Source organism: Pelobates fuscus, chromosome 8 (genome assembly GCF_036172605.1).
Source record: "Pelobates fuscus isolate aPelFus1 chromosome 8, aPelFus1.pri, whole genome shotgun sequence".
NCBI classification, from domain to species: domain Eukaryota; kingdom Metazoa; phylum Chordata; class Amphibia; order Anura; family Pelobatidae; genus Pelobates; species Pelobates fuscus.
Genome location: NC_086324.1, coordinates 88,840,865 through 88,962,760, shown reverse-complemented (window position 1 = coordinate 88,962,760; position 121,896 = coordinate 88,840,865). Strand labels below are relative to the sequence as shown.

Sequence of the window (121,896 nt, the reverse complement as noted above, 5' to 3'; positions counted from 1 at the left end):
TTTTCTAAGGAGATCTTAAAAAGTAAGGAAATGTATTGCAATAGGTAATTATACAATTCAGACTTCCTACAGTGGATTTAATTATGAGTGTAAAAGAAATATGAATACTGTAACGGATCACCTGGCACCCCAACTGGGCACCTCCGCCAACAGATGCTTCCTAGCTGATGCTGAGGACCGTAAGCACCACACCGGACACCACAAGCACCGCAGACTCCACAACCGCCGTAGCTTAGCTGGGATCTCGCCGTCTTCCTCCCACCTTGGACCAATCTCTGATATCCAGGACCGTGTGGGAAAAACCTCTCCTCCAGGAGAGTATAGCTATAAGCTCTTATAAGAGCTAGTGATATAGCAGTATAGCAGTTCCCCTCCAATCACGAGACCAAGCTACGTGTTGAGGGTTAAGCAGGACTCAATTTTAATGGTGCCACAGCTGGCCTTATATTCAAGTCCCAATGCAAGGGAACACCCAACTGGACCTGATGGGGCACAGAGTTACAAAGTTGACAAACCAATAAAAACAGTGTTACAATGCCTGACACTCCCACACACAGCACACACTCCCTCCCCTCTGCATGGGAGATAATTGAGTCAAGTCCTGTATGTAACTCAATTATCTCCAGGCAGAAAACCACATATTTTTTATAAAGTATGAAAAGTACCCTTAAAACACAACATATCCCCATAACTGCCATGGATAGCCCTGATCTGGGTGAACAACATATCCAAAAATCACCCAGATCAGAGCAGGGGTTCAGGAGATTCCTGGAAGTCTCTTTTTGACCGACCGCACACATGGTTTCATGCCCAAAACAGTTCCAGAGAATTAGGCTGTGCGGCGGTCTCTTTCAAATAGTCAAAATACCGTTCGAATTACCAAACGTAGCCGTTCATAAATGTAGTCAGTATATGTCCCTGGTTAATGGGTTTCTGCCCACCGAGCGCCGTTCGACTCCCGTTCGAATAGCCTAAGTTCCATGGAAGGTAACTGTTCAGTGGTATTCGTGCCATCACGCGTGTCCGATTTGGGTTCCATTAACTCGACGACAAAACACTGCTGAACACAAGATGGTCACCGATGGCCTGTGAAAAATCCTTTGGGATTGCTGTTCTCACCCATCCTAGGGTGAATTCAAATGTATCCCTTAATAATACCACTGCAATGATTACATGATAAACAGGGATATGTTTCCATGTACTGGTTTTCGATAAAATCCTTTTTGTTTGGGAGTATGGTTCAGATAAATCAGCTCTTACAACCATGCCTCTTATGGTGGGGCCTCTCTTTAGGGCAAACAAAGGGGGATCTCTAAAGAGGTGTCCTTTTTGTTTCTCAAATTGTAACAAATGCTAATAGTTCCTACTTACAAATGGTAACCTGTTGGTTTTGGTCTTAGGTTTGTAGGTAAGCAGATTGTCCAATGGCAGAGACCTCACTCGTTGTCGTGCACTTTGTAGTGTGCATTTATCGTAGCCTTTTTGTTTAAATATGTGGGTCATTTCTGTCAGGTGGGTGTCAATGACTGCTTCATCGTAGACAATCCTTCTGACTTTTACCATTTGACTGTAGGGGACAGACTGAATTTGTTTCAAAGGATGAAAGCTCCTGGAGTCAAATAGACTATTAGAGTCTGTCGGTTTAGTCAAAAGATCAGTCGTAAGATGATTATCAGCCTTTCCAACTGTTATATCAAGGAAGTCCAGACCAACAGCACTGATGTTGGACAAATATTTGATATCCAATTCCAAATGGGTGACCCTCCAGATCATAAACCACTCATCTATAAACCTGTAAAAGGGGGGCCGAATTAAACAAATGTAGAGTTACTATTTAAAATCCTGTTTTCAAACTCGATCATAAAGATATTGGCATACCATGGTGCCATATTTGCCCCCATCGCATTTCCTTTGATCTAATCATAAAAAAATTGGGAGATACCTAAAGTAATTCTTCTTGAGAATGATCTTAAGCAGAGTTGTCACAAATGAGCGAAGCCTTGTATCCAGGATCCTATTAGACAATCTTTTTTTGATTACAGATATACCTTCCCTATGGGATTGTCTAGGGTGACTAGAAAATCAGATTGGGTAATAGACAGATCTTTAATTTAAATTAGAAAATCCTTAGTATCCTGGATGTAGGCTTTGCTAGTGGTCACCAGAGGATGAAGAACTTGATCTACAAAGATTGCTAGAGGTTGGAAAATGGAGTTAGTACCTGCGACAATGGGATGTCAAGGGGGTAGGGTTCTTATGTATCTTTGGCAATGTGTAAAATACTGGTATAACTGTAATGTATTATTCAAGAAAGAATACTGGGACTTTGTAATAATCAAGTCGCTTTTTGCTTGGTTCAAGACAGTGCTTATAATTTTTTTTGGCAATGTGTAGTGTGGGGTCGTTCTTCAAAATCCTATACTTGTTTCTATCCACGAGTTGTCTCATGACTTCCTCATGGTAGTCACTCCTGTTTTGAATCACTATCAAGCCATCTTTGTCAGCTGGCATGATAATGACTTCAGTGTTGTTTGACAACTCTCTAAGAGCCCATTTCTCTTTGACAGAGATGTTATGTTTGATGGGTTGCAGATTCTAGGGGAGTCTCTCTACTTGTGTGCTCTCTGTGTTCATAAATGTCTGTTCAGAGTTATTATGTACAATATGGATAAATGTACTCCTATGTTTGCAGACATCAACTTTTACCTGGTATCCTGTGGCAAGCTGTGTACCCACTAATTTGGGACACTCCTGGTTTACTGGTGCCAGGGGTGATTGCCCTGTAAAAAAACAAAACACATAAATTAATTAAACAAAATATTTTTTCCAAGTCAACCTGTCAATAAAAAAAGTTCAGTTCTGTGTGCAGGTACAAAGTTTAGTCCTTTACTTAAGGCAGATAATTGTGCATTAGTCAAAGGTATATTGGATAAGTACAATACCCCTTGTCCCTTGGATGTTATTTGGCAGTCTCGTTGAGGGTCTGTAGTTAGTGTCTGGGTATAGGCATGACCCCTGTAGCCCCTTCAGTAGTGGTAGCATTGTCTAAAAAAGGACATGGTAATCTGTCTTGCATAGAGCCATCTTAACCTGAGGTAGCGGAAAGAGTCTCCCTTGAGTTGGATATTTCTCTTTTGGACGTGAATGTTTTTTTCATGAATAGACTCTGTTGTACTGGTACTCTAGGGTATCTCTCTGAAACTTCTGTAGCTTAATTGTTTCCAATTCTTTGCTGAGTATGGCCACTCCACTAGAAATCTCCTGTGTCAATTTCTGTACATTTTCTGATTCCATCAGGGCTGTGAAATTATTAACTATTAAGATCGAGTCTTTCAGTACAAGACTGTCATACGCAATACAAAATCTGACACCCCAGTCACACGGCACTTTAGAGATAAAAGGCATATTGCCTTACAACGTACCAGGTACTTAAACAGGTCCCTCCACTTACACGTGCGGGCAATAGGGAGAAGGTTTTACTTAAAAAAATGTCTTGTTGGATGTACTGTTTAGATACAGTGTCACCTCATATTCTCAATGAGTAGCTTGAGTGGCACTGGTTTCTGTAGGTACTCTAACTTGTACCCCCTGGATGGAAAGTCTGTATAGGTTGTGCATTTTTATGAGGTATTCATATTTCCTTTATACTCATTATTGAATTCACTGTATGTAATCTGAATTGTCATAAATGTCCTTACTTTTCAAGGACTCCTTAGAAAATTGTCTTGAGGCTAGGGACTTAGCCTGGATTAAGTTGCTGGAGTTTCTATATATATATATATAAATACCAGTATACATACACAATGTATACACACTAAATATAGAGGGCTATATCCATTGGTTTCACTGGTCCCTTTTCCTGACATCTTAGGTGCTCTGTTTGGCACTGAATTTACATCTATATTTCAGTTTATTTTATTTTAATTTTAAACTGACAGCTTTTTTGTCAATTTCATTTTTTTCTATCATTTTTCCCATCACACTTAGAGGGGGACCTCCACTCTCATCCTCTAAGCCTGTCCCTGTCATCTCTTCTGAGTATATGTATTATTATTCATTATGTTTTATATAGCTTATATGCAGCTTAGATTGCCTATTATAATCCTCCATTGTATTCAGACTCTATTGCTCGAATTCTTTAGTGCCTTATACATATTTGTACATTTTAGATAAATGCATTTACTATGTTTTGGCTATTTGGGGCCACTATAGTTCTCCTCTGATGTCTCAGCATAACAATGAACTGATGTACCTTTCTATCTTAGTAACAGGGGCAGCCACACCGTTGGCTTCCACAGTAGTTAGGCTCCTTAAAAGACGTTAAACTGGACATTTTGGATATAGTAAATATATAAATCGTTGTGATCTGAATTTTGCTATGTTAGTTTTTCTTTATAGTGCATATCTGTCCTTTAAATGGTTTAAGTTATTAACAAGGATTTCTTAGTATGTTTGGTGCCTTTAGTGAGATATAAATCAAAGAGAACTGAAGAGTCCTTGATTTATAGTTTCTAAATGGTGAATATGTATTTATTTGTTCTGAAAATATTCTTATAAGTGTCAACTCTTCTCTAGCTAATTTCTGTAATTTTGCTCAGAAATATCCATTTCAGAAAAGACTACCAAATTTAGATTGGCAGAAAAAACTAAAGTGAAGCGGAACACTATTCTGGTGGAAAAAGAGGTGGCAAAAATTGCATAATGGCCTTTTTTGTGTATGAAACTCATGGGAAAAAGAAAGTACACCCTCTAAATTATATGGTTTTACATATCAGGACCTAATAGCAATCATCTGTTCCTTAGAAGATCTTAAAAGTAGGCAAATAGGAACAACAATACATGACTTATTACACAGTGTCATGATTAATTGAACAAAAATAAAGCCAAAATTGAGAAGCCATATGTGAAAAACTAAATACACATGATTGTTAGCTTGTAGAACCACCTTTAACAGCAATAACTTAAAGTAATCGTTTTCAGTATTGTTATCAGTCTCTCACATCGTTGTGGAGGAATTTTGGCACACTCTTCTTTACAATGTAGGCTGGTGATATAGCTCAGTGGGCTAATACATCAGCAGAATCTGTTCTAACCCTTGGGTTGCAGGTTCAAAGTTTGTGATCACTTTGAATGTCTCCCAGAAGGCTGACTTGCAAAGTGCAAATTTGTGGCAAGGAAGTGAATAGGGAATAAGTGAAGGGTCATCTCACTAGTGCCAGTATGAAGCAACATCTGCAAAGACACCACAAGTCTGTATTGCTAAGTAAAGAAGCAGAACAAGAATGTACTAGAGTCGGGAGCAGGTCCACTAGAGCCAGGAGCAGGTGTTGTTTCTGATTCTGCACAGTTGCCACAACCTACCACCTGTGGTACCTCTTCCTACTGCTACCTTTAGGCAGAGCAAGGGGATGGTGAGAAGGATACCAGCAGTCTACAGAGATAGGATGGACAGGAACAGTTGCACCCATCATCATCCGTTGTATTAAAAATGAAATACAGAAAATAAATAGGATACAAAGTTAATCTTGCCTAGCTTCTACTGCCAGTGCCACTTACACATATTTTCACAAGTGAATCCTGACAAAACGGAGTGTGGCAGGTCTTTTTCTTAAAGCTTTGTACAATAAAAGGGAATTAAAAAATGTGGTGGTTAAGGTGTTGATGGTTATCCCCTTGTAGGATGTCCAAAAAAAGATGTCATTCATTCTGCTGCTTCCATTTTTTTCCAAATGCCTTTTGTTGTGTATGTGTGGGAAAGCTTTGTTCTTCTCAGGTTGGAAGGGGTGAGTGGTAGTAAATAGCCCATTGACTCTTGCCCTTTCATTTCTGGGTAAATCCTATAATTTGAATTTAAAATGATCCCTGCTCCTCATTTTTCATTGACATCAACTAGCAAATGCAGAATATTACAAGCATTCTAAACATCTCACTTCCATTTTTTTGTAAACCCAGATATATAAAAATAATCACTTTTGTCAACTCAAAATTGACCTAAAATGGCTGATATTGTTTAGTTATCATGCCAGGAAATATTGTAGCTGTGTTAACATGTCAGAACAGTAACAGCCCCCTTTGTTACTGCTTTTCTGGCCTTTCTGATTTTTTTTGGAAACTAATAGCTGGCTAAACAAAATTCTGTCGACCCAAGATTTAAATATTTTTTTCCAAAAGTGCTTATAAAGAACCAAAGGTTTCACTTGTTGTAGTAGGCATGTATTTTCATTAAATCCATATTAGTGGAATTATTCAGCTTAACATTGTGGCCCCCCATTTCATATGATGTTTTATTAGCTTTTCAAATTATTAAATATTTTTTGATAAACTTTTCAAATATGTGTTATTCAAAATAATTAAATATCAGAAAATATATTACATATAAAAATGTTAAAATATCTTATCCAAAAATATTAAATTGGGCCCAAGTTTCATAAACACCAGCTTATGGATTTCCAATCTTTGATTACAACATTGTATCTACAGAGTTAAAAAAAAGTAAACAGACAAAATCTCCTAATCTTTATGATATTCTCCCACACGCATTCCATACATACCATTTCCTCCCTTGCCTACATCTTCAGATTTAGCTACCATAAAATGTTGCTGATAACCTCTTTACTAATCTCATTAATCCCATAACCAACTTCATTCATTGGGTCATAGGGATTCAGCTATGTTTTAAATGTAACCACTTCAAAATAAATGTATACCATTATTTTTGGATGTGTTCTCACACATTTATTCTATATGGCTAGAAATAACTTCATCTGGAAGGAGTAGTTGGATGATCCCTGAAAAAGGTTGTTGTTTGCCACCTTAATGGCACTAAAGCAGTAAAGTTTAGAGCTCAAACTCAAGTTAATTTATTTCCACTCACGCCACTAGTGTGCTTTTTATTATTTGAAAACAATATTGTACTATATTTGTACTTTCTTTCTCATTTATCTTGCATATACCTACGCCAAATTAGTTTGAGGGGTGCTTTGCTTTGTATTGAGCACTGCATTTACACTTTATGGTTTAGGTTGGGACATAAACATAGAGTTAAACTATATATATATATATATATACTATATATATACTTGATATAAGCCATATTTATTTTGTAGTCTAATTTAAAACAATTACTATATTATCTCATATTGAGAAATATTGAAATGAAATATTGAATTTTGATATTTTTTTTGTCAAACCGCTCTGTTCTTGAAAAAAAATTATATTTTGTAGTGAATTAAAAACAAAATTTTACATTTTCACCTAACGATTGCAGTTTGGTTTCCATTCATTATTTGTAAATTAAACCCTAGTTTTGAAGAAAAAGAAAACATATATGCTCAAATCTGTATTCCTAGCACTATACTTCCCTATGAGCCCCCATTTCCCTCACTCTCTCCCTCTTTATCGTGCCTCCCCACCCAGCAGTGTAAGGGTTGCTGCACCATTCTCCTTCGGTGCTGGGTCCATACTCCACCCCCTCTGACGTCAAGTGCATAAGCCCCCCTTAAGATGCAATGTTTTCCTGTGCAGGTTTAACTGACTCTGGATGTGCACATGCAGAGTGTGAGGATGTCCAGTGTCAGGTGACCAAAAGTCGCCTTACAAGCAGGAAGTGCCTCTAGTGGCTGTCTGACTGACAGCCACTAGAGGCAATCTTATTCCTGCAATGTAATTATTGCAGTTTCTCAGAAACTGCAATAACTAACATTGTAGAGTTAAGGGGACATGGTCATTGCACCCAGAACACTTCATTGAGCTGTAGTGATCTGGGTGCCTATAGTGTCCCTTGAAGAAAGGGGATTAGACTTTCTAGCTAAAATGGAAACAGTTTAAATGATCATTTCATGTTCTGCTTCAACGTGAACCTCTATTTGATTTTATTAGATTTGATAAACTTATCTTTTTTTTTATTGTTTACCATATGTACCTCTTTTAACTATTGCTATGTTTTCTAGACTATAAATCTGTTGTAGAATAAATATCTCAATATATTTCAAGCAAGACCAAAAAGCTTGTGAACAATGACTTTCTAAAAATAGTGTCAAGGAGAGAAAACAGATAATGACTCACATTTCTAATTTTCAGAATTTGGTACATCTTGTAATGGGGTGTGTTGGACATTTCTAGGACTATTTGAGTATGTAAAAGGTTTTCCTACTTATGTATCTTTGATCTGTAATGTGAGATATATAATAAAATTTGGTATAGACATGCATGTTTCTATAATAATGTTAAATTTTATAACCCAACTTGATCCTGATTTAATTGACCTCAGAAAGATAACATATTTAGAACTGCTGAGACGTAAACCAAGTCAGGACCCTTAGATTTGACTATCAATAGAAAGCTAGAAGAATTTACCTGCATTTATTGTTATGTTTTTTGTGATTCAAAAAAATAAAATGAATTACAGAGACGTATACTGTCTCAAATGGTACCTTTATTATTGTGCCAAGCAGTCTTATGGTTTACAGTGATATTCAGAAGAGAAACCCTTCCTCCCCAAGAACACAATAGTCAATAATATTGGACAGAAGACAAACCAAGTTTTGTGAAAGTTTTTATTTTGTTTTGTTTGTACAATCAATACCTCTTTGGTTTGTAGTTTTACAACGGAAACATGTTAGCGTTTAGCACCATGATGTTTTTTTCTCTACCCTTCCCTAATTTTAGTGGTCTTGGCCAGCAATGACAGGAAAGTACAGAAGCACCAAGCAAGATTTGATTTACGTTTGGACCAACTCTTAAGTTTACATCATAAAAATATAGCATTTGTGTCTCAAACATTTACACAGAAACCTGACAGTATTACTGTGTTGATTCACTGCAATGCCTAGCATGCAGCCAGTTTTCTGACCTATCAAACTCTCCCCCATTTCTTTCCACGATGAGGTAGCTGAAACAGGGAAGTTCTCTCGACTTAATGTGAACTTCATCTTGGTTAGAAAGGCGTTCGAGTTTGATATGTGGAATGATCAGTGCTTTGTGAATTGGCAAAACATCACACAGTGTTGTTATTAACAAATTGTATAGCACCATTTAGATGTCTTCAAAATATGAATTTTGTAAAAAAAATATAGCAAAAGCATTTAGTTTGTGTTATTACAAATCTTGCAGCCCTTTCCACCTTGTTTTCCCTTTGTTTCATCATTGGATGGAAATAAATAACTGGAGTACAGTTTATACCTCTAGTAGGTGACAAGATTAAAACAATAGGGGCACAGATGAAGTGCAGATCATTTGCTGGGATTTTAGAAAGTGTGTTTCTCTTTATTTACAAGAAGCATACAGGGCCAACGTCAACTCCAAATTCTTGATCTGGTCCACCAATATCCAGTGGTGCAATATCTAAAATTGGCAACCTCATTGTCTTCTTTGTTCTGTATTCAAACACTGTTTTGCTCCATTCGCCTGTGTGTTTCTGTAAAGGAAAAAGAAAAACAAACAGAAACATAATAAATTATGATTTCAAATGCAAGGAGAGACCTTACAAGCATCTCGATGGCAATCTGTTCCCTAACAGGACAGTACAAGTGACAATATATAATATCTATTAAGACAACAGATTTTACTTATAGCATTGAAATGAGTCACTACTACCTCATAACACATTCTACTGTTAGTATCCTTATTAAACCATATGCCCCTGTAACCATGAGGCTTCTATGAGTGGATGTCATTACATAATGCCACTAAAATGGGATTGTTTCACAGTGCAACATGGTGTATATAAATTGCATGTAAGTAAATTGTAACTGAGGATATATACTTACAGTGCAGCCATCCTCTATAACAGTGTATGTGAATTTGCTATTTCCTTCCGCCTTCAGCTCACTCTCAGTCGAGCTCATGAATTTCAAAGCCTTCTTTACATTTCCATTATGGCTGTCCATGTAGGCAATGCTGTTCTTGCAGTGGTATGTGATGTTTTGAGATGCTCTACTAGATAGGATTCGTAGAAATGCCATCTGAACTTCTGTGACATCTTCTGGAAGATCTGGATCTCCGTAGCCAAACTAAAAGACATATTAAACAATTGGATGATAGTATCTAATAATGGTATACGTGTAGGGATTAGAAATCTTGATAAATTCAGAGACCAATTTCCGTTTACATACTGCCATTGCATACTTTCCTTAATGTTAAGGGTGTTCTGGCACAACATCCCACAGTTTTGTAATGTTGGGAATGCATCTGATTTACCTTAATATTTGACTAGATAAATAATAAGGATGTATACAAAGCTATGTTGTATAAAATATATTCACATCGCATTTTCTGACATCTATTAGGAATAATTCAAATATATTGCACGGGTGAAGAGCTACCATTCTTATTATTGTTATAATTTTAAATAACTTACCTGGAAGCCACCATTCATAGACTCTCCAAACCAGACATGTTTCTTATCACTTTTAGAGTTTGTGAACCAGTTCTTGCGTGGGACATTGCTTGGGTTTGCATTTACACAGGTCTCACCAGTTTCCATGTTGCAGAAAACCTTAATTGCATCGATTTTGCATCCTTGGTTGGGGTCAATCCAATACTCTCCTAACAAACAAGCATATACAATAGTAAAGATTATCATATAGTAATACTACAGCAATATTTCACTGTGCTTTGTTTGTGAAGTCTAATGTTATTTTTTGCTGCGTTGGAATTTCAATGAAATTCAGTCAATTTGAGTACTATATAAAGTTTTTATATTAATGCCATATTCACAAGTGACAGAACTGCTTTAACAACATTCACATTGTTCATTTACTTACCACTCTTAAACTCTGGGTGACATAATTTGAGATCACGGCAGTTACGAGCTGGATTCTTCTTTGAACCATCGGGACTAATAATGTTTTCTATTTGGCCATTGATTGATTTTAACGAAGACATTATTTCAGAAGTCATTGCAGCGCCATCAAATGGTTGGTCACCATAATAAGGAGAGGGCCCCTTCTCGAATCCGATCCCTTGTTGAGCAGCACTCTCACATCCGCAAGAGCCAGGTGGACCAGGAGAGCCGGGTTGTCCCGGGGGACCAGGCTGACCAGATGATCCCTAGAAACACAAGCAATAACAGATTAGTTACCTCTTTGTGTGGCATTTGTAAAAGCAAAAATAGACAAAAATAATGAAAATGCAGAACAACATTAAAAAAACAGCAAAACAGATATTTACCTCTGGACCAACTTCTCCTCTGCTACCACGGGCACCTGGTGGGCCAATAGGTCCTGGATAGCCGCTAGTACCATCTTTGCCTGGAGAACCGGGAGATCCGGGGGGACCCTAAAATATTTGTATAAAATTAATAGAACTTTTTCATGTGGTCAGAAGTTATTGCGACATGCATTCTTATTTATGCATATTTCAGTTTTGGATCTTATCATCTTATACATCTAAAAATTAGCGTATAGTGTAATTGAAATTATAAGCTAGCATATCCAAGTTTTTCCTAAATCTTCTTTAAGTTTTAGAAATTGTGGAGAACAACCCAGATGGAGCTGCATGTAAAACATAAAGTATTTCTAAACTTTAAAATTCTGTCATTGGTGTTCTAAAATTCACTGTGAATAACCTGATAAGCATCAGATTCAATACATATTAATCTCATTGAATAAGTGTATGGTTCAGGCACTACCCTCACCAGTGATTTTACTCATATTTGCTCATATTACACATATTTTCTTTGTAATATGTTTTGTGGCTCTGTACATGTTCTGTTGTTAACATAATTGCATTTATATAGTGAAAAGCAAGATACATTAAAATAAATACTGCACTTACCCTGGGACCCAATGGACCTTGACCTCCAGGAGTACCTTGTTCTCCAGATGATCCCTAGTATGAAAGATGGAATACAATATCAAGTTATAAATGTTCTTTCAATTTTAAACCATCAAGGCAAATATGGTGGTGCATATGCACTGTGATGTCTGGGCATATGCAGCCAGGGAAGATGCCTATACCATCCAGCTAGCATAATATATTGCCTTAGAAACATTTATTTGATGACATAAAATATAAATAGGAAATAGAGAAATATTTTGTTGATTAAGGTTTACTCATAAAGAACTTAGGCAAGATATAGCTATCACAAGATGAACCATATACATATTATATAAAATGAAACATGTGAAAACAATGGTATCTAATATTCTACATTAAACAAGACAAGTGGAAAAGCGTGAATTATATTGTTGTCATTATCCCCATATGTTACATTGTCCTGGCAAAATTAGCATTTTAAAGTATTGGGAAATGGAGAAGAAGAAACTGGTAAATTGGCTATTAGGCTTAACTGTGCACACTAATTAATATCTTATTTCTTATTTAAACTATAGAATAAAATGAAGCAAAACTGAATATTACGTCATAGTGATCCTAAGAAACTATTCAAATGATTTTGACAATTTTGGCATACTTTACATTTACCGTGCCAATGGGGATTTTTTGAAAAAAATCTTTTTGGAGTGTGCAGTATTATAATTGTGTTTTGTATTTTAACAATTGCCCTCAAGATATATCAAAATTATGTATTCAGCTACATTAATTAACAACACATGAGTTAAAAAGAAACACTCCAAGCACCATATACACTACAGTCCTCTGTAAATAGACAAGGGGTGGGGATGTAGGGGGCAATAAAGTCTGTAGGAAGACTTGCCTTTTATGATATGTCCTATAAGCTATGCATTGTGAAAAGCCACATGAACATTAACAATGGCTCAGTTAAATATAAGGATTCTTGACAAATGGTTGTTAAATCTGTTGCACAATTAGCCAATATAGACTAAACTGTGTGGTAATAAATTTTTACAGAACTCATCTATAACTTTTTATATTGAGAATTAGTATTTCTTCAGATTTCCATGCAAATTGTCCTTCAACATCTAAGTAATATGCAAACAGCTGTAAATACTTACAGGAGGACCTGGAAGACCAGGATTGCCAGGCATACCACGATGACCTTTAATTCCATTGGTACCACGTTCGCCAGCTTCACCCTTGTCACCACGGGCCCCTTGTGGCCCCTATTATTATCAACAAATTATGTTAATATTTGCAAAGAAAGCCACATACTACAATGTATTATATTGTTATCAGACAAGTGTATATTTTATTCACAAATAATCAATAACTACTTACACTAGGGCCACGAACACCAGCAGGACCGGCAGGACCAGCAGGACCAGAAGGCCCCTACACAAAAGATAAGAATATGTCTATGTAGAATATATATAAACTATAAGACTATAGATTTAATGTCAAAATCAATAGTCTGAACAAAACTGCTAGCAACAAGGTTTTCTTTGATGATAAGGTACATCTGAACAATTGTTATTTATACTGTTTGCCAGTGGCTAATACTTACAGTTTCTCCTCTATCGCCTGATTTGCCAGCAGCACCAGCAGGACCTGGAGCACCAGGGTGCCCTGGAGCACCAGGAGCACCAGGGGAACCATTTTCCCCACGATCACCCTATTAAAAGAATATGATTATTTATATATGAAATTGTTGAGTAGACAAATAAAATGTAACACGATAGACTCAAATACTCACTTTAGTACCAGGAGACCCATCACGTCCAGGAGTACCATCAGCACCAGGATTGCCCTAAAAATGTAAAAGAATAAATCATAAAACCCACATATAAATATTCTGCACATGTAATACTGCATAAGCACCTGCCGACAACAAAGTAATAACCAACACAAAATATGTTTTCATGATGCTTTGACATTTTGGGTATCAGCAATGATACCAGCAAGAGTTGAGAACAAGGCTCAGTACCTTGCCAGTAGTAAACATCCCTGACTCCAGCTGTAGAACTGAGTTAATGGGGTCCTCTTCAACCTATCGTTCCTGTAAGTTTTCTGGTAATTGTCCTATTTATAGCTAAATCCCCCCTCTTATAATATTGTACTGTTGGCACTATATAAAAGGCAATAATAATAATAATAATAATAATAATAATAATAATAATAATAATAGGGACTTGATGTAAGAATTGCAAATTGAGTTGTTGACCGCTTCTCAATGCAACTCAAGCTCAAACACCCAATGCCTAAAATCAGGACACTAAACCATTGCACATCTAATTTTTGTCACATTAACTATATATGACAAAAATTATATCTGTGCTTCTGCATTAAAGGGACACTATAGTCACCTGAACAACTTTAGCTTAATGAAGCAGTTTTGGTGTATAGAACATGCCCCTGCAGCCTCACTGCTCAATCATCTGCCATTTAGGAGTTAAATCCCTTTGTTTATGAACCCTAGTCACACCTCCCTGCATGTGACTTGCACTGCCTTCCATAAACACTTCCTGTAAAGAGAGCCCTATTTAGGCTTTCTTTATTGCAAGTTCTGTTTAATTAAGATTTTCTTATCCCCTGCTATGTTAATAGCTTGCCAGACCCTGCAATAGCCTCCTGTATGTGATCAAAGTTCAATTTAGAGATTGAGATACAATTATTTAAGGTAAATTACATCTGTTTGAAAGTGAAACCAGGGTTTTTTTTCATGCAGGCTCAGTCAATCATAGCCAGGGGAGGTGTGGCTAGGGCTGCATAAACAGAAACAAAGTGATTTAACTCCTAAATGACAGTGAACTGAGCAGTGAAATTGCAGGGGAATGATCTATACACTAAAACTGCTTTATTTAGCTAAAGTAATTTAGGTGACTATAGTGTTCCTTTAATATATTTTCACTATTAAAATAAAAAGGGATACCATATATGTTTTAACACCTTTTATCACATCAACATTTAAAGTGTTTTGAATAAATTTTATGCTTATACATTTTAACAAGAAGCACTCAGTCTCAATAATTACCTACTAATCTCACAAAAACCTGCAGAACATCTGACTATCAGGTTTTTCTATGCTACAAAAACAATGGTTTCTGTGAAAACCAAATTAAAGTTCAAGGAACATTCAAGATTCTGTAGAGTAAACAGAAATAATTTACTTACATCTCTTCCAGCTTCTCCTGGTGAACCATTAAGGCCAGCAGGACCAGGCGAACCAGCAGAGCCACGTTCACCAGGAGATCCATTAGAACCTGGTCTTCCATCATCACCCTGTTTGAGACACAAGATAAATTAATTCAAGGTGACTTAATGACCAATACACATCAAGTATATTGCACCACAACAGACATTGTCATAGATCACTGGTTTTAAGGTACTCAGTAGTGCAAGGGTGTTTCGGGATTTCCCTCCTGTGTTCATTATTTCTAGATTGCAAGCTCGTGTGAGCAGGGTCCTCATCAACCAATTGTTCCAGTAACGTTTTGTAATTGTTTCATTTATTGTTAAATTTCCCCCTTTATAATATTGTACAGCTCTGCGGAATAAACAGGGGCTATATAAATGCTAATAATAATAATAATTAAATATACTGAAAATTCCTAGACTATTAGTTTGTGTACCACATGTAAAGATTATCTTGGAATCTTACTAAATAATCTTCACAAAGAAACTATGAGGAAACTAGTAATGTGATTTGTTAACAATCAAATTCTAATATTTTTAAAAATTCAAATACCAGATTCAGGGTTTACTTCACACACCCAGATTCAAGCAATACTGAATCTCTTCATTTCTCATCTCCCTGCAACTTTCAGGTACTGGTTGAAGTTTGGAAGCTACTACACATCATTGATTTTACCTTTGCCACCATATTATTATTTGTTACTATAACCATGCTACCATTTATACATGTGTTTTGCCAATAATTTTCTGTGCATGCAGTTTTTCGTTGATATTCCACCAATATTCCTTGTACACAGTTATAAATATTTGGAGTGATAGCATTTGGCTGGTAAACATTTTAATTGTATACATCAAGTGTTTGCTCTGCTGACCCCCTCTATCCATCCTTTGCCCCTCCTAGCTGTAAATACCTTCATATAACTCTCTTATCTCCATCTCTGTTCCTCAGGCCTCACTTTATACACCCAGATCTAAGGAATACTGCATCTTCTCATTTTCTCTAAACACTTCCCACATGACCCTGATCCTGCCCACCCAGGTTTCTACTACATTTATAGTATGCTCCTACAGCTGTTTGAGATCATACTCAATTTCCTCCTCGTTCCCTATACATTTTACCAGTAGCTGCAACTCTCCTTAAGTCATCACTTCCAAATTTCCCCTGCTACCTCTTGTCTCTAATCCCCATTATATCCTTTAAGTTCACGAGCTATCTAACTAAGCACTTTGTATAAAAGAGCTTCAATTGCTAGATCTCAGCTCACAGACAGGGCCCTTTTTGACTTTTATATTGGTCCAGAGCTAATCCTGGTGCAGACCACCCAGGTGGTAAATAGGCAGAGCATAGGTTCTGCCACTTGTTAGGACCACCCCCACCAATCATGAGGGTGTGTGGCCTAATGAGATGGGTGGGACCTACCAAAGTGGGCAGAGCCTAGTGCTGCACACCCCGCCTATCTACAGATCACCTGGACGGTCTGCACCCAAACAGGATCGGCTTTGCATTGGTCAGGGTAAATTGTATGTTCTTCCCTAATCGTACAGCGCTGCTGAATATGTAGGTACTTTATAAATGACAGTGATAAATAAATAAAATGTCAGGTCTAACAATACTACACAGGACCTAAAAGTTACTTGCCACTGCAAAACTGGAAATTTGCCCATGGCAAATTAACATGGGGAGAATTTCTATTGACCAGGGCTAAATCTTCTCCTTCCAATTGCTTTTATCAAAACATATTTAAAAAGATATTGTGGATCCCAAATAGTTCATAAGGTATTTAAAAGGAAACCTATCTGTAATCAATGGGTATAATGTAATTATGTGACATTCATTTCTGGTTTTGTTTAAGCAGTTTCTTGAAAAATCAAAACAGGCACTCAATATATAAAGATAAATTCAAATGAGAGAGTCAGAATGCCATACCTTAGGACCAGGAAGGCCAGGAGCACCGGATCTTCCTTGTAAGCCAGGCAATCCTAATATACCACGTGTTCCAGATGGACCAGGGATACCTGAAGGACCTTGTGAACCCTAATTAAGAGTAATGAAAATAAGTTATAGGTTGTACTATAATAAAAACGGGCAAAATAAGGCAATCATAAGTACCGTAATTCAAATTGATTTAAAGAGTCACTAACCGGTTCTCCACGGGTACCAGGGGCTCCTCTTTCTCCAGGTGGACCTGCATCACCTTTTGGACCTGATGAACCTGCGCTGCCTGGAGCACCAGCATTGCCAGCTGGGCCTGGGGGACCATCTTTCCCTGGTCCACCAGGAGGACCTGGGGGACCTGAATTGCCCTATTAATAGAATAATTTAGAAAATGTAGAAGCTATGATTATAACCAACATACTCAAATGATTGATGACCTAATATAAAGAATGTATGTTTGATAGTGTTAAAACAATGTCAAGAAATACAAAATTATTATTTAGACTACCTGTGCAGAAATAGTAAAGAATAGGTTATTATTAAAATTATGATTTCACTACATAAAGGTCATTACATATAATCTCTGAATAATGAACTGTGTAAATAGTATTATAAAATATGTTGAAAAATGTGTCTGATAATTAAATGATAATGTATATTAATGTTACAGAGTGTATAATAATATGTTGTCATTTTGTCAACTGATTTATACTTACGTTAGTTCCAGCAGGGCCAGGAAGACCACGTGCACCAGGGAATCCTGCAGCACCCTATGAAAACAATATTGCGTTTAATGGAATACAATTTGCCAATAAATATATGTAATGAATCAACAAAGGCCCTTCTTAAAGAATAGTAATAATGGATTTGGATTACATAAATTGTTTTCCTCAACCTTTTTGAATAAAAATTAAATGGAAGTGTGTTGTAGAATCAGACCCTTTAACAGTGAAGTTATGGAAGGTTCCATTTAGAGAAGTCGTGGCTGAAGATATTTTGAAGTTGGATATAATTATGACATGCAGGCTTATGAAAATAATAATTTAAACAAAGACATAACTTCATGGATTAATCCATCTGCCTTTTGAAATCATAAAATGTTCATTACCCCTTCATCCCACACTGAAGGAAATGGACAATATTGTTACATGCGAAGGAGTTCTAACTTCTCAAGGACTGCATGACAGTCTATGCCATCAAGCAGTGCAGGGCTTTAATGATCATTGAAGACATAGACCATTGTACATTAACAGTACCAGAAGGGTTAAATACTTGCTCATAACAAATAGACTTGGGTGCTATTGGATACCAGAAGGTCCCCTCTGTCAGCTGGAGCCATAGTTAGTGGCCCCATACTGACAGATGGGAGCTGCACATGGCCCTTTAACCTTTAAATAAAAATTCCTTCAAATACTGTGGCTGAGTGTGCCACAAGCCAACGGTAAAAAAACAGGTTCTCCAGGTATTTTTTGATACCCGAGTTATCCGAGTGTCCGCAGTTAGTACAATTAGGGGCCCCAGACTGACAGATGAGTTATGTGCAATGCTCTAAGTGAGAGCTGCACATGGCCATTTTAATTCTATTTGATTTTGAGTGTGCACACCATATCATGGAGATCTGAAAATACCATGGTGAGCTCTCCCTACATGCCCCTCTCCTCAGTGATCAGTGCTGGTCTTTGTCAGCTGCCCATCACGGGTCAAACTTATTGGAGCTGCAGTACTGTGTGAGCTGGGAAATCCCTCTGAGGTTGGATCAGTGGATGGAGTTAGGGGGTGTGAGTAGGACATGAAATAGGGGCAGGATTAGGGGTAGGATTAGGAGTAAATTATGGGTAGAATTATTGCTAGTATTACGCTAGGATTATGGGTAGGATTATCTGATTGATTGTGGGTAGGATTAAAAGATGGATTATAGGTAAGACTATGGGGAGGATGCGTAGTTGGTTTAAGGGTTAGGTAAGGGGTTGGATTGAAGACAAGATTAGGGGAAAAAGTATTCATGTATAGAATCATTGTAATTGAGAACAGTAGCAGAATACTAATATAGGGTGTTTTCAGCAGTGGTCGCATCTCAAAATAACTTTGTCCTTAAAAGGTGGTTAACCCATGTATGCTCTCGAAAACATCTGCAATGATCTGATTATGTCTTTTTAACCATATATTGTTTTCTTGTGTAATATGATGTTTAGAATACAGATTTTCAACATTTTATAACAAAGAGTTTGTATACAAGTTATTTTCAATAAGAGTTGGTTGTGTGGGGTATTGGTGTTTGTTGTACACAAATAGATGTGGTAGTGAAAAGAGGGAGAAAGGTTGTTAAAAACAAAAACTCACAGGTGAGCCTGGTGAGCCACGATCTCCTTTGCCACCTTGAGGACCAGGGTTACCCTAAAAAACATATAAATCATTATTCATATTACCATTGGACATATGCCTATATTTCTGTCAGTTACAGCAAATATAATCTTTAAGTATTTTTTAAAAAGGGAAAATTAGATACTTACAGCAGGACCAGGACCACCTGGAGAACCACCAAGACCTTGAGGACCAGGCTCTCCCCTTTCACCTGGACCACCTTTTTCTCCTTTGACTCCAGGTTCACCATTTTGACCCTGCATAGACCATACACATTTAGTACATAGTCTTGAGTACATGTAACACAATTACATGTAGAAAAATATAATACATACACTAGTAAAATGACAAACTATGAACAGATAAAAGACACAGTGTTATCACTATCAGATTAGGCAGCAGCATTATTTACAGTTTTCTTATGTATAAAACTGCTGCTAAATACAGAATTAAATATACTAGAAACTCCTGGCAGATATTATGAGATATGCCCAAACATTCTTTTCAAATCAGTAGAAATGGTAGGATTATCAGACACACATCAGCTATATCATAGTCTGCACAGAGGTCACTGCAGGAAGTTGCAAGCCATGGGGATTTACACTAATTATAGTAACTTTAAGTGTGAGTATTTTTCTTTTACTTACTTGCACATTTATGATACATTATCTATAAAATGCATTTAAAATGGGGAACACATTCAGTCTGGACTGTCAATTTAATAACACATATAAGAGAAGAATGATGGTATGAAGCATATCATAACATAGTGATAGAAAAGTCATTTCTACAAATGATTAATTAAGATATTCTAATATTTACACACCCTTATTCAGTTTATAAAGAGTTAATAAATCTATATGAACTAAGCGATGTTTAATCTACTTACAGGTGCCCCAGGGAAGCCAGCAGGACCAGGAGGACCACCTTCTCCACGTTCACCCTATAATAAATCATTGTTGCAATCAAAACAAATTATGTATATCTATTTTATTATTTCTTCATGAATGATTTTTGAATGTGCATTAAATGGTTTATGGCAATGTATCTTATTGCTTTAGAATATATAAATATAAATGTAGTGGTAAATATTGTGGTGTAAATTTATATTTATAAGTAATATTTAGATGCTGCCATAACATAAAGAAGTTAAAGAGTTACTCCACCCACCATGACCATTGCAGGGACTTGAAGAGGCAGGGACGCCATCAGGGGGTGACAACCGTGATGGTTGTCATGGGCCCGGCGGTCCTGGGGGGGGCCCCACAATTACTCTCTGCACCTATATATAGCGATGATCGCTATATTTAGGTGCAGCCACGGGCCCCCACGGCTCCCTATACTTGCAGAGGGGGCCCAGTGGACTGTAGCTGTACTTTACAGCATTTCCTGCTCTCTAACTCCCGCGAGATGTGCGGCGCGCACACCACATCTCGCGGGAGTTAGAGAGCAGGAAATGCTGTAAAGTACAGCTACAGTCTGCTGGGCCCCCTCTGCAAGTATAGGGAGCCAGGGGGGGGGGGGGGGAGGTGGACCCACAATGGCACCTGACCGGACCACCAGGGATCAAATAATCTTCCCCCCTCCCTGAACCAAGTAAGAAACAGGGAGGGGGGAATAACTTTACATTTACATGCATACACTACTAAACACACACACACACACACTGCATCCACTGCACTAACACACACTGCATCCACTACACTGACACACACACTGCATACACTACACTGACACACACTGCATCCACTGCACTAACACACACTGCATCCACTACACTGACACACACACTGCATCCATTACACTGAAACACACTGCATCCACTACACTAACACACACACTGCATCAACTACACTGACACACACTGCATCCACTGCACTAACACACACTGCATCCACTACACTGACACACTCACTGCATCCACTAAACTGACACATACACTGCATCCACTACACTGACACACACTGCATTCATTACACTAACACACACTGCATTTATAGCGGGGGGGGGGGGGTGCCCAGACCTTGTGCTTTGTCAGGGGTCCCAAAATTTCTGGTAGCGGCCCTGTGAAGAGGTAATGGTGGTAGAAATCTGTATGCACAGCGCTTCTCCTTGAAATATTGGCAACTGATGTATTAAGCTGTCCCCTCGTTCCCTCCTTCACCAAGTTGAGCCCTCTCCACTGCACTATCACTTAATAACACTTGTTTTTTTATGTCTATTTCCCTACCTCCCTCCCAATCTTCCTCTGCACTCTCTCCCCCTCACAGGTTCATATTGTTCACATTGTGCCAGTGAAGTTATAGGCAATCCAAAAGGAGTGGAGTAATACTTTAACATTGAGGTTGTTTGATGAATATACATTTTAATCCATGACCATGCATTAAACAAATATTCACCGAACATTAGTGAAAATATAAACCACATTCTTTCTGGGATGAAAAACCGTGAATAAAAGGGAAATGAAAAATTAAATTAAAAACTCCCCACTCATAAAAACAAGCTGATGATGAAACTATATTTTTATAACAGTCAGTGCATAGATTAGACTTATGAAAAAAAGAATGCCCTGCTATACTAAACTCAAAAACAATCACTGAATCATAAAATAATTAGTCAGGTGAATTATGATTTCTAAATGAAACGTATTTTAATGTAATTTAATGTAATTTATGTAATTTTCCAGATAAGGTAACACATTTAAGAAGACTATGTAAAGCAGAGATTTGTAGGATGAACAGCAATATCCTAATTTATTTGGACAGTTGTGCATTAGAAAATGCTTTTAATATTAGTTTAATATGATGAGTAGTAAGAACATAAAAAAAGAAAGAACGCCACATCAAGTGCTCACTCAAATCAAACTGACATTTATTAGGCACCAAATCAAACAGGGAAAAAAAAGGTCAAGCAGAACCTCCTTACGTGTTTCGGACCTCTGGGTTTTTAAACATAGGAATGAGTATGATGAGTATATGATAAAGCTACTTACGGGACCACCACGTGTACCAGTGGGACCTGGAGGTCCAGCGGGACCACTTTCACCCTGTAAAATACAGTACAATAAGTACAAACAAAAACACTAAACCCTAAATGGTACAGGTATACCAACAAGCTAACATATCTACTGTTTGAGTCATATGGTTGAGAATCAGAATGTGAAAAGGCAGCGTTTTACAGTGCTCAACCTGATGGGACTGACTATCACTACTGCATTAAGATGTAGTTCTGGTGACTATAGCGTCCCTTTAACAGATATATAAATACCACATATTTACTGGTCATGTTTCCAATTTAACATTTAATAATCTGCACATTAGCACATTAGACCCTGTTTAAAATAACGATTCAGATTGATCCATATGTGTGGGAAGAACATTAACATTATCATCATTTTATTGATAATGAGTGTTCTTAAAATAAAATCTTACAAATAACGAAACCCACATACCTTATCACCAGATGGACCAGCTGGACCAGGTGGACCTATGGGACCTGCAGAACCCTGAAATAAAAAGTTGTTTCAGATATATTTATAATTTCAAACAAAAACAATCAAATATATAATTGCCACTAAAAACAACAATTGGGAGAGCAAAGTTCAGTCTATAAAACAAACAATATATGTTGGACTTTTCTTCCCCTGTTTTCATGTTTCCCATTTTATTGAATATTTTCAAGTTATATACATAAACAATCAACAAAATGCATTACTTGCAGTAGTATGACATGTGCAGTGTTAATCCATACAATACAATGTGTGAGCTTATAAAACAAGTGCGTATAAGTACTTTTAAACCCCCACGTTCTAAATAATACATTTTTAAATAATCCTTGGTATTTGTTTTGCTTTCTTGCAGTATTGAAATAGCCATAGCTTCATACAAAAACCCAGTCTATGTCATGCTTATCTAGCACATGTTGGTTTATGAATACATACTCTGCTGCCATCTTTACCAGGAGATCCATCACCCCCTTTGCCACCAGGTTCTCCCTGAATGAAAGAGACAGAAAACAAAACAATCAATGTTTAATGATTCTGCTATTAATATTCATAGCAAGTATTAAAGAACGTCAATAAATGCATACCCTTTCACCCTTGGGACCGGGACTTCCAAATGCTCCTCTTTCTCCAGGCATTCCTTGAAGACCAGATGGACCCATTCCACCAGGGGGGCCAGGAGGTCCAGCAGGGCCCTAAATGGATTTGCAATAATAATTGCAGACATGAACAGGCTCCTTAAACATATTGTAAACAGCTATAATATGGTTCAATCCAGATTATCAAGTTATTTAAATAAGCTAATGATACCAGTCAAATATATTTACCTTTTCCTAAGTTTATCATTCATTTTAATTAGATTGAAAAACATTAAACATTTTAATAAACAGCATATGGGAAGGGTTGTTTACCTTGCCACCATCTGGACCTGGGGGACCAGAAGAACCTCTAGCACCTGGAGTTCCTGGTGGACCTTGTCCTCCTCTCTCACCAGGGGCACCATTCTCACCCTACAAAAGAAAATAAACAAAAACACAAAACAAATAAATATATTTTAATAGACTGCACCTGTATAGACTGCACCTGTATTCAAATGTCTCTGAATACAGGATTGCCTTTCAGTAGCTGTACTTAATATAGTAAATGTCTCAAAAATCAAATATCCTGGATATACCAGTGTAGTCATTAGATTTACAGGATCATAGTTGAAGTGTAACAGAAGTTACAAACAGTGACCAAAATTAAATCACCTTCATATTGTGTTGACCTGATTGATGATGTATATGTGCATTTGCGTCTGTTTTTTTTTCAGGTTTTTAAGCATTTTATATAATATTTATTTTAGTTGATATTTATAGATTTAACTTTGTGTTCAATATGTTAAGCTATATTTACAGAAAGGCAGGAGCCTGGAGTTGTTGAAGGGCTTAGTTTCTGCTATTTAAAGTTCTTACCTCCTCTAGCCAGTAACCGTATTGTGATCGGCACAGTAGGTCTCCTACCGACCAATCCCAATTTTCAGAACACTTTTCTGTACTAATTCCTTAGGAATTTGTTTTACATGCCTACAGGTAAGTCAGTTTCGGCACACCTCAACTGACTAACGTACAGGGTGCAGCAGAACCGATTAAGCAGTTTTGAGGGGTTATAAAAATTAACTGAGGTATATAGGGAAAAACTGGTTTTATTTTCGAATTCAAAAGTAAATACCATTTTCTTTTCATTAAGTTTTGAAAATAAGGTCCTCAAGAAGGCGACCATTAGCAGCAATACACTGAGACAATATCTGAAGTTTTGTACAGCTCTCTCATATCGCAGGGTATGGCGTTAACTTCTTCAATAATCTGCTACCTTAGCTCTTGTAGGGTGTGAGGACGACGTTTTAACACTTTTTCCTTAAGATATCCCCAAAGAAAAAAAATCGCAAATGCTCAAATCTGGTGACTGCGCCGGCCACCCCACATCACCGCCCAGAGAGACCAGACGTCCAGGAAACATTTCTTTCAAAAGATTGAGTGAATTTCAGGCTGTGTGGGCTGTAGCCCCATCCTGTTGGAACCAGAACTCCGCCAATTCCTCTTCTTCAACAATCTCATCTATTCTGGGCTGCGGTAAATTTTCCAACATGGTTATGGTCACGCCTTCTGCCTCAAAAAATTACGGGCCTATCACTACGAATTGTGATACAGCACACCACAGCATTAGTTTAGGGGAATGTAGCGGTCTTTCATGAATCGTTCAGGGTTTTTTTTAGCACAGTTGCGGAAATTTTGCTTATTCTCAGCTCAACTTAGATGGAAATGTGCCTTGTCGCTACTGAAGAAAGCTGCTGTGGGAGGGATCTGTGCAAGCATTTGCTCACACAGATTTCTGCGGTTGGCGTAATCTGCTACACTAAATTCCTGAGCCAACATCATCTTGTAGGGATGAAACTGCAAATCTAAATGAAGAATCCTTCTCAGACTGCTGTCTGACATTCCCAAAGCAACAGCATGCTTTCGAGCAGAAAGTCCTGGCGACTGCTCAATTGCTGCTCTCACCAGCTGCACATTTTCCGGTGTTCTTATGGACCTGCGTCGGCCATGTGTACCTCTTCTAAGCATGGTACCAGTTTCCTCCAACCGCCTAACCCATGAACGAATTGTGTTCACATTAGGAACAGCGCTGTTGCACGGAATGTTGAACCGTTGCCGAAAAGCATCGTGATCGCAGACTGGTTGTTTTCTAAATACACCCACACGGCAAAGCCTCGATGTACTCCAGTCCAAACCATATTGGCTACTGAAATGGGGTGACCGATGGAACACAATGAGACCAGGTTCACCTGCCTCCCCCCACCACATCCCGAGCCTCAAAACTGCTTAATCGGTTCTGCTGCAACCTATATTATGCTATGCTAATTACTTCTTGTGTCCCGACTGAAAAAAAAAAAAAAAAAAATATATATATATATATATATATATAAATTCCTGTGTTTAAAGTTTGGAATTTACCAATAAAAATGTATTCATTTACATTTATTATTATTTTTTTATTTAATACTCACTTTGCCACCTGGGTTTCCAGGAGTGCCATTTTCTCCTCTAGGTCCCTTTAAAAAAATTAGAAACATAATTATAATATGATATTTTAAATAAACATATATGCATGCAATAATTAAATACACGACAAACATTAAGCAACACAGTGCACATAAAAATCGATTTTATTTTATAATTTTACCCATAAATCAGATCATGGTTTTTCAAACAGCAGCTTAAAATCAAATCAAAGGTAGACAATGTACTTTTATTGCATATTTCTATATATCGGACTACATTTTAAGGACACTGTTTACATGTCCATGGGTTATATATTCATATGGGTTTGTATGATAAGTGGTGCTTTACCACCTGTTGAACAATAATATTTTTTAAAAAACAGTAGTACCTTAGGTATCATCACTGAAAAATAGCTTGATAGACCTACGAAGCTTTCAACATGATTTAAAAACTTCAGATATTATTTCTATTTATGGTCAAAATTACAATGAAATCATCACCCTATTAGTATTTTTTATTTTTTTTTGCCATTCTGCTGTATTGCATGTACATATACATGGGACGAGAAGGTTGATACATGTAATTTAAACTAAATTATTTAACCCAGTGATTGTTAAGCTATTATCCATAATCCCTAAGCTTCTTCATTGCGACCTAAATGGTTGAACAGACACATAATGTTCTTTAGACCCCAGGCCTCTACCTTTACTAACTGTTTCACCAGCCTTGCCTTCTCCTAGACCAGGGGTAGGCAACATTTGTCACACCAGATGCTGTGGATTACATCTCCCATGATGCTCTTCTAGCCATAATGCTGACAAGGCATCAGGGGAGATGTAGTCCAAACTATCTGGGGTGCCGAGAGTTGCCTACCCATGTCCTAGACCTATACATTTGAGATAACCTTGATACTGGGAAGAGTTTAACAAAGGTATTTTGCAGAGTTTATAGGTCATTGAGCTAGTTTTAAATTTAAGTCAGCTAAATTTAAGCCAGCTAACGTAATTTATATAACCTTGGTTCTTTTCAAAAAAGTTTACAACCACTGATTTCATCTGTTTGTGATCAATATAGCATTTTAAAAGAAATGCTCTAAGCTTTAGATGCTCAGTTGATGAGATAACACAGGTGTAATTTTGTTCATCGACTTACAGCTTCACCGGGTTTTCCGTTTTCACCAGGAGGTCCACCTGGTCCAGGCATGCCCTATACAGAGAAAATAGAATATTTACTTCACATGTTAAACAAAGTAATTAAGACATATATTTTTTTAGCTCATACATTTGTATTACTCTATCTAGACTTTGGTCTACATCTTACTTACGGTCAATGTCTGTTCTTAGTAATTAAGACATATATTTTTTTAGCTCATACATTTGTATTACTCTATCTAGACTTTGGTCTACATCTTACTTACGGTCAATGTCTGTTCTTAAGTGCATATGGTCAAATGTTAAATAATATGGGCAATCTCACACTTGGCATATGCCAATTAATGAATTAGTATAGGATTTAGCTTCTCTGATCAAGGGGTTCTGTGTTCTTAAGACAGCTGTCTGACTAAATGGTTGAATAATATATCCTGGAATATCTTTCATGAAAGCAACATTGACTTACCCCCTGTAGATTTAAATTAAATTTGAAGTAATTAAACCTAACCTGTCTGTTGTATATATACACCTTATATTCACTTTCTGATTTTAGTAAATAAATGTTGGTAAAATTACAAATGTTTCCTGCAATTATACTGGGTTCACTCTAACCACTAATGTTGTAATGTAATGCCCAAACAACATATGTTTATCCATGCTAGTTGCCTTTTAAGTATGAAAGGATCATACCAATCATTCGGAATATTACCTGGAACCCTGCAGGTCCGGTGGCTCCTGGTTCTCCTCTTTCTCCTGGGGGACCCTAAGAAAATTAATATTAAAAAAATGTTTAAGATACATTAGTCAATGTCACACATTTTTTAAAATTACACTAATCAAAATTAGGAGAACATTAATGTATTAATGTTAAAATCATCAAAACTAGTCAAAACTTAAAATGTATAAAAATTTAAAGAAGACATTGTCAATTAAAGATCATAGTCTAAAGGGGGGGGAGGTAGTAATGCTATTCAAAAGGTACACATAATAGAAAGTAGACTGTCTGTTATACAACATCTGTATAGTAACAGTGGTAGGACATGTTGTGTAGACAGAAAGGCACAATTACTTGCTTAGTTAGTAAATATGGCATATATATGATTAAAAGATGTATTCTGTAATATGAACTTACTGCTGTTCCTGGCGGTCCTTGTGCTCCTGATTCTCCACTCTTTCCAGGAGGCCCCTAGAAAATACATACATGTATATTAATTGCATGACTCCATGATGGAATTCATGGGAACTTTTAAAAGGACAAATCATACCTGTGAACCAGGTGATCCTGGACCGCCCTTTTCTCCATTTTTCCCTGGTTGACCCTAAGAGACAAGAAGGAAACTTAGTCCTGAAAAAGTATAGTACAATGTGATAATACTTTTTAATTCTCAGATTATTTTCAGTTGATTAATATATATATTAACAAAAATTATAAATACAAGTAATAACTTACCTCATTACCCTTAGGACCAGGGAATCCCATTACACCAGGTTGTCCTCTGGGACCTTGTTGACCAGGAGGACCAGAACGTCCAGATTCTCCAGAAGGACCCTTACAAAATAATAATAATAATAATTTAAAAATAAATTAAAATTAAAAAAAGTATGTATATATATATATATATATATATATGCTAATGTATTTAATAACAACTATATATATATATATATATATATATATATATATATATATATTTATATGACAAAATAGTTGTTATTAAATACATTAGCATAATAATATGAACATCCAACATCCCATGCAAAATGATTACAAATACATAGAACACGAGTTAACACATTTAGATTGGTAGAAAGGAGATTTAGTCTAACGCACAAGCAAGGGTTTATACACTAAGAACAATAAGGATGTAGAATTCTCTGCCTAAAAAGGTGGATTTACCAGAGTCTGTACAGATGTTTAAACAGCAACTGGATGAATACGTGCAAAAACATAATATTCAAGGATAAAATGTTAAATGTGTGGAATTATAGCTTCTTGATCAAGAGAGCTGACTGCCATACTGGGGTCAAGAAGCATTGTTTTCTCTAGTTTGTTGCAAGATTGGAAAGTGCTTCACATAATGTTTTGCTTTCTTTTGGATCAACAGCAAAACCAAAATGTGAGAAAGGCTGAGCTTAATGGACGCATGTCTCTTTTCAGTCTATGTAATCATGTAACCAAGTAAAGTCATAAAGCAAAATATAAAATAATAAATAGACACAGAGGATGAACCCCTGGTAGATTTGATCTAACAGGATTAGTTGAACCTCATTGCTGGTATTCAATCTAAATGTTTTGGTTTATTTTGCCTAGAATTTTGGATTTAAACTTTTGTATTTTGAGATAATCCGACTGATATGCTTACAGATATGTAATTTGTGGAATAAATTTTTATTTGTGAAATAAATAAGATTATCACAATATGACTCTGTTAAAGAATCATGTTTTGGCTAATCTCAATCTTATTTAGGCATGACTTGACTGTTAGAAAAGTATTACAAATATCGTCAACACTTTTTAGAATAAATAGCAATTTATGTTATAGAAAGCATATTAAATATTATTGGTTATAATTTTACCATCTTTTATCATGAATTGGTAATAGAAAAATACATCCTAAAAAAGTATTTAAAAAAATGTCCCATTATATACTAATGCCTCTGCCTCTGGTAGTCAGAATAGAGAACAGGAGAAATGAAATAATTAACATTATTTATCATCATTTGCAAGGCGTGTTACCACTGAACTGGATTGTGGTGTAATTTGCTAAATATGTCTAATAAATGTAAAAGAAAAGGAGCATCACAGGAAAAAAAAAAAAAAGGTTAACACAAATTATGGTTGATTTTTAAGTTTTCTTCAACTGAGTAATCTGACCATAAGTAACTGTTCTGGTATATAGCCTGCATTTACAGAACTATGTATCTCCTTTTTTTATTTAGTTAAATCTGTTTTTATTCCAGTTGTTATAGAAAAGCAAATTACCATCTGTGGTTTCTATTTCAAGTTTATTTAATATATAGATGACAACTCTTGGTACTACACAGCAACCAACTGTAGAAGAAAAGGAGGACTGAGAAAAAAAAAAACTTAATTTATGATTAATTTGAAAGGTTAGGAACGTACCTGAGGGCCTGGTTTGCCATCAGCTCCTGGGCTACCAGGACTTCCTGTAGAACCCTATAATGAAAAAAAATAATTAAAAAAAAGGCAACAAAAAAACATTTGTAGACATTGCCATTCCAATATGTCCTGCATACATGATGAACATTTAATTATTACCACCACTACATTGTCATTAGTTTATAAAATGTGCATAAGTTCTAGAAGAGAAATAAGCCTGAAGTAAAAAAAAGTATTATATTAATATATTTAATAATTTTATTTTACAGGTGTGGGAATGAATAAACTCTTATGCTTAGGTGAAAACCATATTTATAAAACTACATTCTTGCTATATCAATACAGCACTGTTAGACAGACATATTATTATTATTTTTTTTAAAATGATGTATACTATCAATAAGATGCAGTACTCTCAAGTCTTACTCTCATGCCAGGTAAGCCAGGACCACCATCCCTTCCAGGGTCACCAGAATTTCCTTTTTCACCAGCTGGACCAGGTGATCCACGTTCTCCTGGAGGTCCCTATACCACATTTCAAAATGCACATGTCACAAAATGTCACAACAAATTCTTAAATTAAAAAAATATATCAGTACTGAATTGATTAGAATCAAATACAAAACAGATAAATAAAAACTGCATACCTTTTCACCTGGGACTCCATTGCTACCTGGGGGTCCACGATAACCTGGGGTACCCTGAAAAATAAGAAATTGGTTATTTCACTTAGCTTAGGTTAATTATATTGTAAGATTAAAATTAAATTCCACATAACATTTTCTATATTTAGCATTATTTCTATAAAAGAATGATTGATCATGAGTGTTAATGGTTAAATAAATATATGTAACTGTGCATCATTTTTTTTTTATTTTCCATGGCCGAATAAAACATTTTACTATCTGATTCATATTTTACTTTTATTAAATCTATTTACAGTTTCAATGTACAGGTTTCAACTTACTCTTTCTCCTGGTGTTCCTGGTAAACCATTTGTGCCTGGCTCGCCATTAGTTCCCTTTTTGCCTTCTTCACCAGCAGGTCCAGCGGTACCTGGGGGTCCAGCTTCTCCCTATTAATCACAATTTATTTTATCAGATTTCACAACCATCTGAGAATATTAATTTCTGGCAAAACTTTAGTGATGCAAGATGTTAATTATTGACTTACACGTTCTCCTCGTTGACCAGGTTCTCCCTTTGTGCCATCTTTGCCATTTTCACCCTAAAATTTGTAAGATACATATTAATATATTATGTTAATATTAGATATGTCAAGTATTAAGCAGTCTGCTGTCATGAAACATAATATGGATATTTCAAAATGGACAGAGTAGGAAGAACAGTTGTCATCATATCTGACATTAAGGCATCTATTATTTAATATTTTTGGACACAGTTTTAAAATGATTTCAGATTTAGAAATGCCTTTTTTATATTTTTGATATATTGATATTTTAATATAAAATAACTTTTTTGATGTTCTAATATTTAAAAAAATATACATTTTAAAAGAGTACCCAAAAATATTAAATAATTTGAAAAGCTTATTTACAAATATTAAAATGAGGCCTTAATTTGGAGACAGAGGTGAACTGTATGAAGGATTTCGGTAGAACAATTGAGAATTGCTCATCTTTCAAAACAAACATTCAGAAAAATAATATATATCAATATTTTATTCATAATTATTCCTTTTTCTAATTTAATTTATAATGTGAATTTGTAGAGTGACGTTATTTGTTTAAATCAATACAAGGTATATGGCTCTTTAAGACTGTGTTGTCGAAATATGGAAAATTTAATGAGCAGCTACATTTCTTTCCTATTTTGTCTAGTATGTCTACATTGATATCATCAATAGTTTAGATGTTGTGTCTACATTTTGTATACTATCAGATAATATAGAATTGGTAAAAAAGAATGGACTAAAATAATGATAACCACAAGCAGCATTTTTGCAGTGCATTTCTTTTACTTCCGTATGATAGGTCACATATATATTTTATATACATTTGTATGTATTTTAATACTTCGACTACACTGTTACAATTTCCCTTCATGATTTCTGTTTATATCATGTAAAATACTAACTAATTTATTCAATGTAAAGAGTCATGAAATAATATTTTAATTCGTTTAATTATCTTGTAATCTAGATACCAGCTAAGCATCTGGTATTTGGTTTGGTTTAAGTGCAACATTGGCGTGGCAAAGTCACAAATTTCAAAGCAGCTCACGACACTCCTGAGTTGTACTGAGTTGAATTGAGTTCAGTTGACTACTCGGACAGTGATTTTCACCAGTTTACTACTTGAGACAGAACATTTTACATTTGGAACTGATACAATCACAGAGGATGGGGAACACAGATTAGTCATTTGTTCGGTACAACTTCCCAGTCAATGAATACATTAACATCATAGCATAAAATAGAATGATATCGATATCTTATATGATAAGTGGTGTAACGTGTTAATGTTGTTGGAATGTAAACAGTCTATTCTACCAGTGTTAATTTTGGCGGAAAATTTCAATTTAGTTTTAGTCATAGTCTTTTTACTAAAATTCTTTTTTTGATTTAGTCATATTTTAGTCATCTGAATTGCTTTCATTTTAGTCTAGTTTTAGTCGACTAAATCTCAAAGATTTTAGTTGACTTAAATTTGACTATAATTGTTAGTTGACAAAATTAACACTGCTATTCTACTGGAAGAATCCACTTAACATTGTATATCCACTTAACATTGTATCTCTTCGAACATTGTATATCTTCAAAGCAATGTTTTGTTTCTATACAACACATGCGCACTCCAATTTTGACTTGGATTAGAAGTTGAAATACTTAATCAAAAATTGTTTATAATTCTCAGAAACATTTTTAATCATGATATGTGTGTTCATCATAGTATTGCATTCAGTGTAAGGGCTGCTGCAGAATATTTTAAGCTTTAAGATTCTTTTAACTTAGGCTACGACACTCACCGGTCCACCTCTTAAACCAGGAGCTCCATTAATTCCGGGTGGGCCAGGAGAACCTCGAGCACCACCAAGACCAGGAGCACCTGGAATACCAGCAGGACCCTGTTAAAAAAACAAAAACAATATTTATAAATAATACATTTATTTTTATAACTTTTATGTACATTTTCATGTTTAAAGCTAAATCAATATTGGCTCTTTATAAATGCATGTATTGAAAAATGTGCTCTGGTTACATATGATCACTGTTTAATACTTCATAATTAGTTATTGGTTTGTTTTCAGGAGATCTTATTGTCATCACAAAAACAAATGAAGATCTTAATTCAAGGATTATTTGTTTGCCTTAAGGAACACACCAAGCTTCATAGCCACTACAGTGCATTGTAGGGGTTAAGGTGACAGGTCTGCCCTGGCACCCCACAGTGTAAGTAGTCACACCAATTTAAAATTGAGTTCTTATATGGAATCTGCTGGACACTGTTTCTTTGCTCCACTAGAATTCAGTGAGAGCTGAAAGCTCTATTCATTGAGTTGAACTTAGCAATGCAGGTCTTAGATCATTGGCTATAAGTGGTCAACTTATTATTATTCTTTATAAAGCACCCACAAATCCCACAGCACTGTACAATAAGAGGACTAACAGACTTATGTAACCAGACGAGTTGGACACACAAGCATACTTGCTAGAGGAGTGGGGTATAGTATTGACACAGAAGATTAGGATAGGGTAGAAAACTAGGTTGCTAGAAAAGTACCAACTAAGGGCTTAGTGGGTGTATTTTTTTAAATAATAGTTGCAGGAGAGGAATTAGGGTGCTGTTAATGATTTTTTGATGGAATGGAAACCGGATAAAAGTCTAAAGGTGCAGGGGAGGGAGTTCCACAGGAACGGTGCAGCCCTAGAGAAGTCTTGAAGGTGAGCTTTACAGGTGGGATTACAGGCATAGGATAGGCATAGGTCTTTGGCAGAGTGTAGGGGCCTAGATGGGACGTATTTGTGTATTAGGGAGGAGAGTTGGAGCAGAATTTTTTAGACGTTTATAAGCAAGTATCAGCATTTAAAATTGAGCACTGTATCTTAAGGAAAGCCAATGTAAGGACTGACAGAGGGGGAGGTGTGGGGGGTGTGGCGGTTGGACAGGAAGTTTGTGATAGAATTCATCTTGATTCCAAGGCTCGAGCTTATAGGTGTCATATAATGATATCCTATATTAAAATTGGCTAACTTGGGCTCAGGAAATGCTTGATGCTTAAAACGACACTTAAGACCATATATGTCTAGTTCCAGGAGAACTAGACATATATGGTCGCTTCTCAAATCATTCTGTTCTTTCTCTTTCTCTGAACCTATTTGTTATATGTACATGACGTTCATCCCTATGTCTTATCTGTACTCCTTTTACCCTTTCACTCCCTTCCTACTACTGTCCTATGAGTATTTGCATGTCAGCACTTACTTTTTAATGTATAAAAACCCAGCTGACGAATAAAACGACAGAGGCTTATTTTGAATACCAACAGGTGTCTGGTGTCTAATTCGCGCTCCTACAAGTGAAGTTGTAATAATAATTTGGGCTTCCTCTGAATATAGCAAAGATCTATATCAAGTTGAGCCTCGACACCGCATTCATTATAGACTGTAACTAGGTAAGTTGGGAAGATGTAAGACCACTGAGAAGCAGATTGCAGTAGTTAAGGCAAGAAAGGACAATGGCATGGACACGCATCTTAGTCACATCTGCAGTTAAATGGGGCAAATACACGCTATGTTTTTGAGATTGAAGTGGCAGAATTTGGCAATTGACTAAACACGAGGTGTGAAGGAGAGGTCGGAGTCAAAGAAAACACCTAGACACCGAGCCTGTAAGGTAGAGGTGATGGTAGCACCGTTGATTTGGAGGGAGGCCGACATGGGAGTAGCAACACTTGATAGAAAAAAAGACCAGAGGTTCTGTTTTGGACAGGTTGAGCTTAAGGAAATGAGCAGTCATCCAGTTTTAAATAGCAGAGGCAGTCAGAGACATGAGTCAAGAGGTGCAGAGAGAGATCTGGAGAGGACATATAGATTTGCGTTTCGTTCACTTAGAAATGATATTGGAAGCCAGTGAGGTTGATGACTTTACCAAGGGAGGCAGAATAGATTGAGTAGGGAACAAGGACAGAACCTTGGGGAACACCAAAAGAGAGGGGTTTTGGAGAAGATGCAGAGCCAGAGAATGAAACACTAAAAGAGTGATGGGAGAGGTAGGAGTAGCACCAGGAGAGCAGTATCACATAGACTGAGATTACTGAGGATGAGAAGAAGCTCTTGATGATCAACAGTGTCAAAAGCAGCAGAAAGGTCAAGGAGAATAAGATAGAATTGTGACTCCAAGATTTTGCAGCGATTAGCTTTGGTCACAGCTGTTTTGACAGAGTGACAAGTCCAGAATCCAGAATGAAGCGGGCCAAGCAGAGACTTGGACTCGAGGAAGTCTGTCAGTCTCACATACACAACTCTCTCAAGGATCTTGGAGGCAGTAGCGAGATAGGGTGGTGGTTGGATGGGTTAGGGTCAAGTTTGGGTTTTTTTTAGAATCAGGGTTATGTTTGCATGATTGAAGGGTAAAGGGAAAAATGCCAGAGGAGAGGGCGAGTTTGAAAATGTTAGTGAGATGCAGAGCAAGAGAAGGAGAAAGAGTGCAGATGAGATACAAGGGAATAAAACTGAGAGAAGAGGTGGTGGGGCGGGAGGACTGGAGCAGTGCAGAAACCTCTTCTGCAATAGTGGGTGCAAATGAGCATAGAACAGGTTGGAGGGGAAGAAGAAAGATGAGAGATCTCTTACCTGATTGTAGAAATCATATCAGTGAAGCTGGTTGCAAAGTTTGTGGCAGTCAAGGTGGTAGAAGCAGGGAGAGCAACAGGGTGAAGACGAGAGCTAAAAGCATGAAATGAGCATTTGGATTTGCAAGAGAGCGTGGTTATAAGGGTATTAAAGAAGTTTACTTTTGCAGAGGAAAGAGCCAAACTGTAGGTGCGCAGCATAAAGGGATGCCGATTGTCTCAACCAATGAACTAGCCTCGCACTGAAGGACTTAGCTATGGAGAGCTAACCGAAGTTCCTGAAAAAGAGCTTCCACCTCTTACTGAGCTGTAATGGAGACAGGGCAGTGCCAAGCAGACCCCAAATAAAAAGTAAAATTATTTTAAATGGGTTTTATGACTTACAATGGGGAAGGGCTTCCATGGCAATAAGTGTGCTGTAGTGGTTATGGTGCTTGAAGTGTTCCTTTAGTTACTCAAATTCTAAAAAGTTGCTAGAATAGGACACACAAAACTGACAATCACTAAAGGATATGAACATGAAACTGAAATAGTTTGATATGTCTTGTCACATGAATCACAATAGGATACATACCACTTCTCCCTTGCCACCTGGATTTCCATCTCTACCAGGAGGACCCTAGGAAGAAATGTAAATTGTGAGTACATTTTTTTTTGTTTGTTTTTGTTTTGGAAAATACATAATACATATTTGAATGCAAATTTTAATTCAAACTTACAGCAGGGCCAGTTAAACCAGATGGACCTTGGGCTCCGGGTTCACCTCTAGGACCAGTAGCACCATCTGAGCCTCGAGAACCAGGAGCTCCATTTTCACCCTAAGAAGACAAAAATATTTTCAGTATTAATGATGCTCCTGCAATCATATCAAACATTTCACCCAGAGGTGATGAGTGTGATACACCATGGGTGGATGGCAAATGCAGATTGAATACAGAAATGTATTGTGTATATATTTTATAAATGCAGATGATCACATGCAACATCGCTTTGTCATGTAGTAAATACCTTGAGACCTGGACCACCAGGGAATCCTGCAGTTCCAGGAGGACCTGGAGGACCCTAGAGAAAGATTTGAGATGTATAATTTAGAATGGCTGCAGTATTTGCACAAAAATATAATATAGACATATACATCCGATCTACCATCTAGGAAATTACAGATATTACAATGTTCCCTATGTTCTTAAATATAAAGCTTAGAATTATTATATAAGTGATAAAGACATTATGTAATATCAGTGCCACTAACATCGATGCAAAAAGTCATAGGTCATATCAATAAGGATATGCTAAACATGATTTACTTCACATTTAAATTGCAAAACTGCTAAAACCCATTCTAGGTACATTGAAGAGGATAAGTATGTTTTACACTTTCCTCATTATGTTGAATATTCACCTGCTACATCGACTTGACTAGCATATCTATTTATCACTATAATTTAATACATTTCTGACATCAGAAAAAAAACACAGAATTAACCCATAATTAAATAAAGAAGTAAAAATAACACAGTACTAAAAAAAAATAATCTTACAGGTTGTCCAGAAGCTCCAGATGCTCCATCATTACCACGAGCTCCCTAAAATTAATACAAAACCAATATTATACACACATTTATAATAACACTTTTCTAGAAACTCTAACACAGATATAGATAATAAGATTACCTTACCATAGTGTTGAATATACCAGGTTATCTTGTAGAAAAGCATCACTATTATTTGCCAATAAAGTCATATTTAATTTATATTCTGTTAGCTAGGTTGGTAATTGATTTACCTATTTTAGCCATAATATTAACTCTACATCATTCTCTTTGTGGAAATTTTACTCATACTAAGTTTCATGCTAACACATATCACCTGTTGGAGTGGCTTAATTACTGAAGAGATTGCAATGTAAAAATAAAATAAAGACATAAAGATTATTGAAAAATTGCATATCTATGATTTTAGACTTTGTTTTCTTTTTTAAACTGTTTTCTGTTTAAACATCTATAAAGATTTCTTTTCTAAGAAAAACTTTTTTTGGTAGAGTAATAGGAAGTTGGGTGTGATGCCAAATAAAATGTAAGTGGAATTAAATAAAAATTTTGAGAACAGTTTAAAAAAATTGAATTGCATAAATTATTATGTATTTCACAGCAATTATCACTCATTAGAGTCATTTTTAGAGACATTTTTTAAATACAAAGTGTTAATCTGACCAAATACAAGGACAGGCTTAGTTAAATCAATTACGTAAATCACACTTACATGGTCTGAACACAACCATGACAAGATAATGTAAGTATGTAGGTATATTGGTGAATGATGCTTAGCATTCAGCATTTTAGATCTCATATTGCAGATTGATGATATATTGGCACAACGTTTGCCCATAAAATTATATTTTTTTTTAAAGAATGAAGTGATAACCAATTTTGCTGATATTTTATTAAGATATATTAATCCATTAGGATCATATTATTTTACGACTACACCGTAATAAAAAAGGAAAAAAGTAATCAGAAGCCACTAAATGTTATGTGTCTCAAATATTTGATGCATACTTTGTTCTCACGTTGCTATCTTTACTAAAATAACAATTACTTTTTAATATTAACAATTATAAAGGGAACTTACAGCAGGACCAGGTCCTCCAGGGCGGCCTCTCTCACCAGGTTGTCCTCTTGGTCCCTAAAAAAAAAACAAAAAACTTCTTAGTTACTTCTAATTAATCTTTTCAACATTTCCAAACTGGTTCTAAAGGTTTAAGTCATTCATTATATATATTTCTAATTTTACTGTGTAATATTTTGCCACAATCATAATAACTAGATATGTTGCATATAACTAACAAGACTCTGCATTTCACATTTCTCATACTGCATTATACTATTCTTTGAAGATTCAGTTGTTAGATTGGTGAAGTAATTAGACAGCTTACGTCTAAAGTGGGGAAGAACAAGTGAGTATATTACTCTGAAACTAAAGGAAAAGTTACTTAAAAAAATTGTCACAAGACTAATTGTTTGTGGTTTTATTGTGATTTTTTATTTTATTGTGGCTTTGTATCTATTTTCATAATAAGATCAATAATAGGAGTTTAATAATGTAATTTTCTTTAATATTGGAAACAAGGAGAAATCTTTATATCTATACTGTATATTTTATCATAATGAATTTCCCAAATGATGCACAACTTGAGTTTATTAAAACGTTGAATTTTAATGAATTCATTTTATATATATATATATATAAAATTATTTGTTATATTATTATTGCCATTTATATAGCGCCAACAGATTCCGTAGTGCTTTACAATATTATTAGAGGGGGGATTTAACTGTAAATAGGACAATTACAAGAAAACTTACAGGAACGATAGGTTGAAGAGGGCCCTGCTAAAACGAGCTTACAGTCTATATAATAAGATCAGTGTCTACTTTATTACTTTATATTTAACATAGTTGGGAGGTATGGCTTACAATTACATGAACTACCAGGTCAGTAGACACCTAGCAAACATATACATATATATATATATATATATATATATATATATATACACACACACACCAAGTACACCTGTATCCTTGAGTGGGGATCATACCACGTCAAGCGCTATCAGAGGAGCCAGGTTTTACAGCTCCATTACACGTGAGTGCACATTTTATAGTTTTTACCTACCCTTGCTTCATAGCTCTACATACTTCACCATATACAATTTTTATTTGTTTGTTTTTTATGAGGATACCCCCTACCACATCTATAACTTGAAGAATTGCCTCTGCACTTGATCCATAGGCAGGGATTATTCCGCCCAGGCGCATACACTGGAGCTCCAGGAAAGTGTGAGTGCACATCTTTTATTTTATTTATCACCACTACAGTTTTAAATACTAAACTATTATTTCTTCTCTGGTTCTCTTCACATATACGTTGTCAAGGATTACTCAAGCGCTGCACCTACCCCCCCCCCCCCCATTTTTATCCAATATTCTGATCGGAAAAGAGAGACTCCGTATTGGTGTTCCAGCTGCTTTTGGACTATTATCACTTTGCTTCCGCGCTGAATTTATTTTTGTGTGATTGTATATATATATATATATATATATATATATATATATGTGTGTATAAATATATCCATATATATGCAAAATGAAATACACACACACACACACACCAAGAACTAGGTTTGCTAGGTGGACACCTAGTTCTTGGTGTGTATATATACACACAACGGTGCCCTTATTATTGTTCTCATCGGGGACCTGGGGTTATATACGTGTCTTTCATTTTTGCAGGTGGTGAAACTACTTACTAACAAGTCTCATTCAGTATCTGGTAAGATTACAATATTAATTTATTTTCAATCTATGGACCTTTGACTTCAGAACTTTGTGTATAGACCTCATCTTCCCCCTTTTGCCTTACCCCTCAGTAACAAAATCAATGCCTCCTATGTTAGAAGGTATGTTATGTATGACAGATCATTGGTTAGATTTAATAAAGCTGTTATGTACAAGTGAATAATATGTAGTTAAACATTATTTTTTATTAACATAATGATACATATGTGTTATAGCCTACCGAATTGAAAAATATAAAAAGAAGTATGTATACAAAAGGTCTACAGTACGGCTTCAAAGCTTGCTTCCCTTATGGATTTTTTTATTGCAATTATAACATAACCTACAGTAAAGAAAGTTCAATCAAAGTACTAAAATTAATTAATTACCACTGAGCCAGGCAATCCATTGTCACCAGGGCTACCAGCCTCTCCCTAAAAATAAAAAGAACGGGATAAAAAATTAATAATAACACATAGCAATGTTCAATTACATTCTGTGGCTTTACAAGTACACCACAGCATTTAGAATGGCAAAACACTATCTGCTCATAGTGTATTTAAGTGGGCCATTGTGTTTTTATGTATTGGCATACAAATCTGCATTTAAAGCAGAAATTCATTACACATTCAATGAGGGTTATGGAACAATTATAACTGCTGTGTGTAACACAATTTAAATTTTTTACAATTTACTTTCTCTTATGTTGATGTTGTACAGCAATATATTTGAGCTTTAATCAACAGTTAGTATTGGTCACTCACTTTATCTGTAGTTAAGAACAAGTTAAGAATAACCAATTAGAAGTGATGTCTAAACATAACAGTGCAAATCATCCAATAATTACCCGCTGGCCAGGAGCACCACTATCACCCTTTGCACCATCTCTTCCATCATGTCCCTGAGGATAGATAAAGGATCGTTATGATCAAAATAGATGTGGCCAAGTCATATACACATGTAACTTGCTAACAATTGTATATATTTACATTTTAACATATATATCATACGGTTGATTCATTTTCATGTTCAATATGTTCTCTAAGCTTCTATAGTATTACTTTACTGATAGGGTAGTGGGTGCATGGAATAGCCTTCCAGCTGAAGTGGCAGCGGTTTACACAGTGATGGAGTTTAAGCACGTGTGGAGTAGAAAGTAGGAAGGCATGGGAAGGCACAGTTAATGTAGGTAGAGGATATGGGAAACCACAGAGGGTGTAGGTGGGTGTGAAATATACCACAATGGAGGTAGGTGTAAATATTGCATGTCACAGAGAGTGCAGGGAAGTTAATAATTTACTAGAGACATACAAAGGTGTGAGGAGGGTTAGAACAATTGGTACGTAGGGCAGAGTTAGGAAAACACAATAGATAGCTAGATAGATAGCTATATAAACAGATAGAGTGACACTCTAGATTGTATATGCCTATATGTTGCTTTAGTTTAATTAATTATTTTTGGAATAAATACTTAGCAAGTAGAGTTTAAGAAAAAAAACAAAACATATTTGTAGTTTGAAAATGTATGTGTGATACTTACTCTATGTCCTTTCATACCAGGGAAACCAGCAGCACCTGGGGGTCCTCTGTTTCCCTAAAATATGTCAAATACATACAGTTCACAATGTTAATGTTTGCAAGCCATAACACAAATATATCAAATCACTTTTTTTTTTTAAAGTCACATCCTCCTAGGATGTAAATTATAGATATATTGTAAACATTTAGGGTACCAATTTTAAACTACAGGCACATACATCCATTTCTTGCATCTTGTTTTACAGTGCAGGCTACACAATTTGCTCACAGTTTTTAACAATGAAAAAATATTAATTTCATATTTTATGGATCTATGAGTAAGCACAGAATCTCCTTGTTGCTATTTTATGACTTCTGGGTGTAAAGTAAGATACTCTCGTGCTTCTTCTGGCTTCACAAAAATTAAGTATTGCAATCTATTGTGTTTTATTCTATTCTATTTTTGTATTATTTCTATCACTCTTTAGATACTTTTGTTTAGAAAAATTGATAGATTATCATTGTTTAATAATTGTTTAATTATTTGGGCGATCATAAGATCTACAAAGTATATTGTGAGTCCTCTAATAATAATAATTTTCATGTATGTGGTTAACTTACAGGGGCACCAGCTATTCCACGTTCTCCGGGTCTACCAGGTCGTCCAGGCTCTCCCTGTTGTGAAACAAAACAATTTAGCGCTCACCAATACATGAGAAAGACTAAAGATGACGCAAAAATAATCTCTGAGTTTTTAAAACTCAATATATAAGCAATGCTCCTATTCCATGGGAAACTGGGTTAAAGTGAAGAAAAAAAAATCTAGTTTACTAATAAATATTTACCAATAAATATGTCTCACCACAAGCGATTTATATTAATTATTGATATTAAAAAAAATGAATAAAATAGTTCAATTTTAACCTTGCTATTCAATAGCAATCAATTGTTTCATCAATGTATAACAACTAGAAGAATTGTATTTCAAAGCATCACTGCCACCTATTGAGTGTATTTAAGAAAGCAATCTCACATCAACAGTATATTTTTAGGGAATGATTGGAGAGATGTGAATGAATTAACCATAGTCATGTATTTATGAATATTTGTGTCTACTTTAACAAATAAAATAATTTAATTGATAAATGCATTGCCTTACATAGCAGGATCTGTGCTCGTGTACTGAAATAATCCTTAATATTTAAGAAAGTCATCTAACCTTTAGTCTTAATATGCATCACACTTTTTTGTATTTTGTGTTTATCCTAAAGTTGTTTAACTGCTTTCCATAAGCGAGTTTAACTCTACTCTGCATACACTTGCTTTGGTTATTCCAATTGTGCCATGTGCATGACCTCATGAGCATTGGATGCACACCTAAGTGTATACTAAGTGTATATGTTTGTAGGCAAGAGCTCTAATTGGCTGATGATTGTTCAGCCACAGTTTTGCTAACAAGTGAGCAAGAAGAACATGGGGTTTAAAATCAGTAATAATGTGAAATATACATACGTCTTTTCCTGCTGGGCCGAGAGGTCCTATCTGTCCAGGTGATCCTGGAGGGCCCTTAAAAATAATAATTATAATAATAATTAAGTCAGAGAAGAGATTATTTAAATACATGCATGCTTATGTCTGTGAAAGGCCAATGACAATAACAACCTTTTAGATACCTTAACAGGAGTAACAACAATCACAAATACTCTTTACACAGGTGCGCTAATAATGATAGAAGACTGTGGTTTCAGGAAAAATAAAAAATTATTGCAGGATGGCAATGGCTGTTTAGACTGCTGGGATTAGAACAAAATCATTGTTCAAAATATGTGTTTGTGAGGCTACTTTAATGGGCAATATTGCTGGACTTGTCAAATTACAACCTGTTGCCGACCTCACAGCTTGACCCTACATTATATATGCTAAGTGTGTGTTTGTTAGGACACAATAGGATTGCCTACTAAGAAAGAATTGGTGCAAATATATATGTAGTTTTACTTATGCAGCATTTTTTTTTGCTATGTAGATAAAAAAATACATACCTTAAATTGATAGTTAAATTATATAAAACTATCTGACATCTCTCAAATAGTATACATATCATACTTACTTATGATAAGTATACATCCATACAAAATGCCATTTCAAGTAAATTGGCCAAAAATGCATAACTTTTATAATATATTTTTTTAAAGGGACATTATAGTCACCAGAACAATTACAGCTTAATGTAGTGGTTCTGGTGTCTATATAATATCCATGCAGGTTATTTAATGTAAACACAGCCTTTTCAGAGAGAGACAGTGTTTATATTACTTATTGATTGATAATCTCAGCCAAGGAGGCAGAGTGAGCAGTGCGGGTGATGGAAAAAGGTAAGTGCCTTTTTAGCTGGGGTCAAGGGGGGCTGGTCACCTAAATGGTTGTTACCTAAGCACGATGTCAGGAATACACATTTAAATTGCTGGAAAAAATAATGAACCCTACAACTCTTTAAAGGTACAAACAAAGCAATTCAACTTTGCATAACTTTTTAATATCAAGATATTCAGTTGACCATCCTTTTTCAATATTACACTTTGAAAATATATAGATGACATCTAGAGGTGAATACTAAAATTGCACTTTTGCATGTTAGTGAGCAATTTACACTAAATAAGTTAAGAATAACTGATGTAAATATAAGTTGAGAGTTATAATTTTTTCTACTATTAAGAATGGTAATTGTCATTAATAACTATAAGGTCATGCTGCTACAAGGATCTGTGTAATGAGATAATATCTGCCAATATTTTGTGCTGCTTTATTTGAAGACAGTGTTAAACACATACTGCATATAATGCAATGTAAAATAAATATATGTGATTTGTAACTCTGTTTAGTGCGTAGCTGATCTGATGTGTTACGAGTTTATCTGAGCCCAACAGTTCCATTAATAATTTTTCAAATGTGTGCAATTTTGTTACGCTATGTATATGTATCCAAGTTTTACTTTTAAAAATTACTTACAGGAGAGCCTGGCTGTCCAGCTTCACCGGGGGGTCCTTGGTAGCCAGGAGATCCCTGTTTGCAGAAAAAAAAATGTATTACTTATTTACAAAACATTATCACAACATTATCCACATTATACTACAAACGCAGCTACCTCATTGGCTATTGTTAGGTAATTCAATCAGTAAAAATAAATTGTTGCTTAAACATTTGTGAAGCACCTTATAATGGCAACAATGTCACTGAGTGAAAGAGATAGAGATAGAGAGAGAGAGAGAGAGAGAGAGGGAGAGAGGAAGATGAAGATGTAACTATTTCAATATATGTCAGTGTTATTCCCTAAATAGAAAATGACCAGTGAATTTAAAATTTTAGCTTACAAATAGATAAGATGGAAACATAGCTTTTTTTTTGTGGATTTTCCAGTTTGGATAGTTTGTCCAAAATGTGATATTCACTGGTTATTACCTAATAATTTCTAGTTTGCTGAATAACACTGATACGTAACTAGATATACATGGTCTCCATAGTATTAGTGCTTAGAGGAAGATGCATATGTTCTGAGTCTACCTTCACTGTACTTCAATTGTATGTCCAGGACTAGATCTATGCATGATATATTCACCCCACCCAACCTACCAAATATGTGATGTTAAATACACCAATCAGCTTATCGACACCAATAGAACATTGTCGGCACAGCAAATTAGAGTTCACTTATTTATTGAGGGTTAATTCACATGATGCAAGGTGCAATACCAACTGTTGTTGTTACTCATGTACCTGTATCTATAATGTGTATATTGTGGATCACCACAGGCCCACCAAAGTGTGTGCAAATAGAACTTTGACACATGTCAAATGATGCTAGGCTTAGACGTATGTTTAGCTGCAATATTGCTGTAGATGCTGTATTTCTTGTCAAGACCTGTGCTTATGTTTCTAGTGATATAGTGGGCTATTGTAACAAATCATAATACAAAAACACCAACTTGAATGATATATTGTTGTATTGAATTTAAAATGTATTGAAATAACATAATTTATAATACTTACTTGTTTCTCGCTTTTACATTTTTTTTTGTATGTTGAGCCAGAATTTAAAAATAAAGCATAAAACACAAGAAAATATATGTACAATGTGCATATGTATGTGTGTGCATGTTTAATAACGTTAACTTACAGGTTGACCAGCATGTCCAGGTGGTCCTGATGGGCCAGGAGGTCCAGGTAATCCCTAGAAATTAAAACAGAGCAGAAAGCGTTAAAAAACATTTTAGAACAAAATAGCTGAATTAGAAAATGTCTCCAGTTTTTAGGTTTTTCGAACTTGGCTATTTTGACTTGTAATTTGCAATTCTGTTTGCGATTTCTGATTCACTAAATAGTTCCATAATATTTAATTGCCGTATATCATGACATTTATTTTCAATGCATATGTTACATTTATCAAATGGTCATTTTTATTAGTTGCAACTTAGATTAAATCTGCCCACATAAAGATGTGTGGATTGCTTGTTTGCATCGGGGTGTGTTAGTGTGTATGCACGTTGTAACAAAGGAATAATTTTGAATGTATAGTCAGTACATGAAACAAAAAATAGAAAACAGCAGCATATACTAAACACATTATATGCCAATGTTTTATTTTCCAGTTCAGAAAATAAAAAGTATCAATGAGTGGCAATATGACTATGTGAACATTATTTCTGCTACTGTTAAGAATGCACCATAAGATGCCACATTTATCCAACATGATCACTTTTTAATATAGTTTTGTCTTGTTTTGTTGCTTATTATTTGGATTTTATTTTTGTGATTGATCTTTGCTGGCATTACAATAAATGTTGTTAAATAAAACTAACTAGAGTCTAGTTTAATATATTGGACTACACATTAGGAGGCATAAGAGGCCACAAAGGGCCCGGTCTCAGACAAGAACCACGTAGAACACTAAGCCACCACACTTTTTAATACACATTACTCAGCCACCACCCACAAAAATATAACACCCAGACACTGCTAGATACACACACACTTAGCCTCCACTACTCACATCGGGAGTTGCCCCAATTCACAGAACAGAGCCCAGGGCTCTAGGAGAAGGCCCTAGTCTGGCATCCTACATAGGGTCCTGGCAAATCTTAATCTAGCTCTGTCTGGTGTATCTGCTTTTTAAGAAGGCCTCCATTTCTGCAGTATCATATGGTGTGTTAACATTAATCTTGTGATAAACCTATCCCTGCCAACACATTTAAATGATAAACCTCTTTAGACTTCTAATATATTATATGCTGTAAAGGAAAATATATTTATGAGTAAAAGCTGAAGGCCTTACAACAGATTGCCCCATATATCCTTGGCCTCCAGATTTGCCATCATATGCTTTGGTGTCATATTGAGGAGAGTAACCCTGTAACAAAGACAGACACAGATATTGAAATACATAAGACTGATATTATATCCTCGACAACTCCATGATGTATGGTACATTTTAATTAGAAAATCTCTGTGATTCAGCAAATAAAAATAAAAGTGATATGTGAGTATTATTATTTTTATTGTTATATTATATTATTCATATGTTGTATTAAATAAGATATCCTCTATTAGTACTAATTTGTAAGTTTACATGTTTTATTCAATAAACAGTGACTTGGGAAATCAAATTAATTTGTTAAACTAAGGTATCCAAGTAGACAAATCATTGTTTAGCAAATAAACTTCACAATGTAACAAGAAATTACATTTAAAATACCTCTTGCCATTTACCTAGTGAAATGTGCTAAAATCATGAATAGTGCTTGTACATCCTAATACTACAAAACTAAAAAAACAAATTCACCTACCCCACCATTCATTGTTGGACAGTTCTCACAAATGCCAGGTGGTCCAGGTTGGCCAGGAGAACCAGGAGATCCTGGGCTTCCAGGGTTGCCATTTCTTCCAGGAGTTCCAGGAGGACCCTAAAACAAAAGTACGACATATCCAATGTTTATATATTTTCATGTTTGAAGGTATACAATATAAAAACTAAACGTGAAAAGGATACCACAGCACAAAATAACATTAGTAATTTATTTACAAAGTACCACCCTAGTCCTCTGCCTTATACAATTAGAAATTAATCCCTTATCCAGTGACATCAGCTTGCATTACTGTCACCCTAGGTTCTTTGACATAAGTGCAAACAACATTTCTTTTTTACAGTTTTGTCTCTAAATATGTGTCCAATTAAAAGCTATCAAATATGAAGCAGCATCCTGGATATTTCGCTTTCAGCTTGTAGCACTGATCTGAGTTTTTGTGAAACAACGTTAAACTTTTTTTATTGTCCGTTGTCTCATTTATTAAAAGTATATAAAGTAATTTGTACTGCTCTAATGTACAATGTTGGAATTCACTTATCAAGTGTCTCTGTCCTTCTATATATATGAAAAAAAAACATTAATTTAGATGGTGGATGTTGAGTCTCATCACATTTATAGATTAGAACTGGGTTGCTCAAAAAGGTATGTGCCTAGATGTTGTAGAACTACAACTCCCATGATGCCTTGTCATTTTGTTATGGCTGGAAAGTATGATTGATGTTGTACTTCTACAACACCTTGGGATCTACCTTTTTGATCTGTGGACCAAATAACTAATGATTACAGGTGTCTTATTACAAGTGTCAGTTGATTATTTTTAATAGTATTTCCATGAATAATTATGTATATGAATTTTAATGTCGCAAACGGACTTGTTGAAAAATAATTTTGAAATGTGTATAGCTTTGATAAATCATTTGAACCATTGATGCAGTCCATTTATGCAATGTATAGAGCAAGCAGGCCTTGTTTGTTGAACTGCTGCTCCCTCTAGTGGCAAATAAAAATGAAATAATAGTACAAAAATATGTGTTCACGTAACAAAGTTTGCAATTGAGTTTACCTTTCACACAATATTTTTAATGTAAATTTTTAATGTACAAATATATATATGTATTTTGTTTTAACAATATTTCATCCATAGCCTGTGTAATAGAGTTTATCAACTTTGCTACTATCATCTGTAATTCTGTAAGGTCAAATATGTCCGACATAATTATATGCATACTCTGAGATATAAAAGTAAAAATAAAGTGCATTAGAGGTTATGCGACCACAATTCTAATGAACAATATTATTTTTATTATTATTTATAGAGCGCCAACAAATTCTGTAATATGTTCAACTTACAGGGTCACCTTTTTGTCCCGTAGTTCCACCGTTAACTGGGCGTGTGGTAGGCTGAAAAATAAGAATACAAATTTAGAATTAGGCTATAGTAAATACGAGTGAACACAATCATTTTAAATATCTCATTGTTGATTGTTTCAGTATGATATGGTAAGAACTTTGTTTCAAAAAGAAAATTGTTGCTACAGGATTATGATTCCATGAAGACATTACATGTCAATAATATGTCAATAAAATGAATTAGGTCCAGGCACTCAGGATTGCTGCAGGAAGGCAGGTTTATTGAAACAAAAACTGCAAAGTTTCAGCCTACACAGAATCCTTTATCTGTGTAGGCCGAAATGTTACAGTTTCGGCCTAGTTGCAGTTTTTCTTTCAATAATCCTGCCTTTTTGCAGCAATCCTGAGTTCCTGTACCCAATCTATTTTATCTACAAAACTGGTTTTGCCAATCCTAGCCATGATAAGCACTGGAATTCTAAGTGTGAGTGCGGTATCCTCCGTTTGTGAATTACTACAATAATATGTCAATAAGCATTACCATAGGATCAGAGAGTAATATACACAAAGTTGGGTGCTAACCCAATAATTGTCCAACATACATATGCACCAAAGGGAGAACTGAAAGTGAATTCAAAGTGTCAAATTAAAGCCCAAATATCCAAACTGGGAACAGGCTCTAATTCAGCTACACTTTCACTTACCTTGTCCTTAAATGTGAAATTCAGTTCAAATTCACTTTCAATTCACACTAGTAAATGGCTCTGTCAATGTCGCTTTCAGGATTATGGACTAAAGTGTGAGTCACGAAGAATAGAATGTAAATTTAAAATGATAAGACACAATAAACCCACTGAAAAAAGGCTTTGTCAGCTATGTTTTTAATTTGACTATTTAAGTCCTAAAATGTTAAATTCACTTTGAGTTATGAAAAAAAACAGAAAATAAGAAAAATGCATCGCTACCTTTAGTATATAGTAAGATCCTTCAGACATATACATGTACCTTGAGTCATACAGTATCGGTCTGATGGTGTCACTGCATTGTGCAGTGAAGCAGGGAAGACCACAGAGACTATATTGAGGTTTTCAAACACTATCTGACACAAGGTGTATATATATATGGTTGAAGGATACTGTCAGATATTAAAGGTAGGGATGAGTTTTTTTCAATTTTTTTTCCCATATAATTATTTTAACACAGAATCTATTTTGAGCAAAAAACAAGGCGCAAGACTGTACTGAAAACGGGCAGCAGCTGAAATAGCCTGTTCATCGGTGGGTCCCTGCTCAGATTTCAAACTGGTTTTAGCTCATCTTATGCCATTACAGAGAGAACATATGTGAAGCATATCAGACTGGTCCAGACCATACAGGCAGTCCAGATCCGAAATGCCAGCAAGTTCCGTCTGCACGAGAGACATAGCAACCCCAGACGATCGTTTCAACCTTGTTAGGCATCATCAGTGAGGCTTAGCTGATATCTCTCTAGGCACTGTGAGCAAGGAGTCCACGTCTGGATTACCCTTTAAACTTATGGTGAGCAAAAAACAAGGTGCATAGTTTTCTATTAAATAATATAAACATTGTACGGCAGAAATAAAAATTGTTGCAAAACTATTTGACTGCCATTGGTAATCTTTGACACATTAAGATATATATGATAGGGAATGAAAGTGGGCATCATCAAAGTCTGATGTTCAGAAGATAACTGAGCTTATACTGCAGTGATCCAAAAATGAGAAAGACTTCCTAGATAAGGGATTTATGTAGCTATGTCTTCTTTGCATCTCACAACAAATGATTCTCCAGCTATTTAGACAAGCAAACACCATATCTCTTATTCCTTTTTACCACCCTGAGCATAGACGAATCGGAGAAGTAAAGGAATACACACTTGTGTTCCTAATGCTATAGTGTTCATGTCCTTATCTAGAGTAGTCCCCACCCACTCTCATGTGACATAAAATTACAGTGATAGACAAAATAGGAGAGCGCAGATCTTAAAAGTGAATAAAACTAAATATAAAAAAGAACGTGAGTAAATTCAGCAGCTATACACATATAATGATCCTTAAAAACTTTACACATAATATATCAACAAAATAAAGTGTCAGCGCTATACTTGAAAACCTAATTTAGGTGATCACTCTCAATCTGAAGTAAAACACTTATAAATGCGGATTCATGGAAATACTTCCAAGTGCAATAAAATAAAATACAATAAAACAGACCAGCATAAGTGTAGTACTCAAATAATCATAAAAGGTCTTGCTATAGGGTCCAATAAATCTTGGGTGATGATCTTTTTCAGTGTTATTGTACCCTATAGCAAGACTTTTTATGATTATTTGAGTACTACACTTATGCTGGTCTGTTTTATTGTATTTTATTTTATTGCACTTGGAAGTATTTCCATGAATCCGCATTTATAAGTGTTTTACTTCAGATTGAGAGTGATCACCTAAATTAGGTTAAGTATAGCGCTGACACTTTATTTTGTTGATATAAAATTACAGTGCAGAGGCTCCCTTGGCACTGCTCGCCTCTCATACACCAAAAATGTCATGAAAGTGGCATGGTTTACTCTGGCAATGGACCAATCTAATTCTCTTCATAGATGGGCATTGAGGACCTGATGCACATCCAATATTTTCTTATTAAAATGAACATCATCTTTTACTCAGTTAGTGCAGTGAAAGCACCTCTAGTGGTAGACAGTGTAACAGCCACTAGAGGAGTGTTTAACCCTTCATGGTAAATATTTTCATATCACCCATCTTCAGTATACATATCTAAAATTATTTATTTGAATTAAAGCTTAAACGTACAGTTGGTGCCTGTGGGCATATCGGACAACATTCTCCAAATGGAATTTCAGGGTTTGGACAATTTAATTCAGCTTCATCACACATGATTTCATCGCAAAGGACCGATCCAGTGTCACACACACAGATTTGACATGGTTCTGGTTTCCAGACATCTCTGTCAGCATATGTTTGTCCTTGATGCATACATGAATCTGGTCCTGTAACAAAATAAATAATATACAGTAATTACACATAAATCATCCAACTTAATAAACATTCCTTAATAAACAAATAATTGTAAAACAACAGTATTTTGACACAAGTATATTCTGTATTCAATTTAGAATTTTATGGAGAACTAAACTATTGGATTTTAGAGAAGCAGTTCAGCATTTTGGGATCCATTCAATGCGCCGTTGTTCTGTTTTATTTACCTGAAAAATGAAGGACCTACACTGCCGTCTTTGCTATTTTTGCAATTTGCATTTTTTTTAAACGCTTCACAGGTTATTCAATAACTACTGAAGATGTGGTCTGTGAACTATCTTTGTACTATGTGCTTATCCTTAGCTATGCACATTTTTTCATTAATTTCCTTTTGAATTCTGCTGCACATGCATTGTTGGAATAAGGAATTTAATTCATCTCACACTCCCAACTAAAAGAGGATTTGGGATGGATTTACACTGAATTTAGAAAAATGATGATCACTGTAGCAATTCTATAACAAAGTTTTGCTTGGAAAAACACATTATAAATTCACCATCTTAACCTGCTCTTTTCATATGTAAAAAATGTATAAGGTTCAGAGGTGTACCCTTTAACAATCATGGATATCAAAGAGCTATCTATATGCTTTTTATGAATGCAAATATAATTGTTAAGATATCTTGGTCATTAACAAGGATTTTGAAAACTTTAACTTGAACAAAAAACTGTAAACGTACGTACCCTTAAAGAGACACATTGACCAAATCCCCGCTCTCAAAAAATAAAATCACTGTTTGGTAGTTATACTGCCAGTGAAAACATTTATGCATTTAAACATGCATTTTTTCATTGGGTGAATCTCTAAAAAATAGCTTGCAAAAGCCATAGATCTCTTGTCTGAGGCCTTTATAAGCCCTCCCCTTGTAACTAAGCACAGTTTGTGCGGCTGTCCAATCACAGACTTTTCAATGCAGCTCAATTTAAAGTTTGGTGCTCTGAGCAATCGCCTGCTGCTTGAGTTTAGTTCCACTGAGCTAAACAACCAAAAAGTAAGAGGGTGGGCTGTCTGATTGACAGCCGGGGGTGTAACAAGGTTAAATTAGCTGTGATTGTTGAGGACCTACAGCAAGTATCTTTTTTATTCCTTTTACTTAATTGTTTTAAAATCTATTTCTAGTGTATTATCAATAAAATATGTTAAAAGGGAAAGTAACAGCTCCAGGTAGAAGTGTTGCTTTAAAATGTATTTCCTAACTCCAAACACACATATTAGTTAAAAGATCTCTGTAAGTATAAAACGAAAAATGCACAACCCCTCCCCCCATGCCTCTTTGTTTCATAGAGAGATAAATAGATTCAAACTGTAACAAAGTCTAAAAACAAAAAGGGTCTCAATGAGTTAAGTTAATTCTTAGATATACATTTTACTACATTTATATAACAATAAGGTTAAAAAAATACTGTAGACACTGCAGGTATGGGTTTACACAATTCATCTGTAGTCAACTCTACTTGACTATTTCACCCTACATTTTTAAATTAGTTTTTTTCAGTGTGCATGGCATTTTTTTTTTTTTTACTAAACTGTGATTTTTATCTATTTTCTTTCAGAAATCAAAGTGAATTTCAAAAATAGCTGACTTGAATGATTTTTCCAATTTTGCTATTTGGCCTCACTTAATCAATTGCGTTTCAATACACTTTAAACTAACTTCTATTTTGATTATCTAATTATAGTGACAATAAAATAAAATGTGTTGAAAAAAGAATAGGCCAGTTTATGTGCATGCCTCTGAAGTTTTTTTTAAAATCTGGTCTGTAATGTCAAATGTCAAATGACTACAAAATAATAAAAAAGTAAAAATATAGCCGTGATAGTGTAAAGGTCAGTATAAATGTAAAAGGTTAGAGGTGCACAATTTATCACAAAAATCAATACGTTGTATCTCTGATGTACGGTAAAAATATATATTCTTATATCAGTTAGTCCTGTGGGTGGCAGTGTTTGACAGCAGTTTGAGCTTTCATCTTGCACATCTAGATACAATGCATTATGTACCTGACTTTAACTTGAGTGAGACATGATATTACAGAAGAAAAACAGCATTGCAGATTTTTAGTTCTGCTGGCAATCTGCATAGATTGCAATAATTTCACTTGGGATTTTCACATCTGTACCAATTAAGTTTATTCAGTCTATTCCCATTAAGCATATATGGGGATTGATCGTCAGTATGTAATGATTTAATGCAATGATCATTACACCGGCACACTGAAATTAAAGACCTTAACAATTTTAAAATAAGTTATATATATATATATATATATTTGGAATTAGTTGTTTTAAATTTGCAACATCCAGTTCCAAAGATAAAAGCTAAACAACTTGTCACATGTTTTCTATATGCCTGCTGAATAATTTGTATGATATTTAGCAGGTTTATGGGTTTAGTTGCGTATGTTAGTCCAGTAAACCTGGAAACCTAAATGGGAGTCACTGTAAAGATTATGAGCAGCTGTAAATCTACTTTGTAAATTTACTTTGAACATTGAGAGAGCTCCGGTACATAAAGGATCCATGAAGATTCTGCACAACTGTCTTCTAAATGAAATTCTCTTGGGTCACAAGCGAGGGAAAAGGTGATATCCATTTCAAAGGATGTACCCACGGGTTCTAGACATTTTTAATGCTAACCCTTGAGGGCTTATTTATTTAATAAATATGTTATAGTATTTGTTTTGTATATAACTAAATGCACAAGGTAATTTACTAAACTGGAAGGTGTTGACAGTTGCCAAATGAATTGGACATTTTTGACAAGAATAGTCATACTGGAAGAATAGCAATGACAATTTTTTTTTTCTAATTTGTCTGTTTTGCCATAAAATGTATAATTCCTATGTCCATTCTTCACAACTATAATATTTTTGAAATTGGAGATTCCTGGGGCTAATAGATTTTTCCAAATGCCAGACAGACCAACTATTGTTTGATATGAAATTGTTGAGTTACAACTAATGCGAGTTAACTGCAATAAACACATCTGCAAAGTGTTTGGATTCCATAAGTTGAATGAACACCTGTTTTAGGTACAGATTGAAGATCTCATTTTTTCCAAGGATTAAAGAAGTGTATTATATCATCCATGTATAAGTATCAGTTTATTTTTGCAACACTCAAGTTAGTAAGCATTGACTTTATTCAAGTCTTGGCTTGTTACATGCTGTATATTTAACATTGCTTTTCAAGTCTATGTAGACTTGGAGATTCATTCATTAAGAACTGCAAATCACACAAATTTAGGCTGGCAATCAGGTGATCATTTGAATTATTGGACTCAAAGCTTAAATGTAGATGAATCGGGTAATAAATGAAATGCCCTACACTTATTATGTTATAGAAAAGTTAAATGTAGATGAATCGGGTAATAAATGAAATGCCCTACGCTTAATATGTTACAGAAAAGTTAAATATATTTAAAATAAGCAATGTTTTGATTCAAAGCGCACTGATTTAGCAATGTATTTTGCTATGTGGTATCTGTTTTTTTTTATCAGAGACATAATTTTAGCAATAGTTGTTGTGGCTTATATACATCTTTTAAATCCATAAAATTATTGCAGACATCTGAGCGTTAAAATTTTTTATGATCCATTATCTACTACAGATTAAATTAAAACATGAATGACTTTATTGTCTCTCTTAATCAAGATAAAACAAATTGCATCCTGTCTTTCTTTTTGTTCGACAGTTTACCTTTTCTACAATAATGTTGTCCATTTGTTAGGCAACTTTGATATGCTAATTTAAATACAGGCTGGTCAGTCAGATCTTTTAAAGTCACTGATATGTGGATTTAAGTGATGTTCAAAGAATATTTTAAGTGAATGATATCACTTCCTTCTTGCCATTAACATAACAGGAAATCAGACAACCAGCTATGCTAAAATATATTTATAAACAACCATGAATGACCATCTTTGGCAAGTGAGTATTGATGTTCGATTATTTTTACTGGTACCCAACACGTTTCACCCTGTTAGATGTTTGTGAGTGCATATGGCTCATAATTTTTGCAAAACAGTAGTTTCACATATTACATATAGCTATCCATCACTCACATTGTGTACTGTATGTTTTACTAAAGTACTGACAATTACTGTTGTGAATCTACAGGGAGGAGACATGTATTTTTTAAAGATCATATAATCTGTTTATTCTTGGAGTGGATATTACTTACTAGATAAGTTGCTAATATCTTATTAGCAATATGTATGATTGCCAATGAGCAAATTGCCACTTAAATTAAAAAGTGAATCCAATCAAACACTACGTTTACTTTCAGTCCTACATACATTTTCTCCAAAGCAAACCATTTAAAAAAGCATGAGATAACTTCACATCATCAACACCAGTAGTGGTAAACTGAATAATATAATACAATACTCAATTTACCCATATAATTGTGATCTATTAAATGGATACATTTTTCATATAACAGAGAAACAATAATAAGATGGCTACTATTATACTATATTCACATTAATAAAGCTTAAACGAACACTACAGGAACAGGATTACAACCATGTATTTATGTCACTATAGTGTTAAAAATGCAGTTTAGGCCCCCAGGTCCCCTTGGTACTCTTAAAAATGCAATAAATGTATCTTTATTCTGGCGCTGTATGAATCTGCCTCATTTGGCTCCACCCCCACCCCTCCTACTTGGCTGAGATCATCAAATTGGCGATTACCGCCATTCAATGGTATTTCAGATGTGTAACAAAACTCTGCACTGCACCAATCAGCATCTCCTCATAGAGATGCATTGAATCGTAAACATTTAGCGTCTCCATGTAAAGTGTGGTGATGCTAAATGTCGCAGCACTGACCTAAAAAGCACCTATAGAGACATAGAATGTGACGGCAGATAAGAACTATTCGGCCCATTTAGTCTGCCCAATTTTCAAAATACATTAATTGGTTCATGGCCTTATCTTAAGTCTAGGATAGCCTTATGCCTATAACACACATGCTTAAACATACCAGAACAATACATACTATACACACCAGAACAACTACATTAAGCTGCAGTTGTTCTTGTGACTATAGTGTCCCTTTCACATATGTTATATATTAGTATTCCGGTTTGATGATGCAATAAATTTACTTAGCAGCAGCCACACTGTTCTGAGTGTTTTATTGGATTTACCTACATTTGGAAATGTTATGGTCCTTCCACTATTAGCACAAAAAAGACTCTTTTATCCAAGAGCAGTTCTGTTCAGTGAAATATTCCAACTGCCACAACTAAGTCAAAGTATATTTGAGTTGCTTAAGCAGAACCTATTAAAACCATAATGATATGTGATGAAATATATAAAATTATTATGAAGACTGGCGCCGTTCTGAAGCCTCTCTGGACCACATATGTACAGAAAAGTTCCAGTCTTATTGTCTAGCTTTTACTAGTAATATTGCTATTTGTTGCCAAAGTCTATGTATTTTTTACATTAGTATCTTCAAAACCTAAGTATAAAACGCTGACATATACAAAGTACTGCATGCTTTTTCCTTCCAAACCAAAGTTTCAAATAACATGATGCACATAAAATAATATCTTTTCAACTCATTACTTGGGATGATAGTTACATATTTTTACCAGAATATTTATATTATACTTTAACATTTCAGTGCCAATGTAGACACAATGATTTACTTTATTCTTTAATTTACGACTAACATTTCACCTCTTATTGATGTTTTACATGGTTGGCTCCAATTCAGAAAAAAGTGAACAGATCAAAGCTATACTAAAAACAATGGTTCAATTTAGAACCATTTTATGAGTGTTTTTTTAATGCTATTTTACCTTTTAAATGACCCAGTAATAGCACAGATGTGCAAACCAACATTTCACACTTATTTAATGGCATCACTTAATGTGTACTTTACAAATAGCATAGGGATGCCAGAGTCTAACCGGACTTGGTCAAAGAACCTTCATTAGTTACAGAACACATTTTGTAAAAATAGTATCAGACTAATAGGAATTAACTAATAGTGACCTATGACCTTGCAGCTTGTGTAAGGCTCTAGGCTATTTATGTGGCAAAGGGGCCAGAATTGACTTTTGAATTAATATACTAATCTGATTTATTGTTGAGTTGGCTGTAGCAACAAGCCATGTTCCAAATAACAAAACATTAGATTTCCGTCATAGGACAGTAGTAGGAGAAAAGGTGAAAGATACTTGGGGGTTTCTGATTAAAAGTGACTGTCAATCAATGTTTTCAAACTGATTCCATTAATTTTTATAATTTTCTATATCAGCAGGTAGCTTATGTCGTATTTCACCATATCACAATTCCACAGGATTGAGTTCTAGTATATAATGGGTCTTGTTCAGAATTCAGTAGCCTGTTTCTGTACATGCAGTGAGTCTTATGGAAGTCTTGCAAGATCCATTCAGTAGCAATACTACTAAATTGAACACTGGAATAGCCCAATGGCACAATGCACACAAGCTACATTGGTGAGAACACTTTACTAACATAAGGTTATAGTAGGAAGTCCTCTGTCCACTAAGGGGGACTTGTCCTGGTCCCCAACCTGGATTCATCACTGGACACTACATTATTGTTCAGTTAGTTATTTTGATTGAGTAATGTGTTGGAAATAGAGGAAAGCAGGGAGCCATTGGAGATAAGTGCATAGTCATGGGGGGTGTCATAGTGAAGTCACTGTATGCATTAGCTAGTACTTTGCATTTCGTTATGGATGTAATGAGGAATCAGAGAAAGGAATGATAGAGCATGGCATCTGATGATAAATAATGAGATACATATGGCAAATGAGAAAATCTGAAATATTTAAAGAGGATAGAGGAGTGAAATTTGTAAAATAGATCCTTTTTTATGGCAGTGGCACTTTTCATCGATGTATCCAGTTATTCTTTGCTGAAATATGGTAGAGGGCAGACCAATTAGGAAGTGTAAAAGTTGCATTAAACCAATTGGGATATTAGTAGTGTGAGAATTATGATTTTGGCTTATTCAGAATGGACAAGTACTGAAGATGTGACAGTGACAGCAAATGTTTGGCAGATATGAGTAAAATTCAATGCTGAGAGTAAATTCTGGCTGTAGTTTAGATTATGGCATTATCAGTTGTGAGGGAAATTTCAAATGTTGGGGTTGGTGTTAGAAGTGGGATCACTAACAATCAGTTACGTTTTAAGGAGCAGAATTACATTTAAACATCAGTGACTAATACAGGTCAATAGAGAGGTGTCTTATCTGTCAAGAAGAGATATGTTCTCATTGGTCTATGGATTATCCAGAAAATTAGCGTAAGCTGTTATTCTATGGAAAATAGTGGAAAGTGATGCACTAGCGTCAGTGACTAAAGTTGAAGTGCCACTGACGGGAGAAATAATGTTAAGTTGCATCTACATTTATTTAACTTTGTATATTTATTTCATATGTTTTACTTTTATGAGTCAGGGCAGTAAAATGTCTTCTTTTATAAATTGTATGGTTCTCTTTGTTTATCGGATATGGTAACAATATCATTCAGTTGACTCATGAACTGTTAGTTAAATTTAATGAGTGTTATCATGCATATAAATCCAAAATTCTAAAAGAAAACATAGGGGGGTTGAGGGATAAACTGGAAATGTAAGTCATGAACACTGAGATCTGTGAGAATCTCAGAGATAATCAGGGAATTGGCAGAATTGTTAGAGTTTCCTAACATCTGGAAACTATTATATTTCTCTTGATACCCAAATCCATTCCTATTATAACATTCAAATACAATAAATCATGTAAGGTTAGAGAAATATAGCTTAATGAATATATGAAATATATATATTTTCACAATTACATTTTTCTATAACTCACATTGGCCACAAATATGTAACTATCGCCCCTGCTAGCTTAGAGTCACTAGGTGTTACTCCTGGAAGGGCTTAGCCTTAAATGACCTTGATATATTGCATTCTGCAAGATCTTCAGTTTTCTATAATTTCCATGATTAGTTTACTGTTGGAAACTATATTATTAAATTATATCTCTCCACAGAGAAATTATTTTTTTAAAAATTGTTTTAATTTTTTTAACGACTAATCTTGATCTGCTATAAAATAGCATGAACGCTCTGTCACCTTGGAAAAAGGCCTGAAACTGTGAAGTGAGATTTAGACTCCCATGAACCATAAGGGAGCAACATGGTCCTCAAACAAGAGATTTAATATGATCATTTCTTCTTTAACCAAAGGTAGGGGTATGAAATGCTTTTCACAAGTAAAGTGCTGGCATAAATGCTAATCACGAATAGGTATTACCTAGTTAAATCTATACCAACATGCAGGGACACCTTGCCCAAATCTGACACTAAAAGACAATCCAAATATTTACCCTCCTAGTCCTTTGTTCCATAACCACTATAGCTAAGGCATGATAAGTGTACATTTGCTTTAAAGTTAATTACATTTTCTGTATTCTTGTTCTGTAACTGTTCCTTAAAATCAGAATGAGTATCAAGTAAATTTATACAAAACATGAAACCCAATATGGGGTTGTTGTTTTTTTTGTGATTGACTTAAAAATAATTAACTTGTGATATCACACAATCATAAATTCCTCTTTTAACCCTAACAAAATATATTTAGTATATTTTGAAACATGACTATAGTTTCCAACCCTTAAACTGCTATAGACTGTGGACCTAACATGGATGTCTAACACTGAAAGTAACTCCCCCCGACCCCAAAGTTACTTTATATAGTTAATCTATCAATGGAGCTCACTGGCCATTGTTTTATGTGATGAAACCCTATCATATTGAGAACAAAAGAATGACTTTAATATCATGGTTCATGCAAGACCGTGAAAGGCTTAAATTGCCCTCTATAAGCCTGGGGCTTCATTTAAAAGGAAATCGCATAATTGGCTCCATAAACCTCCTTTAAAAAATAGCTTAAAGCAATAATATAGCCAACAAAGGTTAAATTCTTTTGCACAATAGGAAATGTCTCATTCCCAATGCCTGATGGAAACAAGTTGATATAACTTGATATAAAAATAAAACAAGCTGAATAAGGCTTTTAGGATGAGACATATTCTTTTAATATTAGAGCTAGAGAGTTAGTTCTTTTACATCAGGAACAAAGAGGTTTTAAAATAAATATAAATTGTGTTTCATTGGCAACACAATTGCAAAATATAGAATAAAATAGTTGAAGAATAATTCCAGCTTGGGTATATTTGTGTAATTAGTCTGTTTATCTGTCACCTCAACACAAATCTTATTTAAAAAATAAACCACTAAATTACCTCTTTGACCTCAGTTCATACATAATATTACAAACACTACTATTTGGTAACAAATATGATGTGCCACTTATAAGTACTAGAGGAAAAGAAAAAAACAATGCTACTCCCTGTAGCTTAACTTTGGAAAGGATGTTAATTTGCTCACAATTACTTGGTTAATTAATTTTTTTATTGCAGTTGTGGGGCCCTTGGAACCAGCTATGGGCTATGGCACTATAGCGTTAGGAATAAAGGTTTGTAATGCTATAGTGTTCCATAAAAGCCAATATATTTGAAATATAATGTCCTTTAAAGGAATATGTTAAAGGACCACTATAGTGCCAGGAAAACATACTCGTTTTCCTGGCACTATAGTGCCCTGAGGGTGCCCCCACCCTCAGGGTCCCCCTCCCGCCAGGCTGGATGGAGAGGAAGGGGTTAAACTTACCTCTTTCTCCAGCGCCAGGCGGGGAGCTCTCCTCCTGCTCTCCTCCTCCTCTCCGCCTCCTCGGCTGAATGCGCATGCTCCGCAGGAGCCGCGCGCGCATTCAGCCGGACTTATAGTCACTAGAGGCTGGCTTAACCCTAATATAAACATAGCAGTTTCTTTGAAACTGCTATGTTTATATGAAAACGGTTAAACCTCATTAACCCCTTAAGGACACATGACATGCCTGACATGTCATGATTCCCTTTTATTCCAGAAGTTTGGTCCTTAAGGGGTTAAGCTGAAGTGGTCTGGGTGCCAATAGTGGTCCTTTAAGAGCATGTCCCCTTTGCCCTATATAATAAAATTGCCATTTTAAAGATTAATAAACAATGTTATCAATTCTCTTAGTGATGCCTCCCGACCGTCAACCAGACAGCTGGGAGATTTTTCTTCCTCATTAACTTTGAGCATTAATTACTGTTGCTCTATGCAGTGATCTATTGCAACAATCGCCATGCATGTCTTCTGTATCCCCATGTTTCTTTATGAGAAGCATTGGATTGGCTAGGAGATCATCACTGGTGATGTTCTCCCAGGGGCAGTGAAGAGCGGTGACAAGAAGATTGACTTGCCACTGGATTAGAGGTAAGTAACTTAATTTTAACTTTGGAGTGTTTCTCCAACATTTATCTGGTTATAGTATAATTTCATGCATGAGATTTGCCTCAGCATTACAGGTATACATATTGATTCACAGGTGTATATTTACTAAATAGTAAACTGTCATTAATTATTAAATGGCCAAGATAAGATTAACAAAAAATCCCATTTAAGCTATTTGCCAGCTTTGTTATTTTGCTTACATTTAGCAGATCATTTCTTTTCTAAACCAACACTTTTTGTTTAGGTTTCTATTACATTGATTTGGTATGTTTAGAGAGCAGCCCAGTGCTCTATTTCAGCATAAGATATTTTTCTATGAATTTAGCAGTCAACCTTTAACAGAAATGGTATGTGATAATTTACTTTACTGATTTATTTAAAACAAAAACAAGCATCAATTCCGGAAAATGGAAGCAGTTTCTTAGCTTATCTTCATGGAATCCACTTTCTATAAACATTGCCAAAAATGCAAGTCCAGAGTCTGTGCTCCAAATCATAGCTAACAAATGCCTGCTGTCTCTGAATTATCTCAACTTTTCCATTGTCATAGTGACATTAAACAGCCAGTATTTCCAACAGTGCCAGGAGGCTAGAGCGCAATGTTTTTACTTGGGCAAGAGATTAAAAGGGATAAGAACTGCTTTGCTGATTGAAGTACATTGGATTTATACCAGGAAAGTACAATATGATTCCTTCTCTTAAAATGTGCAGATTGTGAAGGATTACACTGTAAAGACAAATTATAAATGATGTGGTGTTATTGTGCCTATGCCTTTCTCTATTGCGTTCTTCATGAGAATATAATCTATAATATTTTTTTAAGAAGACCATCCAAGAATCTTTTCCATTAACCCCTTAAGGATCAAAATTCTGGAATAAAAGGGAATCATGACATGTCACACATGTCATGTGTCCTTAAGGGGTTAAACGACTAGTTACACTGACTTCAGCTGATATTGCACAATGCCAGGTGGAACAGCCAACTATTGTCTAAGGACAAAATCTTCATCTTCAACTGACTTAATTTCTCCCATAATCCAGCTGGGAAATGTATTTTCCTGTAGCAAACAATGTGCAATCCAGCAATTAGAAGACTAAATCACTTTAAAGGAACAGTAAACCCCAACTTTAACAGTTCAATGCTTTCTAATATCTAAGACTCTACACAATGTGCATGTTGAAAATTCTTAGTTGGGTTTAGGTTTGAACAATTACCTAACTTATTATTATTATTATTATTATTATTCTTGCAATTTATATAGCGCCAACAGATTCCGTGGCGCTTTACAATATTATGAGAGGGGATTTAACTATAAATAGGACAATTACAAATAAACTTACAGGAACAATAGGTTGAAGAGGACTGCCAGGAGTGTAAGCGGATTATCTGCTTTTCCTGTTCAGCTATTCCATAGGCCTGTAACATACAGACATCTGCTGATAGAGTGCCAATTTTACTGTATTCCTGAATGACTGCAATGGGAGCACGCACTGACAAATTATTGACAGGGATGGTTTTGGATGCCTAGATTGCCCCCATTGCACCCATGTTCAGGAGAGGAATATGAAACAAGCACGAATTAGTGTTTCCTATTGAAATCTAATGTGCAACTTAGATATATTAGTGCATTAAGTATCATTTTGCTTAAGTTTAAATTTGAGTCAGACCATTACTATGATATGAAATTTGAGGAATGGATTAGGTATTTAATATTTATGTGGGGCTGAATCAATTTTACAAAAGGCTTGCATAATGTTGGGTGAAATGACCTTTCCCAAAACGGCTGTTTAATGAAGGTAATGTGTTTGCAAAGATACTGCGAAACATCATGCTTTCTATTTAATGTACAGCTGGGCATAGCTAGATGAATGGCCAATATGCTAAGCAAATATACAGCAATGTAGCAAAATATATGGCAGGCTGGCTATTTTCTGAGCACTAGCTGAATTGATTGTCTCAAATTGAGTATCTGCACAGCTGCACAGCTGCAAACAGCCGGCAGCAGGCAAACATAGCAACAAGGCAAGAACCAGTATGAAAAAAATGGCAATCTTATCCTTTAACTAGGACCCAAGGCAAATGTTCTGTGTGAGTCCAGTTGAGTAGAACAAGGACACAGAGGAGGAAGCAGATAGATGGCATCGGCAACATCTGGGTTAAACCATTTGAAAATGCTTTAACCCCATTATTTAAAAAAAAGCGTCCTTTTGGGACTAAAGCCCCGATAAAAAAAAAACCCATTAAGATAGAGTTCCTTTAAAGGTGTGGCATGTAGGCTTTGTTTCAATGTAATATCATAAAATACCACTAGGTGGCAGACATATTCTTTTTCTTCTTTGAAAAAGGAAGTTACACAAATTTGTAATACAAATGGTTGGAATATAAATCACAAAACCGCTTTCCGTGGTTTGTCTTGTAACACATCAAGGATTCTAAAATGCTGTCTACATTGCTTGTGTTTTATATTATCTTTTTCATATGCTGTGAGAAGTCCAAAAAAGCCAAAACCCCAAAGAGAAACTTCTCATGATGAGGTTTCCAAGAGGTTTTCTAAAGCAACATACAGTATATTAATAATGATGAGATCATGCTGTACATTGTACACTGCCAGTTCTTGCAGACTACAGAGAGAATGTTATACTTTTATTCAAACCACAGCTTTCTCCAGCTGTGACAACACAGGCTAAAAATCCATAGCCTGCAGCTAAACATGACTCTATGGAAATTGTTACAGAGAGGCGTGACACACGGATCTTGCACTCTTGTTTGACAGATATTCTGATTGCAGTGATTGACATAGCTCTGTTTGAGAAAAGTAGGCTGGTTATAGTTGGCAATGACTTTAAATCAAGTAAAACAACAACTGAAGCTTTGTAGCAATGTTAAAAAGTTTAAAACATACTTCATTTTATCTGAGCACAGCACATTTGAACATGGGACAACACATATTACTCTCCATACATTTTTGCAATATTCACATACATCAATGTTGCCTTTTGCAATTTCATTGACAAACAGTGCCTATGAAACGTTGTTTTAACTCCTGCAGTTCCAGGGATGTGGATATAGCATTTGCTTGCAATCCCTTTCTTACCAGTGGATGGTTTATAAACTTTGGGAAATGCATACAATGCTATCTATCTATCTATCTATCTATCCATCCATCTATCCATCCATCCATCTATAGTTCCATCTATCAATCCATCTCTCCGTCTGTCTGTCTGTCTATCTATCTATCCATCCATCCATCTATCAATCCATCTATCTGTCTATCTATCTATCTATCTATCTATCCATTCATCTATCCATCTATCCATCCATCTAGTTATCGATCCATCCATCCATCTATAGTTCCATCTATCAATCCATCTCTCCGTCTGTCTGTCTGACTATCTATCTATCCATCTATCCATCCATCCATCCATCCATCCATCTATCTATCTATCAATCCATCTATCCATCCATCTATCCATCTATCCATCCATCTAGTTATCGATCCATCCATCTATCCATCCATCCATCTATAGTTCCATCTATCAATCCATCTCTCCGTCTGTCTGTCTGTCTATCTATCCATCCATCCATCCATCTATCTATCAATCCATCTATCTGTCCGTCTATCTATCTATCTATCTATCTATCTATCCATCCATCTATCCATCTATCCATCCATCTAGTTATCGATCCATCCATCCATCTATAGTTCCATCTATCAATCCATCTCTCCGTCTGTCTGTCTGTCTATCTATCCATCCATCCATCCATCTATCTATCAATCCATCTATCTGTCTGTCTATCTATCCATCTATCCATCCATCTAGTTATCGATCCATCCATCTATCCATCCATCCACCTATAGTTCCATCTATCAATCCATCTCTCCGTCTGTCTGTCTGTCTATCTATCTATCGATCTATCATCCATCCATCCATCAATCCATCTATCCGTCCATCTATCTATCTATCTATCCATCCATCAATCCATCTATCCATCCGTCTATCTATCTATCTCCATACAGTGCAGTTAGTTTGGGAGATGAAGACATGTACTAGTTGATGGTACATGATTTCAGTTTATAGGAAGGAAAATATTAATTGCTCATTTTGCCTTTTGTAAACCAGACAGATGTTTCAAAACACATGACTTGTTGAAATCTTATATAGACTGAAAAATCTGGCATTGATCCACACATTATAGACCACCAATGTGTATTACTATCACAGCAGCTCAAGTTGTACAGTATTGACTATATTATGAGCATGACATACATCAGACAGTTAAAATCTAGTCTTCTCACTGCAGTTTATCTATGTACTATCAAAATTTAAAGCCAGACTTCATGACTATCAAGGGCTTGGCACTTAACAGTAATGAGTTTTTGTTCTAGGTTTGACTGACTATAGAAGAAACAGAGAAATAATGAGCACATTTTATACAGAGCAAATGGGGGAACAAAGTTCTAAATATTGAGCAAACAGTGGGAACATTCCTTTGGTTGCTATGCTGATTCATTCACTTTTAGAGTTTTGTTACAAGACCATTCTTTACAGCTAACCCTCCCAATTATGCATGAGAGAGAAGTGCATTAAATCAAGGGAGGGCAGAAGCAGGATTCAATAGAGAGATAGGAAATTAGGAAGCAATATGGTCATACAGACACAATAGGTAAAGCAAGAGGGCAATGGTGCAGTGTTATAAACAGGTCGTTATATAGGTGAAAAACAAGAATACACAAAAAGGGGCAGGGTACAGAGAAATGGAGGCAGTGTGCAGGTACAAATATACATGAGATAAAGAATAAGCAAAAATGAACGCCACATACATGCAGAGTAACAGTAATTCAGCACAGTTAAGGAGTAGTAACTTTTAACCTTATTATTTTTTACAATAATCATATATGAAAATAAAAATGATCATTGCATATATTTATCTACAGTTTGACTCATTCATGTGATATCTTTTTACAATTTTTATTACTATCTTTCACTAGAACAACGGTATGTTCTGTATTACAAAACCAGAAATATTAGTATAGCTTCAAGCACCAATTCAAACTAATCTAACACCGTACAAGGAAGTTATTAATACAGCAATTAAGTAATAATATTTTTTTTTGTTTTTTTGTAAATCTGTTTAAGTAATAATAAATTAACAATGAGTTGAATTAGAGATAATTCCCCGTGAGGTCTTAATCGGTTTGTGTCATTGAAGAAAAATTGCATCATATATTTTCATATCAGCGGAGATTTACTAAGCAGTCAAACATTGAGAGAGGTTTCTTGAAAGCCAAAATATTATGACATTTTACAAATCATGATTGTCAAGATAATGTTTGGTCTTCTTAGAAAAGCCCCTGAGCCAAATTACTAACTAATCAGCGGTAAATTAGTAAATGTTATTTTAAATAAACCAAATTAGGATAGTGCATATCACTTTGCAGCCTCCAAACCTTATATAGAGCAATACCTTGTGAGATGTTTGTGCACAATTTTTCCTTGAAAAGTTACTTTCAGGAACTTAAGTACTTTTTTTTTTACCTTTATAAACTTTGTTTTGAATGTTGCTTTAAAAGTACTTTGTTGCCTTGAGAACTTGATGCAAATTCCATCACAAGGTGCTGCAGTCTAAAATCTTCACCCATTAGATATTTTTTCTATGCATTTGTTTGCAAAAGTTGTTTATTTATGTCTTTTTTTTTTTTTTTGATGATCCCTAAATTATACAAATTCATTGTAATAAGAAGAATCATTTGGGAGGGTTACTTACCTAACTGCTCCTGCTGCTGTGCCAATATAAGGGAAGGGTAAGTCACTGCAAGGGTGCAGAGGAGGACGACTTGCACAAAGCTCATCATGTCTAAATTTTAGACATGAGACTCTAAGTGCAGACTAGGGGGAAAAAAAATCAAAAAATCTTGTTAAATTAGCACCATCAATTGTTTCCCTTTCCCCTTCAGCAATGGGCCCTTTAACAGAACATAGCCACAAGGATTCCCTTGCACTGTTCTTAAATAGGAAAAACTTTGGCGTGCATTAAATTCCAGCCCCTTTCTGAAACTTGAGAGGAGTTACCACCTATTAAACCCCTTCAGTGCTGAAGAATCCCACACAAGGCTTGCACTGCGATGTGCTGCAAGCCTTTAACACATATGAGTTAACTTGGAAAGCCCTGGATTTGACCTCACAGAGCAGGAAGACAGTTTAAAGAACACATCTGGATAGATGATGTTTAGGGTTGTTCCAGCAAATTAGTACTGGTACAGATGTGAACTACCTTCTAAATTTAGGTGCCACAGATTTGATTAAATCCATACACTGTTCATCGAGTATCAAAAAGATGGATTTAATTGTCTGGTTACACGTTAGTGACACTTTTATTACATTTTTACATTGTTTGGCATTGTTATTGCATGTTAAATTAACCATGACACAATTTCACATTGTTGTTGTTGAGCGTTTATTTTATTTGATACCCTAATGTCAAATTCTAATTAGTTTGATTATCGATAGGAGGTGTTGTAACATCTGCAATTAATATATTTATTGCAAAATCCTTTTACATTGGAAGCAGAAAAAAAAATATTTCTTTTAAAATGAACAAACTAAAGGCCACATAACACATTTTAAATGTATATTATTTTGCTAGGGATTATTTTAATTTGGATATTTCATTTAGAGATGTTTTGCCCTGCTGATTCAAAGAAAGATTATCCTATTTATATTGGTGAAGAAGCACCAAGTTTCTTTGCACCGTTATTGAATAGCTTACCCACTAAATTCTTTAAAGAAAGTCAGTCGAAATAAGGGATTTTTACAATATAGCTTGGTCCCTTCACAATGTAATTCCTTAAACCCACAAGCTTCTCTTCTTGATCCATTAGACTATGTCATATTTGGTTCTTACTTAGACTCAAAATATTTGGACATTCCCCAGATTCAGCTTCTTACACATGTAGTCAACATGCAACATAGTGTCAGTGTCACCTTTGCCCCGATCCCAGTATAGCTAGAAACCGCAGTGGTACCCTTTACTTACTGTAGGATTACATTTTCTCCTCCACACCACTCTCTATTCCTTCTAGTCACTCCAGTAGCATCACATCCCTACCTCCAGTCAAAATCTGCCCACCACAATATCACCAACTTCCCAACACAGTACCTCACTTTCACTACCTCTGCAACACAATCTCTCCCCCACAAAATCCCTCCCTCCCCACACAGCATCACTCCCTATTCCTCCTCAAACCAGTATAACACTCTCTCTACCACCCTATTGTAGCATTATCATCTCACAGCCTCAGAGCTACTATATCTACCCAATGTCACCCTTAGCCCCCTCTTGTACCATACCATATAGTTGTTATGTTGAAAAATACAACATACATGGGACTTGAGTCTAAAGCAAAACTCACTGACTCTGCCAGGCAACAATATAGGTCTTAATCTTGCAAGTTCCAATACTTGACCTTCAGAGCCCTCCTCAAATGGCCCCACTTAAGCTGTAGTCATCCTAAATGACATAATCACCATGTAGAAATGACAATTGCCATCTCTCCCCTTCCACCAATGTGTCACAATTTACCCCCACCCCAGTGCCACCATTCCCAGTGTCCTCAAATGTCTCTGTATTAGTCCTCCCAGTGTCCTTTGTATCAGTAAACATACACCACCTGTGATGGTGCATGTATACTGATACAGATGACCACTTCTCTTCTCTAGTCACCTTATATTCACTTCGGTGTTACCCTCTCTTCTCACCTCAGTGTCATCATCTCCTCACCTAAGTGTTAAAAATCACCACCTCCTCAACCCAGTCCCCCTGTCTCTCCCCCTCTCCTAATATAGGTGTCAATTCAGGCCACCCTTTTGCCACCTGTCTAGCCCTCCTCCCACCCCAATAGTGCACTCTTTCCACCTCTTCATCCCAGTGTCACTTACTTCTCACAAAATGTCACAAAATGTCACCATCTACCCCTCTCCACTGCTGTATCACCCTCTGAGTGGTACCCTTTTTTTATACCCAGTGAATGGTGGCCATCTTGTCTCCCAAACACAGGCAGCAATACTTGGTCATTGAACACCTATAACTCTTTTCACCCACGCGATCCCATGAATGTGGGCAAAGATTGCACGCTGCCTGTCCCACTTCCCGACCAACTACTAGATGAACGAAGTTCAGGTCGGGAGATAGTATCTCCCGACCGGGGGGAGCATTCGCTGGAAAGTAGACTGGACGTTGCCCCATTTTCTCTGGAACTATTTTGGGCCATCACCTCGTGGCAGGCCTGTCAGAACTTTACCGGAATGGCGATTTTGTTCTACCAAATCATCCCAGTTATTCAGGGATGTAAGACTTGTGGGGTTCCTGTGAATTATGAATATATTTTTGGGATGTTTTATGCATGTTTCATGTTGTTTCCTGTGGCTGAGAGATAATTGAGTTACTCAGTTTCGACTCAATTATTTCCCAGCCACAGGAACACCTGGGAGGGCCTTGTGTAGTTTTGAATGGAAACCCCATGCTCGAGGTCTGTGCATAAAAGGCTGAGTTTGTGCTGAATAAATCTGTTGTACTCCCAGAACTGTGTGTCGTCCAATTACTGAGGAGGGATAGAGCTATTCACTTCACAGCTCCTTGTTCCAGAGTTCCTGTCTTCACAGATCCAGCAGGGGAATAGTCCATGTCAGGACTAGCGCTCTGCTACATCCATCTCTTCATTTTACATTGGAGTGATGATTGAGTATATGTATGTGGATCTAAATGGATTATACCGCTGTACACTGTTTTACTCAGTGCTGGTCTATTGCTCTAACAAATCTGAGTGTGATCCCACATCCTTGTTTTGTGTCCTAAACTAAATATTTGACTATCTGCACTATTATTGGTTATTTTCTGTTTGGTCACATGTACACATCACCAACTGAAGCCTGGACGATTCTATGCCAGGATCTTTGAAAAAACAGTTTTATTGGACTTAATGCACATAAATAGACTTACTGACAGATAATCTCACTGACACACAAAGACAAGCTTACTGGTACATCCACAAACTTAGTACAGACAAACTCTGTGACACACATACAAGCTTACTACAGACAAACTCACAGGCACGAACTTGCTCATTACAGACAAGCTCACTGAAACACACATGCTCACTACAGACAAGCTCACTGTCATACATACACATGCTCATTACAGACAAGCTCACTGACTCACACACAGAAGCTTACTACAGACAAGCTCACTGACACACAACCAATCTCACTACAGACAGGCTCACTGACACACACCCAAGCTCACTGACACACACCCAAGCTCACTACAGACAGGCTAACTGACACACACCCAAGCTCACTGCCGACAGACTCACTAACACACACTCAAGCTCACTGCCGACAGACTCACTGACACACACATGCTCACTACAGACAGGTTCACTGACAAGCTCACTCACTAGAAAATTTGGCAGTACATCCAACCGGGCTCATAACTGCAGACCACATGTAACCACACCAGCCCAGGACCTCCACATCCAGCATCTGATGACGACAAGCATGCTGATGAGCTTCCCTGAGATGGTTTCTGACAGTTTGTGCAGAAATTCTTTTATTATGCAAACCGATTGTTGCCGCAGCTGTCCGGGTGGCTGGTCTCAGACGATCTTGGAGGTGAAGATGCTGGATATGGAGATCCTGGGCTGGTGTGGTTACAACTTGCTACATCTGTGGCATTGTGCTGTGTGATAAAACTACAGCACCATGAAAGTTGCAGCATTTGCAATTCTGGTCTTAATAATATCAAGGATAATGCAGTCTCCATGGCCTTGAGTCCTATCCAAATTGATGGTACATGCATTTATCTCCTGCCACAAATCTCAGCTACAAAATTCAATAAAACAAATACTGGGCAAACTGTTATTTTCTCTTCAATCAACATCATTAGAATATCAGGTGACATCTTTTTAGATACACAGGAACTTTCTCACCAGACGGCAAACCAACGTGAAGTGAAAGAGATGACTAAGATCCATGATGCCATGACTGACATACACACAGCTTAGGAAAAGAAGTGTGACCTAAAGAACTTTATTCTTATCAAAAATGAATTTGCCTACTCCTTATAAAATGCAGTAACTACACCATATACATTGATGATATAATAAAAGTAGATGGGTGGAGGACTATACATTTATACATATACAAGGTATTAGATTAGCATAGATTTACAGTAAAGTGCATATATTAATAATTATTTGCATTGTATAGTGATACACTGAAATATATACCTTTAAGCAGCTATCTGCTATGATAGTTTGCATTTCATCCTCTGGTCTGGCCATTTTTGTCTGAGATCACTAATGTGGTAGATCTCCTTTTGCATTACATGTATACATTTTGCACCTAAGTGACAGTCTCAGCCAATGAATTCTGTCCAAACAAACAGAAGTAGGAATATGGGAATATGTAGGAATGAACTCAGATGGAGAGACCAGGCAGAAGATATCCTGGTGACCCAAGCGATTGTCAAACCATTTGGAAATGGTTTCAGCACTTACCATGGAATGGCACCTATAGCTTCACTGTCACACTGTATTGTTTGTGCTGCATATACTAACCCATTAGAGGACCACTAAAACCACTCAATGAAGTGGTCTGGGTGTAGTGTAAAATATTTCAGATTTTTAGAAACCATGTTCAATTGCAGAGTTAAACAAACCTCTAGTGACTGTCTTCTCTTAGAGTTGCATGATTAGTAAAACAAATTAACTTATCTTAAAAGACAAAGAAATAATCATGCTAATAATTGTCACCTTCCATAACATTTCTAGAGTCTTTAAAACAAGCTAAATGGTACAGTTATGGTTCATGGCTAATATACCATATAGGGCTTATCATGCAGTGGAAATGGGCAAACTGACAGTCCTTGCCCCCTCTACACGAAAGGCCTTCCATAGGATTTGGGGACTTTGGTAATTTACCCCCTTCTTATTACCCTGTATCCATATTTTCACATCAGGCGCTCCTGCTCCCAACCAAAAAAGGCATACAAATAAGCATAATGCATTTATTAACAGAATGTTGCAGGTCCAAAAACCATCTGAAAACATATTGATATTTGAAAATTGCATATCTGTGTATGTGCACATTCCTACTTGTGATGTATTGTGTTTGAATCTGTGGGTATAGCGAGTGCATGCAGCCGTGTAAATGCATCTAGAGTTAAAAATTAATGTTAGAAGTGGTTAGGGTAGAGGGTTTTTTAAGATTAGAGAGGGGTTGACATCAGAGTTAGATTACATAGGGTATTTATTGTAAAGAAGAGTAACAGCTTGAGAGTGGAAAAGTTGAAGTTTAAGGGCTGTTTATGATTAGAGTTTGGTTACATTTAGTGTTTGGATACAGGGGGTGTTTTAGAAATATTGGACTTAAGACTAGAGTTGGGTTAAATTTAATATTAGGGTACATGAGGTGTTTAGTTTGTAAGATGACATAGGATTAAGGTAAAGAGTTTATTATCAGGTTCAGACTTTGAGTGCTGGAGTTTAAATGGTTATTTGTAAAGGACTGACCATTCCATGTCTTCTATAGAGCTGACATCCTTCTATGGAGCAAGGCATATCATGTGTGAGAGGCTACCTGTGGGCTGAAGGGAAGTTAAAAAATGCATACTTAAGTTAAAAAATGCATACTACAAGTGCTGAAAAATCAGGTGCCTTTAGTGGATAGGCAACTGTAGGCAGGTGCCTTGTCTACCTATTGGTAAATCCGGCCCTGCCTTTCTTGTGATTTTATGGGTCGAACTCTGGCTAGGATGGGGGTGACAGGCCTGTGAGTAACTTTCCTATTTTTGTTTTGTCTTTGTCTATATATATTCATACACAGAGAGAGGAAAAAAGAGAGAGAGAATAGAGATTGTAGCCGTATTAGTGTATGTGTAGGCACATTTGTACATATACAATACTATGCATGTTTGTCTGAGTATGCGGTATATTTACCTTCATGCATATTCTGGAACACTTGGATGTGAATTCATGCATTCTTAATCAGCAGTAATTCATTATTGTACTCTCCCCTTCTAGCATCATCTTCTCCACTGTTTGCTTGTTTTTTTATTCTCTCTCTCCCCCTCACTCTGTGATTTTCACACAAGATATTTATGACGCTTTGTGAGAATGGTGTCTATTTTCTATCAAATCTGTGTCTTATTTGCACTCATGTCACTTTAACCCGTGTATCAAAACGCAACTTTGAATTCTATGTGTCGTCTTTGCTCAGAAATGCTTTAGAATTAAGAAAGGGAGGTTCTCCCGAAAGCTTGTTATTACAAAATTCTGTTAGACCAATAAAAAGGGTATTACAAGATAAAAAATGTTATCTGTTATTTTACTTCATATATATATATATATATATATATATATATATATATATATATATATATATATATATATATATATATATATATATATATATATATATAGTAAAATAACAGATACAATTTGTATCTTGTAAAAAAAACTAAGAACAAAAAAAAAATATATATATATTTATATAATAATTACAATTATAGTTGAGGGAAGGGTATATTTCCCCTCCTCTATGATTCCTATCTGGATAGAGGAGTTAGGGTGGAGTTGTGTGTTTTTTTCACCCCACCCAATACAAGACTATGACATTTTTGTCCACACAGTACTTAAATGATTTTTTTTACATAGGTCTGTTTGGCTTTAAGAGTATGGGAATTCTTCAATGATTTTCTGGTTCACTGTTCACTATCTGTCTTTCATTTGATTTATTGAGACTTGATTTGGTGTCACTAATCACTCAACCTGTTGCTCTATTATTATTCTGTTTCAAAAGGTCTTACAATTTTTGTTGTTCTAGTTACCTTTGTTTAAAATCCAAATTTATAAAGAAAGAATATATAAAAATCACCAAAATTGCTACTCAGTGCTCACTGTTTTAATGATATCTCATTTATTTGGGGAAAATTAAATATAGTCCAGACAAAGCAATAAGACACAATCCCTGTTAACCTCACAAGGAACAAAAAATGCTCATTAGCTTACAAAATAGCACATGTATGTGACTAATGGCAAAAAGATTCTAAATACAAAAACTACAGCTAACTGATTTGCTATTTCGTACCAAATGTTATATAGCCTCAACTAAGACACAAAAACCTTCCTATTTGTGTGCCTCTCAAATAAATGCCATGTTGGAGAATGCATACATTCTCTCCTCATGCTAGAACAGAGTACTTAATTAACTTCTAAGAGTGTTATAACCAAAATCATTCAAGCAATTTTAGACATGCCCTGCAAAAAATCCCCAGGACATGAAGGTCTGTCAAAGACATATTATAAAGCTTTATGGATATTTTTTCCCCCCGTTTATCAAGATGATTACAAAATTATATGGCTCCAGCTGAGAACTCCCACCAGAAATGTTATTTGCTTCAATAGAAAATTAAAGAAACAGGTAAGCTTAACTATTCACTGGAAGTTTATAGACATCCAAATCATGCCATGTCACAGTATCAGTTCAGCAAAATGAGTAACTTAGAGTGAGGTCTCTTCCTATTAATAACATTTGAAACAGAAATGTGTTATTCCAACCTCCTTCCCATTGGCAAAGAAGTTGTAAACTTTATTTTGTTATCGAACGGTTTCTAAGGTTACTTCTGTTGCTATCTCCTTGCTTGATGAATCTAGGATCATCCCCCATAAATTGATCAATACCTGGGAGAGGGAATTTAATTTAGTGATTCCCCTAAATGATTGGCTAGTCTCCTTAATTAATACAAACAGATAAATACATTGTCTTAATATTACTGAATGCCACTTCAAGGTTGTACATAGATGGTACTTTACTCCAACAAGATTGACAAAAATGTATGAAACATACAATTCTACTTGCTGGAGATGTGGCACGCACCCGGGCACTTGTATTCAAATATGGTGGGACTGCCCACTAGTTAAATCGCTTTGGGTATGGGCATTTAATATCTTCTATATAGTTACACTTATTAAACTCAACAAAATTCCGGCCACTGCCCTTCTACACTTGAATTGGCAATTAAAGTCGCATAAATATATTTGTTTGGCCACTCACTGCTTTGTTGCAGTTAAAATCATTATTGCCAGACATTGGAAGACCTCTAATTTATTCCAGAAATCCCATTTGATTGCCCAAATTAGATTCCAATTAACAATGGAAAAAGATATTATAACTAATACTACTGTTTTCTAAAAAAAAAAGAAAATGGTATTCTAACTGGCTTCAAAAACTTTCCAATATTTAATTGTAATATATTTCTGGTCTAGTGTTTTCTTTCTTTTTTTTATTTTTCTTTCCCTAAACTGGACTTTAGTCATTGACAATCCTATGTGGGTCATTCGTTTCTAAATACATAAAAATATATAATAATAATAATGGTCTCAACTGGGCGATTTTTGTACTGTTATATGGTAATTAGCCTTGTATCTACTAGGTTTTGATATATTATTAGGAAATCCTTTCTGCTCTGTATAGGTGGTGGCCTATCTTTTTTGTCTTGTTCTAGTCTTTGTCTATGTATTCGGTTTATTTTGAACAAATAGGAAGATTCTTTAGCAAATGTTTGGTATCAAATGTTTGTCTTTATTATATTAATCGATTACATTTTTGTATTGTTACATGTCTATTAATTATCTTGATACAATGGAAAAATCTTTAATAAAATGTATTAAAAAAAATAAAAATAATAACATGGTATATGCAAATTGTTGGCCTCCAACACAGAAACACAGAACATGTAGGCTTTAATCCAAGAAGGTTTAAAGAAAATGTTTCCCTTTATTCTTCCATTAAGAAAATACTTTGATAACGTACAGATAACACACTAAACTCCTCTCAATACCCCTCCATTCCATTGTATTCACTTTTTTAATGTAAGAATAAAAATTAGAATGTCAGCATAAAAGATCTTTCAAAACTTTAAGCTAGGAACATTGTATAAATACAAGAGGTTTGAAGAAAAAAAAATAGGCCAAGTCAGGCAATCTGTGGTGTTCAGAAAATAATAAAAAATCACCAGCCTTAGTAAGAGAAAGAGCGGCAGAGAAACATGGTCCACGGTGCAGGCGGACCTGCAGAGAAGCAGTGAGAGATTCCATAGAATGCACTTTGATGATCCATTACTGGAGGTTGTAACAACAGATGTCCTCCAGGGAGGCAGGATTAATAATGTATCTGCATTTAAAAAAACCCTTTTGAAATGAATAATAATAATAATAATAATAAAATATTTGTTTGTACTTAGCAATTAAAATAGGACAAAGGTGAAAAAGCTTAGCTTGGGTTTTGCTCTATTCGTATTAAAGGGTGTGGGAAGATTGTTAAACCATATTCATACCTGATAGAATGCAACATTCTAGGATTTATCTAGCCAGTCTATCAGGAATGGAGCTATTGGAATAATTTCTCACAATACTCAATCAACTCTTAGGGACATGTCAATCAATAATTCTAAGCATACTTATATTGTGTTACGTCTTAAAGGCAAAAAAAATTGACTATGGCATACTCAAGCTCCGTGCCCCTTTCAAATAAATCTTAGGGCAACAGAGATCAAAGTTGAGAAAAAGGAAGATGAAATGGTTATTGGGATATCTGAAATAGGTAAGACAATAGATTCATTTTTATTTAATTTAATCTCCCAAAGCATGAAATATATGTACCTGACCAAAGGTGCATATTTGTCTGTAGCACATAAGATGTAAAAAAGTAATATTGATATAGAGAATTTAGACCTTTAGTAATTCAAATAACCTGATAGTTAATTTTTGAACTGCACAAGGTAAAGATAAACTGTTCCCGACTGAGGTTTGACTGAGACTTGCTGATGGGTGATATTTAAGGTTCATTCCCCTCTAAATGAAAAGCTTGATATACCTCCGTTCCATCTGACAGCCTTCATAAAAGGGTCTAGAGAGAGAACAAATAGAAGGGTAAACAGCAGAATGTCTGATATAGCCTCATCCACCCTGACCTGGGCATTGGGAATAGTATATAGAGCAATCCATGTGCTGATACCTGAATCAAAATCCATATATTCTAAGGTAACTCATAGGAAACTCCAATCAATTTGGTTAAAAGTCTTCTCTGCATAGATATATAGGAGAAGAAAAAGCTGCTACAAATGACATACTAAGTGCAGGACATTAAGTAGTCAAATAGTATTATCCCACATCATTCTGCCAGCTATAAAACCCACTTGATCTGTGTAACAATAGTCATGATCATTGGTGGTGGAAGACAGACACTACATGTGGGTCCCCAGATTCCTCTTGTGCCCAGTATTGGTGAAGTGTATGTTGAACGTATTGCTTGTCTGTGCCTTTCTCCTCCCCCTTTTTCCAGTCCTATTGTTTCCCCAGCAGGGCCTTGTCCTGGGGGCACTGCCAGACCAGTTTAAACTAGCTGCCCTGTCCCTCCTCAATCTCCCATTAGCCCTTGCTATTGTCTGGCCCCACCCTTTCTTGTACTATAGTGTTCTATTTACCCTATTGTATGTAGCTGTTGGGGGCATAAATATGTGGGCTATGTATATTAAAGTTATTTGCTGTTTTAACCTTTACCAAGTGTCGTCTGGTGTTTGGGGAAATCTGTTGATGGAAGTGTGTCCAGGGCTATAAACACAGTAGCCTGGTCCAGGTGGAAAATGCCTTCAGTGATCAAGCCTCGGCAACTGTGTTTGAAGTCCTCCAGGGTTCCTGATAGATACGAAGAAGCAGACTTGACGGAGATACCTGGTCGTGGTACAGGGATACGTGGAGCTCTGTCACAATCTGGACGGACCAAATGCAGTGTATCGACTAATGCATATAGCCAACACTTTAGTAATGATGACCATGGGCCAAGCCTGCAGCAATGATCACAGGACCCATGCAGCATGTAGAGCCGGCATTAAAATGTAAAAATCTAGCTAGAAGTATTATTATTATTATTATTGGTATTTATATAGCGCCAAGTAATTCCGCAGCGGTTTACAATATTATGAAAGGGGTGTGGGGGGGGGGGGGATGGGTGGAATTACAATAAATGAGACAATTACATAGTGACACAGGAGCAATAGGCAGATGAGGTGGGGTACAAATACATAACAGGGCAGCAAGGGTGACAGCCACCAAACAAGGTGGACAAGTAGTATAACTGGTGAGAGTGGAATGTGGCACTTTAGGAGGGCAAATTACTCTGTAAATCCATAAGCATTTCTGAACAGATTTGTTTTGAGGGATTTTTTTAAACAATTGAATACTAGGGGCGTGTCTGGTGGGGGTAAGCAGGCTGTCCCAAAGAAAGGAAGCCACCTGCGAAAAGTCCTGCAAGTGAGAGTAAGCAGTAAGGGTGCGAGCAGCGGACAGGAGAAGGTCACCGGAAGAACGGAAAGACCGAGAAGGGGCATATCTATGAAGTAACATTGATATAGGACTAGATGAAAATGTGGGTCTGATTTTATACACAGTTCTACTAGCTAACTACTCAGTGCGCAAAGACTGCTATGTACAGTAAAAGTGAAGAACAATCCGCTTCAAGTAAAACTTTAACATCATATCAATTTCAAATGTGTAATCTAAATTATTTTAAAATGTAGAAAATAGGAATTCTGCATAGTTACATAGTTATGTAGGCTGAAAAGAGACTTGCGTATATCAAGCTTAGCCTTTATCCTATTCGTTTGTGCTGTTAATCCAAAAGAAGGCAAAAAAAAAAAACGTTTGAAGTGCTTTTTAATTTTGCAACAAACTAGGAAAAAGTTCCTTCTTGACCCCATATTGGCAGTCAGATCTCTCCTTGGATCAAGAATCTGTTACCCCACATATTAAAAATGATATCCCTGTATATTTTGTTTTTGCAAGTATTCATCCATTAGCTTTTTCATCATCTGTACAAACTCTGAAAACATACACCTCTTTGGGCATAGAATTCTACATCCTTATTGTAAACCCTCTCCTATACTTAGACTAAATCTTTTTTGTACCATTCTAAATGGGTGAACTTGTATCTATGCATAGTTTTGTTTATGAATAGATTTCCAGACTGTTGTTTGTATTAGCCCCAAATATATTTGTATAATGCTATCATATCCCCCCAGATGAGCCATTTTTTTAAACAAAATAAATTGAAATGTGTTAACCTTTCTTCATAAATAAAATTGTTCATTCATTTTATTAACGCACTGCCATTTACAGTGTAAGTTGCTTGCGTATTATTTACTTAAAATGCATAACTTTGCATTTATCTACATTACATTTAATTTGAAATGGCCAGCCTTCTGATGTTTCCAAATCACTCTACAGCAAAGTAATATCCTGCTCACATTGTATTACCCTACCTAGATTTGCGTTGTCTGCAAACACTGTGTCACGTTCTTGATCAGGTCACTTAAGACACTTATGCCAGGGTTAACTTTAGGCTCTTTATTTATAATCTTTGACATGGTTTTCTTGTAATAATAAATGTAGCAGGAATTAAAGGGAAGTGGAAATAATATAGAATAATCAAAGTAAAAAGGCGAATATTAAATAGAGGGTAAGGAAATATGTTCAGAACAGGTTACTTAGGAAATAACGCCTGAAAAGAAAGATATGGGTCAAAGGGAGAAAGCAGAACCTATAAGCGAGATTATAGATAAGTATATAGAGGAATAACAAGAATAGAAAGTTAGGCAATATGCCCCAGACAGGATATTAGGTAGCAGGAAACCCTATAAATGAAATATAGGTTACAGGTAAACAAATATAATAAGACAAAACTAAACAGAATATAAAGGTTTTAGAATACAGGATATTCAGACGTTTAGGTGATCAGCCTGTTTAGTTTGGATGAAGTACTGTAGATTTCAGATAACTGTTACAGGGTCATTCGGGTCATTCGGGATAGTTGCAAAATAACAGGAATGCTTGTATTATGCAGGTTGGTAGCGTAGATAAGGTAGGTTTAAAGTAGGTTTGAAACAACACAAGAAGATATCAATGTCCAGTGTGAATTTAAGCAGGTAGGTAGTGTAGATCAGGTTTGTCCCCAAGCTTATTGGTAGTAAGCAGATTGGAAATGATTATGGGTATTTCCCATAAATCAGGTTGGGTTCCATGTAATTCAGAATAAAGCCGGTTTTCTCTGTAGGAGCCAGAGACAAGGCCATTTGTTCAGCAGGGTGTGGCCTCTTATAGCAGATTTAATAATCACTCAAGGCAGGTAAGAGAAATTGTGGATTTAGACTAGTGGCTAAGAAGGCCACTAAGGGTGGAAAACTTGAATTTGAATAATAAAAGAAAAAATTAAACATAACTTTGGTTGTCGGGATAGGATCCTGACACACTGACACCTTATTTTAAAGCCTATTTAAAGATAATTTATAAACATGTTGAATAAAAGCATTCAGACATCACTTAACACTTTTATGCAGCTTAAGCCAATGTTCTACCTAAGAACAAGAATGTTCATCTTTTAGTTGGAAGACTAACCTATTGTGTGGAATCATATTGATTGTCTTGGCAAAATCCAAGTACATCACATCTACTGCAACACCCTGATCTACACTTGCATTTACTTCTTCATAGAATGCAATTACGTTAGTTTGACATGACCTATGTTTAATAAAACCATGCTGATTTTTTTGTAACAAAACTATATTCTTCCCAATGAATTCCTAGAAACTATCCCTTAATAACCCTTCAAATAGTTTCCTAGCCACAGAAGTTAAGCTCACTGGCCTATAATTTCCAGGCAAAGACTTTGAACCCTTTTTGAATATACAGTAGGAACCACATCTGCCTTCTTCCAATTCTCCGGTACAATTCCTAAAAGAAAAGAATCCTGACAAGATTAAAAACAAAGGTTTGCTCATTTCCACGCTTAGTTCCTTAAGTAATCATGGGTGCTTGAGGCTTTGTTTACATTAACTTTCTGCAGCACCTTGTCTTGTGTCATCCAATTACAATTTTCTGTAAGGTTTTTGCTGCATTTATTTATGTATCCCTTGCCATAGTTTCCTCCTTAATATATACTAAATAAAAATAATGATTTCGAATTTATGCCTTTTCTTGATCTTCATTTACCAACAAACCAACCTCTGAGTTCAGTGTAGCTAAATATATATATATATATATATATATATATATATATATATATATTAGTAATAGAACAGTTAAGGCACTTGCTATACTTACAATAAGTGGCAGTAGTGAATCAATCAAGGATTCCCATGTGAGGAAATGAAAAACAAACATACAATAGTGCAATATGTAGTGATAAGACAATTTGTGATTAATATATGTAGAGAACACACTCACACTTTGGAGAGCTACTTAGAACTCTGCTGTGATGTGCAAGGATTCTCTAATCCCCATCTCAGGATATTTGGAAATCCAGTATGAAGTGCAGTGGCAAATAGAGCTTAACAGCTGCACCTCACAGTCTGCTTTTTAGGGAAAAGGTTTTCTAATAAACACAATTCAAATAAAGCCAGACAGCTGCTTCTCAGAGATTTTCTAATAAAGCTCAATAAATATTGCACTATTATTTGTTTGTTTTTTATTTCCTATGAGGTTTTACAAATTGAATTACTATCAATTTTCTGTATAAAGTACATACATTTATGTTGATTCTTGCACATATTATACAACAAGTCAATTCTAAAACACTAACTGTGTTAGTGTACTTTCGCACAGACTTTTGTTAGTATTGTGCTGTAGATTTGTAATTAGTTACTAGACTAGATACTTAGATATGCATAATGTAAGCAACATTAAATCACCCAAAAATTAAGTCATAGCATCAAATAACAGGCCAACTCAGTGGTTCCAGGAAATAGGAAAACTGTCATATCAACATGACTGCATCCAGAAATGCTTTCTCATAGTTAAAGAGTAAAAGATGTGTTGCGTTATTAGGGATCACCATGTTTTTCTTACATGCTTATTATTATGTTTCATAATTATGATATGAGAGATCACTCACATTTATTATTGTTAGGGGTGCAATGATTCCGGCTCTGTCTTCCCAGATAGATATCAGAAAATTAACAAAAAAAGATGATACCCCTTTAATGGCAAATCAGAAACATTACCATTTTGTGTCTTTGTCAAGCAACATAAACTCCTCCCCAAACCACACTGAAGTTATACCATTTTAAATAATCACATGATCAAGTAAGGGGCATAGCAAGCCCAAACAAAGTGACAGTTTCCATAGTGATAGAAACCATAGTTATGTAAACAAGTACAATAACAAAGTTAAATGTGCTAAACAACATTACTGAGTAAAACTCATCCACGATAATGTGATATATAAAGTTCATAATATATATGTATACATATCATATATCTATATAAAAAATGAGTTATAATGTTTAACAACTCAAAACTTTTCTTTTGACTTTAACCTTTGCACACTACAAAACAAGACTTGAGATGTCAGAGGAGGCCAAACTGTGACCCAGCACTGAGATAGGTAAACAAATAAAGGGTTTTTAATCCCTTATTCATGTAGTGGGGGTGCAAGGGGAGGGAGTGCAAGGGGAGGGGGAGACACCGGGAGCAATATTCCCCTTATAGTATTCAATAATGCCATTGTTATGTATTTTCGTTCGTAATACTATTGACCTTCAGTAAAATTGTTTACACAAAATGTATAGTAAATATTTATTAAAACAATAGTGTTTATTTTGTATTAAAAATGTAAAAATGTAATAACTTTTTGACAAAATATCTGAAAAGAATATAGCTAGTTCAAATTGTTCCATGTTTAAATCAAAGTAAAAGCCCTAAATCTAGCTGCTGTCTTGAAATGCTTATTATACTATACAATAATTTACTGCAGTAGTGAATGGGTAAACAGAAATACAAATGTCAGAGTTCTTGCATGGGACATTTATGAGGAGGATAAATGAATTGCATTGTTTAAAAATATAATGAAGAAAAGGTTGATGCAGAAAGACATTCAGAGCTACAATATATCTGCAAGATAGTTAATCAGTGGAATAGTCATGTCTCTTCTAAGGTGAAAGTTCATTAGTCAAGGGAAAAGCATTTTGGGAATGTGCCATTCATTATATATTGTGTGGTATATTGATTACATCGGGCAAATAAGATGACATTCTATTATTAAAAAGCATGCAGGAACTTGCTGTTGAAGCTGGGATATTTAGCCGAATTCCTAACAAGGAGACAAAAATAAAAGGTAAACCGTATGTAAAGGAAAAAGATTAACTTACATTGTATTCCCTATTTCCTTAGCTCTCAAAACGAGGTGTGCTATAAAAACCTAAAAAGTTATGGGGATTTATTTCTTTAGATACATTTGATTATAATTAATATATTTTATTTCAATAAGTTAGTGGAAAGCCCCTGGCTACCTGCACTACAAAGGTTTTACATTATTTACGAAAAATACAAAAAGCAAGAAACACTTTTTTGTCTTAACTTTGCTGAATTTCTCTAAATTAACAAAGAAAAAAATGAAAACAAATGAATAGAGACAATGAATTGAGACAAAAAAATCTTTAATTCCCAAACAAGCTAACCAATCAATCAATAACAGCCTTTACACTGCATGAATTGGACTGGAAAATAAATTTTTAGTGGGATTGACTGAAACAGCTGAGAATGTGGGAGATTAGAATGAAGGAATTCCACTCTGGGAAATGCAGTAGTTTTTATCCTGTAATGGGCTTCAAGTCTTCAAGTCTTCAAGTCTTCAAGTGAAAAACCAAAAGTAGTATAAGAGCTTGGGAGTAATAAAGAATTTGCAGTACAGCTGCACTGCCCCAAAGTGACACTACGTGACACACAAATAAAAATAAATACCCAAAACGGAGCACACAAGCAACTGCAGTAAATACAGTATTCTCAATATACAATATATACCAGAGTCCTATTGCCCCAGGCTCTGTGTTTGATAAGCTCCACTGGAGAGGGATAATCCCACAGCTTGCATCAAGACATGTGTCTCCCTTCTATCAGGTATAATACCAGGAACTTGTGTGCAGTACAAGAGGATAAAGAGGCAAAGGATATCAAATTGAATAGTATCTAAGTACAATTTATTAATAACAAAGGTTAAAAACTCTTACTTAAAGCGGCACTGTCATGCCGAACTTACCTTTCCTCAATCTCTTCCTCTTCTCCCCCTCTCTCAGGATCTGTTCTCCATTTCTTCCTGTCTTCTTTAGTTTTCTTTAAAATCATAAGACAAAGTAGGGACTCTTTGCCTTATGGAGGTTTCCTCCGCTTGACCAGCTCTGACCAGGAGAGGAGCAAAGTGTGCTTCATTTCCGCTGGTCAGAGCAATTTTCCCATAATTCGTACCTTTCCTCCCTGTTCCCACGATGCTTCCTGTCATTTTAGCCGAAACTGCCGAATTGCGTTCTAACTGAATGAAAACAGTATGTTCGTTTGTTTTAGAACGCAATTTGGAACTTTGTTCGGATCGCAATTTCATTCGAATGAATGAAACTCCGATCCTATTCGTGCTGTGGCTGCATCTTGCAGCCACTTAGTAGATAACTCCCTAATTCCCACGGTATCAGGGAGCTATCTACTAATAGGCTGAAAGACCTAAATTGGTCTTTCAGCCACATTTACTAATACTAAGTAAAGATTACTTAGTATTAGTAAATTGTGCCCCTACTCGCTTTACCGCGAATAGGGGCATGTCTAGTAAGCAGTGAGCAGCCTGTGGCTGCTCACTGTAAAAAAACAAACAAACACCTATTGGCCCCCACCCCTAAACGACAGGTGGGGGCCCTAAAGTAAAATAAGGGGGGAGACCTATTGTCTCCCCCCCGGCCCCTACCCCTGAGCGGTGGGTGGGGGCCATAAAGATAATGAGGGGGGGGGCCTACTGTCCTCCCCCTGGCCCCCACCCCTGCGCGGTGGGTGGGGGCCATAAATTACAATGGGGGGACATACTGTCCATCCCCCCACCCAGCCCCCAGCCCTGGTGGCGGGTGGGGGCCATAATTATAATGAGGGGGGGACCTACTGTCCTCCCCCTCTCCGGCCCCCAATCAAGCCATCCAATCACAGTGCTCTGTGTCATTTTACACAGCGTGGGAAAATTCCAAAGAACTTTCCTACGCTGTGTAAAATGACACAGAGCACTGTGATTGGATGGCTTGAAATCCATCCAATCACAGTGCTCTGTGTCATTTTACACAGCATGGGAAAATTCCAAAGAACTTTCCCACGCTGTGTAAAATGACACAGAGCACTGTGATTGGATGGATTTCAAGCCATCCAATCACAGTGCTCTATGTCATTTTACACAGCGTGGGAAAATAGAACTTCCCCACGCTGTGTAAATGACACAGGGCACTTTTAGGGTGAGGGGGGTAGGTAGGGGCTTTTTTATTTGGGTGGGGGGTGGGTGACTAGGGGCTTGGGGACCCCTAGTCACCTTTGATGGACGTCCCCCCCTTCATTATCATCATGGCCCCCACCCGCCACCCAGGGGTGGGGGCCGGGGGGGAGAGGACAGTAGGTCCCCCCCCTTATTATCTTTATGGCCCCCACCCGCCAGTCAAGCTGCATCCCCAGTTGCATTCATAGTGTATTCCTTCAAGACTGAGTTTCTACTGCTCCTTTCTCCCCATTGGACATAGTATCTATAGAACTGTGATATAGTATATCTAGCCTTCCCTCTACCTTTGATTTTATGGTATTATTATTATTATTATTATTATTATTATTGCCATTTATATAGCACCAACAGATTCCATAGCGCTTTACAATATTTTGAGAGGGGGGGGGGGGGGATGTAACAATAAATAGGACAATTACAAGAAAACTTACAGGAACAATAGGTTGAAGAGGACCCTGCTCAAACGAGCTTACAGACTATAGGAGGTGGGGTATTAGAAACATTAGGACAGGAAATATCAAGTAGGAGCGGAGCAGAGCTGGAGGAAAGAGCAAAGCACTGTCCCATAGGAGAGAGCAAGAGACAGGTATGTAAGGTAGAGATTACTCTGGGAGGCCATAAGTTTTCCTGAAGAGATGGGTTTTAAGGCCCTTCTTAAATGATTGAAGACTAGGGGAGAGTCTGATGGCGGTAGGCAGGCTATTCCATAGGAGAGGAGCCGCCCGCGAGAGGTCCTGCAAGCGCGAGTTGGCCGTATGGGTGAGGGCAGTGGTTAAGAGGTGGTCACGGGCAGAGCGGAGGGTACATGGAGGGGCATACCTTTGGATCAGTGAAGAGATATAAGAGGGGCTGGAATTGTTCAGTGCTTTAAATGTATGGGTTAGCACTTTGAATTGACTCCTATAGGATACAGGGAGCCAATGTAAGGACTGGCAGAGGGGCGAGGTGTGAGAGGACCGACTAGAGAGGAAAATCAGTCTAGCTGCAGCATTCATTACAGACTGTAGCAGGGCAATACGACTTTAGGGGAGACCAATCAGGAGAGGGTTACAGTAATCCATGCGGGAAATTACTAGAGCATGGACAAGCTCCTTGGTAGCATCTTGCGTAAGAAATGGGCGGATGCGGGCTATGTTTAGAGTTGGAACCTACAGGACTTGGCAACAAACTGGATGTGAGACTCAAAGGTGAGGCCAGAGTCAAGTATGACGCCAAGACAGCGCGCTTGCAGGGATGGACTTATGTGGATATCACTGACTTGAAGGGAGAGCGAGAGAGGAGGATCAGTATTAGGAGGAGGAAAGACAAGGAGTTCAGTTTTAGAGAGGTTAAGTTTGAGAAAGCGTGACGACATCCAGTCAGAGATGGTAGAAAGGCAAGCAGTGACACGTTGCAGGATGGCAGGGGAGAGGTCTGGGGAGGAGAGGTATATCTGAGTGTCATCAGCGTACAGGTGGTAGTGGAATCCAAAAGAGGCAATAAGTTTTCCAAGAGAGGCAGTATAAAGAGAAAATAGAAGGGGACCAAGGACAGAGCCTTAGGGAACTCCAACCGAGACAGGACGAGGGGAGGAGGTATCCTTGGAAAAGGAGACACTGAATGAGCGTTGGGAAAGATAGGAGGAAAACCAAGAGAGGACAGAGTCACAGAGACTGAGCGATTGAAGAGTTTGAAGGAGAAGAGCATGATCAACGGTGTCAAAGGCAGCAGAGAGGTCAAGGAGAATTAATATGGACCTTTGGATTTAGCAGAGATTAGGTCATTCGTCACTTTGATAAGAGCGGGTAAATGAGAGCAAACGATAAGAGGTGGTGATCAGAGAGAGGAAATGGGGTGTTGCAGATATTAGATAATGTACATGAATAAGAGAAAATAAGGTCAAGGGTTTGCCAGCTACATGAGTGGGAGAATTAGCCCACTTCAATAGTTCAAGGGATGAAGTAATTTAAAGTAGTTTAGAGGCTGCTGGGGTTAAAGGGAATATTGAAGTCTCCAAGAATTAGGGATGGAATGTTGGAAGAGAGGAAGTAGGGTAGCAACGCAGCAAAGTTGTCAAGGAAGAGGAGAGGGGAACCAGGGGGACGATAGATAACGGCAAAGTTAGCAGAGAAGGGTTTGAAAAGGCGAATTGAATGAATTTAAATGATGGGAAAGAGAGGGGGGTGGGCAGGGTTTTAAAGGAGCAGTGGGGTGAGAGAAGAAAACCTACACCGCCACCTTTAATCTCTGCTTGTCTTGGATTGTGGGTAAAGTGAAGACCACCAAAGGACAGTGAGGCAGGGGAAGCAGTATCTTAGGGAGAGAGCCATGTTTCTGTTAGTGCAAGTAGGTTTAGGGAGTGTGAGATAAATAGGTCATGGATGGAAGTAGATTTAAAGGTGCTACACACAGAGCGTGCATTCCAGAGGGCAGCTTTAAAAGAGGAATTATAGTGAGAATTACATGGAATGGGTATTAGGCTGTTGTTGTTTCTGGTGTTTGTACCAGGTGGCTGAGTAGTGGAGGGACCAGGGTTTGGGGAGACATCACCTGCTGCTAGGAGTAGTAGGATGGAAAGGAAGAGAAGGTGCGAGTAAGATTTAAATGTTGGGGATGAGAGCTTGTATTTAAGGGATTTAGGAGGGGTGTGTGGAGAAAGACTGGATAAATATAAGTAAAGTGCATGTGATGAATACAGAGATGAGGGGAGCAGAGAGGGAGCAATGAAGATGGTGTTAGCAGGAACAGGTAAGTAAAATGATAGAGAGATTTTAATGATGAGGGAAGTGAGAGAGAAAGTGAAAAATAGAAGTGAGAACATTAGTAGGAGAGTAGGTGCTGTGTTTATAAGAGCTGTGGTTAGGAGGGTTAAGGCTTAACCCCTTAAGGACCAAACTTCTGGAATAAAAGGGAATAGTCATCAATTAAGCAGTAATACTGAGGGGTGGATAAAGAAAGAAATACAATTTAAAACAAAAATAGGAGAAATAAGAAGTCCAGGTATTCAAGATGATCATCCAGAAATGCTACCTCTGCTTATGGCAAGTCCTGCAGGGTTGTGTGCTGGGAGTCCTGAGTGTAGCTGTTTCAATATTGAATGGGGCCCAGACTCTGCTTATGGCAAGTCCTGCAGGGTTGTGTGCTGGGAGTCCTGAGTGTAGCTGTTTCAATATTGTATGGGGCCCAGGCTCTGCTTATGGCAAGTCCTGCAGGGTTGTGTGCTGGGAGTCCTGAGTGTAGCTGTTTCAATATTGAATGGGGCCCAGGCTCTGCTTGTGGCATCCTTAAAGTTCACTTGCATATCTATTTAGGTGGTTCATGAGCTAAAAGTTTAGTGAATCCTCCCCTTCCTTCCTTCCTTCCTTCCTTCCTTCCTTTTTTTTTTTTTAAAACTAATGAAGGTTACAGCTTGATTATATCTAATGATCAGGGTGGATAGGTATCTACCCCATATTAACAGAGAGTAGATATCAATGTCTGTTTTATTCATTATAAGGAACTTGGGATATTTATCTAAACTCTAGGAGGCTACCATTTTCAACACAAGGATTACGTTATATCCTCTGAGGTCTCTTTGACAATGATAAATAAAGTCTAGTGAGCCATTGGATACTTTGTACAGTATATTCCTGCTGTTAAATTTGTATCAATTTCCTAGTAAGTATCTACAGCCATACTGTCTATCTATCAAAGATGTATTCCTTTTGTAAATACCAGATAGGAATTGCAATCAAAAGGGGTTCAGACCCACGGTTAAACTAGAGGTCCTTCCCACACAGTCCTGGATCCAGAGTTTGGACCAGGGTGGAAAGGAGACGGCGAGAACTCAACCAAGCTACGGCGGTTTGTGGAGTCTGCGGTGGCTATGGTGTCTGGGTGCGGTACTGATGGTCCTTGGTAAGCACTAGGAGCATTGATTGATGGACGGTTCATCACAAGCCTCAACTTAGTTTCACTCATACCCCTTAGTTTTCTGGCTCTTATTGTGGTTCTAATCTTTTGGCTCCTGAAATGACTAGCGCTTTAATACTTTTCAGTATTAAAAAAAAAAAAAGTGATTCTCCAGGAAGAATGAAGTAATACCTGCATGTGATATGCACTCACTACATATTTTTCTTGTATTGTAAAGTCATACCCTGCATAAAACAAAAGATTGACAAAATGCTAAATAAGAAATGTCAACTGTGGAAAGCAAAAGGCTGAGTAGAAACATCTGGCCCTCCATCCTCAAGTGCTTGGAATATAATTAGTTTCCATAGAATAGTAAGAAATACTCAAAAAACACATGAGAGATTAATGACTACACCAGAAATTTTTGAGAATTGATAAGGGAAGAGTACAATTTAGCTCAAAATTAATAACTAGCAAATTGGATAATTAATCCAAATTAGGTCAAATTGGCCTAAATGTGCACTTTGTTTTTCTATTCACCACAAATCACAATTTGAATAAAAAAATACTAATAATATCAAAATAATTCAGAATGAAAGAATCTTTAAAATTTGAAAAAAATTCAGAGTAAGGAGGACATTGGGCAGTATGGGTGGTACTAGTTTAACCGTGGGTCTGAACCCCTTTTGATTGCAATTCCTATCTGGTATTTACAAAAGGAATACATCTTTGATAGATAGACAGTATGGCTGTAGATACTTACTAGGAAATTGATACAAATTTAACAGCAGGAATATACTGTACAAAGTATCCAATGGCTCACTAGACTTTATTTATCATTGTCAAAGAGACCTCAGAGGATGAGGTCTCTTTGACAATGATAAATAAAGTCTAGTGAGCCATTGGATACTTTGTACAGTATATTCCTGCTGTTAAATTTGTATCAATTTCCTAGTAAGTATCTACAGCCATACTGTCTATCTATCAAAGATGTATTCCTTTTGTAAATACCAGATAGGAATTGCAATCAAAAGGGGTTCAGACCCACGGTTAAACTAGTACCACCCATACTGCCCAATGTCCTCCTTACTCTGAATTTTTTTCAAATTTTAAAGATTCTTTCATTCTGAATTATTTTGATATTATTAGTATTTTTTTATTCAAATTGTGATTTGTGGTGAATAGAAAAACAAAGTGCACATTTAGGCCAATTTGACCTAATTTGGATTAATTATCCAATTTGCTAGTTATTAATTTTGAGCTAAATTGTACTCTTCCCTTATCAATTCTCAAAAATTTCTGGTGTAGTCATTAATCTCTCATGTGTTTTTTGAGTATTTCTTACTATTCTATGGAAACTAATTATATTCCAAGCACTTGAGGATGGAGGGCCAGATGTTTCTACTCAGCCTTTTGCTTTCCACAGTTGACATTTCTTATTTAGCATTTTGTCAATCTTTTGTTTTATGCAGGGTATGACTTTACAATACAAGAAAAATATGTAGTGAGTGCATATCACATGCAGGTATTACTTCATTCTTCCTGGAGAATCACTTTTTTTTTTTTTTTTTTTTTAATACTGAAAAGTATTAAAGCGCTAGTCATTTCAGGAGCCAAAAGATTAGAACCACAATAAGAGCCAGAAAACTAAGGGGTATGAGTGAAACTAAGTTGAGGCTTGTGATGAACCGTCCATCAATCAATGCTCCTAGTGCTTACCAAGGACCATCAGTACCGCACCCAGACACCATAGCCACCGCAGACTCCACAAACCGCCGTAGCTTGGTTGAGTTCTCGCCGTCTCCTTTCCACCCTGGTCCAAACTCTGGATCCAGGACTGTGTGGGAAGGACCTCTCCTCCAGGAGAGTATAGCTGAAGAGAGCTCTTACAAGAGATAGCAGTGATATAGTAGTTATAGCTGTTCCCTACAACACGAGACGAGGCTCTGTTGAGGGTAAGAAGATCTCGTTTAATGAGCACAAAGGCATTTATTTAATACACATTTTCAGGCCAGAGGCAAACTCCCCTGGACCTGATCGTACACAGGGACAAAAGGGACACAAACCAATGGGAACAATAATTAACACAGTAACACTTCCTCTGCCTGTGATATAATTAAGCTAGCTAATGGAATAACTTAATTATCCACAGGCAGAAAATATAAATTTTTACCCAAAACACAGAAAACACCCCAAAACACCACATATCCCCACAAATATACATCACTGGATAGCCTTGATCTGAGTGAACAACATATCACCCAGATCAGAGCAGGAGTTAAAAAGTTTTGTGGAAGTCACATTTTCATGCCCAAAACAGTTCCAGAGAATTTGGCTGCGTGGCCGGTCTATTTCCAATAGTTCAAATACTAAGTTCCGTTCGAATGCACAAATGGGGGCCATTTGTGAAAATAATCAAAGTTAAAGTGGCGTTCGAATATTCAAACACACTTTGATATCTGTCGAAGTGTTGACGTCTGGAGAAGGTAAAGTTCAGCGGAGTTTGTGCCGTCGCGTATCCGATTTGAGTGCCATGAACTTGGGGACTAGTGATGTCCCGGACGGTTCGCCGGTGAATAGTTCCCGGCGAACATAGCGTGTTCGCGGCGGCGGGCGAACATATGCGATGTTCCGTCCGCCCCCTATTCGTCATCATTGAGTAAACTTTGACCCTGTACCTCACAGTCAGCAGACACATTCCAGCCAATCAGCAGCAGACCCTCCCTTCCAGACCCTGCCACCTCCTGGACAGCATCCATTTAAGATTCATTCGGAAGTTGCATTCAGTTTTTTTTTTGTTACTGCAGATACTCCCCCCAGACACCTTGTGTTACTGCAGATACTCCCTCCAGACACTCTGTATTACTGCAGATACTCCCCCCAGACACTGACACAGAGCAGAATAGGGACTGTTCCTCCTACATAGGGTCACTTGGCAAATATGGATTGACACCTATCCTAAGGATCCCTGATACACACTGACACAGAGCAGAATAGGGACTGTTCCCCCTACATAGGGTCACTTGGCAGATATGGATTGACACCTATCCTAAGGATCCCTGATACACACTGACACAGAGCAGAATAGGGACTGTTCCCCCTACATAGGGTCACTTGGCAGATATGGATTGACACCTATCCTAAGGATCCCTGATACACACTGACACAGAGCAGAATAGGGACTGTTCCCCCTACAGGAGTTGTGTTGGCTGGGTTAAATCGATAGGTCCCATCTGTTGTTAGTTGATTGGCTTCCTCAGTAGGCAATATTGTAGCTAGTAGGCATCTCAAAAAGTTGGGGAGTTCCTCAGGTATCACCACCTCCAGTATCCAGTATTTTTTTGATTTCCTCTGGTATTTATTAACTCAACCTTAAAGGCCATGTCATGTTGTTGGAATTGAATGTGAGTGTTTGTTTCATTCACCGACCGCATACCATGACAGAGACCCAATAAGTCTTCTCCAGTTGCTTTGACCCAATTGGTCACTGCCTGCACTTTTTTTAAGTCTTTATTTTTGCTGTGCAAAATGGATTAAAAACAGGCCCGCAGTACCATGATAGCAGTAACAGGCAGATCAGAGCAGACAGTATCATGACATAGGATTTAACTGCACAATTTTTAAATAACTAGACAGGATGATGCAAGTCATGCCATAAGAAGAGTAAATATGAGTAATAATAAAAGGTAATGTAAACTAGCATTTTTGGTAGTCAAAATAAAATAATAATAATAGCATGCTTCAAGTTACAACTAGCTTCTGACTGATAGACATATATGTTAGCATGGGATTGTGGATAAGTAGTAAAATGTTAAGGCAATTTGCACATATATCGCATTTCAGACAAGGCACATGCTAGGTTAGTATGATTAGTAATGTTAGGTTATAATATGTGTTTCTTCTGGGAGCAAAAACAACATTATAGTAAAAACAACAAGCTATGCTGTCACTGGGCAGAAATTATAACCCATAATATAAAAAACACACAAAAAAAGGAACATAAATATCTGCCTATAAGATATGAGCTGTGTTCACATAGACAGGGCTGGACTGGGAACAAAACGTGGCCCTGACATTTTTGAATCAGATTGGCCCACTGAGAAGGGGGCTGGCCAGAGAGGGGGTTGGAGGGGGGGGGGTGTTTTGTCATCACAAATGACAAGCACGTCCCCTCTCAAAGTGATCATGTTAGTTCAATGGGCAGAGCCCTGCTGAAGACCTATTGCATGAAAAATAGGCCCTGTATTTGTTCTACGCAGCGCAAGCAAATGTATTAACATGCTTGCGCTGTGTTTGCTTGTGACATGTCTCCGGTGTCTCCATACAGGGCCAGCCTTAGGCAATAAGGCGCCCTGTGCGGAACGTCATCATGGCGCCCCGCCCCCCACCCCCTATCAAGTTGCCTGAATACAGTAACACACACAGGCACCAGGGACGTGTGTATCGCAAGGCAAGCTTTGGGCAGCACTTTGCAGGGTGCGGCATAAAAAGCCGCCCCAAATGCCCAGGCAGATCCCTTGCTTGCCTTGCATCCTGGAGGGCTCAAGAGCTGGTCGGCTGGCCACCTTTAAGCCCCCCCGAGGCTGGCAGTGGGCAGCGAAGGAGCATACTCACCTGAGCTCTTCCTGCTCAGCTCCCTCCGCGCCGCTTAATGAAGCCGGGAGCTGGAATATGACGTCAGTCCGGCTCCCGGCATCACTAAGCGCCGCCTACTCAGCTTGTGCGCCCCCTGCCTGCCCGCCCAGCAGCCACACTGGACTGCAGGTAAGAAATCCACTCCAGCTCTCCCAGAGAGGCTGGGTGGATTTAAAATAAAATTTAAAAAATATTAGTTTGTGAGTGTTAGTGGAAATGTCTCTGTGTGTGTGTGTGTGTCTGTGAGTGAATGTGTGTGTGTGTCTGTGAGTGAATGTGTGTGTGTGTGTCTGTGAGTGAATGTGTGTGTGTGTCTGTAAGTGTGTAAGTGTGTGTGTCTGTAAGTGAATGTGTGTGTCGGTCAGTGAGTGTGTATGTGTCAGTCAGTGAGTGTGTATGTGTCGGTCAGTGGGGGCGTGCATCTTTCAGTGAGTGCGTGCGTCTTTCAGTGAGTTACCTCTTTCCAGTGGATGCAGTTGGCTGATGGGGAAGCAGGGACTCCTTCCCTCTTCCTGTGCAGCAGGGGCTTCGGGAGGTATTAGCCCCGCCTCCGCCTCGCGATAAGCCCCGCCCCTGCCGCTCGGTAAGCCATGGATTCCTGGTTCCACGGAGCTTAGCCACACCCCTTTATGACACGGTCTCCCTATTTAATCCGACCGCACCAGCTGATCGAGGCTGGATTATTGAACTACGTTCCGTACTCACGAACCGGCTACAACATCGTTGTGAAAGCCCTCTGTTACTGGACCGGACTAGAAGACTTCAAGTTCCCTTCACCTCTCCTCTTCCACGACTAAAGCTGAACTCTCTCCTTCCAGGATAACCGCCTCTGAGGAGATCTCGGGAACCAGTGTTCTATGTGCCGGAAGCTAAGTAAAACCTCTGTGACAAGCGTTGCATTTCAAAGCTGTTATTTCCTGTCTTCAAAGTCCTTCGATAAAACAAAACCGTTACAGCTAACTTCAACTCATACTTTATCTCAGTTAGCTGCATCTGTATCGCTTCAGTTAAAGTCTATGGAACAGCTATTGTAACTTCTTATCACCTAATTCATTAATACTACTAAGAGACTCTTTCTGATTCAGTGTCTGCTAATTACTACCATTTACTACTTAAAGCTACAGTGTCTGTAATTGTGGACTTCAGTTATCGTTTACTACTTAAAGCTACAGTGCCTGTAATTGTGGACTTCAGTTATCGTTTACTACTTAAAGCTACAGTGCCTGTAATTGTGGACTTCAGTTATCGTTTACTACTTAAAGCTACAGTGCCTGTAATTGTGGACTTCAGTTATCGTTTATTAATTAAAGCTACAGTACCTGTAATTGGACTTAAAGTCAATACCTTTTACTTTTGATAATAAATATTCAAACTATAAGAAATCTGCAGTTGTGTTCCTTCATAACAAATGTTTAGACGTGACAGAATAATCCAGCCATTGTAATGGATCCAGCAGATTTCGATTCTACGATAACTACGCTGAATCAAAGAGTTGATACACTAGCCCAAGGTGTGCAAGACCTGCAAGTTACTAACGAAAGAATTCTCACTTATGTCAGAGATCTACAAACTCATACTCCTCATACTGTTCTGCACTCACTTAGCGATCCTGCTGTATGTAACCCTGAAAAATTCTATGGTGATCGTTCCAAATATAAGGAGTTTTTTTATTCCTGCAAATTATTGATTGCTTTAAAACCGAGATCTTATCCCACAGAAAGATCTAAGGTTTATTCAGTTATCTCATTTCTGAGAGGTGAACCTATGTCCTGGGCCCATTCCTTTTTGGACAATGATGACCCCATCTTAGATTCACTGGAGGAATTCCTTAAAGCCATGTCTCTTCTCTATGAAGATCCATACAAACAAAATACTGCTGAATTAACAATTAGAACCTTGCTACAAAACCATAGACCCGTTGAAGATTATATTGCTGAATTTAAAAGATGGGCAGCAGAAACGCAATGGAATGACATCGCATTGCGCAACCAGTTTCGAATCGGCTTATCTGACGCTGTTAAAGATGAACTATCCAGAATAGAACTCCCTACTACTTTGAATGCTCTGATTCATCTATCGATCAGCATTGACAGAAGGCTTAGAGAAAGAAAGACCGAAAAGGCTCTCTCAACTTCAACTGGGAAAAAATCATTTCATCCTCCAAAGCCTCCTGACAACCCATCTGAACCAATCAAACCTATGGAAATAGGGATATTAAGAAGTCCCCTCACTCCTGAAGAGAAAAATCAAAGACGTATATTAAACCTCTGCATGTATTGTGCCTCTCAAGTTCATTTAGTCTCTGATTGTCCTTTATTGAAACGGATAAAAGGCAGTAGGCAGTCTCATGCCTCTTCCATCCTAAGTGTACTTCCCTCTACAGCAAATACTCAAATGTCCCCTATCGTTCTTGTATTACAGTGGGACAATAAAAGAATTATAACCAAGGCTTTTATCGATTCCGGTGCAAATGGAGTATTCATCGACTCAGCCTTTGTAACAAAGAATAAAATTCCTTGTGTTCATAAAAGAACTTCTGTGCCTGTTAAAGTGATTGACGGGTCCCTCATTTCATCGGGACCAATACTTCATGAATCCATCCCTCTAAAAGTAACCATCAATCATACTCATACTGAAAGTCTTATATTTGATGTTATCTCATCACCATTTTTTCCTATTATATTAGGGATCAACTGGTTAAGGAACCACAACCCTCAAATCTCATGGTTTCCCTTCTCTCTTGCCTTTAATTCCGATTATTGTAAGAAAACATGCTTGCAACGTATTCCAATTCTTCAGTCTACTAAAGAACCAGCTAAAACCTCATGTTGTTCTGACACCGAACTGGAGTTTCCTCCTCCTACAGTCATTGGAATCTTATCTTCTCTTATTGACGACATTAAAGATCTCAGTGAAGATGCTCTTGAACTTCCTAAATCAATGAAATTATCCAAGAAAAACGGTCTCTACTATTTTAAAGACCGGATTTATGTACCTCCCTCTTTCAGAATTAAAGTACTTGAATTTATTCATGATTCTCCTCTGGCAGGTCATCCAGGTATGAAAAAGACCCTTGAATTGTCTAAGAGATACTATTGGTGGCCTCGTCAAGACCGAACTATTGAATCTTATGTCAAATCTTGTTCTATATGCCAAAGATCCAAACATGTCCATCATCGACCATTCGGTCAATTATTGAATTTACCGATTCCTGAACGGCCTTGGCAATCCATTTCTATGTACTTCTTGGTGGAACAACCTCCTCCCTCTTATGAAATCGGTGATCTTGTCTGGCTTTCCTCAAAGAACATCTCTACAAACCGTCCTTCAAAGAAGTTAAGTTCCCTTTTTCTTGGTCCTTTTCCAATACTATCGGTTATCAACCGTAATGTTGTTAAATTGAAACTTCCACCTACTTTGAAGCTACATCCTGTTTTTCATGTGTCCTTACTAAAGCCTCATCATCCTGACCCTTTCCAAAGAAATGTCACTACTTCTCCTGATCCCATATTGGTCCAGGGCGAAGAAGAATACGAAATTCAAAGTATACTGGATTCAAGGATCCATCGTGGCTCTTTACAATACCTCATCAGATGGAAGGGATATGGAATTGATGAAGATACTTGGGAAAACTCCTCTGTCGTTCATGCTGACAAATTGATTTCCAATTTCCACAAGCGTTACCCTTCTAAACCAAGTCAATAGCACCCAGAGGTTGCTCATTAAGGAGGGGGTACTGTCATGCCTTAACTATGGTATCCTCTTACTTCCTGGTTCCACGGAGCTTAGCCACACCCCTTTATGACACGGTCTCCCTATTTAATCCGACCGCACCAGCTGATCGAGGCTGGATTATTGAACTACGTTCCGTACTCACGAACCGGCTACAACATCGTTGTGAAAGCCCTCTGTTACCGGACCGGACTAGAAGACTTCAAGTTCCCTTCACCTCTCCTCTTCCACGACTAAAGCTACATAGTTACATAGTTACATAGTTAGATAGCTGAAAAGAGACTTGCGTCCATCAAGTTCAGCCTTCCTCACACCTGTTTTCTCCTTCCAGGATAACCGCCTCTGAGGAGATCTCGGGAACCAGTGTTCTATGTGCCGGAAGCTAAGTAAAACCTCTGTGACAAGCGTTGCATTTCAAAGCTGTTATTTCCTGTCTTCAAAGTCCTTCGATAAAACAAAACCGTTACAGCTAACTTCAACTCATACTTTATCTCAGTTAGCTGCATCTGTATCGCTTCAGTTAAAGTCTATGGAACAGCTATTGTAACTTCTTATCACCTAATTCATTAATACTACTAAGAGACTCTTTCTGATTCAGTGTCTGCTAATTACTACCATTTACTACTTAAAGCTACAGTGCCTGTAATTGTGGACTTCAGTTATCATTTACTACTTAAAGCTACAGTGCCTGTAATTGTGGACTTCAGTTATCGTTTACTACTTAAAGCTACAGTGCCTGTAATTGTGGACTTCAGTTATCGTTTACTACTTAAAGCTACAGTGCCTGTAATTGTGGACTTCAGTTATCGTTTATTAATTAAAGCTACAGTACCTGTAATTGGACTTAAAGTCAATACCTTTTACTTTTGATAATAAATATTCAAACTATAAGAAATCTGCAGTTGTGTTCCTTCATAACAAATGTTTAGACGTGACAGTGTGCAGGATGCAGTGTGTGTGTGAGGGGTGCTGTGTGTGTGTGTGAGGAGTATGTGTGTCGGGGGAACACTTTGTGTGTGAGAAGGTTGCTCTGTCTGGGTGAAGAGGGGTGCAGGGTGTGAGGCATGCAGGGTGTGTGTGGCGTGCAGGGTGTGTGTGAGGGGTACAGTGTGCGGTGTTTAGAGTGTAGTGTGAGTGAAGGGTGCACTGTGTGTTTAGGGTGATGTGTGTGTGAGTGGTGCACTGTGTGTTTGGGGTGCTCTGTGGTGTTTGAAGTGCAGTGTTTGTGTGAGGGTTGCTGTGTGGTATTTGGGGTTCAGTGTGTGTGTGTGTGTGTGTGTGAGGGGTGCTGTGTGAGAGAGGGGTGCTCTGTGGTGTTTGGGTGCAGTGTGTGTGTGTGTTTGTGGTACACTGTGTGTTTGTGTTTGTGCTCTGTGCTGTTTGCAGTGCTCTTTGGTGTTTGGGGTGCAGTGTGGTGTTTGGGGTGTAGTGTGTGTGTGTGAGGGGTGCAGTGTGGTGTTTGGGGTGTAGTGTTATGTTTGGGGTGTAGTGTATGTGTGTGTGTCAGGGATGCAGTTTGGTGTTTGGGGTGTAGTGTGTGTGAGGGGTGCAGTGAGGATTTTGGGGTGTAGCATAAATTGAGGTTTAAGCAGTAAGTATAGCAGTTAGCATGTTCATCTCCCATGTTAAACTTAGCGTAGGACCTACCAATATTGGGGTACTGTGGTGTAGTGGTGGGGTTGACACAATATGACACAATACAGCCATATGGTGTAGCTAAATCGCCATATTTGTTTTCTTATTATTGGTAGCCTTGTGTGTGTGTGCTGGTCCTTAACCCCTTAAGGACCAAACTTCTGGAATAAAATGGAATCATGACATGTCACACACGTCATGTGTCCTTAAGGGGTTAATCTGTATTAGGTAACTTTAGCTCGGATGTTTATTGTTAAGTGGAGAAAAGTGGTTGAAATTTTGTCAGCAATAAATCATTGTGAGATGTGATGAGGGAATGCATTATTTCAGCTGTTTCTTGTGAGTGAAATGATTAGATAGTTTAAAATATCATACGGCTGATGTAGTATGATTTTATGAAAAACGTGTGAAGGGTCAATAATGACATATACACAAAATTAGTGTGGAAACAACTTGTTTTTTCATGTTTAGAGATCCTGGGAAAAGGGGTAGATGAAATATATGAAAATATGAGCAATTCTGATTGCTGTGACATTTGATTGCTGTGACACCTTCCCTGCAAGGTAAGGACAGGTAAAAACAGGGAGGGGGAAATCTAACTTTTTTTAAAATAATTGTTAAAATTAAAATATTAATTAGTAGTAATAGTAATTAAATTCATAAATCCATTACCTATAGACACACACAGAGTAAATCAATTTACACACACTACACTACTTACATAGTTCTCTAGTCACATCGTCCATCAAGTTCAGCCTCCCTCACATATGTTTTTGCTGTTGATCCAAAAGAGGGCAAAAACCCAGTCTGAAGCGCTTCCAATTTTGTAACAAACTAGGGAAAAAAATCCTTCTTGTCCCCAAAATGCCAGTAGGATATCTCCTTGGATCAAATAGCTATTACCCCACTAATTAGAAATCATATCCCTGTATGTTATATTTTTGCAAGTATTTATCCAATTGCTGTTTAAACATCTGTATCGACTTTTATAAAAACCACCTCTTCAGGCAGAGAATTTAACATCCGTATAGTGAAATATATATATTGTGACCGAAAGCAAGGAATTGTGCTGGAGGTAATCTATATATCTCCCCAGATTTTGCAAGGTTCCTACTTTGTGTAATTAGCCCCAGGGAAATGTGTTATGTTAAAATGAATATTGCACTTTAAATATGTGTATATTTGGGCCCTGGGGTGGAGCATTTGGAGAGTAGGGTGGGCCAGTGCTCTACTCCACATTTTGGAAGTTGCTTGGAACCTACAGGTGAGAAGTCCAGTTCCAGAGTTTCAATCCTAATTTACCTCACCTGAAAATGATTGTTAATTACAGGTGCTATTAAGTACTATTAAGTACTCCCCTGCCAAAGGAGGAGAGATTGTGTTTGATTTCTGTGAGTGGAAACAGAGAGCTGAAAACCCTGAAACAGTAAGGTTGTTGTTTATGTTTATGTTGGGAAATGGACAAGCCATCCAACCCAGTTAGTTAATTATTTTGTTTAGTTAGTGCTCAGAAGAGCAAGGATTTTGTTTTATATATTTTGTTACAACCTTTTATACCTTACTTTGAGTTTATTTTGGAACTACAATAAAAAGAGCAAGTTCTTTTACCTCATCCAGCGTGTGAAGTGTCTCTAAAGCCTGAAAAGACTGTGTGTAACACCCCAATCCCAGGACAAGGTACCAAGGGAAAGTAGTACTTTTGAGTACTTTTGTCACTATATATATATATATATATATATATATATATATATATATTTTTTTTTTTTTTTTATGTGTTTATAAATTACTTAATTATCTGGGATGGCAAGACATAGCCATACATCATATTGGTATATTTATTTTTCTAATTCAAAATATTGATCCTTTCAGTGTAATTCAATTAAACAGTAAGCAAAGTTATATGCAGACACAGACAATCTCACTGACAGCTCATTGATACATAGGCTCACAGACAATCTCATTGATATACATAAGCTCATTGACAAAAAAAACACAAGCTCACTGATGCACACAGAGAAGCTTACTGGTACACACAAACAAATATAGTACAGACAAACTCTGACACACACACACAACCTTACTACAGACAAGCTCACTGTCACACACGCATGTTCCCTACAGAAGAGCTCACTGACACACACATGCTCACTACAGACAAGCTCACTGACACACACAAATGCTCACTATAGATGAGCTAACTGACACACACAGACAAGCTTACTGGTACACACACACATTTAGTACAAACAAGCTCACTAGCAGGCACCCCATCACACACACACAAGCTCACTCTCTAGCAGGTACACACACAAGCTCACTCACAGGCATACACACTCACACACACACAAGCTCTCACTAGAAGGCACACTCACTAGCAGACACACACACACACACACAAGCTCTCACTAGAAGGCACAAACAAGCTCAATCACTAGCAGACACACACACACAAGCTCAATCACTAGCAGACATACACACATACACAAGTTCTCTCACTAGCAGACACACACACAAGCTCACTCACTTGCAGGCACACACACAAGCTCACTCACTAGCAGATACACACAAACTCTAACTAGAAGGCACACACACACACATATGCTCACTCAATAGCACACACACACACACACACACACACACACACGTTCTATCTAGAAGGCACACACAATCTCACTAGCAGACACACATACATACACAAGCTCACTCACTAGCAGACACACATACACACACACACACACACACAAGATCACTCTCTAGCAGACACAAATACACACACACAAAATCACTCTCTGGCAGACACACACACATACACACACATAAGCTCACTCACTAGCAGGCACACACACACACACACAATCTTTCTCACTAGCAGACACACACACAAAAGCTCTCACTAGCAGGCACACACAAGCTCACTCATTAGCACACACACACACACACACACAAGCTCACTCACTAGCAGACACACACATATGCTCTCTCACTAGTAGACACAGACACACACACACAAACACAATCTCACTCACTAGCAGACACACACACACACACACACACACAAGCTCCCTCACTAGCAGACACACACACAAGCTCCCTCACTAGCAGACACACACACAAACTCACTCACTAGCAGACACACACACACATGCTCACTAGCAGACACACACACACACACACACACACACACACACAAGCTTACTCTCTAGCAGACACACACATACACACACACACACACACAAACAAACTCTCTCACTAACAGGCACACAAGCTCATTCACTAGCAGACACACACACACACACAAGCTCTCACTAGAAGGCACACACAAGCTCACTTAGTAGCAGACACACACACACACACAAGCTCACTCACAAGCAGACACACACACATACAAGCTCACTCACTAGCAGACACACACACATACACACACACACACACACACACACATAATCACTGTCATGGCTGAAGCTTACCTGGCACTGGTAGGTGAATTTGTCATTCTCTGGCCTCTTCCTTCCAGGGAGGTCAACAGCGTGCCTGTGGGGGCAGAGTTTAATCACAGGAGGTGGGGCTTGTATTTGGGAGGCAGGGCTTACGTGCGAGGGTGGGCATGTGGTGCCGAATTGCTTAGCATTGTGCAGGGAGAGTGACATTTCTGCCACCAGCAGCCAGGACCCTAATTTGGGCTGCACCAGCCCCCAACACCTCCCTCCTTAATCCCTGTCTGAGTCTGAGGGGAAAATCATTTAAATTAAATTTTGTAATTTTAGGACTCTCTGATCGGCACCAGCTCCCAGGTGCCCTGGCCCACCAGTTAGTTGAAATGTTAGGGGGTGTAGTAGGGCCTGTAGTGGGGTAACAGGGGCTGTAGTTGAGGGTATGGGCTGTACTTGAGGAGTTGGGAAATGTAGTGGGGGGATAGGGGCTGAAGTAGGTTGATGGCTGCAATTGGGGGAGAGGGGTTGTTGTGGGAATGATATGTGACTGTAGTGGGGGGTAAGGATTGCAGTGGGAGGTAAGGACTGTAGTAAGGGAATAGGGGCTGTAGTGGAGAAAGAGGGTCTAAAAGTGGGTCTAGGGCTGGACGTGGGGGGATAGAGGCTGTAGTTAGAAGTATGTGTAGTAGAAGAGTTAGGGCTATGGTGGGGGGACATGGGCGGAGGGGAATGTAACAGAACCCTACCTTTTGCCTGGGAATAATTATTGCTACTGGCCCTTTAAAAGCTAACCAGGCACATATACAGCAACAGAGACCATGGATATAATTTTATTGCGCTTACCTGGTACATGGGGATTATTCATCATCACAGTTCGTGACTTTTACCAGCATTTGTTTATTTATGCGACCCATATGGTATGGACTCAGCCTTCATAAATACGAATGCAAACTACCGAACACCGGACCACCCTGCTACCCAATTATGTGGTATTTTACCTCCCTGATCAGCACATACAACCCCTATGAGGAAAGCACAAACTCTTTGTTTCAGTTCCTGGGTGACTGCCATTTCGTGACTTTTACACGTGTTCGCGGCCATCTTAACTCCTGAACAGCGGTGATTTGCCATCGAGTGTCTGGAACTAAAATCGGACACTCGAGTAGGCGAACACCGCTGAGACCTCCATAACACCGTGAATTTGTGCTGAAACTTCCGACCGTCCCGCCGTTCGGTAGAAAGACTATACAACATACAGGGATTCTAGCGTCCATCAAGATATCCACAGATGGCAAGCTTTTCGTGACCTTTTACCGCACGAACGAGGACCGACCGCAAGGCCAAAACTTATGGAACTATTTTCGGCTAGTGTGCCTGTGCGGTCGGTCAAAACTTTAAAGCTCCATAACTCCCGAACCCCTTAACCGAATGGGATGATTTTTCAATATGTTGCTCCCCCAGATTAGGGCTATCTGGGGATACTGGATTTATGAATGTACCCCAAGTATTTGGGGTACATCCAAAACTAGGGTAAAAATGTGTGCTTGTTAATTATGTTAAATGTTCATCTGAGGGGAGGAGATGTGTGGGTTGTACCCTGTCTGTTATTGGTTACTGTGCTAATTATGTAGGTGCCTCCCTTGCATGGGCAGAATAACATAAAAGGAGAATCCTTGTCATTAAAATTTAGTTCTTCTTGACCCTTCAAAACGTAGCCTCGTCTAGTTCTTGGAAGGGGATTTACTGCATAACCACCTTGCTCTTTTAATAGCTATGCCTGACTCTTCTCTTGGATCTCGTGGATGGGAATAAGTAACTCCACTACTATACAGCAACTTGCCGTGAAAAAGAACGTCTCCAACGGCTGATACCCTCTGACTACTTGGGTAGCCGTTACAGGGAACTGTGATGGGGGCACAAGAGCTGAGAGAGGGGACAGGGGCTGAGACAGGGGGGCACAGGGACTGTGGTAGGGGGCACAGCGGCTGAGGGGGGAGGCATGAGCTGTTTAAGGGGGCACAGGGGCCATAGCAGGGTACAGTAGGTGGCTGCTTTAAAAAAAATGGATGCAAAACATTTTAAAATACTGTATTACTTACCTTGAGCCATGAGCTGGAGGAAGCACACAGCAGCCTGGGAAGTCAGCCAGTCTCTTCTGATGATGTTAGGAGGAGGGGCGTGACTTCCACTGCTCTTCTCCCAGACTCCCCAGCTGTCTGGGAGAAGACCAGTGGAAGCCAGCTTGCTGAGTTCACTAACTGGCTTCTGCTCTGTGCTGGCTGCAGGGAGACAGGTAAGTTGAAAAATCTGAGTCCCCAGCCAGAGGGATTCGGATTTTCGTGCCCTAAGGTGGCCATCTGTGCCGCCTTATGGACGTGCTGACCCTGGTCCTATACATATAAACTACAGACCTATGCATGCGCTATGATCTACCGAACAAACTGACGAATGCGCGACCACCTGGGAGCTGGAGTGTGCCTTCAATTTACCTCCCTGAAGCTGCGGTTAACCGCAGCTTAATTGACGAATCCAGGGTGGTCTTTGTTCGGTTGCCGACCACGAGGCAGCGGCCATTTTAATCGTGCGAAAGACCAGCGGTGTTCGGCGAGGATTCTATGGAACTAAAAACGGACACTTATTTGCACGAACACCGCTGAGCCGTCCGTCGCCTGGTTCCTATTCGTACAAGTTTAACCGAACACCGGCATTCGGTATTTGGTATATGAGAATATGTGTTAACCCAGATAGCCAAGCCATGGAGCCTATTCGTGGGATTAAAGACTTTGGCTCCATGGCGATTAAACTGTATTTGTGTGGTCTGAGTGCCATTCACCTAATAATGTGCACTCAGACCTGAGCTATCTGGGGATGTGTGACATGTCTGTGTTTTATGTATAAAAGGTAACTTTGTGTATTATAAGGTGTTTCACTGTATTTTGTGTCCCATGTGTGTAATGGAGTTTTGCTTCTCTAATTATCTCCAGGATAGAGGGAAGAGATCAAGATGCATTGTGGGAATGTTTTACTGCTGTGTGTCTGTAATTGGTTTATGTCTGTCCTTTGTTACAGTCTTCCATTTGGTCCCCTAGGGGAGTGTCCACCAGGTGGGAGACCTGCATAAATACTGGGCAGGTAGCCCTGAGTAAATGAGTTCCTGCTTAACCCTGAAGCTGAAGTGTTGTCTCATTATTGGGGGGGAATTTGACTGTATGCCGATTGCCAGGAGTGTAAGCTGTTCGTATTGCTTTTCTTGTTCGGCTGCTTCCAGGGTTCGTGTGCCTGCTGTTCGAGAGTTGGTGAATACGTGCAGTTTGGAGTTCGGGAGGTTGGTGATTGCAATAGCTGCTGGTCTGTGGAAAAGGGGATTATCGCCTAAACTGGGTTTTATCCTCTTGTGAGCGAAACGGTCCGTTACAGTTAGTACCTACCAAAAGTGGTGCAAGGAAGGACAGCCGGTGAACCGGCGTCAGGTTCATGGGCACCCAAGGATTCATGGCGGGTACACAGAGATGGATATTATGAGTAGATAACCAAACCCTATCACCCACTTGACAGGATAGCTTTTGACAACCAACAAAAGATTTTTGGGTGAGGATACTTTTCTCCGAGATGGCACACATTTTGCCGTAGCAAAATGTGTATGTCGACCAGTGAGAAGTCTTAAGATAAAATAAAATACTTTTGCAATATTTTATAGTACAAAATAAAATATATGAGGATGGGAGGGAAGGAGTTAAGGAGGTGTATTAAAGATAATGACCTTCTAGCTTAGAAGTGAGCAAGAGATTTGGTCATGCTTCACTAAAAAACTATCTACACTATGAATTAGAGTAACCACATGTCTCCTACAGACTCTTATTCTCTGAATCATGGAGGAATGTATTGAAAGCTGCCTGCATGTAGGAAAAACTGACGTGCCCCAGGTTTGCAGGGTCAATGGCCCTGTTGTAATCGGAAGATTTACTAACCCGGACCTCAGAATGACCAAACTTAATGTATATATATATATTTGAGTATAGAATACAGTCTATACAGAGAGACAAACATGAACAGAAACAGGCAAAGGTCAAGGATTTGAGAAAATCTGATAAAGTAAACAGAACCAAGGTCAAGAATTCCAGAAACCAGTGTTTTCAATATACACAGAGCCAATTCAATATCAGAAAGACACTATAAGTTCAAAAAACACAGTTTTTACAAGATTTGACACCATGACAAGTTGAAGAAGTGAGGTCAAGAAGGACTTATATAGCCCCAGGTAAGTTATCATTGGCTTGTGTTACGAGTGACATCAGAAGGTACACAATCCTTTCCTACAAACATAAGGATTGGATGGGCACCCTCATATAAGGTAGCTCATAGTGAGCATGAATAGAATTAGCAGTGCAGCATTCCACATCATCATGGATGCCAGAGCCAGGTCGGACATCATCTCACATGCTGCCTACCATGCCAAAAGAATGCAGGCTACCAGTAAGCAGTAAGCAGTGGTGCCAGGACAGCACCAAAGGCATGACACTTAGAAGATAAGTCCCTAATTAGGTATCTTTAATCATGGCAATTTCACAAAAGGGTACCAAATTAGGGTGCTATCTTCCAAACAGCTGCAATATCAAAATTAAGACAAATATATTGTTTCTTAATTGTAGCTGAGCTCTAGTCTTTACAAGGACTTTCTTCACTGAATCCTTCCCGAACCGGAACAAGGCGCTGAAAAGTGAATAGCTCTTTGACCTTAGGTAACTGGACGACACACAGTTCTGAGAGTACGACACATTTTTATTTGGAGACAAGGTCTTTTATAGCCAGAACCCCAGCATGAGGTCTCCATTCAGTTACATTTTAAGCCCACCCAGGCGTCTTTGTGTCTGGGAGATAATTAAGTCAAAGAATGGGAAGTTAATTATCTCCCTTATAAAGAGAGACAAACATAAAATATACAAAAATAGGATTAAAACACACAAGAACCCCACATGTGATATATCCCCAGATAGCCCTTTTCCTAGCGCCAAACTTGTCCAAATAGTGCCCGGATCCATAAGGAATTGTCCAATCGCCCCCGGGCTAAAGTTTTGATCGTCCGCACACGTGGACGAAGCCCAAAATAGTTCCAGGGTACAAGTACTCTTGGCCGGTCATGTATCAGGAGTTCCTGTGGTCAAAGAAATGGGTGCTCTCTCTGGCTCTCTAAAGAGTGATTGTTCCTCACAGTCAATGGTACCTTCCCTCCAACTAGCACTCTACTGCCATGTCTGTAAGTGGGGCAAAATAACGGGACAAATGGACCTGGAACCGCATGGTCAAGTGGCCGAATATAGTTCCACGAAGTCGACAACCAAGTAATGTTATTAGTGTTTGGCAGACAAAATGGCTGGCATCTATCAAGAAGCTTGCTTTCAGTGATATGAACGGCAGCCACCCAGGGAGAGCACTTAGATGTTGTTTGGGAGAAGGAAGGTATAGAGTCAGGGGAACACTCTTTCAACAAACAAATGGGGGGGGGACACTCTTTTCGGGAAACAAACAGGGGAGTATGGGCAACTGAACAGTTGAAGGACCAGGTCTGCTACATGATTTTTTCTGTTTCAGTGTTTAATAGATACATCTCCTAATTTGGTATCCTTATACAAATGAATGGATGAGAAAAATTTGTTGTATTTTGTACATTTTGTGAATTCATACGAAATTTAATTCGGAATTATACAATGTCTACTATACAGGACACTTAAAATCCAGTAAAAACACACCAGTGGTAAAGGTATGAGTTACCTAATAATATGCAGAAATATAAAGAAGATTCCTCAAACCTTACAATACATCATAAATAATCTGCAATATAAAATACAAAAAACTACAATAGTGAAGTAAGTGGAGACACCAAGTAAAGTGGAACCATAAGTTGCACTTACAAAGGTAGATGATAGACAGGCAAAAACATATAGTTTTGGTGGAGTTTTTCTATCTTCTTTTGTTCCAGGTATACATATAGGATGATAAAATAAAAAGGAACACGGTGCAGTATTGTAAAAAAATTTAACAAAGCTTTTACTTATTGCACTCACAAGATAAAAGTGAAAGGGAAGCCCATCAATATCCAATTAACCAGGATTAAATATAAGGCTAAAAACAGAATATAAAAAAATAAAACAAACTGTCACTAGGTTCTTCTTTCATCCTTCGCGTTTCGTCTGTCCTTGGACTTTGTCTGGGACTTCCCAGCGTCTATATACAGGGAGTAGATAATCTCCATCTTTAAAAGGCCACTTCGGCGCCTTTCCGCATGGCTATAGACCAATACGAAACGTCCGTTGTTTAGACACATATTTAGAATTTCCTTGATTACTTCCGGGTTCGGCGCGTCTCAAGCCTCATTTTCATATGGACGCACAGTCAATTTTAGGCTAGAGCGCATGCGCAACTCTCGTGCATTCCTATATGCATTTCACCACAATTTTCATTATAAAAGAGCAAAGTCCACGTAAAAAAGTCCTCGATATAAGGGGGAAATATAAAAAGATACATGGAGGGGAAATAAGAAATAAGGGGAAATTATCAGTGCTAATAATAGTAAGCATACTGTATGTAATACCCATGTGAGAATGTTTTTATCGGAATAAAAAGTTCAAAGGTAATATATAAGCAAACCACATATACTATAGAGAATATATGTAAGGCTGTGTCCCCATTGTGTGTAATATCAATTCATATTTATAAATATCAATAAATAACATATAAACACATAATTTATATATATATATATATATATATATATATATATATATACCGTATATATATATATATATATATATATATATATATATATATATATATAAATAATTTGGTTTAAACATGTATTTATCTTTTTTTTATATATTTTTATTTCTTCAAAATTTTCATATTACAATTATCAAAATACATCGAAATACATACAATGCCTCTATATCCAATCTATATGTCAATAGATATGTTTCCATTCAGAAAGCAGACAGCATTACCAATATTAACCAGATTTGGATGACCATATCCATAGATAACATAAGTAAAGGGATAGAGGTATATTAAAACCTAATTCATACCAAACACACCCACACCTGCCGGAAGAACTAAGCCTGTACAGTCCGATTATTCATATCCTTCTTTAAAAAGTACAGTGATGTTGAAGTTCCTCCGGGATCAAACACACTACGGGGCAGCTAAGAAACTCTACATTATAAATTGTCATTATTAGCAATGAACTTATCAACTATTATTTCCCATTTGTTGGATTCCTTCAGACCTACAGAGTTACCTTGGTTTATTCCCATTTCTATTTTACATTGGTATATTGCTTGTTTTTTAATTTCACTCCACTCAAGTACCTTATTACTTTTCCAATATCTGGCTAAAACTATCTTAACTGCCAGTAAGATATGTGTTATCAGCATACATTTCTCTTTAGGCATAGATGGCCAACCCAGATGTAACAAGAAACTTTGTGGTGTAAAGGGTATACATATCTGGCACGTATTATGAATCTGATGATATACGCACTTCCATATATTACTTAGAAATTTACAGTGCCACCAGATATGGAGATAATCTCCTATCCCTTCCTCACATCGCCAGCACACAGGATTCTGGTCTTTATACATTTTGGCCAATTTTTCTGGGACCATATACCATCTGTTTAGAAGTTTATAGAAATTCTCTACTATATTTAGGCAATGAACCGTTTTATTGACTTTAACTATCGCATTTATCATATCTTGCTCAGAGATCCCGGTGTGTAAATTTTTTTCCCACTTAGTCTTAGCTTTCCAGACAGAGAGCTTCTGAGAATCCTTTAAAAATTCGTAGCATCTGGAAATATGGCCTTTAGTTCTGTAATTTCCCATGATCTTTTTAAGAATACTAATATTTTTGCTGAGCTGGAAATCCAAATATTTCGCCAAATAAAACTTAATTCTTAGATATGTGAATATCTCCTTGCTGTCAATCCCGAACTCTGATTGTAACTGGTTAAATGGCTTAATTTCCTTTCTAACAATAATCTCCTGTATATACATAATTCTCTTTTGTGTCCATCCACTGATATTAATATCTTCGATATTGCTCTTAATCACCTCTATGGGTAGAAACGGAAATAATCTGAGTTCTATTTTGACATTTTTCTTAATTTTATTCCAAAATCTCCAGATACTATCGATAATTGTCGAATTTTCTGGACGATCTGGATTATTTTTATTTCCCTTCCTCCTTGTTCTCCAGAACAGGGCAGACAGGCTGTTTGTCTCTACTAATGATTGCTCTATTTGATACCAGGCTTGATCTTTTTGATCTGTACTTAATATATTAACCGTGTGTGCCAGCATACAGGCATTATGATATTCTATTATATTTGGGGCAGCAAGACCCCCGTCTTTTCTTTTCTTAGATAATAGCTGTAAGCTTATTCTCTGTTTTTTTCCTTTCCAAATAAATTTAGAAAAAGCTGCCTGTACCATTTTTAACCAGGGATTTGGAACCTGTATTGGTACCATTCTAAATAAATAATTCCATTTAGGCAAAATATATGAGCGGATGGTATTTATACGCCCTATCCAAGAAATCTCTCTGCTGACCCATTCTTTTAAGATCTTGTTTTTGTTTTTTATAAGAGGGAGAAAATTAACCTCTATAACTTTATTTATGTTTCTTGGTATTTTAATGCTGAGAAACGAAATATATCCCTTTGCCCAGACAAAATCGTAAGATATTTTAATAAAATCCTTGTCTTCTCTTGATAAATTTGTTGTCATTATTGTAGTCTTATTAGTGTTAATTCTATAGTTTGAATATTCACTATATTGGCCCAATAATCTTATCATTTCCGGCAGTAATGTTCTGGGGTTCTGCAACATGAGCATAACATCATACGCATATAGATTAATCTTGTGTTCTAAATTATTCAACCAAAAACCCTTAATCTTCCTGTTCTGCCTTATGTCTTCTGCCAAAGGCTCGATGGTTAAAACATAAAGTAGCGGGGACAGGGGGCAACCCTGCCTGGTGCCATTCTTGATATTAAACCAATCTGCCTCTATTCCTGGGCCTATTGTCCTAGCAGAGGGAGCCGTGTATAACGCCATAATGGCGTCATATACTGCTCCCACTATACCATACGCCTTCAGTGCATTTCCCAAAAAATCCCATCTGACCCTGTCAAACGCTTTTTCAGCATCCAATGACAGGGTCAGAAGGGAAACATTCCTCTTAATCGCTGCGTCGTGAACATCCAAAATTCTTCTAAGTCCACCTGAAGCTGCTCTGCCATGTATAAATCCAGCCTGGTCCTGATGTATCAGGGCTGGAATACAAATTTTTAAACGATCTGCTATAATTGAGGCATAGATCTTTACATCCCCATTAAGAAGAGATATTGGGCGATAATTCGCCAATTTAGCTGGATCTTTGTCCGGCTTCAAAATTGGGACAATGTTCGCTTGAAGCATCTCACTAGGAAATGCACGATTTTCCACTATCAAATTAAATACCCTAGCAAGACGTACCGAGAGAGTATCTCTAAATATCTTATAGAATTTATTTGAATAGCCGTCTGGGCCAAGGGCTTTATTTATCTGTAACTTATTTATTGCTGCTATAATATCCTCTGAAGTTATTGGTTTATTTATCTCGTTCAATTGTTCTCTAGTTATTTTTGGCATTTTTCTATTTTTAAAGTAATCTAATGAGGGGGTTGTTGTCCCACCGAGTCTAAATTATATAATCGACAGTAATAGTCATTAAAAGCTGACCCAATCTTTTTGGGGCATAATAACGTTTCTTTTTCAATCACAATTTTATGAATCCTCCTCATTTGTTTTCTATTTTTTAATTTATTTGTAAGCAGCCTGTTGCTCTTATAGTACCAATTAATCTTTAAAGAATGTAAAGTTTTCATTTTCTCCTCACATAATAATTCATTTATACGGTTTTGCACTAATAAAATTTTTATACCTATCTCCTGTGTTGGTGAGATTTTATTTTCATTAGATAATTTATAATAATCTACATAATGATCTTTCAGGGATTTTCCCTTTTTTTTATCAATTGTGCCTAGTTTAATTAAATAACCTCTTGTAACACATTTATATGTGTTCCATACCACTGGGAGCGGCACTTCTCCACCCTCGTTTTCCTGAAAAAAAACCTATCTGTCATCTCCTCAATATATTCTCTGTTTTCTTTACTAACGAGGATATTATCGTTTAGTCTCCAGTTTGTTCTTCTTACACTATTGTTCACTGTGTCCAACTCCAGAATTATAGCGTCATGGTCTGACCATGTTACTTCATCTATAAGAACTTTTTTAGTACTATTGGCCAGAGCATCATTACCCAAGAATAAATCAATTCTTGAATATGAGAAGTATGATCTGGAGAAGCATGTAAAATCCCTCTCAAGTGGATGGAACACACGCCAGATGTCCATTAACCCCTTAAGGACACATTACATTTGTGACATGTCATGATTCCCTTTTATTCCAGAAGTTTGGTCCTTAAGGGGTTAAGCCATATTTCTTAAGTATCTTTTGAAATTGTACTGCCTGTGTAATTACTGCTTTATTTTGCCCAACAGGATTTAATGTTTTCCTGTCCAGATTAACATCCAATATACGGTTGAAATCCCCCGTTAGAAGTAATTTACCCTGTTTTATTTTTTCTACTTTATCTAAAAGATCATAAAAATACTTATAGGAGGGGTTATTAGGCGCGTAGACATTAACTAGCGTGTAAATTTCTGTTTGAATTTTAATTAGCATTATGATGAATCTAGCTTCCTCGTCTATTTCTTGATAAATGATTTTGGCATAAATATCCTCAGTTATCATAATGGCTACCCCTCTTTTCCTCTGTTTCTCTAATGAGGCGCATGCTACTATTGGAAACCTATGAGGGATAAATCTTAAATTATCATCTCTTTTCCAATGCGTCTCCTGTAAAAAGATGATTTGAGCTTTTTCTTTCTTAATGTAGTCAAACAGAATCGCTGTCTTACTAGGGGAGTTTAAACCTTGAGAATGTAACAATATAATTTTAACCATTACTCTTTTTTTAGCCTCTTAAAAAATTTCTTCAGAGCCCAGAATCCATTTTTTATAATCTTGTTGGACTTGTATATACATATCTTCCTTGTCTAAAAACGAGCCCCTGCCCTAATACACATACTACACCAGTCATACATCGACCCTTCATACAAGAGAGGCATTCATACAAATAAAACCACAAGCAGAAATGGGATACGGCTGTACAGTCTATGGGGGGAACATACAAGGAAAAAACAATAGTGTGATACAGTATATACAGTGAAAATGTGCGCTTAAATGGATGCACTCACGAGATAGTGGAGATATAAGAGCATTCAAGGTGCCTCCCCAGGAAATATGGGGGGATGCTGGTATCCTTTGGTAATGTCGAGCAGCCAAATGGGACACAGGACTCCAGGTGAGTAATAGTAGAAAATATTCGTAATTTTATTTTCTTTAAAAGGTGATACAACACCAAGAAGATAAAATATAAAAGTGCAGCAGTAGGTCCAACGCGTTTCGTTCAACACAGGAACTTCATCAGGGACCGCACAATAAAAGAAATCAACAGCAATATTGCAGATTGTAAAAAAATACACATCGAGGATACACATTGAGGATGTGTATTTTTTTACAATCTGCAATATTGCTGTTGATTTCTTTTATTGTGCGGTCCCTGATGAAGTTCCTGTGTTGAACGAAACGCGTTGGACCTACTGCTGCACTTTTGTGAGGTAGTTTGCCAAATTTTCTTGTGAGATAGATTCCGGAATATTTCTTATTCTTAGATTATTTCTTCTTCCTCTATCCTCCATATTTGTAGATCTCTCCTGCAATTCATTTATCATCTATTGTTGTTTCTCAATAGTCTCTTTTTGCTTCTGTAGGATAAATTCCAAATTTTCTATTTTTTGTTCGTTGACTTTTACTTTTTGTCCAATCAGTACTAAATCTTGCTTTAAATTGGCAAAGCTCCCCTGCATTTCTATTTTTATTTGTTCCAACTGTAGATCTAAACACTCTTTTAAGTACGCTGGAGTAATCATTTGTTCTTCTAAGCGTTCCTGTAGGTCTATCTCATTAGGGTCTCCAGTGACCTTACTTACAGTCATTTTATTTGGAGTTGATACCGAAGAGATTTCCAAGGTACTTTTATCTCCTGGGGCATTGAAAAAATTTGAAAGTCTCTTTTCTTGTTTTTCCTTCTTTTCCCGATCTTTCTTTCGGAGAGGCTTTTGATCTTGTCTTTGATCTGCTGTTTTCCTTGTTGTCATTGTTCCAATCTGTATAATCGGAATAAAAAGTTCAAAGGTAATATATAAGCAAACCACATATACTATAGAGAATATATGTAAGGCTGTGTCCCCATTGTGTGTAATATCAATTCATATTTATAAATATCAATAAATAACATATAAACACATAATTTATATTTTTATATATATAAATAATTTGGTTTAAAAATGTATTTATCAATTAGTAAAAACTAATATAAAATAAAGTAATTGGATTTAATTAAAGGGACCGATTGTGGTGAAACGCATATTGGAACGCACTAGCCTTGTGCATGCGCTCTCGCCGAAAATTGCCGGTGCGTCCATAAGAAAACGAGGCTTGAGACGCTCCGAACCGGGACGTACTCACGGAAATTCGAAGTATGTGTTTCTAAATGGACATTTCGTATTGGTCTATAGCCATGCGAAATGGCGCCAAATAGTCCTTTTAAAAATGGAGGTCCTTTTTCTTTTATCTTCCTATATCTTTACCTGGAACAAAAGAGCAAAAGAAAATAGAAAAACTCCCCTAAATGATATGTTTTGCCTATTTATCATCTACCTTTGTGAGTGCAACTTATGGTTCCACTTTACTTAGTGTCCCCACTTGCTTCACTATTGTAGTTTTTTGTGTTTTATATTGCAGATTATTTATGATATATACATGATACAAGGAAGCCTCAGGAGACAAATATGTCTAATCACCAGTAAACAACTGTGCTCAGATTTAGGTGAAGAAGGTGGGAAGTTTCAAGGTAAGATAAATTACACTATTTTGCAATACTTTATAACTCAAAATAAAATCTAGCTTATACATGAGGATGGAAGGAAAGAAGTTAAGAAGGTGCATTACAGGGACACTCCAGGCACCCAGACCACTTCTGCCCATTGGAGTGGTGTGGGTGCCAACTCCCACCACCCTTAACCCTGCAAGTGTAATTATTGGAGTTTTTTTTACTCCATTCTGAATTACACTTATATAAGTAATTTACCAAAGGTACTATATGTGTTCTATGTCCTAGATTGGAAAAAGGAAGAACAAAAGCCGCCCAAGAAGGGAGAGGGTCGCCTTTACGGACCCTATAAGCGCATGAAGTGAGCTAAAACATTTTGGCTCTTTAAAGTGTGAGTGGGAATAATCTTATATACATACTTGAAAATATACTTTACAGTGTTATACTATGATATATTCTTTGTGTTTACACTTTTAAGGAATCGTATATCAAGGTTAAGATCTCAAAAGAGAGAGAAAAAGGATATTTCAGGTATATCCACTTATTCCCAAGATTCTCTGTATTTTTCTTACTTTATATATAAACATAGCGCTTCACCATTTCCCTAGATTGTATTCCTTGGTTTTAAGATAAGATTTTGGTGTTTAAGCAGCTACAATTGTATGATATTGTAACCAATTGGTGTATATTGTGATTCTCCAAATTAGCGCTGGTACATCCACCCACCAGTGTTGAAAATAAACTTACCTCAATTCTTCCAGGTTCTTCCTCATTTCCTTTGCCACGGATTGCCCAACGGGCATCGGCTGGTGAGTACGGTGCTATTTCTTCTTTACAGTCAGGGGGTCCCTCGCTGGGGGGGTTCCCATCGGGTCTTCGGGGTTGTCTGGGTCAGTGGAAATAGGGGGCGCAAGCGTTCAGGGAGCCCCCTTAAGTAGTCAGCTTTCCGGGTTGGTCCGCTGCGCGTCGGCCTCAAGTGGTGTGGTTTGCGCAAGGGGACATGGGTCGCCCGTGCCTAGTGTCGCTAGTGTTTCTTTGGTGGGGTTGGGTGCTACCGCCATGTTTGCTGTAGGAGCGATAATAGGTGCTGTTGCGGTTCCTGTAATGACATGTGACTCTCTGGGCATTTTCGCCGTGGCGCGGGGGGTCTGCTTTGGGGCTGGGACGCTGGGGTTGTTTTTTTGTTTTTTTTTCACCTGTCGCAATTAATTTAAAAATTAAAAAAAATATAAAAATAAAAATGGGAAGGGAGAATTTGGTTGAGATTGTCTCTCCCCTGCCAATGGAGGAAGCTCCTCCACTGCGGGAGAAGGACGGCGATCGATCCATTTCCGGAGGGTCCCCAATTTTTCGGTTATTGGATTTGCGCATGTTAATCAGAAGGGGCGCCTCACGAGTGCTCCGCATTGTACTGCTACCAGGACACCATTCGGAATGATGGTTGTACCTGTGGCGGAGGTGTGACAAGCAATTTCGTCAACTTTGGCTGTGTGCCCCTCAATTTTCTGGGACCAGATGGACATGGCATCTGGCTCCCCATTGTGACCTGTGCCGCTGTAGGGTGGTTTCTCGTATTTTCTTGTGGAGGCTGGTGGGGGCGGACCATCCGCCTCCCCGGCAGAGCGGCAGAGGTAAGGCTGTTGTTGCACATTTACTGACAATCATTGTACATGGGGTGCCTCATACACCGAATGCTACGCCTGCGGGGGTGCTCATCCCATCTCCCAGTGTTTCCACGGGGACAAGCTAGTGAGACAGGGTATCTGGGTACTACAGGCAATGATGCCAGTTGTCATAAGCTCAATGTGCCTGGGGCTCGTCCATTCTAAGATCCGTTGAGCAACCATCGTCCTGTTGGAAGGCTGTGGGCACGGGTTTTTGTAACGGACCGTTTTGCTCACAAGGGGATAAAAACAGTTTAGGCGATAATCCCCTTTCAGATAGACCAGCAGCTACTGCAATCACCAACCTCCCGAACTCCAAACTGCACGAATCTCCCAACTTCCGAACAAGAAATACACGAACCCTGGAAGCAGCCGAATAGGAAAAGCCATACGAACAGCTTACACTCCTGGCAATCAGCATACAGTCAAATTCCCCCAAAGTGAGACGACACTTCACCTTCAGGGTTAAGCAGCAACAATAACCGTTTATTAACACAAGTGGCTTATAAAGGATTCTCCCATGCAAGGGAGGGATTTACAGTACACCAATCACACATGCGTTACCTCCCACACATCTCCTCCCCTCAGCATGACACATAATCCCCTTAGCCATGTCCATTACTTCCCCACTTTCTGGATGTACCCCAAATACTTAGAGTACACTCCTAAATAGGGGATCCCCTGAAAGCCCTGATCTGGGTGAGTAACATACTCAAAGATCACCCAGATCAGACCAGGGGTTCGGGAGTTATAAAGGTTGAAAGTTATGACCGACCGCACAGGCAACAGTAGCCGAAAAGAGTTCCATAAGGTTTGGCCCTGCGGTCGGTCTCCTTTAACGTATTCAAAAGTCTGGAACGGCTTGCCATCCGTGGGTTTCCTTGGGTTCGTTAGATTCCCCATGTGAACATTAGTCTTTCTACCGAACGGCGGCTCGTTCGGTAGATGCGGCATGAATCCACGGAAGTCTGGAGGTCTCAGCAGTGTTTGCTTAGTCGAGTGTCCGATTTTAGGTCCAGACACTCTACGGCAAAAAAACGCTGTTCGTGAGTTAAGATGCCCGCCGCCACATGTTCGTTTGACGAACAAAGGCCACCCAGCGTTTGTCAATTAAGCTGCGGTTAACCGCAGCTTCTGGGCGGTCAATTGACGGCACACTCCATCTCCTAGGTGGTCTCTCGTACAGTAGTTTGTTCGGTAGATAAAATCTACCGAACACCCTGGCAGAAAGGCACGAATAAGCTTTTCTGCAGGGGAAATAAACCTTTTTAAAGTCTGGTCCATAGTCCATAGGGAGCAGGCGAGCAACCAGGCTTCTCCAGTTCACAGTGGCGAGGTTGGTTTTGCCACAGCTTTGGATTCCTTTCTCTTTCGCTCCCCCTTCGTTGCTGGTTCAGAACCTTTGGTCAGTCTGGGTTTTTCCCGCATGTGGTCGACAACTCTTGTCAGGGAGGTGTCTCTGGGTCGCATGGCCGATACCTTTAGCGACCCCCTTTTACTGGACTGGCTAGTCTCCCCCCTTGGGCATGGTGCCAAGGAGGAGCAAGGGAAATACTGTTAGATTCTTCGTTTTGTCAGGCATTTGTGGGGTTTTTAGATGTGTGAGGGCATCTCTTCAGCACGTTGGGGCATCAAGATTGATTCTGTGGCGGGTTTAGGCCTCTTGCCTTGCATCCGGTTCGCGGCTTATGGCGGGACGTGGCTGGCCCTAGTGTTTTTATAAGATCTGATTGCGTGACGTCAGGGGTTGCTGGACCCGGGCGCTTCGTTCAGGTGTCTCTGGCTCTGCGGAAGTATATGGCGGTCTGGGGCTCCGTCCAGGCCGCGTATGATGGCAGGTCCTACTGGCAGGCGCCTGAGGTCTCTAACTCTGTCCTACACCTCTTCCTGAGGTGTGGCTTGGTTGGGCTTGGGGTGAATCTTTGCCCTAGCTGGTGTGCTGCCTGTTGGCCGGACGGTTGGCATGTCTCTGGCCTCGCAAGAAATGGGCATCAGGAATCCTGGATCTCTTCCCCATGCTGGTGGCATTTGGGGGTCCCAGTTTCAGGATAAATGGGGTGTTTTTTTGCTGCGCACTCTGAGGGGGGGTTTTAGCTGTCAATCGTCCAGCGGTCTCCTCCCCTCCGGTAGGTGGCTTGCTGCAGCATTTTGGGGCTCTGATGCTTATGTCTAAATGTGTCTTGGGGGGCAGTGCATATTCCTGTCATTCATGTTGTTGTGGTGGATACTCTCCCTCATTCGCGATGGTTGGGATTTTCAGGCCGTCGGCCCGCGGGCGGAGCTGGAAAGGACTCCATGCCCGGGGGAGGTGTGGTCGCTTGGTCTGGCAGATTGTGGGATTTGTCCGTGGGTCAGTCTCTCTGGCCTCGTTGACCCGGTACAGTAAGGCATAGACATGGTTTCTGTGGTGTAATAGTTGTCACGTACGCCCAACATGGAAACAGCTTTGCGTTTGTTCTGGTGGGAGCACGCTCCAGGGGGTTTTGATGTCGGGATGGTCAGGCTACGCTATGCTCCTGACAAGATTGGGTGGGGTTCCCCCTCTGGTCTGGTACCTATTTCGAGTTCTGTTTTTCTTTGCATTGGCCTATTCCCTGGAATTCGTTTGGTCCAGGCGTGTTGGGGAATTGATGATTCCTAGTAGGCCATGCGGTGGTGGGATATTGTTTGCCGCCACTCGGCGCCCTGCGGATCATATCACTATACGTATTTGACAATCAAGGTCAGATGTTTTCAGGACGGGTATGGGGGTTCGGCTGTTGCACTTTTCCTTTGTGGAGAACTGTGAGCTGCGCCCAGCAGACACGGGCCCTCTTTTGGTTGATGCGGATGGGATCTTTATTTCCCATTCCCAATTCTTTGGGTCTTTCGCTCGAGTCTGATGGTTCTGGGGATTGGCTGCAAGGAATATTGTGGCATTCCTTTTGGTTTAGCGCTGCCTTGGAGGCTTTTAAAATGGGTATGTCAGCGCACGTGGTGCAGAGAACCAGGAGGGGGTATGGTGAGATGGCTTAGTGAAGTAATGCTGGTTTTGTAGAATTTGTTCAATCCTTGGGGGAT

The 121,896-nt window shown here is 37.6% G+C and overlaps 1 protein-coding gene across 3 annotated transcripts; it reads right to left on the bottom strand.

Moving 5' to 3' along the window:
* Positions 1–8,537: 8,537 nt before the first annotated feature.
* COL3A1 (collagen type III alpha 1 chain) lies at positions 8,538–68,405 on the bottom strand. 3 transcript variants are annotated; one of them, XM_063430130.1, is made up of 51 exons: positions 68,180–68,405; positions 51,802–52,009; positions 48,983–49,028; positions 47,612–47,728; positions 47,101–47,175; positions 45,946–45,999; positions 44,781–44,834; positions 43,287–43,340; positions 42,396–42,449; positions 41,797–41,850; positions 41,104–41,157; positions 40,646–40,690; positions 38,548–38,601; positions 37,458–37,502; positions 36,925–36,978; positions 36,636–36,734; positions 36,491–36,535; positions 33,091–33,189; positions 31,277–31,330; positions 31,071–31,178; positions 30,751–30,804; positions 30,530–30,628; positions 30,107–30,160; positions 28,433–28,531; positions 28,248–28,301; positions 28,115–28,168; positions 27,692–27,745; positions 26,984–27,037; positions 25,837–25,881; positions 23,702–23,800; positions 23,378–23,485; positions 23,229–23,282; positions 22,740–22,793; positions 22,281–22,334; positions 20,178–20,231; positions 19,438–19,545; positions 19,268–19,321; positions 17,644–17,697; positions 17,134–17,295; positions 16,919–17,026; positions 14,971–15,078; positions 13,553–13,606; positions 13,364–13,471; positions 13,138–13,191; positions 12,915–13,022; positions 11,776–11,829; positions 11,170–11,277; positions 10,764–11,049; positions 10,358–10,545; positions 9,768–10,010; positions 8,538–9,415 (listed from the first exon to the last, which is right to left on the bottom strand). In XM_063430130.1, exons 1-51 carry the CDS (start codon positions 68,265–68,267, stop codon positions 9,269–9,271), a joined length of 4,395 nt encoding a protein of 1,464 aa, XP_063286200.1. In that variant the 5' UTR covers positions 68,268–68,405; the 3' UTR covers positions 8,538–9,268. The 3 variants fall into 3 exon arrangements, with proteins under 3 accessions (XP_063286200.1, XP_063286202.1, XP_063286201.1); XM_063430132.1 differs by having other exon boundaries at positions 13,138–13,184; positions 13,366–13,471; XM_063430131.1 differs by having other exon boundaries at positions 48,983–49,033; positions 51,813–52,009.
* Between the last annotated feature and the right edge of the window lie 53,491 nt (positions 68,406–121,896).

What these genes read in the sequence shown, in the direction of transcription:
- COL3A1 (XM_063430130.1), bottom strand. Translation starts at nt 68,267, where the DNA reads ATGATGAGCTTTGTGCAAGTCGTCCTCCTCTGCACCCTTGCAGTGACT. An exon ending in CTGGACATGCTGGTCAACCT is followed by an intron (nt 44,835 to 45,945) that starts GTAAGTTAACGT and finishes TTCTGCAAACAG; the next exon opens with GGATCTCCTGGCTACCAAGG. An exon ending in CAGGAACACCAGGAGAAAGA is followed by an intron (nt 30,805 to 31,070) that starts GTAAGTTGAAAC and finishes CTTATTTTTCAG; the next exon opens with GGTACCCCAGGTTATCGTGG.